The 142,432-nt window shown below is 43.3% G+C and overlaps 5 protein-coding genes, 1 non-coding gene and 3 pseudogenes across 12 annotated transcripts; 3 read left to right on the top strand and 6 right to left on the bottom strand.

Moving 5' to 3' along the window:
• Positions 1 to 856: 856 nt before the first annotated feature.
• On the bottom strand, positions 857 to 10,452 carry Shroom1 (shroom family member 1). 2 transcript variants are annotated; one of them, XM_057775591.1, is made up of 8 exons: positions 10,375 to 10,452; positions 3,825 to 4,809; positions 3,692 to 3,747; positions 2,928 to 3,143; positions 2,208 to 2,750; positions 1,981 to 2,119; positions 1,605 to 1,877; positions 857 to 1,492 (listed from the first exon to the last, which is right to left on the bottom strand). In XM_057775591.1, the coding sequence occupies exons 2-8, from the start codon at positions 4,764 to 4,766 to the stop codon at positions 1,160 to 1,162; spliced, it is 2,502 nt and encodes an 833-aa protein (XP_057631574.1). In that variant the 5' UTR covers positions 4,767 to 4,809; positions 10,375 to 10,452; the 3' UTR covers positions 857 to 1,159. The 2 variants fall into 2 exon arrangements, with proteins under 2 accessions (XP_057631574.1, XP_057631575.1); XM_057775592.1 differs by lacking the exons at positions 2,928 to 3,143; positions 10,375 to 10,452 and having other exon boundaries at positions 3,825 to 4,947.
• Positions 10,453 to 14,268: 3,816 nt separating this feature from the next.
• LOC130878924 (U6 spliceosomal RNA) lies at positions 14,269 to 14,374 on the bottom strand. The gene has a single exon (XR_009057532.1). It is a non-coding gene; the product is annotated as a U6 spliceosomal RNA (small nuclear RNA).
• An 18,283-nt stretch (positions 14,375 to 32,657) lies between these two features.
• Gdf9 (growth differentiation factor 9) lies at positions 32,658 to 38,719 on the bottom strand. Of its 2 annotated transcripts, XM_057775500.1 has the most exons (3): positions 38,515 to 38,719; positions 37,135 to 37,330; positions 32,658 to 33,945 (listed from the first exon to the last, which is right to left on the bottom strand). In XM_057775500.1, the coding sequence occupies exons 2-3, from the start codon at positions 37,265 to 37,267 to the stop codon at positions 33,017 to 33,019; spliced, it is 1,062 nt and encodes a 353-aa protein (XP_057631483.1). In that variant the 5' UTR covers positions 37,268 to 37,330; positions 38,515 to 38,719; the 3' UTR covers positions 32,658 to 33,016. The 2 variants fall into 2 exon arrangements, with proteins under 2 accessions (XP_057631483.1, XP_057631482.1); XM_057775499.1 differs by lacking the exon at positions 38,515 to 38,719 and having other exon boundaries at positions 37,135 to 37,685.
• A 379-nt stretch (positions 38,720 to 39,098) lies between these two features.
• Positions 39,099 to 41,602, bottom strand: LOC130876830 (chromobox protein homolog 3-like; annotated as a pseudogene).
• On the top strand, positions 41,345 to 43,509 carry LOC130877804 (cytochrome b-c1 complex subunit 8). 3 transcript variants are annotated; one of them, XM_057775391.1, is made up of 3 exons: positions 41,345 to 41,501; positions 41,588 to 41,754; positions 43,308 to 43,509. In XM_057775391.1, the coding sequence occupies exons 2-3, from the start codon at positions 41,601 to 41,603 to the stop codon at positions 43,400 to 43,402; spliced, it is 249 nt and encodes an 82-aa protein (XP_057631374.1). In that variant the 5' UTR covers positions 41,345 to 41,501; positions 41,588 to 41,600; the 3' UTR covers positions 43,403 to 43,509. The 3 variants fall into 3 exon arrangements, with proteins under 3 accessions (XP_057631374.1, XP_057631376.1, XP_057631375.1); XM_057775393.1 differs by having other exon boundaries at positions 41,448 to 41,507; XM_057775392.1 differs by lacking the exon at positions 41,345 to 41,501 and having other exon boundaries at positions 41,514 to 41,754.
• Positions 43,510 to 47,970: 4,461 nt separating this feature from the next.
• Leap2 (liver enriched antimicrobial peptide 2) lies at positions 47,971 to 49,925 on the top strand. Its single transcript, XM_057776715.1, has 3 exons — positions 47,971 to 49,089; positions 49,247 to 49,383; positions 49,633 to 49,925. The coding sequence occupies exons 1-3, from the start codon at positions 49,033 to 49,035 to the stop codon at positions 49,667 to 49,669; spliced, it is 231 nt and encodes a 76-aa protein (XP_057632698.1). The 5' UTR covers positions 47,971 to 49,032; the 3' UTR covers positions 49,670 to 49,925.
• Positions 49,926 to 50,749: 824 nt separating this feature from the next.
• On the bottom strand, positions 50,750 to 136,607 carry Aff4 (ALF transcription elongation factor 4). Of its 3 annotated transcripts, none has more exons than XM_057776711.1 (21): positions 136,254 to 136,607; positions 115,380 to 115,506; positions 111,194 to 111,973; positions 107,645 to 107,689; positions 102,208 to 102,294; positions 87,487 to 87,523; positions 84,466 to 84,514; positions 79,944 to 79,998; positions 77,733 to 77,770; positions 77,195 to 77,357; positions 75,670 to 76,587; positions 71,837 to 71,925; positions 70,720 to 70,960; positions 66,352 to 66,446; positions 65,395 to 65,458; positions 65,158 to 65,294; positions 64,847 to 64,918; positions 63,409 to 63,502; positions 61,787 to 61,830; positions 60,219 to 60,439; positions 50,750 to 57,417 (listed from the first exon to the last, which is right to left on the bottom strand). In XM_057776711.1, the coding sequence occupies exons 2-21, from the start codon at positions 115,500 to 115,502 to the stop codon at positions 57,290 to 57,292; spliced, it is 3,480 nt and encodes a 1,159-aa protein (XP_057632694.1). In that variant the 5' UTR covers positions 115,503 to 115,506; positions 136,254 to 136,607; the 3' UTR covers positions 50,750 to 57,289. The 3 variants fall into 3 exon arrangements, with proteins under 3 accessions (XP_057632694.1, XP_057632695.1, XP_057632697.1); XM_057776712.1 differs by lacking the exon at positions 136,254 to 136,607 and adding an exon at positions 133,149 to 133,198; XM_057776714.1 differs by lacking the exon at positions 102,208 to 102,294.
• LOC130876829 (60S ribosomal protein L10-like) lies at positions 117,074 to 117,806 on the bottom strand (annotated as a pseudogene).
• LOC130878667 (small nuclear ribonucleoprotein G-like) lies at positions 132,035 to 132,251 on the top strand (annotated as a pseudogene).
• Positions 136,608 to 142,432: the final 5,825 nt, after the last annotated feature.

The raw sequence follows: 142,432 nt of genomic DNA, 5'->3' as shown, positions 1-142,432 counted from the left end.
TGCGCCCTCTTTTTTCTATAAATCCTGCGTAACCTCTACCTATCCAGCTATTGCCCAGTCAGCGTCTTTACTAACCCAATCACAGTGACGCATACTCACACAGTGTAAAGGAATGTCCCATACATGCCTCTCTAAGAAAATTTATTAGAAAATAAACCATAATACTGTTTGCATCTTAAGCTGCAGTGTTCTGTCTTGACTTCTTTGCCTCCCACCAGCTCTGACAGAGGGACTCACCACCGCAAGAGGCGCGTGCAGGTCTTGTGCTCTTTTGTCCACGCTGTACCAGGGAGTGAACCTAGGGTCTCACGCGTGTCAAGCAAGCACTCTGCAACCCAACTCTAACTGCAGTCTCCTCTTTAAATTATTTTAGAATTTTGTTTGTTTTTTTTTTGGGGGGGTTGTTTTGCTTGCATGTATGTCTGTGCACCAACTGTGTGCAGGTCAGAGGGTGTCAGATCCCCTGGGGCCAGAGTCACAGGTGGGTGTGAGTCATACAATATGGATATTGGAGAAGGAACACAGGTCCTCTGGAAGAACAGCAAGTGGTTTTAACTGCTGAGCCCTCTCTCCGGCCTTTTCCAGCCCCTTTTTACATTTTATCATGAGGCAAGTCTCCTAAGCTGCCCAGAGTGGCGGTTAGCGATAGGCCTCGAACTTAAAATCTCCCTGCCTCAGCCTCCCATGTAGCTAGGATTACAGCAACATTACCACCAGGCCAGGTTTGAATACTGCAGGGTTTTTTTTTTTTTTTTGGGGGGGGGGGGTGTTGTTTTGTTTTTGTTGTTGTTGGGATTTTTTGTTTTGTTTTTCGAGAAGGGGGTTTCTTTATGTAACAGCCCTGGCTGTCCTGGAGCTGTAGACCAGGATGGCCTTCAACTCACAGGGATCCACCTGCCTCTGCCTCTGGGGCCTCTGGAGTGCTGGGATTATGGGTGGGCCACCACCGCCCTGCTGAATGGGTTTGTAAGACCCATACATTAATTCCCAAATAATCACAAGCTTGAGCAAGGCCCCCGGAGAACCTTGTGGGAAAATGTGTCCTGGGAAGGCCTAGTCTGAGGCCTCTCTAATCCCTCAAGGGAAAGCTCTCTCGATATAAAACATGGCCCCAGTGGACGGTGAGACTGAACAATACCCTCACCTCCACCACCTGTAACTAGATAGGGGTGGCAGGAAAAAGTGGCTTATTCAGAGGACGGATTCCTGGGGCCCAGGACAGTCTGGGAGAAAGGGGGTGATAACTGAAGTCGTTCCAGATGGTGTCCAGCTGTTCCTTAAGGAACCGGATTCGGTCGTCCAGGCTGCGCTGCTGGGATAGGATCCGGGCCTTAGCGGCCAGCAGCACACAATAGGAGCGCAGATGCTCTGCGGGCAGCTCCCGCTCCAACACCTGACGCAGGGCTTGCTCCCGCCGCGCCACGTGCTCTTTCAGCTCCTTAGCGTCCTCCTGCTGTCGCTGTAGAAGCCGCAGTCGCTGCAGCAGCGAGGCCTGGAACCACCGGGAGAGGGCGCAGTGAGCACCGCTGCTCGGGGATAGTCGGGGCTGTAGACCCGCAGGCCCTCCTAGCCCAGCTCCTTCCCCCAGCCTCAGCCTCTTTTACCCTCTCATCAGGATCGCTGTCTGAGCCCAGCCTGGCCAAGGCGAGGTTCACACGGGCCAGGCGGCTGCCCAGCAGCAGCAGAAGACCAAGCACGCGCTCTAGATCAGTCATGAACTGACGGAATCGCTCCAGCTCCCGGGGTGTACAGGCTTGGCTCACTGCAGCCTCCAGGTCTTCGTGACATTGGGTCCAGTCTGCAGCCTTACCCCGCAGTCTCTCCTGCTCAGCGTGAAGATCCTGGAGCATCTTCTGGAGAAGGTGGGCTAGCTCCACCTGGAGGGAGGGCCTAGGTATTCAAGAACTGGGCCAAACCCGGGAGTTTTCCCAGACACTAAGCTCCCCCACCGCCCAGCTTTCCCCACCGCTCCCGACTCACTTTCTTGGCCTGAATGCTGTCTGGTTTTGGGAGTCCCTGGTCATTTGACTGGTCAGGCACAGGGTGAGGGATAGAGTTTTCCGACCTTGATGCTTCCTGGGCAGTCGGCAGTTCCTGGGTGAAGGGGCTTCCGCAGGACCTGAGGACAAAGCCAGAATTCTCTGAGATTGTCTTCCTTAGTCTGCAGACTCAGAATCAGGAGTCCCTAGAGCCTGCCTGTCGCTCACCCTGCCTCCGAAGCTCCAGCGGTCTCCTCTCCTGCGTCCTCACAGGCTGGCCTCATCGCAGCTGCAGGAAAGAGTCCATCCAGCAGACCCAGAGGAGGCTCTGGACCCGGCTGGGCAGCAAAAGTGTCACTCAAAGAAGGATCCAGTCTGGCTAGCTGCTGAGCCAGCTCCTCAAAATGCCGACTAGGCCAGGTCGGCTTAAGACCAGGCTGGCCCCAGGTCAAGGAAGTGTGGTGAGGGAGACCTGAGGTCTCAGAGCCTAAAGGTCGCAGGACATCGACTGAGGGTCGCTTGAGGGAATTGTTTTCTGTAGCTGTAGAGGGACCAGCGGTCCCCAGTCCAGTAGTGTCAAAGGTTGTAGTCCCAGGAGGGCTATGGCTTGTGGGTCTGGAGGAACCCTCAGAACCGTTCAGGCCTTGACAATTGTCTTCCGCTCCTGTGATCCCTGAGCCCTTGTGGAAGGGGCTCTCTACCGAGGCTGTAATCTGGCCACCTTTTTTGATTAAGTCATTTTCAGACTGCTGGTCAGAGGCGTGGAGATCCCTAGAAGTGAAAGAGCTACTGAATCAGAAAAGGAAGGCTCTGGCCCAGCTGACTTCTCAAGGGCAGCCTGCCCCCATCCTCAACACCCGAACATTACCAGAGAGAGGTTCCCCGCCCTCTGGCATTTTCTAGATGTTTCTGTGTGAGAAGAGTGTCTCCCTGTGCTTGGGGATTCACCTGGTTGGGAGCCCCTGGGGGGCATGAGACTCTTGAGGTGATGGTGTCTCAGCTTCTTCCAGGAACACATCGTCATCCGGGAGGGAGGGGTGCGGAGTAGACACCGTGATGGTCTCAGGGACCCCCTGACCAGAGTCAGCTGGGCTGCTCTGGAGGACCTCTGCAGGACACACCACTGCCACCTCCTTCTGAGTCAAGAACCTAGAGGCAGGGACCCTACAATGACCGTGAAAGAGGGCCTTCCCAGTGCACCATAGAAACAGTAGCACACGCAGTTTGCAAAAGACAGGAGTCTCGAACTGAGGGAGGTAGACTTTCTCATAATGACCAATCCGTTGTCAGCTTGACTGAATTTGGAAACGCCTAGGAGACACGCCTGTGACTGACCACCGTGAGGGGGTTTCCAGAGAAGTGTCGCCGAGGAGGGAAGACCCGCCCCGAATGTGGGCAGTGCTATCTCATGGGCTGGGGTTCTGGGCTGAACAATAAATTGGGAAAGGAGAAAGAGAGCTGAGCACCAGCAGGAATCTGTTTCCCGAGAAGCCTCGATGCTCCCTGAATCCACGCCTTCCCCGCCATGATGGACTCTACTCTCTTCAACCCTGAGCCAAAATAAGTATTTCTTCTCTAAGCCCCCTTCGTTAGGAATTTGGTCACGACAATAGGAAAAGCAATGAATACAGGACCCGTGATTCCTTTTTAAGCAAGAGCTGTGAAAGTTGACTCCAGACAACGCTGTCCCCAGAGAGTCCCCTGTCTCTCACCTGGAAAACTTGATCTGAAGTAAAGGTCTGGGGGTTTCCGTCCTTTGAGGAACAGCCTAGGAAAGAGAACAGTGGCTTGAAATAGAGCTGTCTCCTAGATGCCGCCCTCCCCACCAGCCTTTATTTTCCATACCTGGACAGTGGTCAGAGTCCTTTCTGAACCCGTGCGGCGACCCATGACCTCGCCTGATATGCTCTGACTGCGACCCGCAGGCCTACAGGCACTGCGAAGATTCACGGACGGCGAGTCCAGCTCCACTGAGCTTAGGGACTGAGTCTCCTGCAGCAGCCTTTTGGACTTAGCGTGCGCCCCACGCTGCAACTCCTGGGTGGAACAAGCCTCTCTCAAGCCCTCACCCGTGGGTCCGCCGCTCCAACCCACGCGATGCAGTTTGCCTGGCTCTGAGAAACAGCACATCCGCTGCTGGCTGGCCAGACGCCCACGGCCAGGAACACCCAGCGCTGGGACCGCGGTGCGCGCCAGCTCCGCTTCTCCTGCCTCGTGGCTGCTAGAGGCAGAGCGCGCGTGCACCGTAGGTGGCCGCGTGGTGATCGCGGGCCGCAGACGCCCGGGCAGGCTCATGCGGAGCTCCTTTCGCTGGAAGGACGTTTCCCGCAGAACTCGTCGCTGCGCACCCTGCAGCCGCTGGCGGTAGGCGGCTCGTGAGGCTGGGGGGCTGGGGGGCTCAGCGGTGAGTGCACCAGCCTCAGCCTCGGCTGCCAACGCGTACAGCAGCGGGGTGTCCTGTCTGTTCAGGGATCCCGGGCTTCCTTGGACCTCTGGGGGCCGCGGGTCACTGTGCCCAGCGACTACTGGCTCGGGCCGCTGGGTAGTTGGAAGGACAGCGTCCCGCGGGGTAGGGGATCTGCTGCCCCAAACCACGCGCACGTAGTCCCAGTCTAGGTAAGGGAGGATCTCGGTGCCAGGAGATGGTGTGTGCATCTCCGGACCACCAGATGCCGCGGAGAAAGAGCTGTAGGCCGAGTCGGCGCGCGTGGACAACCGTCGCAAGTCCAGGCTTCCAGTGGCTGAGGCCGGGGAGGTGCGGCCGCTCCCAGTACCCAGGGCCTCCATGGCTGTGCAGCTGGAGACTGGCGCTGGCAGGGCTGGTTGAAAGCTATAAAAAAAAAATACAAAAAAAAAAAAAATACATGGGTTGTTGGGTGAATGGTTCAGTTAAGAATTAGGACAACCTGCTGCCTCCAAAACCATAGAGAACCCGGGGCTTACATATCCACTCCCGGGTCGGTCGGTCCCTAGCTCTAGAATCTTCCTCCCACCCTTCAGTATGGTAGAGAAACTTCAGAATTTGAGGTGGCATGGACAATAGAACTCATTGTAGAGCGCAATTCTAGGGGTTGAGATTCTCAGTTCTGACTCAATTGGCTCATTCCCTTGTCTCAGGGAACTCAGGCCTTTCCGAGTTGCACCTCTGCGCTGGCACCTCTAGCAATGTTGAGAATAGGCACATGCTCAAACCCCAGTCCCGCCCAGGCTGCTTCCTGGCCATTCTGTTGGCTTCTCTGTGTGATCTTTCCCTGATAAACAACGGATCAAGAATGTTCTGAGATCACAGAGAAGCCCAAAGAAGGAGGGGCGGGGCAAGGCAGGAGCAGGGGCAGCTTCACAGTCTCTGTCCACTCCCACCCACTCTGTGTCCTTTATGGTCCAGGTGTGTCATAAAAATACTCATCTTGATCCCCATCTCCCTATGTGCTTTTTACAGATGAGAACCCCGCGTTCTGAGGAGGAAGTGGTTCACCCAGAGGCACACACAGGTCCTCAGTGGCAGAGCCCCTGGCTGGAATCTAGGCATGCCTCCAAGCTCACTGCAGCCAAAATCAATTTCCTAGAGGCAAACCCTGCCCAAAGCCCTTGCCATGGCTCCCCTTCCCCCAACAAAGCCCAAACCCAGAGAGGGAAATAAGTCACCTTTAAGTACCATAAATTCCAGAACAATAAACTGGGCGAGTCTGCAACTCTGTCTTCCATCTTGGACCACCCATGAGCTGACACTCACCTCCCTTAGGCTTTGCTAAGAGGCCTCAGCTTGGAGGTCTTGGGGCTCCTAGAGACCTCCACAGTGTCACTCATTCCCCTACTCTGTAATTGTTTGCCATTTCCTCCTCCCATTCCCAGCCCTAAGCTTCCTGAGGACAGGTCCTGCCCTCGTTTGTCACCCAGTGCCTGGCACCAGCCATGGCATGTAGTCTGTGTTAAATAAATAGTTGCTGAATGGCAAGGGAAGGGTCAGAGGTGTGGGGAGCTGATGGAGGAGTGGAAGAAAAGGAAGAGGCTTCGTGCTTTACGCCCCTCTTCTCCCTTTCCTATTCGTCTTTTCTGGGGAAGGCGGCAGAATGGGTGAGGAGGCCCCTGCCGCCTGGACATAACCAGGTTACTCATGCATTATCAGGAAGAAACAGAGCCTGCAGGCAAGCAGGACTGGCTGGAAATCGATCCCTCCCCAGTGCCGGGAGGCAGAGCAAAGGGAAGGCCAGTGTGGTTGTGCTGTGTCTGGCTGAGAGCAGCATTGAGGCTTGGGGATCTATGGGGAAGTTTGTCTTCCTTGTCCTGATTGGCTGTGGGGGGGATGCAGAGATTAGGGAGGCACACACCTGGCATGTGGTCCAAGAGCAGGCTCTTTCGAGCTTCCCAGACACTGGAATTCAGGGTCATCTTATACCCATCTCTTCAAGGTGCAGGCTACTTATTGTACATTGCTGGGAATGAGTACAGGGGCATAAAGCCTTTCTATAGTGGAGAGGCAGGGGAGCCTTCACTAGCGTAGGGCCAGACATCTTGATGTGGCCCAGTGAGACAGCCCCACAGGTTGAGAACCACTGCCAAAGAGGAGAGTCGACTCTTTTAAAAAGGTCTACCCTGGCTGCTCAGACACCAGCTTTCTCATGCTCTCTCTCTTTCTCTCTCTTCCTAATTTTTCTTTTCTTTAAAAAGTTTTTTTTAGAGTTGGGCAGTAGTGGTGCTTTTCTTCAATCTCAGCATTCAGGAGGATCTCTGTGAGTTCAAGGCCAGCCTGGTCTACAGAGCTAGTTGCAGGAAAGTCAAGGCTACACAGAGAAACACTCTAGAAAAACCAAACAACAACAAAAAGAAGTGTGTGTGTGTGTATGCACATGTGTGTACATGTGGAAGCCAGATGCAGATGTTGATGTCTGATTTCTTCCTCAATGTCCTTTTGCCTTTTTTTTTTTTTTTTTGTTTTTGTTTTTGTTACAGGGTCTCTCAATTATGTAACCCTGGTTGTCCCAGAATTCTCTAAGTAAACCAGGATGCCCTTGAACTCATGGAGATCCACCTGCCTCTGCTTCCAAGTGTTGAGATTAAAGGCATGCGCCACCAAGCTTGGTGCAACCCTACTTTTTGAGACAGACTCTTTTACTGAACCTCATGTGGCTAGGCTGACTGACCAGTGAGTTCCAGAAATCCCGCCTCTGCTTCAGCCTCCACTCCCAGCAACAGTGTCCTGCTCTTTGCTTGGGTATTGGGGATTCAAACTCAGGTCCACATGCTTATACAACAGGCGCTTTACTAACTAAGCCATCCTCCAACTCCTCTCTTCCTACTCTTTCTAAACCCAATTCACGGCTGGCGTACACCACCCATGCATGTTCATGGAATGCGAAGGCATTTCCTTAGAGGAGGCTTCGAGGCTGGACTTGGAGGGAACGCGGCCATGTCTGACAACTTGAGTCTAATCCCGGGGACACACGTGGGTGGGAGAAAGAGCCGACTCCGCATGCTTACTGTCACAGTGGCAGGCAGATTCCCTCTCTCCTCCCCTTCCCCTCTCTCCTACATACAAATTCAAATAAATTTAAAAAATGGTTTTTATAAAGAAACCATGAAGCTGGGCAGTGGTGGCACACACCTTTAATCCCAGCACTTGGGAAGCAGAGGCAGGTGGATCTCTGTGAGTTGTGAGTCTGAGATCAGCCTGGTCTACAGAGTGAGTTCTGGAACAGCTAGAGCTAAATAAGAAACTCTCTCTCTCTCTCTCTCTCTCTCTCTCTCTCTCTCTCTCTCTCTGTCTTTGAGAAGCCCTGTCTCGAAACACCACCACCAAAACCAAAAACAGACAAACAAAAATGAAACCATGAAAATTTATATTAGTGAGCTTCTGACACAACAAAGGATTTCTAGTCACCAGGTAAAAATGGCTAACACAGCTGGAGGGAGGCGTTAAGAGCACTTGCTATGCTGGATGTGGTGGTGCACACTTTTAATCCCAGCATTTGGGAAGCAGAGGCAGATGGGTATCTATGAGTTTGAGATCAGCCTGGCCCACATAGTAAGTTCCAGACCAGTCAAGGCCTGTCTCAAAAATCAGACAAGCAGGCAAACAAACAAAGAGAACTTGTTCCTTTTGCAGAGGCTCCAGATTTGGTTCCCCAGCACCCTCATGGAAGTTAACAATCATCTGTACCTAGAGTTCCAGGGGATCCCGTGCCCTCTTCTGGTCTCCATGGGCACCAGACATGCATGCAGTACACGTACATACATGTATGCAAAAACACACGCATAAAGAATAAAAATATAAAAATAAATATTAAAAGCAAAACAAACAAAAATAGTTTATGGGACAGAAAGGTGACTCATGGGGCAAAACTCTTCACTGTGCAGGCCTGACAAGTTGAGTTGGATCTCCAGGACCCAGATGAGAAGTCAGATTCAGGGGCTGGAGTGAAGGCTCAGCAGTTAAGAGCGCTGTCTACTCTTACGAAGGACCTAGGTTTGATTCCCAGCACCCACATGATGGCTCACAACAAACTGTAACTCCAGTACCAGATGGTCCAACACCTTCCAAAGGCTATTGCATGTGCTTGGGCACATATACATAAAATAAAATGCTTTTTAAAAGTCAGATGTTTCAGGGCATATCCGTAATTTCAGCATACCAGTGGTGGGATGGGAAGGAGAAACAAGAGAACCAGCTGGAAGCTTGTAGAGCAGCTACCCTCAAATACACGATGTAGCGGAAGAAACAAGAGAGACCTTGCCCCGCTAAGGTGGAAAGTGACAATGGACTCTTGAAAGTTCCCCTCTGATTTCTGTAACTGCACCACGACACTTGTGCCCATACTAACACACACTTAAAGTAATGAATGAAAACATCAACGTATAATGAACCATTAAATGTGTACATATGTGTGTTTTCTTATTGCTCCTAACTTGTCGCAAGGATGCTATTGCATTGGTGGCCCCAGTGGGTTTCTGTCCACGCAGGACTCCCATATTGTGCTCTTTGTAGAATCTGCTGTGCCACCAGGACCTTGGAGCATCAGCACAAACAATAAGGAATGGCCATGCTTGTCCCCAGAGCAGGGGGTTGCAGCATCGTCTGCTAGGGTCGTTGGGATAGAGGAAGGTACTTGTCACCTGAACAAAGAATAAGTGAGCTGTGCTCAGGACTCAGAGCTCGGGCTCTTGGGGGTGGAACACCAGACCAGGAGGATGAAATTCCAGAGACCGGACAAGCTGTGCAGTGCTCATTCATTCCGGGCCATCAGGGCTTTCCTGCGGCCATGGCAAGTCTAGCGGCGATTGGGATATGGGCCTGGGGCTCTAGAGTAAAGGTGGACCCAGGCAAACAACCAGACCCAGAGCTTCAGTCAAAGCTTGTCAGGAAATTCGATGAAGACAGTTTTCAGTGGATAAAACCACACTGAGACAATGCATGGAAGACCAGGGCAAGAGACAGGAGAGGTGCAGGGGAAAAGACAACCTCAGAGCTCATCTGGAATGAAACTGTCCTTTCAAGGGCCACCTCCCATCTGACTTCCTGTGTGGACCTATGCAGGCCCCTTCTTGCCTCTGGCCTCCCCTTAGTACTGTGGAGGGCTGTAACTGCACGCCACCACCGACTCTTCTAGAATCAGAGCCCCCGGGGTTCAAGACCAGATCTTAAGTCCTCACACCCCAGACTAGGTCTGACGGGTGAGCAACCTGGAAGACTCCTTGATCCTCTCTCTACTCCTATTCTCCAAGGCCATAAATGACACTGCACCCCTGTGCAACAACCATTCTGAGACACAGCAGCTGGTCTCTGAAGCCCTGGGGCGGCCCCTACTGAGACCCTTCTTCCAGAAGATGTACAGAATACACAGGTGTACAAAATACCTGGGTATAGGCAGTCCCTGGCATGGACAGAGCACATACCCAGGTTCAAATTCTAGGCAAACAAGGGCTCAAAAGGGGGTTGGAGCCAAGCTCTGGGAACCACACTGTGGCGGCAGAGTCACATGGAGAGGCGAGAGAGGGAGCTTGAGAAACTAGGAGAGCGGATGGCCTCTGACCAGCGTATTTCTGGGCCTTTCCTGGGGTAACTCATGGTCCGAGAAGATTGGGAATTGAGAGGAACCAGGATTCTCCAGCAACCAAAGCTCAAGAACAGAGGGTCACCGGGCGGACGCCACTGTGTGCCGATTGCCCGCAACAGCTGGGCCAGTTGAACCGGCTCTGCCCCCTACCAGGCCCAGAGGAAAGGTGCGCAGGGGCTTTACTCCGCTGGCGCAGCCGGACTGGACTCCAGGTAGGAAGGTCTAGACAGAAGGACAGTCTGGACACTTCGCGGCCGCCACTGTCACCGCCCTGACCCTCCCGTCCTGGTCCTCCTCCTGTGAACTACGTGGTGCTGCTCCCCTCACCCGGCCCCGCCGCGTACCTGTAGCTCCAGCCCGAGACGCGCACCAGGGCGCCCGCGGCCGGCCGCACGGTGACATCCGAGCCTCGGGCTCCAGCTCCCAACGCCACCTCCAGGCTCCAGCCGCTGCAGGGGAGGCGCCACCTCCTGCCAAGGGGGGCGGGAGCCTCGAGTGGCGGCGGGGCCCCGGGAGCCGCGCCCCTTCCTAGTGTGACTCTGAGCGTGGTCCCCAGTCCCGGGCCCCGGACCTCTTACCAAGGCTGAGAACCTGAGCGGGAGGGCGATCGCACTCGCTCCAAGCACTGCTGGATCTGCAGGCAAGTCTTCAGCACCCACAGTTTCTCCTCGGTGCGGAGGTCCAACTCGCCCCGAACAGCAAAAGTTCACCTTCGGGTTCTTTCTTTCTTTCTTTCTTTCTTTCTTTCTTTCTTTCTTTCTTTCTTTCTTTCTTTCTTTCTTTCTTTCTTTCTACTTTTAAAAATTACGTCCTTTTATTTACTTATTAGGTGTGAGTGTGCGTGCCTGCGTGTGTCTGTGTGTATGTGTGAAGGCTCCCATGTGGATGTCAGAGAACAACTTCAGTTCCTTCCTTCCACCCTGTGGAGTCCTAGGTGATCTGGCTTGGTGACATGAACCTTTATCCACTGGACCATCTCTCCTGGTCTGTTCTCTTAAGCTCCGTGGAGAAAACAGAAGTGTCCCGGGGCTCTTGCCTTATGCTCTCTCTCTGTGTGCCTTAGATGGTAATGACTGTGTCTCTACTCAGACTCATATTTCCAAACCCCTGCTGCTGCCTGCTTGACCCCTTCCTCAGGCTCCCGTCTTTGGCTCCTTGTTTCCCACTTCTCCCTCTACCAGACCCAGACCTGACAGAGCCCTGGACATATGGGCGCACGTCCGTGACTGGGAACACGCCTTCACTTGGGACCATCTCATCCCTAAAGAATGCTCTGCTAGGCCTTGAGAGATGGCTAAGTGGTTTAGATCACGTGTTGCTTTTGCTCAACAAAATCATGCTGTCTGTATTTTTTATTCTGTAATTGTGTGAATATTCGTGTGAATGGTGTCAGTTTACACACTTGAGTGCATAAGCCTACAGAGGCCAAAAGATGGCATCAGATCCCCTGGAGCTGGAGTTGCAGGCAGTTGTAAAATGACGAATGTGGGCGCTGGGAGCTGAGCCTGGGTCCTCCGGAACAGAAGCAGATGATCTTAACTTCTGAACCATCTTTCCTGGCAAATGTCTATTTTTGAAATTCCAACAAAACATGGATCATTGTTTGTATCCAAATGTCCTCTTAGACTGTAAGTACTCCTTCGGGGCACATTTGCTTACTTTTTATTTCATTTGAGAAACACTCTCAGGACCTTGTTGGCCTTGATTTCACAATTTTTATGCCTCAGCTTCCCAAGGGCTAAGCCACGGATGTGAGGGCAATTGGCTGTGACATCTGTCATCCCATTGACCACCAGGGTTGACTCAGCTGACCTAGCAGGCTAGGCAGGGATTCCCATCCTCCGTGTATGTCCCTTCCTCACACAGATGGGGGCCAATCTTTGTCCAAGGACATGAGCAACTGCACTTGCCCCCTAGAACCTCCAGACAAGCTTCCAAGTGCTGAGCCACCATGCCCAGTTGTTTGCACATCACACACACACAGACAGACACACACAATTTGTTGTTATCTGTTTTTCCAAGATGAGGTTTCTCTATGTAGTTCTGGCTGTCTTGGAACTCACTATGTAGACCAGGCTGGCCTCTTCTGCTTCCCATGTACTGGGATTAAAGGTATGTGCCAGTACACTTGGCTTGGGACCACACTTTTTTTAAATTTCTATTTTATTTTTTGTGTATGGGTGTTTTGCCTGAATGTATGTCTATGCCATATGTGTGCTGTGGTGTCTGTGGATGCCAGGGGAAAAAAAGCATCAGATCTCCTGGAACTGAAGTTACAGACAGCTTGTGAGTCACCAAGTGGGTGCTTAGGATTGAACCCATGTCCTCTGGAAAAGCGGCCAGGGCTATTCATTGTTGAGCCATCCCTTGTGCTGGGATCAGATGGGTTTGCCACCAAACCCAGCTCTGCTCTTTACAAATTATTATAAATTTTTAAATGTATTTGGGGGACTCTGTACATGTGGAGGTCAGAAATCCATCTTGGATGTGGCTCCTCAGGAGCCATCTACCTAATTTTCTGAGACTATGTCTCTCTCTCAGTCCTGGGGCTCAGGTTGGCTGGCTAGCAAACCCCAGGAATCTACTGACCGCCGCCCCTCCACTACTGGGATTACCAGCATGAACCACCACATCAAGCTTTGTGTGTGGGTACCGGGGATCAAACCCAGGTCCTCATGCTTGCATGGCAAACGCTTTACCCACTGAACCATGTCTTTGCTTTTGAATTACACACTCAAGCCACTAAAGTTATCCAAAGAGAGGACTTTGGCCATGCGAAAGGAGCAGAGGGAGAATGGAGCTTGCCATCCTCTGCGGGGGGGAAAGCTCAGTGAAGGCTGGCAATCCTTCCTTTCAGACCACTGTTGCAAAGACGGAATTGTGGCTTTCCTCCTGAATGCCTGTATTTCTCCTTTGCCTTACAGATGCTCTTCCATTTGAGCCTAACAGTCTCCTCCAGCCAGACTCACAGCCCCAGGCCTGGGGTCTTCCTGGTCTGTCCTCATTTTTACATTATCCACAGGCCTTTGCACAAAAGAAGATACACGAGGAAAATGAACACAGGCATCTGTCTTCTGCCAGCTCCATGAGATCCAACTTTGTTTCTCTGGTCTTTTGGCACTAAGATGAAATTCATATCCCTTACAGTTCATTTTGGTTCTCAAAATTAGAAACTAACTTAGGGACTGGGGAATGTGGCTCAGTTGGTAAAGTGCTTGCCTAGCATGCCTGAGGTTCTGGGTTCCATTCCCACCATTCCTTGAAGTCAGGCACGGTGACACACACCTGTACTGCTAGCATAATGGAAGAGAGGGCAGGAGGATCAGAAGTTCATGGTCACTTATAGAATGTTTGAGGCCAGCCTGGATGGGATACATGAGACTCTGTTTCAAAAGAAAGAGGAGAGAGAGAGAGAGAGAGAGAGAGAGAGAGAGAGAGAGAGAGAGAGAGAAGCCTAGTGTGCTGACACACACTTTTAATCCCAACACTCAGGAGGCAGAGGCAAGTGGACCTCTGTGAGTTCAAGGCCAGTCTGTTCAAGACCAACCAAGGTTACATGATAAGACCTTGTCTCAATGCCAGCCCTCTCAAAAAAAGGGAAACTAAGTCAGATTTGAACTGAACTGTATCTGTATCCTGAGACAATTTTCTCCCACCCCGGATGGTCAAGCTGCTCATTTGCATTTGGGCTCTACAAAGAGATGAGGTCATGTCCTCAGAGTCCTCTGCTAACGCCATTCTTCTGTTCCAGCTAGCACTCTCAGGCCTCTGCCGCGGAGGACTCAGATCACCAGGAACATCAACCCAGGTCTGGAGCTCTGGCCCGAGGCTGCGCATGAGAGCTGTGTGCTGGACTTTGGCACAGAACTGTGCGACAGCGTGCCATGTGCATGCCAGGCGCATGTGGGGTGAATTTTGGTTGTTGGCTCTGGAAATAGAGCATAGAGACTCCTGGGTTCACCAGGAAAACCTTTCTGCTTTTGACCCCAGGGCCTGCCCAGTTAGTCACACTTGACTCTGAAACCTAGGTGTGAATATGTTGACTTACACCATTATCCACATGGTTTTTTGCTTTTTGTTTTTTGTTTTTGTTTTTTAGGCAGTGCTAGCCTTGAGTCTTCTTTCTTTTTTTTTTTTTATAATTATCAATGAAGAAATTTAATTAATAATAGTACATAGTTAATAATAACTCAGTAAAAAGTGGTTGCAGGATTGCAATGAGATCTTAGTCATTAACAAAAAATATGGAACGCTTCACGAATCTGCGTGTCATCCTCGCGCAGGGCCCTGCTAATCTTCTCTGTATCGTTCCAGTTTTAGTATACGTGCTGCCGAAGCGAGCACTGAGTCTTCTTTCTTTTTCATTTCTTTTCTTTATTTCTTTTTTGTTTTTTGAGACAGTGATTCACTGTAATTTTGTCTGTCTTGGAACTCACTCTGTAGACCAGGCTGGGCTCAAACTCACAGATCAACCTGTCTTTCCTCTCAAGTGCTGGGATTTAAGGTGTACACCAACACTACTCAGTGGGCCTTGAACTTTCTTTGTAGCCAGAGACGACTTTGAACTTTGAATCCTTCTGCCTCCACTGGAACTACAGATGCGAGATACCACGCCCCATTTATATTAAGCTGGAAATAAATCCCAGGCTTCATGTATGCAGGCAAGAACACTACAACAGATCTACATTCCAGGGAATATTTTTTAAAATTCTGCAGTCCCAGGAGTAACTGTGAACACACACACACACACATCATAGAGAAAAAGAGAGTCTAATTAGTACCTTTTGGACTTGAAGAAGAATAAACTCTAAACTGGGTGTGTTGACACACACTTTAATCCCAGAGACTGGGAGACAGGCAGGGAGATCTCTGTGAGTTTGAGGTCAGCCTGATCTACACAGTAAGTTTCAGGACAACCAGGGTGAGAGACCCTGTCTTAACCGTCCCCATACACACACAAAAGCAAAAAATAAAACAAGGTCACACGTCACTGTTGACTCTCCTGGCAAATCACCTAGCAAGACAAAAGGGGAATGTATGTGTGAACCGGGAAACATGAAGGAATTCTGGTACAAAGAACAGTTGGCCCCAGCTACGCAGACAGCGAAGATGAGCCCCAGACAAGTTCATTGCTCAACCTTGATTCCTCACGATAGAGCAGGGACACCTAGGTGCTTTGTCTATAACTCAGTGTCCCAGGGCTAGGAAAGCCAGAGTCACAGAAAAGCACACGTAATTTGAATGCCAGCAGCTGTCTGACTCCGGAAATTACCCCAGCATTCCTGACCTCCACTTCCTCATTGGTAAAACAGGGAGCCTGCTACATACCTGCTGGGCAAAGATGGACTAGGATATGCGCCCAGGTCTCCTGGTCACCAGGTCTCCAGGTCTCCAGTTCTACGCTCTTAGTAGGCCATGAGTTAATGTGTTGCGCACTCCCTACACAGCCTAAGATCAGTCCTGGGGCAGAGTCCTCTCTGGGTTCTGGTTCACACAAGAGGGTCTTCTGTAGGTCCTGCCCAGCTTTGCCCCCAGCCTGATCCCCAACAGGGCCGAGCACCTCATTTTCAGTGGGATTGTAGATTGTGTAAGTACTGGGGAGACAGTGCCTCTCCTCCTACCCCAGTCTACCAACCTGATGCTCTTGCCAGAAGAGGGCCTCTCGGTGACGCGGGGCATGGTGAGATGCTCTCAGAGAAGGGTCATCTCCTGCTGCTCCTGCACAGCTACCCTCTGTCATTGGCTGTTTTCATGGCCTTGCTCTCTAGCCTTCTGGTCAATTCCGTGAGCCACCAGAATTTAAGCACCATATTCCTTCTGGGAATGAGGCTGGCAGAGCTGGCTGCTATGCTTTCTGACTATGATTATTTCTTGGCTGAAATGAAGACAGCTTCTAACGCTGGGGTGCCGGTGTTAGGAGGAGGGACATGAGCCAGATTGTGGTATGCAGAGCTATGAATTCCCTGGGGCAAGCGGCGTGAGGGGGAGGCATGTGCCCCAGCAGCCCTGGGGTTCAGGTAGGTTTCCTGTCCTTTGATGCGGCTGCAAACCCTTTAACAATTCTTACACAACCTCAAAACGTGCAACTCGGGAAACAGGATAAAGCCCGGGGCCAGCAGAACACCAGGAGGGCAAGTTCCTGGTTCAAAGTCATAAACACATGCTATAAAAAAATGAAAACAAGATTTCCCTTGATAAACACAAAATTCAAAGGCAAGAAAATGTGGATAGCGCTCGCTTTTTCCTACCCAGGCACCAAGAAAGGTTCCCTTAGATTCCGCCTTTTCTTCTTACATTAATGCGAGCCAAGAGACTAAGGCGATGTAGGCCAGGGTAGGCCTGTGTGGAGACTCAGCACGACAGGCTAGCACGCCATAGCTGCCTGGCCTGGCTGTGGGCTAAACTTCCTTTTTCCTTCCCTCCTCCATTGCAAACAGTGACGGTAATGACCGATCATGACGCTGAGTTACACAATCCCCAGCCAAGCTTCGCCTTCTCCGTGGACTTTTTCTCCGGATCCCTAAGTAGGAGCCTCGCTCCCGGGTCCCCATGACACTCTATGGCTTAAATGATAACTGTACCAACAGGCTCAGGGGTTTGAGCACTTGCTCCGCAACCGGTGGCACTGTTGGGGAAGATCGCGGAACCATTGGGAGTGGAGCCTCACCGGACAAGTATGGAGGAAGTGTGTCGTGGGGGCACCGTGAGCCCAGCCCCTACTTCCTGTTCTCTTGATGTGGGGAGGGGGATGAAATATGACAAGCCCTTTCCTGCTCCTGCCATCCACCGTGCCTTCTGGCCAGCATGGAATGGATCCCCTTGAATGATAAAGCAGAATAAATTCTTCCTTTCTGATATTGCTTTTATAAGGTATTTTTTAAAAGATTTATTTATTTAATGTACGCTGGTGTTTTGCCTGTATATACTCTGTGTGAGGGTTTCGGATCTCCTAGAACTAGAATTATTAATAGCTGTTATCTGCCATGCCGCACCAGCGCGGGCTGGAACCAAGGATCTCAGCGGAGGGTGTCCAGGTTGAATGAATGCACAGAGCACAAGGTTGAGGTGGAACAGCTGCTGCTTTATTGTCTTGCTGGGGCTGGCTTTATACCATGGCACCAGATGAGGAGGGGGCTGCCAAGGGACTGTAACCTGACCCTGGCAGGGATCAAGGAACGGTCACCATGCACTCAAAATTCCTTCCTTCCCTGCTCCAGGAGCAGAGGGAATTTATTGTTTTCCTTGCAGATAAGCACCTCAAATGGGGGCAGAGATATCAGGGCTGCAGTTCCCACACTGCCATGTGGGTGCTGGGAATTGAACCCAGGTCCTCTAGTCTAGAAGAACAGCTAATGCTTTTAAACGGCTGAGCCATCTCTCCAGCCCCTTCTGTCGGGTATTTTTTCATAGTAATAAGAAAGGAAGGAAAGCTGCCATATCAGAGACCACATGGTCATTCATTCAGTTGTCTGTCTTGTTAGAAAATACTTCAAAGAACAACAGACATGTCCGTCAGGACCAGGCTGGGAAACGGGATCAGCGCTTGTTGCATGGATGTGTGTGGACCGTCGCCCCATGAGAAGGGCAGCAACTGTGGGTTCACAGTTGGTAACAACGCTGCAGAGATGGCTTTGGCCGCTCGGATGCTATGATAGGCATATGTGTGCCTGCACACACGTGTCACAGGGAGCATGAAGGGAAGTCCATACAGTGTTTCAGGCACCAAGGAGAAGCGCATGAATTGAATATATGAACTGTTTAGCCAGCAAGCAACTCTTGAGGAGCAGAAGACACACATCCCAACACCTGCCCCCCAAATGTCAACAGCAGTTTTCTCTCCACTGGGAACCATTAGCACTAACGCTCTCTGCCCTGACACCAGCCTATATGAAGACCCTAGTGTACCGCCACACATAGGCAGGCTCCTCAAGGGGGAACATGCTTTAAAAAAATTGCTTAGCTAGTTATTAGTATTATTGTTGTTGAGACAGGGTCTCACTATGTAGCCTTGGGTAGCCTGGAACTTAACATGTAGACCAGGCTAACTTTGAAGTAGTGGAGATTTGCCTCCTTCTACCTCTCAAGTGCTCAGATTAAAGGCATTTACCACCATGCCTGACTGGTACCGCTTATTTATTAGTATTATGATGATGATGATTATGATCATTATTTTGAGACAGGATCTCACCATGTAGGTCTAGCTGTCCTGGAAAACGATATGTAGACCAGGCTGGCTGTGAACTCACAGAGATTTGCCTGCATCTGCCTTCCATGTGCTGGGACTAAGGCATATGCAAGTACACCCATCTAAGATGATATTTAAAATTTTTTATATTTTTATTTTATTTTATGTGTGCATGTGCTTTGTCTACATGCATGCCTATGCCCCATGTATCTGCTTAGTGCCCATGGAGGTCAGAAAAAGGCCTCAGATCTTCTGGAACTGGAGTTACAGATGTCTTGTGAGGCACCATGTGGGTACTTGGGTTTGAGCCCACGTCCTCTGGAAAAGCAGCCAGTACTCTTAATTGCTGAGCCATCTCTTTAGCACCTGGGAACAAACTTTTAGCGCAACATTTGATCATGGGTTGGCTATTTACTTCAGGTCTCCACAATTCTCATTCTCTCTCTCTCTCTCTCTCTCTCTCTCTCTCTCTCTCTCTCTCTCTCTCTCTCTCTCTCTCTTGTTTTGCTTTTTTGAGACAGGGTTTCTTTGTGTATGGAGCCTGTCCTGGAAACCACTCAGAAGGCTGAATGGTTCCTTGAACTCACAGAGATCCGCCCCCTCTGTCTCCAGAGTGCTGGGATTAAAGGTCTGTGCTGCTACCGCTCAGCCACAACTCTTTTTCTTTTTGTTTGTTTGTTTCAAGGTTTCTTTTTTCCTTGGTGTGTGTGTGTGTGTGTGTGTGTGTGTGTGTGTGTGTGTGAAGGTGTGCATGTGCATGTGTGGGCCAAGGCCAGAGGTAAAAAAAATCTGGTGTCTTCTTCAAGCATTCTCTATCTTATATTTTTAAAGATGAACCTATTCTATCATATGTGTATAAATGTCTTGCCTCCACGAATGTATGTACACCACATACTTGGCTGGGGCTTACAGAGATTGGAAGAGAGTTGGGCCCCATGGAAGTTTCAGGCTACTGAGACCATGTGGGTCCTGGGAACCAAACTCGAAAGAATCTCTGGAAGAGCTCACTGATTCAACTAGCGAGAGTGACCCCATGTCCCCACCTCCCTGGTGCTAGGATTATAGATGCTCAGTGACTGGAGGAATCCCATCTCAGGTCACTTAGCTCCAGCCCACTGCGAGTTGAGTTCTGAGACAAGGGTCTATGATGTAGCACTGGCTGGCCTGGAGCTCACAGAGTCTGCCTGATTCCATATTTGGGTATTTTTATTTGCTAAGGTTACAACTTAAGAGGAGGGGAGCGTACTAGGATAGCAATGAATGTAGAATGCATGCATTTTCGAAGGTGCTGGCAGCTCCACCATGGACTCAACGGGGTGGAGTTGAGAGTGAAATCAGATGAAGAAGTGATATTGTGTAGCCTAGTGAAATAGAATGGGGCTAGACATGTATCTTTAATTGAACTAATAGGCACGTTTGTAAAAGCAAAGGGTTGGGGATGTATCTCAATGTCTATCTACCTTATGCAAAGCCCTGGGCTTAGCCCATAGCAACACACACATACACACATGCATGCACACACATGCACACACACACACACACACACCCCAGGTAAGATTAATTTCAATATATCAAGAGCTGGAGCCATAGCTCAGTTGGTAGAGAGCCTGTTTAGCATGCACAAGATCCTGGGTTTGGTCCGGTCCCCAACATAACATCAAATCGGGCATGATAGTACACGCCAACAACCCAGCACTTAAGAAATGGTGGCAGATGGGCTGGAGAGATGGCTCAGAGGTTAAGAGCACTGGCTGTTCTTCCAGAGGTCCTGAGTTCAATTCCCAGCAACCACATGGTGGCTCACAACTATCTGTACTGAGATCTGGCGCCCTGCTCTGGCATGCGGGCATACATCGAGGCACAATGTTGTATACATAATAAATAAATAAATCTTTTAAAAAAAAAAAGAAATGGTGGCAGAGGGGATCTGAAGTTCAAGGTCATCCTCAGCTGCACGGAGAGTTTCAGGTTAGCCTATTCTCCCTGTTGTGACAGAATACATGGCAGAGGGCTGGAGGGATGGCTCGGCAGTTAGAAGCACTGCCTACCCTCGTGGAGGACTCAGATCCGTTTCCAAGTATCCTCACCGGACAGCTCGCTCACTACCTGGAACTCCAGCTCCATTGGTTCTGACTCTGTCTTCTTGCTTCTGTCGGGGAAAGTCTGTGCTGCAACTCTGCAAATCAGGGCATGATTGCACAAGCTGCCAGCACTGCCACAGTCTGTGTTTGCTCTTTGTTCATGCTCCCTTGACCCGGTGCCTACGAAAGACTTATAATGGGCTGAAGCAAGACTCAATGTCTGGATGCACGTAGTACACATATAGTCAAGTGTCTCTCTCACACACACATACACACACACAAACACACACACAGACATGTGCGTGCATGCAAATAAAGACAAATATGTTTTTAGTGGAGGGGACAAAGAGATAAAAAGGGAAAGGAAAAAAACAACTCTTAGGACAAGGTCTTGATAAATTGGCGAGACATCCACGAACTTGCCATCCTCCTGCCTCAGTGTCCTAGGTAACTGGGACTTACAGTGCCGGCTGCTCTGAGCATTTTACAGGCAAAAGCTCATTGAATCCTCTTACAATCCCATGAAACAGATAAGATGAAAGAGTTCAGAAAGGTCCACTCATGTGTCCCAAGTTCCAGTCAGGATCCCCAAAGCTGGCGCTTTTAGCTCACCTCCTCCCTGGGACCTGTCCTTTCCCGAGCTCATCGTGTGACTGCAGTACGTGGTCAGAGACCAAGCCTTGCTTTTCTGGCAGGCATTTTTGCTGATACAGAGGAGTCATGGGCCCTTCAGGCCCAGGAAGTGCTCAACGTGCACTGAGTCAATCCCTAAGACTGTCACCTTTGTCTCCTTCAGCCCTTTACACGTATTTCACAGGCACTGGCCAAGGGCAGGAGCGCAATGCAAACTTGCAATGCTGATGGTTCGTGCAAGCCTACACTGATGTCCAAAGTTGTGGCACAGACCTTCCCGAGCTGGGCAACAGACTCCCCTCTGACCAGCAAATTGTTAAACCTGCTTCCATTTTTTATTTATCTCTCTTTTCCACTTCGTGTGTGTGTGTGTGTGTGATATGCATGTGTGTGCATACGTGTGTAAGAGTGTGTGTGGTCTAGTGCATGTACAGGCCCTGAGGTTGATGTCAAGAACAATTCTCAATGACTAGTTTAACTTATTAATTGAGGCAGGGTCTCTCAATCAAAGCCAGAGCCTGAGTTATATGGCTCGTCTTACTAGCCAGCTTGCTCTGGGGATCCCTTGTCTCTGCCTTCTAAGCCTGGAGTTACAGCTCCTGCTTACTCAGGATTTTATGGAGGTTTCTGGGGGATCCAAGCTCTGGTCTTCAACCTTGCATGGCAAGCACTTTGCTGAGACATCTCTCCAGCCCCCCTCCCTTTTTTTGAGGCAGGGTCTCTCTACATAGTCTTGGATGTCCTGACACTCACTTGGTAGATCAGGCTGACCTTGAACTCACAGAATTTTACCTGCTTCTGTCTCCCTAGTGCTGGGACTCAAGGTGTGTACCATCATGTCAGCAAGAGGACAAGTTTTGGGCTTTCTTCTACCTGTCCATGGTTTCTGGGAACCCAATGCAGGAATGCACTTTTACACACTGAGCCACCTTGCTAGCCCATGAATATAAATTCGCTGTTCTCACATCATCTAAAAGAACATCCAGCCAGGCGGTGGTGGCACACTCCTTTAGTCCCAGCACTTGGGAGGCCAAGTCAGACAGGTCTCTGAGTATGAGGCCAGCTTGCTTTACAGAGTGAGTTCCAGGACAGTCAGAGATGTTGCACAGAGAAACCCTGACTCAAAAAAACAAAACAAGGGGCTGGAAAGATGGATCAGTGGTTAAGAGCCTTGCCTGCTCTTCCAAAGGTCCTGAGTTCAATTCCCGGCAACCACATGGTGGCTCACAACCATCTGTAATGAGGTCTGGTGCCCTCTTCTGGCCTGCAGACTTACACACAGACAGAATATTGTATACATAACAAATAAATATTTTTTTAAAAAAACAAAACAAAAAGACAAGGTTTCCCTGTGTAATCAACCGTTTTGTAAATTCCTGCGAAGAATATAGCACTCTGTTCATGTTGAGATCAACAGGTTGAGGGGAGGCGGGTCTTTGTGCCTAGGCTAACCAGACTCACAGGGCAGCTAAGGGTGACAGCATTAGAGATGGAACCCGGCACTTTGTGCATGCTAGGCAAACACTGCCCACTGAACTACACCGCCAGTCACCTAGTGGGTTCCAGTCTGGAAAACCTTGTCCCAGCGGGGTCAGTCTCCTGTCGGTCCTATAGTGTCAGTTGGGTGCACACACATCCGGGTGCACACACATCTGGGTGCGTGTGTGTCGAGTGCGGAAGACAGCCTTGGCTATATCTCTCAGATGCCACTCTTCTTGAGACGGGACCTCCTCCCTGTCTCCTCCTTACCAAGGAGGCTAGGCTGCCAGAGGTCCACCCATCTCCTCCTCTCCAGAAATGGGTTACAAGTGAGTTTCACTCTGATTTTTTTTTTTTTTTTTAAATCTGAGTTCTGGGGATCGAACTCATGCTTTCGGGACAAGTGCCTGACTAGCTAAGCACTTTCCCAGGCCTCCACCCCAGCTTTCTGTGCAGGATCTTGTCAAAGGAGCTGCAGAGAGGACTCATGGAACCTCTCTGTGTTATTTGCTTTTGGGGACAGGTTTTTACTGTATAACTCAGATCCATCAACCTCTGCCTCCCTAGTGCTGGGATCAAAGGCATGCACCGCCTGGCACGGCTCTGCATTCTCTCTCACAACTCCCTATCAACCTCCTACACCATCTCAAAGTTGAGGTTTTAGAAAATCAAATCCCAGAAGAGATACTTTAGCCTTCCTTCGGCCAGATCACCCGGATGCGCATTCCTCCGCTGAAGGAACTTGGAGTGAATAAGGAAGGTGACAAGGTTTTATTGGGGCCGAGAACATTGGACTCTGTTCTTCCCCATGCAGGGCACCCAGCCTACAGTCAGTGTTCAATAAATATTTATTCAGTGAACTCAGTGTTTCCAAGAGAGCCACGATGCCAGTCAGGCACAGGCTGTAAAGGACTCATAACCCTTCCTGTCACAGCAGTGGGACACGGAGAGAAACCAGTACCAAAGGGATCTATAAATGGCTAAGCCATTCACAAAGCTCTTTCTTACTCTTAAAGCAACAGATGCCTACAACACACAGCTGGCCCTGGTGCTCATGTCTAATTTATTCATTTATTTGACAGCAAGTGCACTATGTACTAAAGTAGGACAAAGAAATACTGTGGTGGGCCATTCATAAAAATCTTGCTCTTTCAGGGGAAGAGGAGAGAGGGCTCAGTGGCTATGAGCACTTACTGCTCTTCCAGGCGACCTGAGTTCGATTCCAAGCACCCACATGGTGGCTCACAGCCATCTGAACATCTAGTTCCAGGGGATCCAACACCCTCTCCTAGTCTCTGCAGGCACTGAATTCTCAAGGTGCAAAGACAGGTCAAATGCTTGTATCACATAAAATTTTAAATCTTGCTCTCCTGATAGACACTAAAATAATCCCGGTCTTATTAAAAAATTTGACTAATATGCTGGGTGGTGGTGGCACAGATCTTTAATCCCAGCACTTGGGAAGCAGAGGCAGAGGCAGAGGCAGGTGAATCTTTGTGAGTTCTAGGCCAACCTGGCCTACGAAGCAAGTTCCAGGTCAGCCAGACTGTTATACAGAGAGAATCTGCGTCGAAAAACCAAAATAAATAAATACATAAAAAATGACTAATACAGGAGCTGGAGAGATGGCTCAGTGGTTAAGAGCACTGACTGCTCTTCCAGAGGACCCGGGTTCAATTCCCAGCACCCACATGGCAGCTCACAACTGTCTGAAGATCCAGTTGCAGGGGATCTGACACATTCACACCAATGTACATAAAATAAAGTTAAATAAACCATAAAAATATTTTTAAAAAATGACTAATACAGTATTTCCCCCTTCTTTAAGAGAAAAAGGATTTTTATTTATGCATATGAGTGTGTCTCTGTGTGGGTATGTGCCACGGGTCTGAGGGTGCCCTCAGGAGCCAGAAGAGTCATCGGATCCCCTAGAGTTTCATGTGGTTGTAGGCCTCTTGAGGTGGGTGCTGTGTACCAAACACACGTCCTCTGAAAAAGCAGGGAATGCTACTAACTCCTGAACCACATATCCAGCCCCACTCCCCATTTAAAAATACAGGGTCTCGTGTAGTCCCAGGCTGGCCTTGAAATCACCAAGCAGCCAAAGGTGACCTTGAACTCTGATCTTTGCCTCCACCCCACAAATGCTGGGATTACAGGGGTGAGCCAGTTTATGTGTTGCAGAGAATAGGCCCCAAGGCCTGAGCATGTCGGGTAACTATCATCCTCTTTATCCTCAGTTCGGCTTTCTTCAGTTTCAGTGACCTCTAGTCAGTAAAGTAGCAAAGGTGCTGGCATTTATTAAAGATGGGAGGCACAGGGCCCAACACTGTGGAGGCAGAGGCAGGAGGCCACAGTTAGAGGCCAGCCTGAGCTACATAGTGAGTTCCAGGACAGGCTGAACTTTAGGGTAAGACTGATCTTGAAAAAAACAAAAACAAACAAAACAAAAAAAACCCAACAAACAGACCAGGCAGTGGTGGCACACACCTTAATCCCAGCACTCAGGAGGCCCAGGCAGGCAGATCTCCGAGTTTGAGGCCAGCCTGGTCTACAGAGTGACTTCCAGGACAGCCAGGACTACACATAGAAACCCTGTCTTGAAAAACAAAAATAAAACATCAACAAAAACCCCATGAGTTAGGAAGATGACTCAGTCAGTAAGTGCTTGTTGTACGAATCCCCCCAGCATCTGTGTGGAGAGCCAGGCTCGGTGGGCCACACCTGTAATCCCAAAACTGGAGCAAAGGCAGAAACAGCTGGGTCTCCGGAGCTCCTGGGCAGCCATGGCACCTGGGTCAGAGAAGGACGGAAGATACCCAGTCCTGACCTCTGGCCTCCACACCCTGACACACAGAACCCCCAAACAGAAAATTAATACAGTTTCGTCTGTGTAAGAACTGTTTTTACCGTGGGTCTTAGCGCCCTTAGCATGTGACTCTTCTCTTACGTCAAGACTGTTTCCCTTTTCACTGAAGGGGACACTCAGTAGCTTCTCAGACCTGACTGCATTCCGTGGCTTTCTTACTCTGAGGAGCTGTGACTAAGTAGGCATTCTCCAAGGAGAGAACAGGGGGACAGCAGCAGTTAACTGAGCTGGCACCTGAGACAGAAGGCTTTACTCGACTTTTACAGAATACAGTTATAACTGTTTTTAAAAGTTTGTTTGCAGCCGAGTGGTGGTGGTGCACACCTTTACTCCCGGCACTTGGGAGACAGAGACAGGCGGATCTCTGTGAGTTCGAGACCAGCGTAGTCTACAAGAGCTAGTTCCAGGACAGGCTCTAAAACTACAGAGAAATTTTGTCTGGAAAAACCTAAATAATAAAATAAGAATTTGTTTGCAATTTATATTTTGTGTAAGGGTGTTTTCACCTGTCCATGAGCCACATGTCCAGAAGAGGGCATTGGAGGCCCTGGAACTGGAGTTACAGATGGTTTGAGATGCCATGTGGGTGCTGGGAGTAAAACCTGGGTTCTCTGAAGCACTCAGTGCTATTATCTGCTGAGCCATCTCTCCAGACCAGGAATAATTCTATTTTGCTATAAATTATTGCTCATCTCTTACTATGCCACTATACCTCACTTTGATTTTGGGGACAGGTTTCTCTGTGTAGCCCTGGCTTCCTAGAACTTTCTCTGTAGATCAGGCTGGCCTTGAACTTAGAGACAGATCTGCCTGCCTTTGCCTTCTGAGTACTGGGATTAAAGGTGTGTGCCACCCCCATCCTGGCTATTGTGCCTCATTTGAATTGAATATTAAATTTGCTGTTACCTGCTTGGAGAGCTAGCTGAGCAGTTAGGAGTGCACACTACTCCAGGACACCCGACCACCTCTTCTGGTTCTACACCCATTTACACACACCCACACATAGACACGTACATGCATATACTTAAAATTAAATTGATTTTAAAATATTTTTTAATGATTCATTCTTATTTTATGTGCATTAGTGTTTTGCTTGAATGTATGTGTGTGTGTAAGAGTGTCAGATCCCTTAAAACAGAAGTTACAGACAATCGTGAGCTGCCGTGTGGGCACTGGGAATGGAACCCAGGTCCTCTGGAAGAGCAGCCAGTGCTCTCAACCACTGAGTCATTGCTCCAGCCCCCCCCAATTTGTTTAAAAATTAGCATTACTGAACCAGTAGGAAGGCTTAGTAGATAAAGGTACTTGTTGCCTTACCTGATGACCTGAGTTCAATCCCCAAAGCCCTTGTGGGGAAGAGAACAGACTTCTGCAAGTTTTCCTCTAAATGCTGTATGTGCACAACGGCAGATACAAATAAACATACAAAGAAATGTAAAAATAACTTTAAAAACTAAACCTAAGCATTACCGTGAATATGTAAGCCCCACAGCTCGCACAGGGCTCAGGGCTGTAGTGGTCTTAATCCTTCACTGTGGGGCTCCGAGCACACACACCTCACAGGGATGAGGGGCACAATGGAACCTGCGGCTGAGGAGGCTGTGTTCCTTAATAGTGTTTCGTGGACTTGTGTGTGTGTGTGTGTGTTTGCTTTGTTTGTTTTTGAAGAAACAGTTAATAAGTAAAACAAAATGTCTCACTCTTGTCTCCGTCCAGCCAGTTTATATACCTAAGAAATACTTGAGGGACTGACAGTTTCTAAAGAATATTTAAAGTTTTGTTTTCGCCGGGCGGTGGTGGCGCATGCCTTTAATCCCAGCACTCGGGAGGCAGAGGCAAGCGGATCTCTGTGAGTTCGAGACCAGCCTGGTCTACAAGAGCTAGTTCCAGGACAGGCTCCAAAAAACCACAGAGAAACCCTGTCTCGAAAAACCAAAAAACAAAACAAAAAGAAAAGTTTTGTTTTCTTTGATTTTGTTGTTTTAGCTTTTCAAGACAGGGTTTCTCTGTGTAGCCCTAGCTGTCCTGGAACTCACCCTGGATTAAAGGGCTATGACACCATGGCTGGCAACAATGTTTAATATCCAGGCCCAGGTAGGGATTACACATCTACTCCTAGTTTGGGAGACTGAGGCATGAAGCCATCTTTGGTTACAGACTTCCAGGCTAAGTCTGGGCTACATAAATCACTGTCTCAAAAAAGAAAAAAAAGAAAAAAAGATATTTTAATTTCACTTTGTCATTTTATATATGACTTACTACAAAGTTAAAATGAAAGATGCTGACAGCGACGTTTATGGAAGCTAAGTCCCTCTCTCAAGCCGGTTCCCTTCTCCACGTAACTGAACACTGAACGAGTTCTCCTTTCCCTGACAAAGAGCAGCTTGGCTTCCCCTCAGGCTGTCTGCAATGAGCCCTGAAGAGAGCGGCCACTGCCCTTCCAGCCTGCACAAAGCGGTCACACACAGATAAGAGCAGGAAACTGGAGGTACCAGGGGCTCCATCCCGGAGCATTGTTCCTCTGCCTTCCGAGGCCCTCCGCACAGTGAGGTGACTGCTTATCTCATCTGGACTAAATACCAAAGCCCAAGGCATCTATTTAAGGCAGTCGAAGCTTCCTCCTTGAATTTCAGATTTCTATCGCCAATGTCCGTTCTCATCCCTGTTCTGAAGTTGTGGCTTTTAGAATAAGAGTAACTGAAGCAGGTTTAGCATAGAGGGGGTGGTGAGGAAGTGGGCACGCCTCAAATGTGTGAGAAACCTTCAAGTTTATAAAGTTAGGGGCTGCAACAGCCCCACAGAGTCACACTGCCTAGGATATGAACAAAACTACATTTACAAATGAATTGTAATTTTGTTTCCAGGTAGGCTCTCATATAGGCCAGGCTGTCCTCAAACTCACTAGGCAGACCAGGACAAATCTGAACGCAGCAGAGTCAGGAAGACTGTGAGCTGGAGTACATGAAAGGAAAGGGGCTCAACTCTCCTTTCCGCCTGAAAGTGTTGACACATAATGCGTTGACAATGTTACACTAGTAAAATAAGATGTATACCAAAGCATGAATCCTGAGTGAGAACAGGTGTAGGAGGTTCCAGAAGAGGCTAATTAGCGGACAGTGTAGAATGGGGCTTATCAGGGCAGGCGAGCACGTAGTGAGTGACATTTGGTTTGAAGGAAAGCTTCTGGAAATGTGCTGACCGGGCAACGGTGTGAATGCCAGTTGATGTCACAGACCCATACACTTACATATGGACAGTGTGGTAAATTGTTATGACATATGTATTTAATCATAAGTGCTGAGAAGACGGCTGGGGGGGGTGTGGCTCGGCAGGTGGAGGCATCTGTCATCAAATCCGGCAATCCCCAGGTTGAACTCTGGAACCCACAAGGTGAAAGGAGAGAATCAGTTCCTGAAAGTTGCCTTCTGACTGCCACACACACCGTGGCACATGTGTGCCCACACACGTCTACACACAATAAGGAAATGTATTTTCTGGAAACAGGGTCTCACTATGTATCTCTGGCTGACCAGGAACTCACTGTGGAGACCAAGTTGGCCTCAAACTCAGAGACCTGCCAACTGTGTCCTGAGTTAAAAATGTGTGCCACCAAAATGATATAAACATAACTTTTAAAAAAGATAGCCATGCATAGGTGGTATATGCCTTTAATCCCAGAACTCAGGAGGCGAGGCAGAGGCAAGTGGATAACTGAGTTCAAGGCCAGCCTGGTCTACAGAGTGAGTTCCAGGATAGCCAGGATAGCTCTGTAGAGAGATCCTGTCTCCAAAAAAAGCCAAACCAAAACAAAAATAAAAAAGTGGAGAGACATGGGCTGGGAGACGATCTAGCACTCGAGCATCCTGTTGCTCTGTCAGAGAACCTGAGTTCAGTTCCCAGCACTCTTGTGGTGGGAACTCTAGCTCCAGGAAATCCAGGATCCTTTTCCAGCCTCTCTGCTCTCTGGGTACCAAGAATGGAAAAAAAAAAAAAAAAAAAAGATTTACCTTAACTGAAAAGACAGTTCATAGAATGGGGAAGCATTTGGAACCTGTACTTTGAATAAACAAAGAATTCAACTCATAAAAGAAACACAAATGATCCAATTGGAAAGCAGGTAAAGAACCTGAAACAAACCTGACATATCTCTAAGATTTTATTTATAATCACAAGCATCTGCTCGATCCCCTAGATTTACAGGTGTCTATGAGCAAACTCACAAGGGTGCTGGGAATTAAGCCCAGCTCCTCTGGAAGAGCAGTAAGAGCCCTCAGCTGCTGAGCAGTCTCCCCGGCCGCAGAGAAGATATACAGCCTGCAGAGACCCTCCAGCATCATGTCTTTAGGAGGATGCTAACCCTCCCCACACTGAGCTACTGCTTCACACGCCTCTGGCTGGCTAAGAGGGTGCAGGGACAGTGAGGCCTTCCTATGCTGCTGCGGCTGCTTGGGAAAATAGTCCAGCCCACCGCCAAGTGACTAAAGAGACTCTGTACATCTGCGTGGTGACTGAGACCTATAACCCTAGCATTGGGAAGCGGAAGCAGGAAGATCACAAGTTTAAGGCCAGGGGGTTTACATGAGGTACGGTGGTGTACACCTTTAATACCCATACTGGGGAGACAGAGGTGTGGGTATCTCTGAGTTTAAGGCCAGTCAGGGCGACATAATGAGACCCTGTCTCCTCAAAAACAAAAGGAGACCGAACACTAAGTCAACAGTTCTCCTAGGGTATAGTCAAGGGAAATGAACACTGACTTCATTTGTGTTACTAATCGCAGTAACAAAATGCGGCTGGAACAATGAGTGGCTCAGAGATTAAGGGTACTAGGACTCTGGGGGGGGGGCGGGGACGACGTTGTTCTCTGTGGGTACCAGACATGCACAAGGTGCACAGACGTACATCTGGACAAAACACCCACACACATAAAGATAGTTAAAAAGCGAAATTAAGTACTTGGGTCTGGAGAGATGGGTGGCTTAGAGGTTAAGAGCACTTGTGGCTCCTGCAGAGGCTGCCAGATTCCATATGGTGGCTCACAAGCAAGGAAATCCAGGTCCAGGAGATCCAGCACCTTCTGACCTCCACACACACCAGGCAGACACGTGGTGCACTTACATACATGCAGACAAAGCACTCAGACACAGAAAGCACCTAAAAAACTTTTAGAAATCAGTACCTCTAAGTTGCTTTCACAGTGAAAACCCCACAGAGCCCCTGGGTCCAGATAAGAGCAGCCGGAGTAGACCGGTCACTGCCAGTGCCACTCAGTAGAGCAGAGCTGAGCCCACCTGGGAGAAGTCCAGGCACGAACTGAGAGAGACTGGCAAAAAGCAAACCATCAAGCCAGGCGGTGGTGGGCACGCCTTTAATCCCAGCACTCGGGAGGCAGAGGCAGGCGGATCTCTGTGAGTTCGAGACCAGCCTGGTCTACAAGAGCTAGTTCCAGGACAGGCTCCAAAACCACAGAGAAATCCTGTCTTGAAAAACCAAAAAAAAAAAAAAAAAAAAAAAAAAAAAAAAAAAAAAAAAAAGCAAACCATCAGAGACAAAAAGAAACAATAACTTGAAACATCCTTGACTTCCTTCTGTCAGGCCAAACCTTTTTAAAATATGCACATAAAAATACCTTTAAAATCTTCAACCCAGGGCTGGGCTCAGAGGGTAAAGCCCTTGTTGTGCAAGACTGAAGACCTGAATTCAAGCCCCAGATCCCACAGGAAGGTGGAAAGAGAAAATGGTCTCCAGAAATTGTCCTGATCTCTGCTTGTGCACTGTGGCACACATGCACCCTACACACACAAATACATTAAAAAAATCCTTAACATATATGCCTGTGATCTCAACACCTGAGAGACGAAGGCAGAAGGATCAGGAGTTTAAGGCAACGTAGGGTTATGTAGTGAGTTTGAGGCTAGCCTGGGCTACATGAAACCCTGTCTCACACAACCAAAAAATACTGTAACCAAAGTAAAACCAAAGCTTAGGGCATACAAGGTACATTATACCTATGTATAAGATTGTGAAAGAAAGAAAGAAAGAAAGAAAGAAAGAAAGAAAGAAAGAAAGGAAGGAAGGAAGGAAGGAAGGAAGGAAGGAAGGAAGGAAGGAAGGAAGGAAGGAAGGAAGAAAACAAAGAAAGAAAGAAAACAAAGAAAAGAAAGAAAGAAAGAAAGAAAGAAAGAAAGAAAGAAAGAAAGAAAGAAAGAAAGAAAGAACTTTTTAATTGAACACTGGGGGCTGGAGAGATAGCTCAGTGATTAAGAACAATGACTGCTCTTCCAAAGGGCAGGGTTCAATTCCCAGCATCCACACGTCAGCTCATAACTGTCTGCAACTCCAGTTCCAGGGATCTGACAATGTCACACAACCACACACACAGGCAAAACACCAATACCCATTCAAAAAGCATAAAGAGCAGTGAAGCCAAGCGTGGTGGTGCACACCTTTGATCCCAGTGCTTAGGAGGCAAATTCTGAGTTTGAGGCCAGCCTGGTCTACATTGTGAGTTCCAGGACATCCAGGGCTACATTGTTGAGATCCTGTCTCAAAAAAAAAAAAAAAATGTTAACAGATTTTCATGGGAAAAGCAAAAAAACAATTTCCCTTAAATTAATGGACTACATTATGTTTTTTTTTTTTTTTTTTGTTTTTCGAGCCAGGGTTTCTCTGTGGCTTTGGAGCCTGTCCTGGAACTAGCTCTGTAGACCAGGCTGGTCTCGAACTCACAGAGATCCGCCTGCCTCTGCCTCCCGAGTGCTGGGATTAAAGGCGTGCGCCACCACGCCCGGCTACATTATGTTTTTTTATGTGACTCAACTGATTGACACAAGCCAGCCGTGAACAGAATATGATGCTCAAAGTCATTCAGGGGACGTGGCCTATCCACCCTACCTACAGTCTCATTGACTCTGTCTTCACCAGGGTTCAGAAACGAAGTTCATCTCCCTCTGAGAAAGAGCTGCAGTCAGCTAAGGGTGGCGATCAGAAAGCCTCCGGTCCTCCTCCAACCAGCATATGAAAGTAATCTTTTCAGCTAGGGGGTGGTGGCGCACACCTTTAATCCCAGCACTCTGGAGGCAGAGGCAGGCGGATCTGAGTTCGAAGCCAGCCTGGTCTACAGAATGAGTTCATAGAGAAACCCTGTTTTGAAAAAAGAAAAAAAAAGTGATCTTGGGGCTGGAGAGATGGCTCAGAGGTTAAGAGCATTGCCTGCTCTTCCAAAGGTCCTGAGTTCAATTCCCAGCAACCACAAGGTGGCTCACAACCATCTGTAATGGGGTCTGGTGCCCTCTTCTGGTCTGCAGGCATACACACATAATAAATAAATATTTTAAAAAAAAGTGATCTTTTAGTAGAACACATACATTTTATGCCATAAACAGGAATTTATTTATTCTTCTATCACATAAAACCACAGCACACTAAGTGTTCACAGCTACATTTCCACTCAGGACTTGTGCTAACCAGTTTGTGCATCAGAGACACTCATGGGAAGAGAAAAAGGAAGAGCGCCACACAGCATTTCACCAGGTTGGTGGCAACAATCAGTGTTGTGCCCTTTATACCCAGAGACGCTACTCACAACACACTCATTGACACACACTCCCCCCCCCCCTCACACAGTGTGCAGAGTGACATGGAGGGATTGGTCACATGAAGCTCTCTGTCCAGGCATGCTAAAGCCCACAGGGTTGCTCTGCCAGACGGGTTCAAGGTGTTGGTGGAGCAGGCCCATGCTAACGACAGGTACATCTGGTAGCTATCATGTCTTCGTACTCTTTGTAAGCAATGGAGCCATCGGGTTCAATGGTCAACACGCTCAAGGGGCTGTACTTGCCAGGCACACAAGAAGGCCTTGGCACGGAGGGGTCCAGCTTCTCATAGATGATATTCTGGACCATGGTGTGCACGGGAGAGCCATACCGATGCCTGACCGCCCTGGGACAGTCCCCTTTACAGTACCTGGGGTTGTATCTGTGTGGGGCCACGATCCAGTTGTCCCATTTGAGCTGACTGAAACTCAGCCTGAAGTCATGGAGTTCACACTCGTTTTGGGGGAAAAGAAACTGTTTGAAGTATTCGCTGAGATTGAAGGGGGCTGTAAGATGTGGCTTCTTGGCTTCCAAGTGCCTGGTTTTCTGCCCTCGGCGGTGCCGGGCAGATCTTTCGGCCTCGGCAGCCTTTTCTTGCACAGGCTGGGTGGCCACGCTGCCCTGGCCAGGATGCTGCGAAGGCCTCCGGGAGGAGTGAGGGGAATGCCAGGAGTGATAGGCCTGTGCACTGGTGTCGTTGAGATACAAGATGAGCGACGGAGGCACAGACAGAGGCATGTTAAACACCCCGTCCTCCGGGGCCTGGTCTTTTGTGCACGTAAAATTGACAGACATATGAATGCTTCTCTCGCTGGAGTCCACCAGAGGCTGGAGGAGGGAGGTCACATCCATCTCGATCCATCTGTGTTTCTTCAAGGTAAACGTGTATGGCACCCTGAGGGGAGCCTTGCCGGAAGACTCGGGCTCCTTTACCATGAAGTCCCCCACACAGGTGGCAGTGGAGGAGGAAGCAGCCGAGTTGTTGAGAGCGTACAGCAAGACTGACTTGAGCAAGTGTTCCATGGCCGTCACCCGATCCAGGTTAAACAGCAGGTCCGCCATCGGCAGGGGTCCTGAGAAGAGAAGTCACCAACCAGTAAGTAGTGCTTGGGGACAAACTGGAGGGAGCGGGAAGTGAGATGGAAGAATTGGTAGTCAGTCATAAGCAGTTTCCTGTCCTTCTCCTCCCCTACTTCCTTAAGCCTCAAAAACAAAGCGAAGAAGGGGTTTAGAAGGAAATTACAGAGGGTCTGGGTATGTTACTCAGGGGCAGAGCACTTGCCTGGCATGCACAAGGGCCTGGGATCATGCCTTGAGTTGGGTAGGGAGGTGAGGTTTTTTTGTGATATGATCACTTTGAAGGATTGGCACCAGCTTGGGATATGTTGTGAGACTGCCTCAAACACACACATTCTCTCTCTCTCTCTCTCTCTCTCTCTCTCTCTCTCTCTCTCTCTCTCACACACACACACACACACACACACACACATCCTCTCTCTCTCTCTCACACACACACACACACACAGACACACACACACACATTCTCTCTCTCTCTCTCTCACACACACACACACACCCTCACAGAGACATGCTCACACCCTCACACACACACACACACACCCTCTCTCACAAACACACAGACACACACAAAAGAGACTGGACCTTGTAGCCCAAACCCATAATCCTGCTCTCTTGGGAGGTAAAGGTCATTCTCGGCTACATAGCAAATTTGAGGTCAACCTGAACTGGTTACATGAGACAAAGGCACCGCCCACACCCACATGGGGTGACTGAAGCCTCAGAAGGTAGAGGCAAGAGGCCCAGGAGGTCAATAGCCCCTTTGACTACTGACTGAGTTCTAGGCGGCCCGCCTGGCCTATCTGAGAGTGTAGAGCAGTTGAGTGGAGCTCAGAGCTCAGTGAGTCAGGAGGATCGCTGCTCCGTTTGAGAACTTGAGTTTGAACCCTAGGATCTACATGGTGGAGGGAGAGATCCAACTTTGGAAAGCCTTTCTCTGACCTCCAGACATGACCCCACCCCCAATCCACATATGCAAACACATTTTGTCTCCATAAAAGTGAGATCAGCTTTCCTGGAGAGGTAAAGCAAGAGACTATCATTACATCCCAGTTCTAGACCCAACAGCTGGCTCCAAACACAGGCAGGTGAGAATAATGTCTCCCTTTGGTGGCATGCCCACTGAAGACACAGTCAGGAGACCATCAGAAGCAACACTCACTGGGCCTGGATGAAGTACGTCGATTGAGAACATCTGACTGCCACGTGAGATTGGAAACAATTGGGGGCGCTAAGCCTCCAGCGGGAGGAAGGGGGGCATTCAACAGACGCCCTGTACAGTCATGATGGTTTTCCTTACACTGTGAACTGGTGGCCACGGTGTGTGTTCGGGAGTATGTGTGTGGGGGTAGTTAATGGACACACACTCTGTGGCACACGTATGGAGGTAGAAAGACAACTTGTGGGACGTGGTTCTTCCAATATGTGGGGCCTGGGAACTGAACTAAGGCTGTCAGGTTGATGGAAAAAGCCTTCACCCACAATGCCATTGCAAAAGCCCTGGGATTTTCATTGCTGGTTTTTAAAGCCTCCTCCACTCTTCTTTCCTACCAAACTGTTCCCACTGTTTTTGTTTTTTTAAGGCAGGGTTTCTCTGAGGCTTTGGAGCCTGTCCAGGAACTAGCTCTTGTAGACCAGGCTGGCCTCAAACTCACAGAGATCTGCCTGCCTCAGCCTCAGGAGTGCTGGGATTAAAGGCGTGTGCCACCACCACCCAGCCTGTTCCCATTGCTGACCAACACTTTGAGGTTTGGGGTTTTTTTCTGTTTGTTTTTATTGTTGAGATGGGTCTCACCAGGTAGCCCAAGCTGGCCTGGAACTCTTTTGGGTAGACCCAGCTGGCCCTGCTCTGAGCTGGGAGATCAGCCTGCCCCTGCCCCCTGAGGGCTAGAATTAAAGTCACGTGTCACTATGCCCTGCTTGACTTCTGTTGATACTGGAGGTCAAACTCCCGGCATCTGGCACACTCAACATAAACTGTGCTATATCTTAGCCATACAGTTTGTACTGTGCCAGATGGAGACTGCAACTTTCCTCTCACAGGAAACCGAGAGAGAGGGAAATGTCCCATTCATCACAGCCACTACTGGCTCAAAGGGAGGTTTCGGCACAATGCAGGCCAACAGCTTGGCAGAATAGAAAGAGATGCTAGCTACTTTCCCTGGTGTTTTTTTTCTTATTATTATTAAAAATTTCCACCTCCTCCCCTCCTCCCTGATCTTTCAAGACATTACTCTTCTAGCCTTGACATATTGTGAGCTAGTGTGCTGTTACAGTCCTGTGACCCCAGCACTAAGGCAGGCGGGGTCACTGCGAGTTTGAGGTCAGTCTCAAAAAAGACAGCAGGAGGGAAGAAGGGGAAGAGGGAGGGAGAGGAGGAGGGAAAGTTCAAACAAAACAAAAATCTATCATGCTAATTTTTTCTTTTTACAGCTTTTTAAAGACAGGGCTTCTTTGTGTAGTCCTGACTATCCTGGAACTTGCTCTGTAGACCAGACTGACCTTGAACTCACAGAGTCTGCCTGCCTCTGCCTCCGAGTGCTGGATTAAAACTGTGCCACCACTGCCCAAGCATACTAGTTTCTTAACTGATGATGGTTTAAGCTAACAAAACACACACACACACACACACACACACCAAGAAGCAAACAGTGGAATCAGTGCTCCTGCCCAGGGATGTAGCAGCAGAGGGCTTAGCTAGCATGTGTGAGTCCCACAACACCATTTGATCCTTAGCACCACCACACCAAAAAAAGAATTCAAGAACTTAAGAAAAAAGTTAAAGCCGTGCCGTGGTGGCGCACGCCTTTAGTCCCAGCACTTGAGAGGCAGAGGCAGGCAGATCTTAGAGTTCAAGACCAGCCTGATCTACAGAGTGAGTGTCAAGATAACTAGGGCTATTATACAGAGAAACCCTGTCTCAAAAAGAAAAGAACTAATTTGTTTGACTTGGATACTGAGAATAATGCCAAAAGAAAAAAATGTGTGATGCTGTAAACCTGCATGATCCCAGTACTCAAAGCTGAGGCAGGAGGATACAGAGTTTGAGTAGAACCTGAGTGACAGGGTAAGATCTTGCCTCAGAACAAACAAATTCAAATCAAAGTCTGGCTTCTTTTAGTAACAGAAACACTGAAGCTCCTGTCTCCTCTCTCTACCCAGTTGAACAATTTGCTCATACCCACCTGTCACCTGGTTGCCAGGCGCTGGCTCGTGCTTGGCAGAGGGGCTGAAGAGCCGAACAGTGTTGTAGAGGTGACTTCTGCTGGGTTTAGGAACCCCTTCCTTGGTAGCATATGTCTTGTAGAGCTTTTTCATGTAGTAGAGCGCTCTGGAGTCAGGTTGCAGCTTAGGGGCCTCACCCCTCCTATCAGACAGGACCTTAAAGAGGGGAGGCAAGAGACCCGAACTGTCGGTCCCATCTACGGGCAGCAGTAAGGACCAAGGATCTGCCTCAGACTCCAAAGCTGCACTGGCTCCAGTCGGGGATTCTCCCCTAGAAGCCTGAGAGCTGAGGCTAGTAAGAAAACACAGCCAGGCAAAGCAGCAAAATCCAAACTGGAGTTTGCTGGGAAGTGCCATGGCTTGGGAGAACTAGGAAGGAATGCATCTCCCCACGCCGATCTTCTTTCTAAAGACTGGGAAAGCCCTGGTGTTGTCCTTAAATAAAATCTAGGTGTGGAGGACCAGCTTCACTTCTGCAATCAGACCTCAAGGATGCCTAGCTGTAGGTCATTTTTCATCACTCTATGAGTCAGCTGTGAGCACATTTTTATACAATTTGCTCTCATTGGATGCAGATTTGTCTACTTAGCTTTTTTCCATTTTCCCTGACATTTACTTCAAACCCACCAGGTATTATCACCCTCATGGACTACTCACACAGCTGAAAACCCAAGAGAAACCCGCAGAATTATAAAACAAAATATCTTAGGGCTGGAGACGTAACTGCAGAAATATTAGTTTTGGTTTTTTCTCTTGATTCACCATCTCCACAGCTCTCACTGCTTTAGTACTAACTGGTTACTTATTGCACAGTGAGTTGGAAACACAGGAAGTCACGATGAGTACAGAAATTCCAGAGTGACGTTAGGCTGTTCAGCCTGGCCAGGTGCCTTAGTACAGGGCATGGAAATTTGGCATAGGACAACAGTTACTCGCAGTGTGCTTTAAAAGAAGACATGGCGGCGGCCGGGGGAGGGGGGGTTGCAGGTGTGATGCACACCTTTAATCCCAGCACTCAGAAGGTACAGGCAGGTGGATCTCTATGGGTTCAAGGCCAGCCTGGTCTACAGAGAGGGTTCTAGGAAAGCTAGGGCTACATACTGTGGAGACCCCATTTCAAAATAAAAAGAGGCCATTATGGAGCTGGAGAGATGGCTCAGTCGTTAAAGAGCACTGACTGTTCTTCCAGAGGACCTGGGTTCAAATTCCAGTCACCCACATGGTAGCTCACAACCTTCTGTAACTCCAAGATCAGACATCTTTACACAGATTGCATGCAGGCAAAACAGCAAGGCACATAAAATAATAAAAATAAATTATTTTTAAAAAGAGAACATCACCTTTAATCTTGACCAATTTAAAAATACAACATCCTGGGACTGGAAAGATTGCTCAGCAGTTAAGGGAAGTGGTTACTCTTCCAGAACAAATTATGTGGCTCATGACCACCTGTGACTCCACTTCTGGCACCCTTAGGAATGTAAAACACCAACTATAAAATGAAAATAACAAATATTTTTTTAAAAACCCACAATATCTATCTGGATGGCAAGATAGCTTCGAGAATAAAAGCACTTGCCACCAAGCCCAATGACCAAAATTCAGTCCTACAAACCTGCATCCGGTCTCTAAGGTCCGCATGGCAGAAGGGAGAGGAGACTCCTACAGGTCCCTCTGACCTGTACTCACATGCGCCCCTGCCCTTTGCACACAGAATACATATTTTATTTAAAAGCAACTATAGAAAGCTTTTATTTGCTCCAAAGGAATCAATGCCTTTTGAAGCAGAACAGAAACCAAAAATATCCTAACTACTCTCAATACTTTCAAAACCAGCACATCAAACTTGATTTTCATTAGAATGCCATTTTTCCATACTAGTAATTAAAAATGTAAGACCCAGATTGTACGTGTGTGTGTGCAATTATTGTGCCTCATCTTCTGAAGAAGAATGTCGCGTTAGTCTCTCGTTAAAGGCCATGACAGTCTGAGGACACTTCATGTCACAGTCTCCTCCTTTGCCAGCACCAAGTCCGCCTCATCTGAGGCTTCTGTTTTGTGAGAAACACTGGTTCTCCACTGCTGTCTGTGGCACCGGTTATTCATTCAGGATCAAGAGCCCTGGCAAAGTCCCTGGGTTTGTCGGCAGCAGCTCTTTCTTCCTTCGATCTGCTCTTATCAGATTCACTGTCAAAGATTTCCTTTCTGTACCATCTTTTTCATTACCAGCTTTTTGAAAACTAAGAAATGCTTCAATTAATTCTGGACAATCTAAATTTTCTTCTGGTTCCCAAGTATTCTCAGCGTCTGTGAGCCCCTTCCACTCGAGGAAATGCTCCACCGTCCTATTCACTCACTACACGTGGGTCCAGGAATTAGTTTTTCTACCACAAATTCTTCTGGTTCTGCCTCTTCAACTTTTTTTGCTCCAGGTTGCGCTCCTCAGCTAAGTCACAACCAAGGGGCAAAATACATATTTTAAAAGTAATGAAAAGTACAATATCCTAGTGTCCTTGTTTTGGTCTACAATTAATGTGACCATACTCTGGTCGAAAGGTTTCGAGATACATGCAAGTAATACATTTTTAAACATATTTAATATGTACTATTATATGTAAGTCTTATTTATTTATTTATTTATTTATTTTTATTTATTTATTTTTTTTTTTTTTTTTTGGTTTTTCGAGACAGGGTTTCTCTGTGGTTTTGGAGCCTGTCCTGGAACTAGCTCTTGTAGACCAGGCTGGTCTCGAACTCACAGAGATCCGCCTGCCTCTGCCTCCCGAGTGCTGGGATTAAAGGCGTGCGCCACCACCGCCCGGCTGTCTTATTTATTTTTTTAACAAGCCACCCAGATGGCAGAATTCACGACAGTATTTTAGTTCTATTTTTTTTTTTTTTTTTTTTTTGGTTTTTCGAGACAGGGTTTCTCTGTGATTTTGGAGCCTGTCTTGTAGACCAGGCTGGTCTCGAACTCACAAAGATCCGCCTGCCTCTGCCTCCCGAGGGCTGGGATTAAAGGCGTGCGCCACCACCGCCCGGCTAGTATTTTAGTTCTTGACTAAAGTATTTGTGTTCCTGCCTTGGAGCTGAGACCAGGCTAGATAGTGTTTTAGGAGAACCAAGGGCAAGTGCACCACCATGCAAGGAGGAGTTACCTAGGGCCCCTCGGAAGGTGATCATCTTCTGGAAGAAAGTCAACCCATACTCATAACACGAGATACAAAGTCAGTGTGCGCATCACCTGATTAATAAAGCCGAATCCTTGCAAAACTGAAGCTCAGGGTTCGCCAAGCCGCCGCCCCAGTTTGATCACCAGATTATAATAGGCCAGTCATCCCATTTACAGGCATTGGGGCAAACAGAAAGGTCCGTGAGTTCCACAGGACAGTATTAGTTAGGAGAATGCACTTTAGGGAAAACACAAAAGTTCCATAAAGAGAGGAAAGAGCCGGGGCTCGATGACACACCCTGCGCGAACTGAAGCCCCTCTATAGCTCCCATGACCACGACCCGCGTCTGACAACTGGCTGAGGAGAGCTGCTGATTTGTAACTGAACTGGGATAAACTTTTGTGTCACATCCTGGACAAGTCTACCGGCTGCCAGTGATTTCCTAGGCAGTGTCCCTAACTTTGTGCTGCAGTCATGAGGGTCTGTCTACAGTCCAGCCCCTTTTGGTTACGGGGATCCCATGCAACTGGCACTCCTCCGCTAAGGGACAGCCAGGAGGACAAAGTCCCCTTTTTCCTCTTTGGGCAGCTTCCAGCTCTGGTACCTATCCAACGAAAGCCCGGGCACTAAGCAGTAAGAACCAGGTCTTGGAACGCCCACACGCCCTAAACCCCGCCCATTGGCACAAAACCACGCCCTATGCACCTAAAGGCCCTGCCCTATGCCCCGTCTAGGCGGGAGCCTCACGGACTTTCACCTAAACTCTATCCATTGCTCGCTAAAATCCGGGCCACACACTCACCAAGCCCCCCAATTTCTTTCAAAGCTCCGCCCACATACCAACATAAGCCCGCCCACACGTCCTCAACGCTCCGGTAAGGCACGCGTGCTCCGTTAAGAACCACCCAGCCTCTTGAAGAACCGGTTCTGCACCTGTAAGCCCCGCCCCCTCCCTCTAGGTCCCGGGCCACTCCCGCCACGCGCAAGGCCACTCCCAGGTCCGTTGTCCAGGCCATTTTCTCTTTAGGACTGGTCGGCGTCTCCCCCTGGAGACAGACGGAAAATGGTAGTTCCCGGAAATGATGTTAAGATCTCCAGGCTCGACTTCCGCCCCTTCCGGAAGTGACGTTGAAGCCGGGCTCAGCGTGGTGGAGGTAGAGGTGACCTGGTGGCGAGGGTCGGTTCGGGGCAGTGGGGGTTCCTTGCGGGCAAAAGCCACGGTTGTGTCCTCCGTCCTTAGGGCCGCCGCCACCATGGGCCGCGAGTTCGGGAATCTGACGCGGATGCGTCACGTGATCTCCTACAGCTTGTCACCCTTTGAGCAGCGCGCCTTCCCGAACTACTTCAGCAAAGGCATCCCCAACGTGCTGCGCCGCACTCGCGAGCGCATCCTGCGTGTGGCGCCGCGTGAGTGCAGGGCGGGCGGGGGAGGGCGCACCTTTCCTTCCCACATCCCCGACCAGACGTGGAGTTGTCACCATATCGGAGTGACTGGCCTAAGGTCACTCGGATGACTCCCGCGTCCCCCTCTGAGGTCATCGCTGTCTGCTATCAGTGCTGCAATGCTGATGCAATGTCTTGTGTTAGCTATGCGCCGATTTGCTGACGGTGTCATGGCATTGCGATTATGCCAGGGACCCGTAGAAGGTACACTTGAATTTGATGGAGAGGTTGAGGCCCGCCCGATCTTGGTGTGGAACCCAGGCTGGCCTCACACTTGTGATTTTACTGCCTTGTCCTCGGAACTGCTGGCTGGGATTATAGGCATTTGCCAGCACAGCAACTTGAAATGTGCTTTTAAGACTGTGAAGTTTATGTTAGGTAAATTTCATCTTCACTTATCTCATGAAATTTTTCATTTAGTGTTAAAAGAGACTAAGGAAAGTTAAGGCTAAATCTTCTGGTCATTATTTTGGTTGCTTATAAAATGAGTGTGTAATTGTTTTTTTGTTTGTTTTTTGTTTTGGATTTTTTTGAGACAGGGTTTCTCCGTGGCTTTTGGTTCCTGTCCTGGAACTAGCTCTGTAGACCAGGCTGGCCTCGAACTCACAGAGATCCGCCTGCCTCTGCCTCCCGAGTGCTGGGACTAAAGGTGTGCGCCGCCGCCGCCCGGCATGGTGTGTAATTGTAACCATTTTTCAACCTCTTATTAAAACTAGTTTCTGGTCGTGATAATGCCTGCATTTAATCCCAGCGTTCAGCATGCCGGGGGCATAAATTTCATTTTTTCATTCCCGAGGCAGAGGAAGGTGGATCTACGTAGTTTGAGGCCAGCCTGGTCTACAAGGAAGTTCAGGTCCCCAAGGGCCATATAGTAAGAGCCTGTCTCAAAACAAAAACATTGAGCTGGAGATGGCTCAGCACTTAAAATCACTTGCTGCGCTTTCAGAGAATCTGGTTCCGTTCCCACCACCCATATCGTAATTCACAAGCACCTGTGTGTGACTCCAAAGGGAACTGGCACTCTCTTATTGCCTCAGTCACAGGGCATGTGTGTGCTACACAAACATACATACAGGTGAAACACTTATAAAATATAAAAAGCAAAGGCTGGGTATTCATGCATTCAGGAGGCAGAGGCAGGCAGGTCTCTGAATTGCAGATCAGTCTGGTCTACATAGTTAGTTTCAGGACAGTTAGCCAAACAGAGACCTTGTCTCAAAAAAAAAAAGCCAAAGACACCTTTAATCCCAGCACTTGGGAGGCAGAGACAGGTGGATCCCTGAGTTTAAGGATAACCAGAGCTACACAGAAAGACCCTGTCTCCAAAACAAAACAAGTTCAAAGCTAGGGACAACAGAAGAGCAGGCAGAATGGTAGAAAGTCAAAACTGAGGACCGAGGGCAGGACATGGTGAATGACAGAGGCCAGCCTGGTTCCCACAGACCAGCTCCACCCCACCCCAGAGGAGCTGAGGTTCTGTGCTCTCTGCTCACAGCTTTCTCTCTTGACTGTCGCAGCGTTTGTGGCGTTTTATCTGATCTACACCTGGGGGAACCAGGAGTTTGAGCGGTCCAGGAGGAAGAACCCAGCCATGTACGAAAATGACAAGTGAGCAGCACGCATCTAGATGACAGTTTCCTGCCCGAAAGACTCTTCTCTGCGAGAGGAGTCTATATTATGTGTCCTGAAGATACAATAAATTACTTATGTTATGGGCTTTCCTGTTGTGACTTTGCTTATTTGAGACAAGGTCTCACGTGTACCTGACTGGCCTGGACGAACTAACAAGTCCACCTGCCTCTGCCTCTGCCATGGTGTTGAACATCATGCCTGGACCAAGTTTGTTTTTCGAGACAAGGTTTCTCTCTGTAACAGTCCTGGCTGTCCTGGAACTTGCTTTGTAGAGCAGGCTGGCCTCGAACTTACTGAGATCCGCCCTCCTCTGCCTCCCAAGTGCTGGGATTAAAGGCATGCGCCACCACCTCCACCCCAACCCTTATGATTGTTTTGTTTTACAAGCAGAGTCCTTAGTGTGACTGGGTATATTCAAGTCATGCTGATCCCTTTCCCAGCACAAGTCCTGAAAGGTGGCTGGGGGTAGGTGTGAGTGGCATGGGTTCGGGAATGCCAGCTCTTGACCCAGCTCTGCTCCCATTATAACTATAAAGTCTAGTAATGACACTGTAATTAGGATGTCAGGTGCTCTTCATAGCCACATAAAGGAACTTTTAACTCCCCGCAGCCTTTGAAGTATGCGTTGTAATCTCTGCAGATGAGGAATCACAGTTTAAGTACTTTGCCCAGAAGCACATGACAGTGAGTTGGTAGAGCCAGGTACCAGTGTGTTCTCTTCAAACCATGCTGTGCTGCTTTGCTCCTCAGAGAAGGCCTTAGTGTGAGGGGTTTCATCTGTGAAAGGAGACCATGGTGCCATCCCTTGGCTGCTACAGCCCATGTCAGTCAGAACCATGGTTGGCTTTGTGTCATGGAGCCAGTCCAACAGTGGCTGTTAGCTGTATGTGGACCACAAGGTCTGAAAAGACTCATCCTTTTATGGAAAAGGCACACCACCTGCCCTACAAGCTTTGGATGCCCTTGTTCTCTCTTTGCCTGGAGATGATAGGGTGGGCATGCTTGGCCGTCCTGAGCTTCTGGCCTTGTCAGTCGGCTAAGGACATTGCTGCAGACTGTAGCAGCTCACGGTGTAATGTTGGACTCAGATGTTTTCGCCTGATGATTGCTAGCTCGTGCGAAAAGTCCTCAAAAGAGAACAAATGACAAGCTGGATCCTTGTGGCGCACACCTTTAATCCCAGCACTTGGGAGGCAGAAGTGGGAGGATCTCTGACTTTGAGGCCAGCCTGGTCTACAGAGTGAGTTCCAGGACAGGTTCCAAAGCTACACAGAGCAACTCTGTTTTGAAAAACCAAAATAAATACATAGATAAGCTAAAAAGAAAGACTTCCAACAACAGAAACCTGTGGTTGCATGGACCGCGAGCGAGGCAGGATGTAGCACGACTGTCTTATACCCATGCCTGCGTCAGTCGTTCTCAGCCTTGCCCAGTGCTGCAACTCTTGCAGCCCTTTAATAGGTCCTGTGTAGTGGGGAACCCAACCATGACTTCATTTTCATTGCTGCTACATAACTGTATTTGCTGCTCTTATGAATCATTATGTAAATATCTTTCCAGTGGTCTTAGGTGACCCCTGTGAACGGGCTGTTTGGTCCCTGCCCAAAAGGGGTTGAGACCCACAGGTGAGAATATCTGCTTTAAAGTGTCACTTCTGGAGCCTCAGATGTCTACAAAACATGTCAGCACAAGGGTGTTTGAGTCAGCTGTAGTGGAGATGGTGAGATGAGCGAGCCCAGGGAAATTCCCAGAGTTGTGCCCATTCCCAGTCCGGTTTCCGTGTTTGACTCTGTCCAGATTTATTCCTGTGTCTTAGAACCCATGAGTCGATCATAGACTCCTTTAGGAATCTGAAATAAAACCAGGCAGTGGGGGTGCATGCTTTTAATCCCAGCGCTTGGGAGGCAGAGGCAGGCGGATCTCTGTGAGTTTGAGGCCAACCTGGTCTACGGAGTGAGTTCCAGGACAGCCAGGGATAAATGGATAAATAAATAAATAAATAAATAGAGCAAAGAAACAAGCTGCAGGCCTCCGGGGGTGGAAATATAGCCACACCCATCTTGACTCTGGACACACCAGCTCAGAAGACTAACTTCAGTTTTCTTAGCCCACAGCAGGAGACAAGCCTCTCGTCTGACCTTTAAAAAATACATATATTATTGTATGTGCCTCTATGTGCATCGGTGTGCATGTGGAAGCCGGAGGACAACTTTGTGAGATCAGGTCTCTGCTCTCTACTTCCGCCTTTATCTGAGTTCCCCAGGGATCAAACTTGGGTCATTGTTCTTGAATGGCAAGAGCCCTCACGGCAGAGGCAGCCCCTCAGCCCATCGTGAGTGCCGAGGGGACCCTGCTGTCAGTGCTTTGATGTTCGGGGGCTAAAATCGTCCCTTATGGCTGAACTCTGTCTCTCACAGAGCTTAGGGACAGAGGGCTCAGCCATGTGAAGGGTGCCCAGACAGTGACTCTGACCCGACATGACCTGGAGTCTCTTTAGGGACTTGTTCTGTTTGTAGAGATTCACAAAGGAAAATGTGAAACGCCCCGCCCCTTTCACATAATGAGCGTGCGTGCGTGCGTGTAAGCAGGAGGTTGATGTCAGACATCTTCTGCCACTCTCCACTGTATATTTTGAGACAAGGCATTGAACTTCAAAGATTCAAGCCAGCTGAGCTGGCCACCGAGCCCCAAGGGTCCCTGCTCAACCTCCCGATGCGAGGATTGCAGACTGCTGCCACACCTGGTTTGCTATGTGGTGCTGGTGATCTGAACTTAGGTCTTCCTGTTTGTGTGGCAAGTACTTTAGCAACTGAGCTATCTTCCTGGCTCCTAGCGTCAAGCCTTTTAAGGATAGAGATAGCACTATGGTCCCACATCTTAGATTCTCACAGCTCTTTTGTTGGCTGTGATGCAACCATTTGCTCCATTTAACTCTTTTTGGAAAAGCCCAGGCTTCTGCTCTCACATGGCTCTCCCCTACTAGCTGCAATCAGGGAAAGAGAGCACTCTTCATTCTGCCGGTATTGTGTTCAGGAAATAGGCCCAGACAGTCAAAAAAAAAACCAAATGCACTTTGACCCTTCATTGAAATTTTACCTGGAAACCTTTTTTTTTTTTTTTTCCATTTCTAAGACTTTCATCTTTTACTAGGTACCCCCTGCTCAGGGACAACACAAAAGTGTCCCATTACCACCAAATCTCAATGATCCCCTGTCCATCCTGAAGACATTCAGACAGCTCCTCGAGTTCTCTAACCTTTCTCCTGAATATCCCTGGGGTTGTGCCTGGAGCGAGCAGACTCTCCCTAGCAAACTGTCTTTCTCTTCTTGTAAATTAACCATTTGGACCCCAAATGTGCTCATGAGGTCTGAGGCCTTTCATCTCACTGTCAGAGCAAAAGACTAAAGCTGAAGAGGGAAGGGTTGGCCTGTGGTCAGACACCCTGCTCCTGCCTCCTGGTCTGTAAGAGTTCTTGCCTTACAGCTGAAATTAGGGCAGCTGAGGCCTGTGAACTGAAGGAAGGAGCTCGCAGCTCTTTGTTCACTTAAAGACATCTGTGGCAGGAGAGGGAGAACAGACGGATTGTTTAACTTTCAGGCACAGTGTTGTTTTTCACAGAACAGGCTGGGATAACTGGCGTCAGTTCTGCTGAGGGCCTAGGTGCGTTTCACTTCTCAGAGTGTGAGAGGTGCTTTGTGTTTTTTTTTCTGTAGTACTAGGGATTGAATCCAGAGCCTCGCGCGTGCCGGACACACACCCTGACCCCTGGGCTACTCTGGCTACAACTTCCAGCTTCCGCAATACCCTTTAAATCCAGCTGCAGGCTGTGTTCACGTGTTTAGTAAGTTGCCCCTAACAAGTCAACACATTTCCCTTGACTGGGCTATGATGAGCTTTAGAAACTACACGAAAGGCTGCCTTGATTTTGCTGAGGCAAAAGACAGGCAGAAATGGAAGGCTGGGAGAAAAGCCATCTTTTGGATGAATGACATGTCACTGAGTCCTGGTGAAGGAGGGACTGGCACTGAGCCCACAGACCCAGAGGGTTCTAGGACACATGTTGTCCAGCCGTGCTTATCTAATCACATCTGTGCTTACTCAATGTTCACTGGGTCACCGCACAGCTTCTCCCCACTCTGCAAAGTTCCCACTTGGTCTCCTACTTGAGGTCATCCAGTATATAACCTCCCGGGGCAGAAGGGGAGCAGCTGAACTGGTCTGGAACTGGTAGAATTTACTGGTTGGTTGTATTTGGTAGGTGGGTCTAGTCAGCAACTCTTATGCTGGGGAGTTCCCCACGAGACTTCCATTCTCTACAGAGGGCTGGAACCAGGGAAGACAGATCACCCCCAAACATTTTTTTTTTTTTGAGACAGCGTTTCTCTGTAGCTTTTGGAGCCTGTCCTGGAACTAACTCTGTAGACCAGGCTGGCCTCGAACTCACAGAGATCCACCTGCCTCTGCATCCCGAGTGCAAGGATTAAAGGCATGTGCCACCACCGCCTGGCTCCCCCCAAACTTATTAAAACACCCATGTTTGACCTGAGTGTGGTGGTCCACTTCCAAGAACAAGACAGGACTGTGAAATTGGGCCAGCCTGGGCTATGCTGTGAGACGTTCTCAAAAATCAAAGGTGTTATCACGTAGTACCCATAAAATTCAGTACAGTTAAGTGCTGATTTAGGGACCTACAGGGATCTCTATTAAAGCCAACGAATGTTTGGGCTTCAGACACAGGCTAACATCTGCTGCCCCGAGGCTGCCAGAAGATATGCTCTGCTGAAGCCCCAGGTAACTGCTGAAGACAAAGCCCAGGATTCATTTGGTGTTGTCGGCCCACGATGCAGCATTAAGAGTTTCTGCTACCTCCTCCCTCGTGTTCTTAAAAACAAAAAGCTATTCATCCATCCCTCTGTGGCTTGAGTGGCAGTAGTTGCTCGTCCCCTGGAGGGAAGGCAGAGTTTGGGTTTTTCACAGCAAGGTCTTCAGTGACAGGATAACAGCCCGTTGGTGAGTGGGGGACTGGGATACTGTAGAATGTCTGCTTAAGTATTCTCCCACAGGAGGAACAGAGGCCACATCCAATTGCCTGTACACAGCAGGTCAGTGTTTTTGCCTAGAAAAGCTCAGGGGTCAACATTACTTCATAGACTTCATTAGAATTCTATTTTGATTATAATCAACTCACAGTGATATTTTAGGACTTTTTCTTGGTTCTGGGAATTGAAGCCATGATATCATACATGCCTTCACTGTTAAAACTCCCAGCCTATTTTAGAAGTGTGGCCAGGTTCCTGGTCTCCCTTCTGGATTCACATGGCTTTCAGAGGGAAGGTGGGACAATGCTGACTTCTGATAAGATGGGTGTAAGGGTCCAGACCAGCAACATCATCAGAGTCCAGAAGAGGGATCACTAAGTACAATGTGCCTCAAGTGGAGCCTGTGATTACATTCTTTAGGTACATATTAACCTATTAAATCGATCCTGATTACAAACAAACTTTGCCCCTACCTCGCCTGGCAACCATGAGAAAGGCAGATAGATGTCAGCCTATAAAAGGAAACGAGAACTGTCCCCTGGCCTTCAGGCTCTAACATCTTTTTGCCAAGATGCTACAGCTCAAACTCTTTGCAGTGCTCATGACTTGCCTGCTGTTGTTGAGCCAGGTAAGAAAGAATACCTGTGTATGCTGGATATAGTAGCGGCTGTGGAATTCTAAGTCAGACTCAGCCCTGAGAAATGCTGTTAAACCTCCTGCAACCTGGGTGTTTGGCAGAGGGTGGATGCTTGCCAACCCGAAGTGGATATGCCTCTGCTCTATAGGTCAATGGCTCCCCAGTACCAGAACTGAGTTCAGCAAAGAGATCCCGGAGAATGACCCCATTTTGGAGAGGGGTTTCCCTCAGGCCCATTGGTGCTTCATGTCGGGATGATTCGGAGTGTATCACAAGACTATGCAGGTATTTGACAAGCCTGGGTGCAGGGTGGGCCAGAGACCTCTGGGGATCTGGGAGAGGTGAGATTCAAGGGTAAAGCTGAGACAGGGGTAGGGTGTGCATAGAGATGGATTGCAAGTTCCATGGAGGAGAGTTCCTTGACAGCCAAGAACCATTCAGATCCCTAACACTGGGCAGATGAAACAGGGGAAAGCGGGGGCAGCAGAGGTGATCTATATCCAATTGTGAACACTTCTTTTCTTTCCCCACTAGAAAAAGACGCTGTTCTCTGAGTGTGGCCCAGGAGTGATGTCCATACCAGGGGAAAAGTCAGCTCCAACAGTGCTCCGTTATATGGAATATTGGTTAACTGCATTTAAGTGAAGCAACCTTGTGTTTTTAATATTTAAAGACAGATACTTGCTTTAAACTGGTCTCCATTTCTTCTTAGAATGTTGTTGATACATAGACGTTGTACATAGACGTAACTAAGTTTGTCAGAGTTTATTTTTCTATAAATACTATTAAATGTCTCAAATCCAAATTCTGGCAGTCTGGAATTGACACTTGACCCACTTCACACATTATAGGAAAGAGCACTCACTATCTAACGAGTGCTGCTGCTCCACCTTGGAGGTGTGGAGAACATCCACTCTTCAACGAATCTTACACCAGGCTTGATAGAGGCAATGCTCAACAACTGTCAGTCTGTGCGGAGTAGACCATGGCTCTTTGCTCTGCAAACATCTCTTTAGGCTGGCATGTGCCACCTGAGGACTATAAGACTTTGTCTATAACTTTATGAACATAAAACAGAAACCAAAGAAAAGCCTGACTTAACAAAACAATAAGCTGGGTGTAATGCAAATTCTAATTGTTCTTAATAACAGAAACTCGGAGTCAGATATCGGGGTAAATGCTGAAAAGATCAGAGAAGTAAAGGAGCCAGTCACTACAGAGACTTTTTTACCTCTACCATATCCTCAGTCCGAAGGGAGCAAGATCCTGTCTCCATGAATTCTCAGACTGAATGCTTTGAGCTCCTGCCTCCTTCCACCTTATATTCCTCTCTTTCCCAGCCATATCCCTTCCTGTCTCCATCTCTCTAGTGCTGGACTTAAAAGTATGTGACTCTCAAATGCTGGGATTAAAGGTGTGAGAGCCACACTTCCTGGCTCTGATTCTCTCTCTCTCTCTGTTTTGTTTTTTTGAGACAAGGCTTCTCTGTGTAACAGTCATAGCTGTCCTGGAACTATCTCTCTTAGACCAGGATGCCCTCGAACTCACAGAGATCCGCCTGCTTCTGCCTCACGGTTGTTCGGTTGTTGGGATTAAAGGCGTGTGCCACCACTCCCTGGCTGGCTCTGATTGTCTTTTTTTTTTTTTTTTTTTTTTTGGATTTTCGAGACAGCGTTTCTCTGTAACTTTTTGGTTCCTGTCCTGCAACTAGCTCTTGTAGACCAGGCTGGCCTCGAACTCCCAGAGATCCGCCTGCCTCTGCCTCCCGAGTGCTGAGATTAAAGGTGTGCGCCACCACCACCCGGCTTCTGATTGTCTTTTAAACTGGATCAATCTTGCGTAGCCCAGGGTGGCCTTAAACTCACAGAGATCCAGTCTGTCTCTGCCTCCCAAGTGCTGGGATTAAAGGTGTACGCCACCACTGCCTGGCCTCTATGGCTAACTAATGGCTAGTTCCCCATTCTGATCAACAGGCAAGCTTTATTTGTTAAAGCACAAATAAAATATCACCGCAGTTGGGCATGGTGGAACGCGCCTTTAATCCCAGCACCAGGGAGGTGGAGGCAGAGGCAGGCGGATCTCTGCTGATTCAAGGCTAGCCAGGTTTATAGAGTTCCAGGCTAGCCAGGCTACAAAGTGAGACCCTGTCTCAGAAAAACAAAAACAAAATTCAACAAAAAAATAGTAAAAATAAATAACGAATGAAACAATAATAGTCTATGTCTCAAGAGCATAAAAAGGGGTTGAAGATTTCCACTGGTGCAGGACAATTGATATCCATGGATAAGGACCTATGGCCATGAGTACAAAATTTCTGTACCCAGAAAATGAGACCTATCCTGGTGGGATGAGACCATTACAGAGTAAGACTGGACTCTAAGATACAAAAGAGCAACTCTAGGAGGAAATCACAGTAGGAGCTGAAGAAGTGAGAGCACATGCATATAAACATTATACAGAAAAGCTATCTGATATTTATTAAACTTAGTTTCTCCAGCTATGGTTTGGCATTATACAAAGCATCGTAATGACACAGTAGAGTTAAAAAGAGTTTTACAAATTGAAATGTGATACCCTTGTCTCCAAATATTTTAATCGCCATAAATTTGTTTAAAAATACACATTAAACGCATGTTTGACACTCTAAACTTTCTATAATCTCAATACCACAAAATACATATAATATACTATACAGATGTGGAAAATCTAGTTAGTATATAATACTTTGCTCACCATTAACAGCTTATTATGTGAAATGCACATACTGACTTAGAAATCCTAGCTTTTGAGCCCCAAAGTACCTCTGAAATTTAATGTATTGCAACAAATAAAAATCACAGTATATAATTGAAATTTTGGTTGAAAGTGTCAGATGCCTAGATATTTTAGATAAAAGAAACGTAAAACAAAGATTGGATCATGTACAAGATGAAGCCTCCTATCAGCAACAGTGCCTTTCTGCAGAGGCAATAGGCCTGTACTTTATCAATCCTATTACTTCCCCTCCAAAACCCTCCCCAAATAGCAAACCATTATTTACCAAATGATTTTAATTTCAAATAAAAAGATCTTCAATAAATATATAAGCATTTCCATCCTCCATATATAAAACTTCTCAAAATCATTCAAAACGGAGGCTAGGTAGAAATTTCCCTAAGTGTGCTTACCAACTGGGCATCTGGCCCTCAAGTGTGGCCTTTGCAGGCCTTGCCAAGTGAGCCAGCGCTGTTGGTGAGCCCCACCCCATCCCAGTACTGTTGAATGCTCATGTCAGTGATGTGCCAGGTGTGTGCATAATGGGGACACCTCTGAGACAACAACAAGCTCAACAATACAGAAGCCATGGCATTGGTTTGAAAGATAGCACTTCCAAACTGATGTCTTCTGGAGAGGTACAGAACAGGCAGAAACCCAGTGGCTAAAAGCTGAGAAGGAAGCTAACACAGAAGCAGCAAGGTCAAAGCCAAGTATTACAAGGATTTCTGGGTGGGAGCTTGTCCATGCTCTTCTGAGAGCTTTCTCCGGGTTTTAGGATGATGAGTTCTGCTTAGCTGAGCAACGGCAGCAAGGAGAGAGGTGCATGCGGACAGTCCTGAAAATCAACTTCTTAAAAATTAGCTATTTAAGCTGAAAGAAACCTCTAACTTTGTTGAGACTTCACCCAAACACCTTGTTCTAAATTCCATCTACAAAACAGGTGTAGCTTCTGTTTCTATGCCCTGCTCAGGAGACAGCAAGTTCTTTTTAATTAACATGTGAACAGGAGATCCGCAGACCAACATCCTCTTTCTCAGTTTCCCTAGTAGTGCATGCTAGTCTCAACTGACAATCTGAGTGCTAGAATTCAAGCATGCACCACCACACCTTGTTCACCAAATAACTTTTATTTATTTCCTGGAGAGTGGGTCTCAGTAGCTCAGGCTCACTACCCAGCAAAGGCTGACCTTTGCATCAGGGTATGCACCAGCATTCCTGGCCTTCTCTAACCTAACCTTAAGGACTTTTGTTACTTGCTGGCTTGATTTCAGGGTCTGAAAGTCAAAGCTCAATGCCTCCACTCACAAGTATGTGAAAGGTACATTCACCAATGTGACAACTGGTCCTTCTCAGTGCATCTTCCCAGTCATTCATTACTTTTTCTGCTGATTTTACTCACAGCAACACTAGGTGTGAAATACTACTGGAAAAAGTCTGCCTCTCCAACTGAGATGTGAAGATGGATGGGATCTGTGTTCCACATCTTAAGGGAACATGAGATACAGGAGTCTATGGACTTGAGCAAAGTGCTCTGGCTCCCCAAGTCACTTAGGTTTAGTCTGGCTATCACCACCCAGCCTAAAACAGGCATCCTCAGTAGATGTCCTTGGGACCCAGACACCTATAGACTCCTATAAACCAAAATATACAATGAAGCCATTTTGTTCAATTAGCTATTGGAAAATTAAAATCTTTCCCACCCTGTAAGAGCCCTATTACACTACAGAAGGGCTCAAATATATTTTAAAAGTTAATTTACTACAAATCATAGTAATTAAGTTTTAACAATCTAAAGGAATACACATTGCACCCTTGAATGTTAATATTCAAGGTGCCAAGAACAAAGTGTCTTAGATCAATTTAATAAATAATGTGGAAATAGTTGCACTAAGCTAAAATACTAAACACACACATTTGACAAACTAATTCCATGTTTTCATACATACATACGTACATATATATAAAGTGTGTATGTGTACATAATTTTAAGATCCAAAGTTGCATACCCTCAGACCTAGAAGAGTGCACAGCATCCCCCTTCTCAACTGAGCTAGGCATCATCTAATAGAGCTATTTAACTGGCTGCACTACAAACTCCTCTGAGCACTGACCTCAGGCAGTGCTTGTACTTCTGACAAGAACCTTTGTAGGCCCTGGCTACACAATGCAAGCTCATTCATTAAACATCAATGTACCAAAGTTTCAGCGGTTAAATACAAATGATGCTGCCTAATCTAGCTGATTAAATCTTTAATTAAAAACACAAAGAACAATTTAAATTTAAAAACAAAACAACAACAAAAACAACAACAGCTACTCTAAAGCCACAAGTGTGTCATTCAAAGTGCAGCCCAGATGCCTATAAATCCCTAGTGCAAGAGCTTCCCAGAAAAACAGGCAAGTGTGGGTGCGTGCACACATTACTCTGAATTGTTTTAATATTGGAGAATTAAATCAGTAGAGATCAATCTTCTTCCTTCAGCAGCAATATTTGTGAATATATTTGAAAGCTCACTGATAATAATAAAGTGACACCAAAACTTCTTGCCCAGAAAAAGGTGTTACTGAGCAAGGAAAGGGCTGGTGCTCTCCAGCCAGCATGGGGCATGGGCGAGGCTGTGTAATCTTGAATGCCCGGAGGGGAGTGCTCCCCACAGCCCAGTCTCTCCCAGGCAGGATGACTGAGACAGCTCCCACACTGCAATCATGTGAGATGCCTGTCCAGAGTCTAATGGTGCACGCTGCTGCCTCCTGGAATAGGAGTGTGATCTTAGAGCAGTGAACTGAATATTAAAGATAGTTGCTATTTCTAGTACTAACTATACATTGAATACAAGTTTCAGACTAAGTTTTAAATGGCTAAAAACCACTGAGGGCACCTACCGAGAAGGGAGGAATGGTCACTTGTAAAGGAGTCAAGGTATGTGCTGGACATGACTGACACAGAACGTTTGAGAAAAGATACAGAGAAGAGAGTGTATGCTCACACACTATGACATCAAAAATTCAATTACTTAGGATCGGAGTTTGATCCATTGCCCATTTCTACCTGGTGGGGAAAATCCTCCACAATGAAAGGCTTAACAATTTCATTCTCCAAGAATTAACAGTTTTAAAGAGAAAATTTCTTAAAGCAGCACCATGAAACATGTAGGAAACTCTGCTTTAACACATCAGTGTCACTCTAGAATGTGTTGGCCACCTTGAGGACACACAGACAGAGCTGGAAAGCAGAGGCCAGCACTACAGCTGCTAAAGTCTAAAAGCCCAAAGAGCACTGGTTCCACTTCTAAGACCTCCCTGAAGTTAAGGAGCCAGAGTGAGAGAGAAGAGGCAAGGACAGGACACACAACTGTTAGACCATGTAAGTTACTAGCACAAGAGAGGAGACGATGGCCTCTGGAAAAAAAAAGTATTCCTTAAACACACTACAATTAAATTAGAAAGGTATCAGAGGCAATTTCTCCAAGGGAAAAATTTTATATTCAGCGTAAGCTATAGATATCAACCCTCAATGGTATGTAAAAATAATGAGGTACAGAGCAATTAAGCTCTGTGAATATGAGACTGCAGGACAAAGTCCACTATCTTTAGAAACAGGTGGTGAGAGAGACTAGAAGAGAGGACTCACAACACCGCTGGATGTGAAGATATTCTCTCTCTCCCCCTTTCCCATTTCAAGTCTGAACAATCATCTACTAATAACAGGGATTTTTTTTTCCTCCCCAATTGGATGGATTTTTGGAATGAGAAGGAAAAGCCATTTTCTGAAGCAGCATTACACCCAATTGATTATACTAAGTCAGGTACCAAAGCACTAGCATTTCTGAAGGGATCTATCTTAATGTGACTCTAAAGGAAGATTTAAAATCAAAGAATTTAAAATTATTATTGTAGAGGACCAACCATGCATGGCTAATCTGGTCCCAGCATAAAACTTTATCTGTAAACAATCTGTAGAGTTATCATTTAAAGTTAAGATTTAAGGCACACCAGACATGACAGGGGCACTAAAATGAAGGAAGAGAGACATTCCTCATCCTTCATTGCTATACGCACCTTGTTGGGAACAGTAGTTTGATAAGGAATTGTTATAGAGCTGGCTTTCTAAGCACTACCCCTATTATTTTCCCCTTTCCAAGAGAGCTCACAATGAGCCAAGTTAGGTACTCTCCTAATAAGAATTTTCTTTTTTAATGTGACAAGGTCTCATGTAGCCCAGGCTAGCCCCAAACTCAGTGTCTAGCTTTATGTAGCCTGTCACCGCTACCCAGTGCTGGGATTACAGGCATGCACAACCATGCCCAGCTGCTACTGTGAGTTTTCTGATCCCGTCAGAAACATACATCATTGATGAGGATCTGCGGAAAGAGAAATTCATCAACTCCACATTAGACATTGTGACACCTTCTTCCAAGCTCCAGTTACTGCATGGTCATAAATGAGCATCATAATCTCTCCACCATAGGGGAGATCTGCAGACGTCAACCTTCGAACATTACCAATGAAACAGGCTGCGACCTTCAGAAACTGGATTACTGTCTTCTGCTCGTTTTTAGGAGTAACTTACTCTGCTTCAATGAAGTGTCAAATGAGTAAAACAAAACAAAAAAAAATAACACAAGGTTTTAATAAACCCACAGTTTTAGATTGTCCTTTGTCCTTTATGAAGCCATTCAGTATAATGTGCTTCTCCCAGCAAGTCTATCTGCTTTTTTGTAATGCATTAGATGCAATGTAGTCACCTTGTGATTGCTAGTGTTACTAACACACATTCACAGTTTTGAAATAATGCATATCAAACCAGACCCACTTTGCTTTTGCACCCATGTAGAATGCCATCTTCTCATGTTTAAGTGACTTTTCACATGTGGAAGAGCATCCTTAATACCAAGCATAAATCCTACAATAATAAAACTGTAGTAAGACTTGAAATAACATTAGATAATTAGCTATAGAAAGAACATGTCCTGTCATGGACAAGTCAACTCTTATCTTAGAAAACATTAAGTAACACAGCTCCCCAAATATAAATAAAATGCCTACATTAAATTTATACTAAATAAATCAACAGAATAAATTTATAGGCAGAAATAACTAAGCTTTAAACAAGCTCCAGTATGGGAACTTGAAAAACTGAAAATAAATAGAATTTTACTTGATTATTTATGAATTGTAACTGGAATTCCAATTACTGAAACCATCTTGCTGATGTACTGCAGGTTTAGAAGCATTTAAATACTTGTCACGTTGGGAATATTGAAAAGGTCAATTGATATGATGGCTTTGGGTTATAAGAAACAAAAATATAAACCAAAAAGGAGAAAACCATTCCTCATTCTTAGTGTCGACTAGGTGGTGTGTTATGGCAGTTTTCCTTTGTGATGTGACACAGTGTTGTGGGAAAATCAGAGGCAACGAGGATATGTTCAGTTCAAGATATCAACTTGGCATCCTGTCGAAGCCAGTGCAGTCCCTGCCGGGTGTAACGAGCCAGATCTGTCATGATGCTTGCATTAAAGATGAGAGGACCCATCACTTTGTCCAGTTCAGCAAAGAATTCTAGAAAATTAAAAACATTTAGTAAGTATCATGCATTCTTTTGAATCACTGATTTTTCTGTAAAATAGCATGTCTCCCACATTAAAGGCCTCAAGGATCTCTCAAGTTCCTGATGTTATGCATCAGTTTAAACAGAACACACTTATGAATTCCATGATGAAGTACCTCTGGTGAAAACGGTCAACTGCTACACATTAAGATGGAGTACCAGTGGATTACTCAAAGCATTTTGTATGTGTTATGTCTGTGCAGCAGTGGTAGAAAGCAGATTCCCACACTAGCCCCTGTGTAGCTCCACGACAGTCTATAACCAACCTTTCTGCTATAATCAGAAGTTTAAAAATTTACAGGATGGAAATAAAAGTATTCTTCCTAAGTGAACAACAACAACAAAAAGGCAGAATATTGCTGGTAGTTTTTCATCCCCGCCCCGCCACCGAGACAGGGTTTCACATAGCCCAGGCTAGTCCAAACTCCTTATAACTGATGACAACCCCCAACTCTCAATCTTCCTCGCTGCTTTCTGCTCTCAACTGCTGGGATTATACAGGCAAGCACCACCATGCCTGGCACATAATGAATTTTCTATTTCCTAATAATGGACCTAGGCAACGGTCAACATGGATGTCAAAAGCGTAAGTTAAAGCCGGGCGGTGGTGGCGCACGCCTTTAATCCCAGCACTCGGGAGGCAGAGGCAGGCGGATCTCTGGGAGTTCGAGACCAGCCTGGTCTACAGAGCTAGTTCCAGGACAGGCTCCAAAAACTACAGAGAAACCCTGTCTCGAAAAACCAAAAAAAAAAAAAAAAAAAAAAAAAAAAAAGCGTAAGTTAAAGTTTAATAGGAAATGTTTCATGCTCATCAGAGTGGCACTACATAAATAATCTATTGACACTAAAAATTTAAAAAATTAAAAAAAAAAAAAGGACATGGTTTTTCTATGTAGTTCAGACTGACTTCCAACTTGGAATCTTTCTGCCTCAGTCTTCCAAGTTCTGGGACTACAGGCCTACTTACCATGCCCTGATCTGATGAAGTTCTTTCTCTTTCCTTCCTTCCTTCCTTCCTTCCTTCCTTCCTTCCTTCCTTCCTTCCTTCCTTCCTTCCTTCCTTTTCTTCCTTCCTTCCTTTAATTAGTTTTTTTGAGACAAGATTTCTCTGTTGTACAGTCCTGGATGTCCTGAAACTCTCTTTGGAGACCAGGCTGGCTTCAAACTCAGAGAGATTCGCAAGCCTTTGCCTCTGAGTGCTGGGATTAAAGGCGTGCACTACTACTGACTGGCTCAGGTCTAATGAAGGTAATAACAATAAAGGGTAAACACTATTCGAATAAGATGTACCACCTAGAATATATTATTTAAATACTGAAGTAATCTAATCAATAAAAAGGAAATAAAAGAGACAAGAACAAATGCAATGACAGCATGAGGAAGTAGGCAGTTCACAGAATGAGACAGTCTATGATTCAGCTTCTTCTTAACATTAGTGGCACGGCCAAATGAGGAGGAAATGGGTAGAGCGCGCACCTTAAGAGACTAACAAAATGCAGCATTTAGACCTTGCTTGGATCCTATATGAAACAAATCCAACTGCTGTATTTTTTAATGGTTCTCTCTTTTACATTTATCTGTCTGTCTGTGCATGTATCAACAGTGTACTATGTTGAGTTAGAGGAAAACTGTGTGATGTGAGATTTTCCTTTGTATGCTGTGAATATGTTTTATTGCCATTGGTTAATGAAGAAGCTGCTTTAGGCCAATGGCTTAACAGAGTAAAGCAATGCAGGAATTCCAAGCAGATAGAGGAGGAGAGAGTAGGCAGACTCAGAGAGATGCCATATAGCCACTGGAGAAAGAAGCGCTGGTACGGGTAAACCACAAGCTTTGGGGTAAAATATAAAATAATAGAAATGGGTTAATTTAAGATTAACCCTAGCTAGACATACACTGAAGCTATTGGCCAAACAGTATTGCAATTAATATAGTTTCTGTGTCATTATTTTGAGTCTGGGTGGCCGGGAAACAAATGAGCAGCCTCTGGCTACAACTGTGGGGAGCCAGTTCTCTCTTTCCACCAAGAGTGTCCTAGGGTTTGAATTCAGGCTTGGTGGTAAGCACTGAACCATCTAGCAGACCCAGCTATTATATTGTTTAAGGTATACTGAGACTATAAGGAAAAATTGATGGTAGACAAGGGGCTGCCTACTGAGCTACATTCAACATGCCAGAATAGATGCATCTTTGTCTTACACCAAGAACTACTTCTATTTTAGCTTGTGTAACCAGTTTACACAAGAGTGGTTTGTCTGAGTCCCTTCCCATACATAAGTCCATCTATTTCCTGTCCTTCATACTAGAAACCAAACCCAGGGCCTTGTGCATGCTGGGAAAGAAATCTAACAAGGAGCCATGCACAGCCCAAGGGTATTTTTTTTTAAAGATTTTTATTTATTATGTATATAGGTTTCTTCCTTCATGTATCCTGCAGTACAGAAGAGGACACCAGATCTTATTACAGATGGTTGTGAGCCACCATGTGGTTGCTGGGAATTGAATACAGGACCTCTGGAAGAGCAGCCAGTGCTCTATTCCTCTCAGCCATCTCTCCAGCCACCCCAAGGGTATTTTTAATCAATGTCTAGTCACATTTAGTATGTGACTAATCAAAGAAGGTTATTAGCAAACTGATTATGATTCCCTCTAAAACCACAAGATAAAGTAAATGTTCTCCACATAATTAACTAAATCATAAAAGTTTCTTTTAACAATTCCATCCTCAAAGTTTATTCAGAGCCCAACAAACCTTTTTGTTCTTTGGAAAGCTGTTCAGCTTGGTCCCAAATTTCAGTGGCATAGAGGAAGTTAGATGTAACCTGGACGTAGCTTGCTGCCATCTGGTGGATCTTCTGTGGAATAGTCACTGAAGAACCACTTGCTGAAGCACTACTGCCCCCAGAAGAGTAACTTCCAGAATTGCCCGGTGATAGCTTTGGAGAGACAGGGGAAGGCATCCCAACAGCTTTGCTACACACACACACAGAGAAAGAGAGAGAGAGAGAGAGAGAGAGAGAGAGAGAGAGAGAGAGAGAGAGAGAGAGAGAGAGAGAGAGAGAGAGAGAGAGGATGATTATTCACATGCACATAGTGAGCACTACAAAATTAGCACACTACAGGCTGGAAGGTCATCCAGGTCTTGAAATCCTGTCTCAAAAGGACAAATTAAAAAGGCTGAGGACAAGCCGGGTGGTGGTGGTGCACGCCTTTAATCCCAGCACGCGGATCTCTGGGAGTTCGAGGCCAGCCTGGTCTAGAAGAGCTAGTTCCAGGACAAAAACCAAAAAGCCACGGAGAAACCCTGTCTCGAAAAAATCCAAAAAAAAAAAAAAAAAAAAAAAAAAAAAAAAAAAGGCTGAGGACATAGCTCATTAAAAGAGTGCTTGCTTAGTAAGCAAAAGGCCTGGGTTTTACCTCAGCCCTGGGGATGAGTAGACAAAGGAAAATAAGATGGAATGTCAACTCACATCAATACAAGAACTCAACAAATAGACTCAGAAAATGTAAAAAATTGCATGGCATTTGTTTCATTTTGGGGTATAGGTGAGAGGGGAGTCTATGTGGGAATGGAAGACAAATCACACCCATGCCACTGTACTCTGGCAATGCCAAGATCTGAGTGAAGTTAAAACCACTGTAACAAGATGGGCGGTGGTGGCGCACGCCTTTAATCCCAGCACTAGGGAGGCAGAGTCAGGCGGATCTCTGTGAGTTCGAGGCCAGCCTGGTCTACAAGAGCTAGTTCCAGGACAGGCTCCAAAGCTACATTGAAACCCTGTCTCGGAAAAAAACAAAGCAAAAACACTGTAACAAATCTAAATAACTCTGTAATCAAACTGAGAATTGAGGTACCATTAAAAACTCAAGATATCTGGGGGCTAGTGAGATGGCTCAGGGGCAAGGGCTGCCACCAAGCCTGACATCTATAGGTGACATGTTTCATTTCAAACTTTTAAAAAATTATGTTCATTATATTTTAAATTACTAAAATAGGAAAGAATACCTTTAAAAAAACTTCTTGCCTTTAATCCCAGCACTCGGGAGGCAGAGGCAGGCGGATCTCTGTGAGTTCGAGACCACCCTGGTCTACAGAGCTAGTTCCAGGACAGGCTCCAAAAAACTTCTTTAGAACCATAACTCAGTGAGAGAGCCTGCAAAAAGTCTTTGGTTCAATTATAAACATCAAAAAATTAAAAATTTTAAATATTTTACCAGAGATTTTAGTATTTTAAAAGTAGCAGTCACTTTGTTATCTATTCTACTCTGATTCATAAATAAATTCATCAAAAATATTTCAGAGAACAGAATTGTACCTACCTCCCCAATCCAGGTGAAGGTGCTTGAGAATTACTGTAAGAATTCTGCAGGGAAAAATAAATTTGTTTAACAGCAATATTATACACACACACACACACACACATATATATATATATAAACTTTTAAGACACTAGATACCATCAAAAGTAATGGGCTAGGGTTGATCTTAAGGACTTTATAATTGCCAGGTGGTGGTGGCGCACGCCTTTAATCCCAGCACTCGGGAGGCAGAGGCAGGCGGATCTTTGTGAGTTCGAGTCCAGCCTGGTCTACAAGAGCTAGTTCCAGGACAGGCTCCAAAGCTACAGAGAAACCCTGTCTCGAAAAACCAAAACAAACAAACAAAAAAAAAATCAAAAACAACAAACAAACAAACAAACAAAAAATAAACCAGCTGTTGCTTTTCCAGAGGACCTGAGTTTGGTTCCCAGAACCCAAGTTAGGTAGCTCTAGCTCACTCCAGCTCCAGAAATCTAGGTCTTCCTCTGCCCTCTGGGAACAAATAGATGGACACTCACTCTCTCTCAAATAAATCTTTCAATGTTTTAATTTTTTTTTTTTTCAGATCCTGTGGAACATAGACAGTTGTAATCAGCCATGTGAATGTTGGGAATTGAACCTGGGTCTTTGTATTTGAGACAAGGTTTCTCTGTGTAGTTATGGCTGTCCTGGGAACTCACTCTGTAGACCAGACTGGTCTTGAAATCACAGAGATCCACCTGCCTTTGTATCCCAAGTACTGGGATTAAAGGTATGCACTACCAACGCATGAAAAACCTGGGTCTTTTGAGAGGACAGTCAGTGCTCTTAACCACTAAGCTATCTCTCCAGCCCAGTTGATCTTTAAAAACAACAATAAACATTTAAAAGCAACAAAGTGTGTGTGGGTATGAATGCATAACAGAAAAAAGTTATTAAGTGAAAGTTAGGTTCTAGAAGATTTCAAAGATGACACAAAGGAACAATGAGTAACAGAGATGGATGAAAGGAAACAAAAGAGACACAGGGAAACGAGCCATATTATATACAAAAACAGACAGAAAATAGAACACACATGCCCCATCTAGGTTGTTTAAGGAGGAGGTCAGGCAAAGGAATAAGAGATATTTGAGACTAGACCTTGTGCCTGTAGGCAACAGTGAGTTATTGAGGGGTTCTAAAGTCCTAACTACAGCAGGATTTGTGGATAATCTATATGCTACTGGCTTGAAATTAAAAAAAAAAAAAGCCATTTTAGGAAACGACAATAACTTTGTCTGGGCTGGATGTGCGGTTCTGTGGCTAGGCACTCGCTTAGCATGTACAAAACCTGGGTTCAATCCCTAGCAGTGTAATGAACAAAACAATACAAAATAACATTCTGAAGAAGGGTGGAAGTGAAAGTGAAAAGAACATTTCTGAGTATAGATATGGCTGTTATATACAGTTATGAAAATCTGTAATCCAATATACACATTTGAAGGCTTTTCCAAGAAAGCACAAACATATCTGAGAATTTTCAGGCAGTAGTTAGTTTGTTCATCTCCTGTTATGTTTTGCCTAAATATGAGAGCATCTCTGAACAGGGATAAGAAGCTTTGCACATTTTGTATCCTAGGCAACAGACTGCTACACATATTTACCTTAAGGTGCTCAGTCAGCGTCTTGGAGTACTTCAGAGCATTCTCCTTCTTCAGTTTGAATAGTCTCAGGTACAGCAATGACTGGCATCTCAGGCTAGGCAATGGGAAAGGGCAGTGTATTTAGACATGGCTACATGTACAAGCAATCTTTTTATTGTATAGAAATAAAGAACTGGCTTCACGTGAGCAACCATGGCCTAGGGTCAGCATTACCTCTTACACAAAACCACAAGGTCAGATTAATATGGAACATACCCTAAGGAAAGGAAAGTAACTAAGAAATTTAGGACTAACATCCCATTAGGTATTGACATTTAAAATTAAAACTACACCAACATAACACAAATACTTTTAAAAAGTTAAAAACTGAAAGTAGAAAACTGAAACATTAATATTACAAGTATGATGGAACATCCCAACTTTCAAGCACACAGTTTAGCCCACATAATTATTGCTCCTGCCCACATACCCACTAAAGCCCACTCTCACATTCATTGGTCTATCTGCTCTTTAAGAGTTTTCTTCCCATTCTTTCCCACCATCCAGTCCTTGCCTACATTGTAACCTCCAGAACAAGTCTCCCAATCCTCTACTTTACAGAGTAAGAGGATTTTTTTTTTTTTTTTTTTTTTTGAGACAGGGTCTCTATTTTATGTCTTCCTAGATGTCCTGAAACTTGCTATATGTAGACCAGGCTGGCCTCAAACTCACAGAGATCCACCTGCCTCTGCCTCCTGGGATCAAAGGTGTGTTCATATATTCACGTGATTGATTAGTTTCTGTCTCTCCACACTGGAGTATAGACTCCATAATGGGCAGTATGATGTCAGACTTAGTCCAGAGCCGCATTTCTAGTATAAACACAGTGCATGGTCAAGTATGCAATTCGAATAAGTGAACAGATGACTTCTCCCTGAGACAAAGCAACAGGAGCACATATAGAAAGGAGAGTCTAGAAAAGCTGCCCCTTGACTCCATGGAGGGCTCTAATATCACTACCACTCCAGCACTTTCTTTTTTTTTTTAAGGTTTATTTATTTATTTATTTATTTATTTATTTATTTATTTATTATATGTACAATGTTCTGCCTGCAAGGTATGCCTGAAGACCAGAAAAGGGCACCACCTATCATTACGAATGGCTGTGAGCCACCATGTGGTTGCTGGGAATTGAACTCAGGACCTCTGGAAAACAGCCAGTGCTCTTAACCTCTGAGTCATCTCTCCAGCCCCCCACTCCAGCACTTTCATCAGGAGGACTGTGGACCAGAGAATGACAGGAGCTAAAATCCTTCAGTAGGGATTCTGAGCGATTTCCTGTTTGACTGCTAAGAAAAGATTTTGTGGAAGACTGAGTCAAGGGTAATACTCAAAAAAGCACACACAGCACAATTCATCAAGGACTGTCTGTCACCCAGCAAAAATACACAACACTTACCAAAGCACTGTGAGTCTCTTGTCTGCAGCTGTAGCATCTGGTGCCAAATAATTCTTTAGTTTCATAGTATATCTATGAGTTGAGATAAAAAATGAACGACAAGAAGAACAGGCTATTTCACCCTGATCTTACAACTCCTATATTCTCAAAATATCAGAATCAAACCTAAATAAAGCACCCACTAAAATTCTTCCCTAAGGAAAATGGAACACTACGCATTTTCCCAATTCACAATATTCAGTTAATTAGGTAATTAAATAACAATAATAAATGATAAAGTTACTCCACTGAAACGCTGAGTTCCCACTTACTTGATGAGCTCCACCGTGTCTGAGTACATCGGGAATGGGGACTTGGATTCCTGAGCGTTCTTCTCTAATGCATTCCCACACTCAATGAAAGACACTACAGCATCAAGGTAGTACACTGCTTTCTCAAACCTATCAGACTAAAGGAGAACGGTACTGAGTAAAGACACAATGCAAGGATAAAAAAACAGGAAGGACACAGCAGCCTAACAAATCACATCAGGAAGAACATTTACGTACCAAAGCATCTGCATTATGTTTGAGTTTTTTTGCTTCTTGTAAATAATGGTCTGCTGAGTAATTTCTGCAAAATAAATTTTCTTTATAAACAAAGAGTCAGCATTTCCCAAGATAGTAAGTTAATCTAGTATCTTACAGCTTTCACATTCTCAAGAAGTGAGTAATTCTCAAACATTTTAGTGTTCTGAGCAATATATAGAGATTAAGAGCATAAATTATGTGCTACTGTGGCAAATCTACTGAAGCACACAGAGATCAAGCTCCCTAGTATTAAACACTAACTTATTTAAGTTGTTCTATAAAATCAAAAGTATATAGGGTGCAGGTAGGAGAAGTACCATCTAAAAGAAGGCAAGAGAAAGTAACACTCTTATCTGAGAAGATTCTGTTATCTACAGTGTACTGGCAGCAGCAGCAGCAGCTCTAGGAAGCACACCCTTCCTGTCTCTGGTAAGCCACTGGTTGTTAAAAAGTAGCTGGACTAGACGGACGGTGGTGGTGCACGTCATTAATCCCAGCACTTGAGAGGCAGAGGCAGGCAAATCTCTGTAAGTTTGAGTCCAGCCTGGTCTACAAGAGCTAGTTCCAGGACAGGATCCAAAAACACAGAGAAACACTGTCTTGACAAACCAAACAAAAGATGCTTTTCAAGTTAAAACCTGAATATTCTGTAGGTCAAATGCATGTATTAACCCTATAAGAACTGACATATTCAAATGAATTTCTTAATGCACACACAAAAGTATATTTATGTCTTTACAGCCGGCACAGTGTTGCACACCTTTAATCTCAGTACTCAGGAGGCTGAGGTAGGTCAATCTAAGAGTTTGAGGCCACCTTGGTCTACATAGCGAGTTCCAGGTCAGCTAAGGCTATACAGTGAGATTTTGTCTCAAAACAAAACAAAAACAAAACAAAAAAACAAACAAAACAAAAAACCCACAAAATTTACCTCACCTGTCATCAAAGGCAAGCTTTGTTCTCCGAGGCTTCGAAGAATCAGGAGTTGGTGTAGATGGAGGGCAATTAGAGGAGCTACTTGGAGCCTTTTCCTGATGAAAAGAATATATAAAGCTACATTGAAAATTGTCAGGAGACTAAAAGTGAAGCTAATCTCACCTCCTCAGCCACTGCTAAAACAGAAGCAAAATTCTACACTCTTCAAATTTAGTTATTAAATTCCATAGTAATTAAAACAGACTGGGTTCATTTTATACAACCAAAATATTTATTCTTTTTTTTTTTTTTTTTTTTTTTTTTTTTTGTTTTTCGAGACAGGGTTTCCCTGTGGTTTTGGAGCCTGTCTTGGAACTAGCTCTTGTAGACCAGGTTGGCCTTGAACTCACAAAGATCCTCCGGCCTCTGCCTCCCGAGTGCTGGGATTATAGGCGTGCGCCACCACCACCACCCGGCATACACGCACATTTTTTTGTTTCTTTTCCTCTGTGTAGCTTTGGAGTGTGTCCTGGAACTTGCTCTGTAGACCAGGCAGTCCTTGAACTCACAGATCTATCTGCCTCCGCTTTCTGAGTTCTGGGATTAAAGGCAAGTACCACCCACCACTCAGCCACATAAATTTTTTTTAAAAAGCATTTAAAAAGAAAACACTTTAGCCAGGTGGTGGTAGTGCATGCTTTAATCCCAGTGTTTAGGAGGCAGAGGCAGGCGGATCGCTTTGAGTTTGAGGCCAGCCTGGTCTACACAGAGAAACCCTGTCTCAAAACAAACAAACAAATGAGATAAAGTTCAGTAGGAAATGATAACTACGGCCCTCCCCTGGCCTCTGCATACATGCATGGACACACAGATTCACATACCCCCCCCCCCAAAAAAAAGCACAACAAAACAAAACAAAAAACTAGAGGGCAGTACCACTCAGGAAAACACATATTAGGTTTCCTGCACATGCCTTTAATTGCAATACTCAGTCAGGAGGATTTCTCTAAATTCAAGAACAGCCTGGTCTACACAGCAAGTTCAGGTCATTCAGGGCTATACAGTAAGATCCAGTCTCAAACAAAGAAACAAAACAAAAACAGAGGTTTATTACTAAGGCCTAGTTAACTACTCAGTATGCTTGTTATCCTTCAACTAATCTACGAAATAAGCATTACAGTTAGTTAGTTTTTCTGTTGTCATTGTTTTAAGGTAGTCTAATCTAAGAAGCTGGAAAGAAGGTTCAGTGAATAAGAATACTTCTTGCTCTTCCAGAGGACATGAGTCTGTTTCCCAGCAGCTCACAAACTGCCTATAACTGCAGCTCCAGGAGTATCTGATAACTATAGCTTCCAAGTGTAGATAGATACTCATGTCTACATAAAATACATAGATACATACTCACAATTTAAAATGAAAGCGAGGCCGGGCGGTGGTGGCGCACGCCTTTAATCCCAGCACTAGGGAGGCAGAGGCAGGCGGATCTCTGTGAGTTTGAGGCCAGCCTGATCTCCAAGAGCTAGTTCCAGGACAGGAACCAAAAGCTACGGAGAAATCCCGTCTCAAAAAATCCAAAAGAAAAAAAAATTAAATAAATAAAATAAAATGAAAACGAAACAAAACAAAAAGCATCTGAGTACTGGGGTGAGAACTACTCCTTGAGATATGAGGCAATACTATACCCTGGAGTAAAAAGAGAGACAAAAAGTAAAAAGAGTTAAAAAAAAATGACAGCTGTGTCATTTCAGTGGGGCACTGGTGTTCAGCTCCTTCCTTGCTCTGAGAAGATAATGTGCAAACTTTGGTACTGGGCTTCTAGAACTAGTGTTTCTATCACTACCAGTCTATGGTGATATCACGGCAACTCTGGCTAACTAATACAATCATAAATTCACTAGATAGCTGAGGTGAACTTCCAATTTAATTTGCAAAGTTCTAAGCTTTGTTCTTTCCATACCAGTAGTTGTCTGTCTCTTCTAAAACAACATCAATGTACTACTTGTACACATTTCTATAACAATAAAGGCTTACTGACAGTATCAGCTTGTAGTGATATTTCATTTGTATTTTAATAAATAAAACTTGCCTGAAAATAGAATACAAAACTGCCACATACTAGTCAGCCATACAGGCCAGGTAGTAGTGGTGCACACCTTTAATCCCAGCACTAGAGAGGAATATAAGGTGGGATGAGACAGGAACTCATTCTCTTTCAGTCTAAAGATTTCATAGAGGTAAGAGCTCTCTAGTGGCTTGGCTACTTTGGTTTTCTGACCTTCAGGTTGAACCCCAATATCTGTCTCTGGGTTTTTATTACTCATGCTACATCAGCTAAGACATTATTGACTGAATACTTATAGGTTACCCTGTGAAGAAAACATCATGCAATTGGCTGAAGAAGTAAGCAAAGGGCTAAGTGAATAAGTCAGCTACTAAAGTTCTACTCTTAACTCTAGGCTTTCTTTAGACTTCACTTTCTCTGGAAAAATTCAATGACTCTAATGTGAATACCCATTCTAAGATTTGCTATAGGGTTCCGTGGTAGCACACGCCTTTAATCCCAGACCTTGGAAGACAGTCAGGGCTGTAACACAGAGAAACTCTGTCTCCAAAAAAGAAAAAAAAAAAAAAAGGTAAAATGAAAACAAACAAACACACAAACCAATGGTAAAGTGAGAGTATGCCTGCCTATAGTCCCAGATTTTAGGAGGCTGTGGCAAGAAGATCTCAGCCAGGCGGTAGTGATGTATGCCTTTAATCCCAGCATTCGGGAGACAGAGGCAGGTAGATCTCTGGGAGTTAGAGACCAACCTGGTCTACAAGAGCTAGTTCCAGGACAGCCTCCAAAGCTACACAGAGTAACCCTGTCTTGAAAAACCAAAAAGAAAAAGAAAAAAGAGAAACAGAGAAAGAGTTGGTAAGTAGGTAAAAATAGAATAGTGAAGGAGGGCAACAGAACACTCAGTGCCCTTGGGATGCTGGGTGAGCTCCCCAAGTTAGTAAAGAAATAGGATGTTTATTTAGAGAGAAATCCATTTGTACAACACAGCTTGAAAAGTTCATAATTTAACTTATTCAAAAGCTTTTTAAAGGTTTGTTTAAACAATTTTATGAGCATTGGTGTCAGATCCCCTGGAATTAGAGTTATAGACAATTGTGAGCTGCCATGTGGATGCTGGAAATTGAACTCAGGTCCTCTGAAAGAATAGGTAGTGCTCTTAACCACTGAGCCATCTCTCCAGCCCTTAAACATAAATATTTTTGTTGTTGTTGTTGTTTGTTTTTTGAGCACGTCCTGGAACTCTCTCTGTAGACCAGGCTGTCCTTGAACTCACAGAGATCCGCCGATTGGAGAAGCTTTCCTAGTACTGGGATTAAAAGTGTGCTCCATCACGTCTGGCTTAATTTAAAATCTTTAATTAACACATTTAATAGTCATAACAGCCTATAGCAGTCTAGAATATTGATTTCCAAATTTTTGTTTACTCAATTAACAAAATTCCAGTACATTATATTCTTAAAAAACTTAATCTTCTTAATTTTCACTCTAATATTGTAATGTCATGAACTTGTTCCTGACTGGGACAGTTTGGAAAGCAGATGAACAACCTGGTCATTTGGGAGATTGTGACAGGTGAATCAGGTTTTTTACACATCCAAGTTATGCTACATAGTGAGATCTGGTCTTAAGGGAAAAAAAAAAAGATAATATCATAAACATATTGAGGTCTACTAAAGCCCAGCCTTGAAAAACCTTTTTGGACCCAAATCTCCATCTATAAACACCAAGGTTATTCAACTATATCACTGCTATGTTAAAGATGACCATTTGAAGCCAGATGTAGTAGCACACATTTTTAGTCCCAGCATTCAAAAGGCAGAAGCAAGTGGATCCCTTTGAGTTCCAGGCCAGCCAAAGAAAACTACACAGTGAGATCCTACCTCAAAAAAAATAAATAAACAGCCACATGTGGTGGCATAATTTACAACTCTACTATTCCTATAGAGGGAAACTGCCCAGAAATTTGAGAGATCCTGCCTCAACAAGATGAAAAGTGAGAACTAATTCTTAAAAGTTGTCCATACACACACAGTCACTTATTTTATTTTATTTTATTTTATTTTATTTTATTTGTTTTTTTCGAGACAGGGTTTCTCTGTGGTTTTGGAGCCTGTCCTGGAACTAGCTCTTGTAGACCAGGCTGGTCTCGAACTCACAGAGATCCACCTGCCTCTGCCTCCCGAGTGCTGGGATTAAAGGCGTGCCAGTCACTCATTTTAAAAAACAAAACAAAACAAAGCAGGCCTGCAACCTTAATGAGATGATGTTTATGACCCGGAGGAAGACATGGCAGGGTGACTTTCAAAGGCTCAAGCCCCGCACCACACCTTGGTCTCTTTGGAGCTGCTGGAAACCTTCCCTTCAGTCTTCTTTTGCTTCGAAGTGGAGGAGCTGTTCTTGCTGCTGCCACTATTCTCCTTGCTGTTGGTGCTGCTGGGCTTTAAGGAAGAAGACTGACTGGCAGTCCTCTTCCGAGAGCCATGCTCTGGTTTTGAGTCTTTTGAAGGAACAGGCCCAGCAGGTGAAGGCAGCAAGTCCTTTTCTTTTGTACTACTCTGCTTAGATGACCTGCCAAGCAAAATAAATGTCCTCATTTCCGCAGAGTGATAAAGGAGTGAAGAATTTTCCACTTTTTCACTAGTTTTTAAGGCAAATTTGCAAAGACATTCTCCATATGATTGCAAAACAAAAAGAGTGTAAATTCCATAAAGTAGTCATCTTGTTTCTTCCTCCACCTGCCCCCATTGACTTGTTTTCTCTTTTCTACAATAATGCCCAGTGCCTGAACAACCCCACACAATAAATATTCTGTGCTGGCTAGTTTTATGGCAACTTGACACAGGCAAGAATTATTTAAGAGATGGGAACCTCAACTGAGAAAATGCTTCTATAAGTCTGGACTTGTAGGCAAGCCTATAGAACATTTTCTTAATTAGTGGTCAATATGGGAGGACCCAGCCCATTGAGGATGATGCCTGGGCTAGTGGTCATGGGTTCTATAATAAAGCAGCCAGATCAAGCCATGGAAATCAAGTAAGCCAGTTAGCAGCACCCCTCTATGGTCTCCTATCCTGTTTGTCCCAGCATCAGCTCCTGCCTCCAGGTTCCTGTCCTGTTTGAGTACCTGTCCTGACTTCCTTAAGTGATGAGCAGTTGAAGTGATGAGAAAACATAAGCCAAGTAAACTCTTCCCTCCCCAAGCTGCTTTTAGGTTACAGCAATAGTAACCTAATTGGGATATATTCTTATCTCACTAAAAAAAAGAAGAGAGTAAATACTTCCCATTTCTATTAACTAAAAGCAAAGCTCTTAACTTACTACTTCTGCATGTGCATAAATGTACATGACATTTGGTCATTAAAAGAAATACTCTGAAGTATGTTAAAAAAAAATATCCAACAACAAATGGCCAATACTGGTATGCAACATGATTTGGGGACATACTCTCTGTTGCTGGATGGCTTGTGGCCTGATGGGTTCTTGTCCTCCGTTTTGGGTTTTTTGCTCTCACTGGCTCGGTTCTCATCATCATTCTAGACAAAAAGAGAAACAGTAGTAGGTTTTAAGCATGATAAGTGTGTCCTATGTTGGATCTACACAGCCTAAACACTAAACACAGATTTCCCTAAAGTCTTAGATGGCTATCTCTTTTATGTAATAATTCTAGGGTCAGACAGATTCACAGAAATATAATCAAGATGTAACTCACAAACCATAAATCCACCCTTTAAAAGCACATAATTCTAAGGTATTTAGTTAATCAGAATTGTACAGCTATCATCACAATCAATTTTAGAACATTTTTATCATCCTTCAAAGACACTCAGGTCAGCAGTCAGTTCACAACTTCTTCTCCAAGGTCATGATAATCTTTAATCTGCACATATGGTCTTTCTAGACATCACCATATGAGAGGAATCATATAATGGGATCTTTGCTACCTGGCTCCTTTTTAAATATACTCTTTTTTTCTTTTTCTTTTTTTTTTTTTGTTTTTCGAGACAGGGTTTCTCTGTAGTTTTGGAGCCTGTCCTGGAACTAGCTCTTGTAGACCAGGCTGGCCCCGAACTCACAGAGATCTGCCTGCCTGCCTCTGCCTCCTGAGTGCTAGGATTAAAGACATGCACCACCACCACCTGGCTTAAATATACTCTTTTAATGATTCATATCAGTTATGGTTGGATAGTATTCCATTATATAGCTATAACATATTTTATTTATTCATCAGTTAATAGCCAGTTTTTGACTAATGGCTGTGAGCACTATAATAATAGGTTTTTTGAGACAGGGCTTCTCTGTGTAACAGTCTAGCTATTCTGGAACTCACTTTGTAGACTAGGCTGTCCTCGAACTCACAGAACTCTGCCTGCCTCTGCCTCCCTAGTGCTGGGATTAAAGGCGTGCGCCACCATCGCCCAGCTCCATTACTTTCTTAGATATATACCTGGGCTAAGCGGGGGTGGGGGAGTGGGAGAATAGGGGGAGAATAGGGAGAATAGACCTTTAATCCCAGCACTCGGGAGGCAGAGGCAGGTGGATCTCTGTGAGTTCCAGGCCAGCCTGATCTACAAGAGCTAGTACCAGGACAGCCTCCAAAGCTACACAGATACCCTGTCTTGAAAAACCAATATATATATACCTGGACCTATAAATGGTGGGTTAAAAGTTAACTGTAAATTCAGATTTTTTGAGAAACTGCCAACTATGTTCCAAAACTAGCTGCATCTCACAATTTTACTAGCACTGCGTGGAAGTTCCAACTCTACAATTTCATCAGCACATGAACGTACTGCTACTTACTAACAGCTTCGCCTCATCATCTCTGAAAAACGTCTTGGCAAAATCACTAGTGGAAAGTCTAACTACTATTGCTGTTACTTCCATAAGTGAATCTAAGTTTTCCTCTTGCTTCAAGTAGTAAAGCAACAGGAATGCAAACAAATAGTCCACCTCTACTGTAATAGAAGTCTGCTTGCCACCAAGAGTAAATTCAGATAAATGAAGCCATGAGAAAAAGTCACCTACCAACTGCTTACCAGTGCCAGGGTCTTCTCCCAGTATTATCAGCATAAGCTCATGGAGCTGCCCTGACACTTCACCAAGACAACATTTAAATAATCCTGATTCTTGGGAATGGCTGAAAAGGTATCTGAGTGGTTAAAAGTCACTGGCTGCTTTTGTAGAGGATCTGGGTTCTAAGTACCTATATGGTAGCTCACAATCATCTCTAATTCAAGTTCCAGGGGATCTAACACCGTCTTTTGACCTCCTTGGGTACCAGGCATAATATGGTGTATACACAGGCTCTACATAAAGCTGACCTTATATACTAAGCTTTGTCTTTAAATTACCTTAAAAGTTTATAGGGATGAGACTAGGTTATGTGCCAACAAACTTCCTTCCCATGTTGGAGCTAATTCAAGACTTCACACATGCTCAGCAAGAGTTCTACCACTGCACCACAGGGAATGTTCTGAGTACTGACCTGTGTTAATGGAAAAAACCTAGGCACATGGGTGTATAGTGGATGGGTGAAATTCTCAAGGATGTGTATGTCACAAAATAATGAGTCAGTTTTGCTTACATTAGGCTAGTAATAAAGTATGGCTTGACCTGAATGTATGACAGGAAAGGATACATACATTGAAAGACTTTGGGGCACCTTAGCATTACTGCACCCCCCTTCCTGAGAACCAAGGGACCCTGGTAACCAACCACGTGTGCACTGGAGCTTTGAGTACTTTCCATCCCCTTTGTAGTCTTTCTTCAATAGACCCAGACTCTGGAACTGGGGTGAGATGACCTGCAGATTACCTGCAAGTGTTCCTCCTTGTTCAACCAACCCAGCAACCGCCATAGCATTGATCAATTAGAGTTAGCTGACTGTTAAATGGACTAGTCAAAATAGTTGACAAATGATTTCTGGACTCTCCCTTTTGATTCTGTACTACCCCCTCCTTGATTCTGTGGTTTTTTCTTTTAAAAAAAGCCTGTAATAGACAAAGCAGGGGTCCTTCTCCTCTTTAGGCTGAGGGACCTCTGCCGCGGCCGCAAAATAAAAATTCCTCTTGCTACTGCATCAACCACGCTGAGAGTGTCTCTTGGGGCGACCTCCTCCTTGGTGGGGCTTTAGGGCCCAACAACATTACATTCCTACTACAGATCTTGGGGTTTTTTGTTTTTGTTTGTTTTTGTTTTGTTTTTTCAAGACAAGGTTTCGCTGTGGTTTTAGAGCCTGTCCTGGAACTAGCTCTTGTAGACCAGGCTGGCCTCGAACTCCCAGAGATCCGCCTGCCTCTGCTTCCCGAGTGCTGGGATTAAAGACGTGCGCCACCTACTCCAGATCTTGACTATTTGAAAAATCATCTTGCTTTACTTAAGAAGACAGAGCATTTTACTTATATAGTCTCAGGAAGGCCTTGCACTCAATTACATTTTCCCTCACAGCTCATAATCCACAAACTATATTTCCATAGCATTTCCGATACTGGTATCTAAAAATGAACAAATAGGGCTGGCAAGTTATCTCTGCAGGTGAAGTATGACAACCTGAGTTCAAGCTCCAGGATCTACATGATAGGAAGAAAGAAACTGACTCCCACAGCTGTTCTCTGGCTTCCAGATATGTACTGTGGTGTGTGCACACACCGCACATACATACAAACTATAATTTAAAGCAACAGTGGCTGGACGGTGGTGGCGCACGTCTTTAATTCCAGCACTCAGGAGGCAGAGGCAGGCAGATCTCAGTGAGTTCAAGGCCAGCCTCAGCTATAAGAGATAGTTCCAGGACAGTCAGGACTGTTACATAGAGAAATCCTGTCTCAAAATAACCAAACCAAACCAAAACAAAACCCAGCAACAGTGACTATGTATGTAAAGCAAAAGAGCAAGTACTTGAGGATAGAGTGATGGCTCAGGAGTTTAGGGCACTTGCTATTCTTCCAGCAGGACCAAAGTTTGGATCCCAGTAACCAGTCATGTAGCTCCCAAATAGCTGTAACTGGCTCCAGTGAATTTGACACCCTCTACCAGCTTCCAAAGAAACATACACAGGCATGAGTATACATACAAACACAGAAACAGACACAAGACAGACACACACACACACAGAGTATATACTCACAGACAAGCATAAATAAAAACTATTAAAAAAATAACTAGTGTTTTAATATTAAGATGTTTAAGTACATGAAAAGCTGAAACAAAATTATTTCTAAAACAATAACAACAACAACAACAAAGAAACCCCATAAGAACCATAGCCCCTTACAAACCTTGTGTTTCCTCTTGCCTTTGTTGGAAGCCTTTTCTGAGGTTTGCTTCTGCACCTCTCTCACGTGTTTTTCTGGCACATTTTTCTTGTCCCCCTTGGGTGGTTCTGTTTCTTTGTAAGGCTTTCCCGGTATTCTAGTCAAGAGATTCAGGTCAATCTTCACAATAAGTGGATACCTGTCGTCAGGCTCACTGAGTGGGGAAAGAAGCTCCTTCTCTTCCATAGGAGAGAACATTCGTTGCCGAAAAAAGCTATCTTCTTCCTCCACGGAGGAGGGCTTGACAGGAGTCCTATTGCTTTCGGGGTACTTAGGAGTCTGGGAGGAAGGAGGGGGGCTCTCACTCTCATCTGAATCTGAAGACGAGGTATCTGTTTCTATGATTTCCCGAGATTTCTGGGAGGATTTGCTTGATGACTTGTACTTCTTTTTTTCTGCTATAGGTCGAGGAGAAGATTTTGACTCCTTTTTGATGTTGGGTTTTCTTGAGCCTTTGGTAGCTGCTTTGTGCCTGCTGGAGGGCATGCTGGTAGCCATGTCTACAGGGGTTTCACTTTCTATCTTCAGGCCTCCACGGGGCTCTTCAGCAGCTGACTTCTCAGTTTTTTTGGGTTGTTTTTTGCCTACAGTTCTCCTCTGTGTGGTGGTGTCACTCTGTGCAGGAGACTTTTGCCTCCCACGCCCACTTTCTGATCCCTTTTGGATAGTTTTAGAGTCTCGTCCTGGAGTAGCAGAGCTTGTTTCTTTCGGCCCTCCAGGATCAGTGTAGTTATTCCCGGCACCCTGTTCTCGACCTTCTTTTTTGTAGGCTTGAGATGATGGGATGTTACTGTCTACAGAAGAAGCTGGAGACACTTTATGTGGGTTCACTTTGTTCAACCAATTATCAAGTTGCCATTTGTTTGTTGGTGGTGGTTCAGGCTGAAAAAAAAAAACAGAGAAATAACATAAATGTAGGGTTTTTTCCTCCCAATACTCCAGTTCTCCCCCTCTTTATAAAGTCAAATAAGAGGAAAAAGAATAATGCTTAAGATAACAAGCATTTGTTTGTCAAGTTTCTGCCAGGATTAAAGCACAGGTAAAATACTATTAGCTCTAGTCACTTGGCCTCCTGAGTGGTTACAGGTAGAGACACCATGAACAACATATGACAGATGGCCTTTAAATAACCGATATTCGAGTTAGGAGTTCAATTTGAAAGGTACTACTGCAAATGACTTCATTCTAGAAAGTAAAGATGATGTCGATATCAGGAGACTTTCAGCTGCACTGTCCAATCTACAGTGTAATTAGACAACATGAGATACAGTTCGTTCTCAGTAACGACAATAATATAAATTCCCTGCTAAGAGGCAAAAGTAAGGATTAAATCCTAATTTTTAAAAAAGCTTTTAAAATAATAAGGAAACCAAAATGGTTTAGGTTTTCTATAAGATACATGGTTCAACTGCCTTTGATCAAAATACGCAGTGATGGGCTGAGTGGATATCATGAAAGAACTTGAGGGCTATGGGAGCAGCCCCCTCACCTCAGGAGATGCATTCTGTGAGGGCTCATTTGCCTCACTGTCACTGGAGCTACTTTCACTCTCCGAGTCAGAGCCAGAGCTGCTTTCAGATCCACTGTGGCTGCTTGAGTCATCCCTGGAGTTATCTGCTCCCTCACTATTATGATGTGACGGTTCAGAGTTACTGAAGGAGATAAAATAGAAATAACAAAAGTTTCCTTTAAAAACAAAACCCACCCAAATCTGACAACTGGACTTGGTTACAATGTGTGCATATGCTATTACATTTAAAGGAACACAAAACTTCATTACAAATGAATAGACATCTCCCAAAAGTTTCTAATGCACCACTCACCTAATAATACTCACTTTTAACATACCTTAAAACTCACCCAGTCTGAGTACATAATTTAATGAATTTTAATTAATAGAACTATAAAACCACCATAACATTTGGCATTATTTATAAGACCACTTATGATACCCCACGATTTTAAATCAACCTAGTCTCAGCTATCAAAACAAGATAACCACAGAATAAAAGGATTTCATTCCCTACCTTCCTGGTGTACTCCTTGGCATTGTCTTATCACAGTCCTAAAAGTGAAGCATAATAAATCTGTGAAATGACTAATAATATGAATGCCTGAACTAAAACAGCAAAAAATGGCTTCTCTAACACAAGCATCAATATTTACTTAATACAGTGATTTAAAAAAACAAAACAAAACAAAAGAAAAACAGAACACCACAGCCCTCAGAAGGTGGAAGCAGCAGGATCATGAGACTGAGGCTAGCCTGGGCCACTTGGTGAAACATTGCCTCAAAATAAAACCAATAACCAAAACACCACAAACAATAACAAACCAGGATCCTGTTCTTATGTAAACAAGCGGAGAGGTGGCTCAGAGGGTAAGAGCACTGACTGCTCTTCCAGAGGTCCTGAGTTCAATTCCTAACAACCACATGGTGGCTCACAACCTTCTGTAATGAGACCTGGTGCCCTCTTCTGGCCTGAAGGCAGAACACAGCAAACATAATAAATAATCTTTTTTTTTTTTAAAAAAATAGTACTTGCCTAGCTCAAACCCCAGGAGTACTACTACTACCAAACAAACAAAAAAAAAAAAAAAAAAAAAGAAGAAGACTTTAAAAAGTTTGGGGTTGGAGATGGCTTATCAGTAAGAGCACCGACTGTTCTTGCAGAGGATCCAGTACATACATGGTGTTCACAACCATCTGTAAATCCAATTCCAGGTAGAGCTCGATAAATATCAATTAAAAAAATGTATAAAAAAAAAAGATGGTATCTCAAGGTTGTTTTGATTTGCATTTCCATGATAGCTAAGGAAGAAGAACATCTCCTTAAGTATTTTTTGGCCATTTGAAATTCTTCTGTTGAGAATTTTCTGTTAAGTTCAGTACACCACTTTTTAATTGGGTTATTTAGAATTTTAATGTCTAATTTCTTGAGTTCTTTATAAATTTTGGAGATCAGTCCTTTGTCTGATGTGGGTTGGTGAAGATTTTTTTTCCCATTCAGTAGGCTGCCTTTTTGTCTTATTGACTGTGTCCTTTGCTTTACAGAAGCTTCTCAGTTTCAGGAGGTCCCATTTATTTATTGATGCTCTTATTGTCTGTGCTACTGGGGTATATTTAGGAAGTGGTCTCCTGTGCCCATGTATTGAAGGTTACTACTTCCCACTTTCTCCTCTATCAGGTTCAGTGTGGTCGGATTTATATTGAGGTCTTTAATACATTTGGACTTGAGTTTTGTGCATGGCGACAGATATGGATCCATTTTCATTCTTCTACATGTTGATATCCAGTTATGCCAGCACCATTTCAAGAGTGGAAGGAGTGAGAGTATGAGCAAGGAATTCAAGACCATGAGGGGGTCATCCACTGAGACAGTTTGCTTGAGCCACTGGGAGCTCACCAACTCCAACTGGAATGGGAGTGAGCGAGCAAGGGAACAACCAAGCCCCTCTGAAGGGGGTTGACAGCTGGGGCAGACTGAGGGCCACTGATAGTGACACTGGGATGTGTCTCTACTGCATATACCGGCTACATGGGATCCTATTCTCTTTGGATGTAAACCTTGCTCAACCTAGATGTAGTAGGGAGGGCCTTGGGCTTTCCACAGGGCGGGGTTCATGGCACTCCCTTAGGGTTGGAGGGGTGGGGGGAGGGTCTGTGGAGGGAGAGGAAGGGGACTGGGAGGAGGGGAGGGAGTGGGAATTTGGATTGGTATTTTTTTAAGTAATAAAAAGGAAAGAAAGAAAAAAAATCCAGTTCTAGAAGATCCATACATATGAAAAAATAAACATTTTTAAAACTTTCATAAATATTTCTTATAAATAATCTCCTGCTTCAAAATTATGTTCTGGTCCACAATAAATGTTAAGCAAAAAGGCCAGGCAGTGGTGGCACACACCTTTAATCTAGCACTTGGGAGGCAGAGAAAGATATCTGTGAGTTTGAGGCCAGCTTGGTGAGGTCCAGGATAGGCCCCAAAGATAAAAGAGAAACCCAGTCTTGAAAAACCAAATTAAATAAATAAGAAACAAACAAACAAATTAAATGTATGTATGTTAAGAAAAAAAATCAATCTAAAAACAAAAAACAACAAAAAAAGAAGCTTAAAGACATTTCAGAAAAGACTACAATCATTCAGTGTAAGAGAGCTTACAGGAAAAGGTACTGATCTTGAGCTAAGACACAGTGAAAGAGTCATATAAAGGACTGACAGATTGCATAGCAGACACACCTGTTCCCCATCACTGTCTTCACTGCTGCTTAGTTTTAAGTCATCTTTTAACATACTAGAGGGAAAAGGCAGAAAGGAGCATTAATTAATCACAGCAGGCCAGAGTACTAAGAACTTAACAATAATTTTAAGAATCATTATGTTAGCCAAAAATTGAAACACATATGCACGCACACTCTCCTGTTTGCATTTGTTCACATTCTAGTAAAAGCATTTAAACCGGGCAGTGGTGGTGGTGCACACCTTTAATCCCAGCACTAGGGAGGCAGAGGCAGGTGAATCTCTGAGTTTGAGGCCAGCCTGGCCAACAGATCGAATTTCAGGGCAGCCAGGGCTACATAGAACAACCATGTCTCATAAAACAAAAATAAAAATTAAAGAAAGCAAAATTTAGTGTTCTGCAAAGAGAGCAGTGGTCATGACAAGAACAAAACTTCTAATCCCATAAGTAAAACATACAATCTTGCCGGGCGGTGGCGGCGCACGCCTTTAATCCCAGCACTTGGGAGGCAGAGGCAGGTGGATCTCTGTGAGTTCGAGACCAGCCTGGTCTACAAGAGCTAGTTCCAGGACAGGCTCCAAAACCACAGAGAAACCCTGTCTCGAAAAACAAAAAAACAAAAAAACAAAAAAAAAAAAACATACAATCTTGTTTTCTAGATAAACTCTCACATACACTCCTGTTACAACAAACATGTCTCTAATTGTACACCTGCATGTATACTAAAACAATTAATAAAGCTTTGGTCTACTAGATATGAGTCCTAAAGAGAAGCAAGATAAAATTGAAGCATCAAGCAATCCCTTTTTTGTCTCCATGGTCCATGAAGAGAAAGAACTGAGTACTTCTGGATCGGATAACTGAAAACCTTAACACAATTTCCCTAGTCAAAGTTCTGGTTCATAATTGCCTTGCTATGAAGACAAGCAACATCAGCAGAAGAATTCTGAGTAAGAAATGAATGTGTATGAATTTTTAAATCCACGTTGCAAATCTTCCTTCACCGAAACTCAAACTGAATTAAAAATATATAAATACGATAAGCTGACAATTTCTACAACTTGTTTTGAAAGTAAAATCAAAGGCTTAAGTTTTCTTTAAGTTCAAAATTATTAGATTTAAAATCTGAGTAACACAAAACATTCTGTATGTTGTTGCTTTTTTTTTTTTTTTTTTTTGAGACAGGGTTTCTCAGTAGCTTTGGTGCCTGTCCTGGAACTAGCTCTTGTAGACCAGGCTGGCCTCGAACTCGCAGAGATCCACCTGCCTCTGCCTCCCAAGTGCTGGGATTAAAGGTGTGTGCCACCACCGCCCAGCTGTTGCTTTTTTTTTTTACATGAAAGAAAAATTCACGTAAAGTTTGAGAGCTCTGCACCTAGAAATACTTACTTCTTCATTACCCTCCTGTTTAAAGGGTTCGAGTCTCCAGTCAGCAGAAAGAGGTCTTCTCACAGCAGTAACAATTTGCACTCTCCCCTCAAAGCCTAATCTGCATTTCTAAATCTGACCACAATTCAAAAGACACATAACACACAATCACCTGGAAATAAGTAACCAGATGATCATATGAGAAGTGTTTTAAAATTAGTTCAGTAAACGAAATTTTTAAAAAGTTTTCTTTTGAACAAGGGTTTAGCATAGCTAAAAGACCGATTTCCAGTAAAGAAAATGTACTTGCTCTGAATTCTCTCAGCCCTTATGATTTAATAATGGCAGCTCAATGAACCTGTTTACATATGTGAGTATGTCAAAGCCTTTACAACACTGCTCTAGGTGCAGCATGTTTTTGTTTCCCCAGCAACCAAAGTGGAATGCCCATATGTAGCTGACAGGCACTATTAGTTTGGGGCACAAAGTTGTGATGACAGGGATATAGTGAGTTTCTCAACAAGGCATGGAAGTTGTTTTTATTCATGTATTTCCTTCCTAGTCCTCCTTTTGTTACATGAAGAGGATATTCGGTTGAGGTTAGTGCTGTGGTCTGTCGCTGTGGCACAGGAAGCAACCTAATGGCTATTTCTTTGGAACTTTGTTGTAATCACTGAGTTAACCTGTGATCTCAGGAGTTCGAGTACTCACTCTCTAGACGTAATTTATTATCATGTAATACACCAACCCCTACTATGATACATATTTCTGATTCTACCTACAAAATATAATAAAAATATGAAAACTTAAAGATAATATAAACTATGTTGCATTTGGTGGCTAAATGGAAGATTTATTAAGAAGAATTCCATCATTTTTTTTAAAAAATATTTATTTATTTATTATGTATACAATATTCTGTCTATGTGTATGCTCGCAGGCCAGAAGAGGGCACCAGACCCCATTACAGATGGTTGTGAGCCACCATGTGGTTCCTGGGAATTGAACTCAGGACCTTTAGAAGAGCAGGCAATGCTCTTAACCTCTGAGCCATCTCTCCAGCCCGAAGAATTCTATCTTTAACACATTTTTTAAAATTAAACATTCAGTGGTGGCGCACACCTTTAATCCAGCACTCAGGAGGCAGAGGCAGGTAGATCTCTGTGAGTTTGAGGCCAGTCAGGTCTATAGAGTGAGTTCAAGGACAATCAGGTGATGTAGAAAGTTCTTCTGTATATATGTTGCTTTTATTGCTTAATGAATAAAAACTTACTTGGCCTGATAGGACAGAGTAGAGCTATACAGGGAAAACTAAAATGAATACTGGGAAAAAGAAGGCAGAGGAGTCAAGAGAAGACATGTAGCCCCGCCAGAAAGAGACACTGGACGAAACTTTATCCGGTAACCACAGCCAAATGGCAATACACAGATTAACAGAGATGGGTTAAATTAATATATAAGAGTTAGGCTGAAGTGGGAGTCCCCTCTGTATGCTGTATTACCATTAATGAATAAAGAAACTGTTTTGGACCTAAGGCAGGGCAGAGTTTAGGTAGGCAGGGAAAACTAAACTGAATGCTGGGAGAAAGAAGAGTCAGAGAGAAGCCATGTAGCCCTGCCAGAGACAAACACCGGAACTTTATCCGGTAAGCCACAGCCATGTGGCGATACACAGATTAACAGAAATGGGTTAAATTAATATGTAAGAGTTAGCCAATAAGAAGCTAGAGCTAATGGGCCAAGCAGTGATTTAAATAATATGGTTTCTGTGTGATTATTTAGAGGTTGAGCAGCTGGGAACAAACAAACGGCCCTACAATATACAACAGTCAGGAATGTACAGAGAAATCCTTTCTCAAAAAACCACACACACACACACACAGTGAACTCACAGTAGAGGTGGGCAAACCATGGCCTGTAGAGCAAACCTAGGCCATTTTTTTTATTTCTTTGTTTGTTTGTTCTTTATTTTCCTTTTACCTTTTTGAGATGCTTGTAACATGTTTTTGCTATTTTAGAAAAGGTATTAGAATATATAGCCCAGATTGGTTGAACTTGCTTTGTAGCTGTGGTTGGCTTTAAATTCATGACAGTCCTCCTGACTCAGCCTTCTGAATGCTAGGATTATAGACATGTACTTCTGTTGTGGGAATTCATTCCACCAATAGCTTTGGGGTATAGTGGCCATAAGACGTGGCCCTGTGGGCTCTGTGAGGACTGATAAGCTCGAGGGGAAAGGCGCTTGCTCTCTTGCTCTGGCTTGTGCCCAGTGTGGTTGGAGACCAAGTCATGCCACTTCCCCAACTTACTTTGTATTTGTTGAGTTTGTTCATTTCATTGTACCCCTTAATAAATTGGTTTTTATACCTTTGTGAGTTCATGCTTTATATTTCCATAGGCAGTTTTCCACTGCTATTTTGTAAATAAATTTTAATTGGACTGGAGATATTGCTCAGTGTTATGATACTTGCCTAACATGTGAAAGAACCTGAATTTCTACCACCACAAAAAAGAGAAAAACCAGATATTTGCCTATATATAATCTGAATACTTGGGAGGTAGAGGCAAAAGGACCAAGTTCATGTCAGTCTTGAACACATATGGTAAGCTTGACTACAGCCCAGATATCATGAGATTTGGTCTCAAAAAACAAAACAACAAAGTTAGTATTATTAGATAGAACACAGCCATGTCTGTGATGTATATAGCTTTTATAGTTTATGTTATAGTTTATGACAAAACTGAGTACGTAGGACATAAACTCTGCAATGCACTCTCTGGACTTTTACAGTTAGCTTATGTCTGCCACAAACATTAGTGTTTCTGTATGGAGATGTATGTAGTTCAACAGTAAAGTGTGAGCTTATCATGCACAAGGCCTCTGATTTCACATTGAAAAAGCAGCGTTCAATGAAATGACTCAGTGGGTAAAGGGGCTTGCCACTACACCCAACAACCTGAACTTAGCCTAGGTCAGAGAATGACTTCCAAAAGTTGTCCTCTGACTTCCACATGCATGCATATCCACATACAAAATAAATGGTTAATTTAAAATTGTAAGAAACAAAAGGGTAATATTTATAGCATTTAAAATATCCAGCTATTATAGATAACTTCTAGGGAAAAAAGATACTCATTAAGCAATAAACTTACGATTTTGACTGGTGCCCATTTGATGTTTTAGCGGAAGCATTGTATCTTTCTAAAACAAAAAGATATAGAAGTGAGCAATTGAAATTGGTTATTTAGATTATAAAATGTCTATATAAAATGTCTATTTTTCAAAAATATAAATCAAAATAAATGCATTGCACACAGTGGTCAGAAGACACAGGCATTCTCATAAGCAATGATCTTCCACAGTCATTTTAGAAGGCAATGCATTCACATTACCTTATCAATACTGTAACTATCCTGCTACTGATCTAGTTCAAAGAAAGGAATCTACCCAGTATCTGGAGGAATGCTCACAGACACATATAGACACGATATTAATAATAATATGGCTTTATTTATATTTTCTGGAGATAGGATCTCACTACAAAGCCCAGGTTGGCCCAAATTGACAATGCAGAGCCTGCACTAGCCTTGAACTTGCAATCTCTCTGTCTCAGCTGTCCCAAAGTCAGAATTATAAGTGAGTATCACCACATCCAGTATTATAAAAGCACAGCTTTAACAACAAAAGCTGGGAAACAAAACACATGTCCATTAGCAGAAGGCTAATTAAATAACTTTAATTATTTCATGTAACATGGTTTTAATATTGTAAAAGAATAAACTAGAATACATACTGAAAAACATTTAAAATAAATCAGGCCGGGCGGTGGTGGCGCACGCCTTTAATCCCAGCACTCGGGAGGCAGAGGCAGGCGGATCTCTATGAGTTCGAGGAGACCAGCCTGGTCTACAAGAGCTAGTTCCAGGACAGGCTCCAAAACCGCAAAGAAACCCTGTCTCAAAAAACCAAAAAAAAAAATTAGGTATTGGGGAAAGATGGTAAAAAAAAAATTGTGGGAATGGCCAACTAATGACTGGCACAGCTGTTATACCCTGAGAGGGAGCTCATAGGCCTGAGGGCCAGGACCACACGCCTAAAAATAAGAATAAATAAATCCAGTGAAAACTATAAAGTAATAAAAAAAAAAAACAGATGAAGTTTATGATCCTGTCCACCATAATTAAACACTGGAGAAGTAAATGAAGGTGGAGCAAAAATAATGAAACAATATTCTTTTTTTTTGTTTGTTTTTTGTTTTTTGTTTTTTTGAGACAGGGTTTCTCTGTAGCTTGGGAGCCTGTCCTGGAACTAGCTCTTGTAAACCAGGCTGGCCTCGAACTCACAGAGATCCGCCTACCTCTGCCTCCCGAGTGCTGGGATTAAAGGCATGCGCCACCACCGCCCGGCCATGAAACAATATTCTTAAGAGAAAATTAAAAAGTTTTGGTTTATAGCTAGCTATTTTGGGCATATCATGTCAAAGTTGGGTGCAGTGATGAATGCCTTTAATCCTAGCACTCCAGGGACAGAGGCAAAAGGGTCTCTGAGTACAGTCAGGGCTACACAGTGAAACCCTGCTTCAAAAACCACTGTCAAGGCCGGGCGGTGGTGGCGCACGCCTTTAATCCCAGCACTCGGCACTCGGGAGGCAGAAGCAGGCGGATCTGTGAGTTCGAGGCCAGCCTGGTCTACAAGAGCTAGTTCCAGGATAGGCACCAAATCTACAGAGATACCTTGTCTCCAAAAAAAAACAATAGATAGATAGATAGATAGATAGATAGATAGATAGATAGATAGATAGATAGATAGATAGATAGATATAGTTGTAAGGTAGAACTAAATAGACATACAGATGTTATGTCTGACTGCTAAAAGTTATCTCATGACCTCCGCATGTCTACTGGGGCATTCCCATACCTCTTACACGTATGATAAATATGTAAACATAGAAGATTTTTTTCCAAGACAAGGTTTCTCTGTGAAACAGCTCTGGTTGTCCTGGAACTTGCTCTATAGACAAAGAGATAAATTCTTGTCTTATCCTTGCATTTAAACATCTCTCTCTCTCTCTCTCTCTCTCTCTCTCTCTCTCTCTCTCTCTCTCTTTCTCACACACACAAACACACACAACAAACACACATACACACAACCAACTAGTAAAGGTAAAAAATCTTATTTTTATTTTTCAGAATACTCTTACACCAGCATAAATCTATCTAATAAACTGTTGTTCAGAGTACACAACACCCAAACACCTTGCAGTGGCCCTGACCTCATCACTATCAGTGAGCACATCTCTTGGTTATGCGCATTCTCTGCAGTCATCTTCCACAAGAGCTCTGAGAAATGAAGAATGAAGGTGAACGTGAGGCTGCAGAGGATACAAGGCTTTCTGTCCAGATCAGAAGACTCAGGAAGAATGAATAGGAAATGCATAAGGAGCCTGCAGTATTACTAACATGATCATACCTGCCTACAGTTTTATCACCACAAAACCAGCACCATGAAGGAAGTAGAAACAAAGAATGGCCCTTGACATTGTGAGGTGACCAGCAAACTGATTTTATGAAATTTCAACTATTAGTTTAAATAAGTTTATTTATTTATTTATTTATTTATTTATTTATTTATTTATTTATTTTTTAAAGACAGGGTCACTGTCTACATAGGCCTGGCTAGCCTGAAATTCATTATGTAGACCAGGCTGGCCTTAAATTCACAGAGATTCACCTGCCTCCGCCTCCTAAGTACAGGTAGGGACTAAAAGTTTGCAACACCATGTTCAGCTTATTTTGATTTTTAATGACCTATATAGCTCTTGAGTTTTCTTAAGACTAAGTTCAGCTTTCTTTCTCTCGCTCTCTTTTTTTTTTTTTTTTTTGATTTTTCGAGACAGGGTTTCTCTGTAGCTCTGGAGCCTGTCCTGGAACTAGCTCTTGTAGACCAGGCTGGCCTCGAACTCACAGAGATCCACCTGCCTCTACCCCACAAGTGCTAAGATTGAAGGTATGTGCCACCAACACCTAGAATAGCTTTCTATTTTTTTTTTAAATCAGATCACAAAAATCAGAGTAAGACATGTAAAAAATTTAAAAGTATTATAAGACATGGCTATATGAGAAAAGGTTCAATAAATAGGTTAACTTGAAAACCAGCAAGAAAGAAATACTTACTTTGTTCTCCAGAGCCAAAGTTAGACTGCTGAGACTCCTAAGAGAAAAGAACATAAAGTTACACAAAATGATGGCATCAAAGAAAGATCCATTAGTTGGGAAAAGCTTCAAGTGATAAAAATACTTCAACATGTATGAAAAAGAAAATACTGAAAGAATGTAATGGCTCTAAACAATAGCCTCTGCCAGACCTTACAGAAACAGCACAAAGCCACCAAGAGTCTGTTTCTTTTCAGTGTCACCCAAGATATTCATAATCTAATTCAGAGACCTGTAGAGTTCAAGTAATTTCAAGATTTTTGGTCTTGGGCTAGAAAAATGTTCCAGTGTTAAGAGCAAGTTCATGCTGAGGATCTGAGTTCAGTTCTTGGCACCCATCTATGTTGGGTGGATCACAACCCTCTGTAACTTCAGTTCTAAGGGATAGAGCACCCTCTCATAGTCTAATTGAGCACCTGAGGCAATTTGCATATACCACACACACATACTTTTTGTTTGGTTTGGTTTTTTGAAACAGGGTTTCTCAGTAGCTTTGGTGCCTGTCCCTGGGAGTGCAGGGATTAAAGGTGTGCGCCACCACCGCCTGGCCTTGTTTGTTTTTTCTTTTTCTTTTTTTGGTTTTTCGAGACAGGGTTTCTCTGTGGCTTTGGAGCCTGTCCTGGAACTAGCTCTGTAGACCAGGCTGGTCTCGAACTCACAGAGATCCGCCTGCCTCTGCCTCCCAAGTGCTGGGATTAAAGGCGTGCGCCACCACCGCCCGGCTTTTTTTTGGTTTTTCAAGACAGGGTTTCTCTGTGGTTTTGGAGCCTGTCCTGGAACTAGCTCTTGTAGACCAGGCTGGCCTCGAACTCACAAGAGATCTGCCTGCCTCTGCCTCCCGAGTGCTGGGATTAAAGGTGTGCGCCACCATCGCCCGGCACTTTTTTTCTTTTTTATTGATATTTATTGAGCTCTATATTTTTCTCTGTTCCCTTCCCTGTCTCTCCCCTCCTCCCTTCAGTCCTCCCCCAAGGTCCCCATGCTCCCAATTTACTCAGGAGATTTTGTCTTTTTCTACTTTCTACTTCCCATGTAGATTAGATCTATGTAAGTCTCTCTTAGTGTCCATATTGTTGTCTAAGTTCTCTGGAATTGTGGTTTGTAGGCTGGCTTTCTTTGCTTTATGTTTAAAAACCACCTATGAGTGAGTACATGTGATAATTGTCTTTCTGTGTCTGGGTTATCTCATTCAAAATAATGTTTTCTAGCTCCATCCATTTTCCTGCAAAATTCAAGCTGTCGTTTCTTTTTTCTGCTGTGTAGTACTCCATTGTGTAAATGTACCACATTTTTCTTATCCATTCTTTGATAGAGGGGCATTTAGGTTGTTTCCAGGTTCTGGCTATGACAAACAAAGCTGCTATGAACATAGTTGAGCACATGTCCTTGTGGCATGATTGAGCATCCTTTAGATATATACCCAAAAGTAGTATTACTGGGTCTTGAGGAAGGTTGTTTCCTAATTTTCTGAGAAATCTCCACACTGATATCCAAAGGGGTTGTACCAGCTTGCAATCCCACCAGCAATGCAGAAGTGTTCCCTTTACCCCACAACCTCTCCAGAATAAGTTGCCATCAGTGTTTTTGATCTTGGCCATTCTTTTTTTTTTTTTTTTTTTTTTTTGGTTTTTTGAGACAGGGTTTCTCTGTGGTTTTGGAGTCTGTCCTGGAACTAGCTCTTGTAGACCAGGCTGGCCTCGAATTCACAGAGATCCGCCTGCCTCTGCCTCCCGAGTGCTGGGATTAAAGGCATGCGCCACTGCTGCCTGGCTCGTTTTGTCTTGTTTACCGTGTCTTTTTCTTTACATAAGCTTTTCACTTTCAGGAGGTCCCATTTATTAATTGTTTCTCTCAGTGTCTGTGCTCCTGGGGTTATATTTAGGAAGTGGTTCCCTGTACCAATGAGTTCAAGTGTACTTCCCACTTTCTCTTCTATACAGTTCAGTGTGGCCGGCTTTATGTTGAGGTTTTTGATCCATTTGGACTTGAGTTTTGTGTATGGTGATAGTTATGGGTTTATTTTCATTTTTCTACATGTTGATATCCAGTTATGTAAGCACCACTTGTTAAACATGCTTTCTTTTTTCCATTTGATATTTTTTGTTTCTTTATCAAAGATCAGGTGTTTGAAGATGTGTGGATTGATATCTGGGTCTTCTATTCAGTTCCATTGGTCCTCCTGTCTGTTCTTATGCCAATACCAGGCTGTTTTCATTACTGTAGCTCTGTAGTAGAGTTTGAAGTCAGGGATTGTGATGCCTCCAGAAGTTCTTTTATTGCCCAGGATTGTTTTGGCTATCCTGGGTTTTTTGCTTTTCCAAATAAAGTTGAGTACCATTTTTTCGAGGTCTTTCAAAAATTTTGCTGGAATTTTGATGGGCATTGCATTGAATCTGTAGATTGCTTTCATAAGATTGCCTGTCTTTAGTATCTTACAAACCATCAACACTGTGAAAACACTGTCACATACTTTGTTATATTATTTATTTGTTTGTTATTCTTTTTTGTTTTTCAAGACAGGGTTTCTCAGTAGCTATGCAGCCAGTCCTGGAATTCACTCTGTAGACCAGGCTGGCCTCGAACTCACAGAGATCTGCCTGCCTCTGCCTCCTGAGTGCTAGGATTAAAGGCGTGCATTACTACTGCACGGCTTGGCTGTTATTCTTTTGAGATAGTGTCTCACTATGTAGTTGTGGCTGATCTGAAATTCTACAGAGACTGGGATACCCTCAAATTCACAGATCTTCCTGCCTCTGCTTCCCACACCCAGCACGTACTATTTTTTAAAGCAATATGATAGTATAGAACCTGACACTAGAGAAATTTTAACAAAACAGAAACATAATTTTCAAAATACCTGTTTCTTGTTTTGCTTTTTTTTTCTTTTCTAAAACAGGGCTTCTCTATATAGCAGTCCTAGCTGTCCAGGAACTCACTTTGTAAACCAGGCTGACCTCAAACTCACACTGCTCCATCAGCCTCTACTTCCTGAGTTCTGTGACTTAAGGCGTGTGCCAATACCACCCGGGGAATTTTGTTTTAAAGCTCTATAATAGTATAGAACCTACCTGACACTAGAGAAACTTTAACAAAACAGAAACAAAAGCTTTCTAAATAACTTCATGTGCCAATTGTGTTTTTCCAGGTTTAATCTGTGCTATAAGATATAATGTCAAAGCCGGGCGGTGGTGGCACATGCCTTTAATCCCAGCACTCGGGAGGCAGAGGCAGGCGGATCTCTGTGAGTTCGAGGCCAGCCTGGTCTACAAGAGCTAGTTCCAGGACAGGAACCAAAAAAGCTACGGAGAAACCCTGTCTCGAAAATAAAAAAAAAAAAGATATAATGTCAAAATTTATGCACAGACCTACATAAAGTCTACTTAAAAATAAGCATAATCTTCTTTTAATGGCAGGATTTTCTAGAAAAAAGCAACCCAAATTATAAGAAAGCTAAAATATGTATCTGCTGTTACAAAGAAGCCAACTAATTTTCAAAAAGGGTGTCAAGATCACTCAATTGTGTTAGGGCAACCAAAGAGCCACAGCCAAAAGAATGAAATTAATGTAAAGACAAAAAAATAAAAGTGCCAAATCTTAATAACTTTGTATTTAGCAGAGAATTCTTATTGTTAATGAATCAGATACACATAAAAATTGGATTTCAGAGGCAGAGGCAGGCAGATCTCTGTGAGTTCGAAGCCAGCCTGGCCTATGGAATGAGTTCCAGGACAACAAAGGGAACTGCACAGAGAAACTCTGTCTCACAAAAATAAAAACAAAACAAAAACAAACAACAACAAAAATCAGTCTCTGTGGTATTCTGAATGTAATCAGCTCTCATAAATTCATAGGGAGTGACATTATTAGGAGGTGTGGCTTATTTGAAGAATAGGTATGACCTTTTGGAGGAAGTATGTCACTATGGTGGTAGATTTTGAAGTTTCTTATGCTGAAGACACTACCCAGTGTCACAGTCAACTTCCTGTTGCCTGTAAGATGTAGGACTCTCAGCTACTTCTCCACACCATGTTTGCCTGAACGCTGCTATGCTTTCTGCCTCTGTACTGTAAGCTGCCACCTCAATTAAATGTCTTCCATTGTAAGAGTTGCTGTGGTCATGGGGTCTCTTCACAGCCACAGAAACCCTAAGACAGCCTCCAAAAAGAAAAAAAAAATTAAAAGCCCAGAACTCTAAGTAATCACTGATTTATTCTCTCACCTTTGACAACTGTCAGCTAGTCACAAAACATCTCTACCTTCTGTCTCTACAACACTCCTTCAGGCTATCTTGTTTTTCATCTAGGATGGCTATGTAATGGATCTTCTTTATTAAAGTGCCCTCCCTTTTCATTCAACAATGGCTTCAATTTTGTTTTTTTGCAAACCCAAGTCTTAACGTGTCATCATGGTTTTCCTATTTTTCATTCAATGTATCATCATTCTTTATTTTTCCTAGGTATAACCCTCAACCTTCTTTGGAGACAAGGTTTTTTTTTTTTTTTTTTTTTTTTTTTCGGTTTTTCGAGACAGGGTTTCTCTGTGGCTTTGGAGCCTGTCCTGGAACTAGCTCTGTAGACCAGGCTGGTCTCGAACTCACAGAGATCCGCCTGCCTCTGCCTGCCGAGTACTGGGATTAAAGGCCTGCGCCACCATCGCCCGGCCAGGATGACCTTTGAACTCCTTGACTGCTTCAATCACGAATGAGGGCTAGAATCGCATTACACCACATACATCTAGGTACTAGTGAGCCAGAATAACAAACAAAAAGAGAGAAGACATGAGCCCTATGAAGGCCCTATCCTCAATGACTCAACTACTAATGAAAATAAATGCGGAACAAAAACATGCTAAGTATCAAACACAGTATTTAATACATGTACACTACAGTTGTGTATGAGAGATGGCTCAGCAGTATGAGTTCCAGCACTGATGTGGCAGTTCAAACTGTCAGTAACTTCGGTCCTAGTGAATCTGATGCCCTGAGGGCATTAAAGACATGTGATACACATGCACAGACATATATGCAGACTAAACACCCAACAAAGTTAGAAAAAAACCCAAGACTTGAGGGTCAGTAAGATGGCTATGAAGGTTGCTTGCTGCCAAGCCTGACACCCCGAGTTCCATTCCTGGCACCCATTTGGTGGAAGAAGAGAACCCCGAGTAGTTGCTCTCTAACAATAAATAAATGTAATTTTAAAAAATTAAAGATTTGACATCACAATGCATAGTTTTATTCCCAGCACTTGAGAGGCAGAAATAGGGGGAACCTCTGTGAATTCCAAGACAGCCTGGATATATAGTTTTAGGCTTGCCAGGACTATATAGTAAGAGGCCCTGTCTAAATAAATAAAATCTGTTGGACGGTGGTGGCGCACGCCTTTAATCCCAGCACTCAGGAGGCAGAGACAGGCGGATCTCTGTGAGTTTGAGCCCAGCCTTGTCTACAAGAGCTAGTTCCAAGTCAGGGCTGTTACAAAGAGAAACCCTGTCTTGAAAAACAAAAACAAAACAAAAATAATAAAATCCACAACAATGACAAGCCTGTAATTCAAGCTCAGGAGAAAAGAAGTGGGAGGCAAGGGTCAGTTCTAGGCCTTTCTAGGCATTGGGAGCACTGGTGCACGGAGCTGTACCTGGCTGTTGGTGACTATAACTGTTTTGGTTGTAGAATATTTGCTAGTTTATGTTTTTGTTTTGTTTGAGGCAGGTCCCGGGTAGCTCACACAGACAAACTTTGCTATTTACCCAGGGATGACCTTGAACTCCTTATTCTCCTGCCTACAGATCCCAAGAACTGGGATTACAGGCATGATTCAATAGCCTAGTACAAATTCAAGGGCATTTAAGCAAATTATAAAAATAATTTTTTTATATTTTTTATTTTTTTTCAAATTCAAAAGCTACTGCCTCCTAATTCCCTACCAAATCTCAAAGCCTTCTGAAAATTTCCAAGGTTACTATCTCTTTCCTATGTATCAGTTGACTCCCACTTTTCACCACATGCTGGGCATGGAGGTGAGAGGTTTAAACCTGTCTTTAAACCTGTCACTCAAAAAGGCTGAGGCAAGTAGATTCTTGTGAGTTCAAAGTCAGCCTGGACTACATAGTGAGTTCCTGGACAGTAGCTCTACAGTCTGTCTCAAAATAAAAATACACTAAAATTACCCCTAAGATGTTCATAAACTTGAAACTCCCTGAAACTTGTTTCTATAAATGACTTCCAAATTATCAATAGTGTAAAAGCTATTTTGGTGTGCTCATTCTTGGCACTCTTCTATTTCTACCTGATACGATATCATCTCTTCTAGGATGCTATCCCCCAAATCCCTAGGTCTAACATTCTCCTTCTTTCTTGTCACTGGAGCTCACAGTTAATCCACAAAAGTCTAAGCGGCAAACAGAGCTATACAAAAAGCTTTAAACTATATTACACATTACCTGAATATGTATAGATATGTGTATCTCTATACCTGAATTCTGTCAATGAACATTGTTGAATAGCAATTATGTGTCAGGCACTAGTCTAGACATAATCATGTACTATTTTTCCTTCTTATTTGTTTTGAGACAGGGCCTCTATAGTCTATACTATACCCCTGTCTACTCTGAAAGCTCATTATGTAGAATAGGCTGGTCATGAATTTACAAAGATCTACCTGCCTCTGCCTCCCAGGTGCAGGGATAAAGGTATGGGCCACCATGCCCAGCCTCTTCTTTTGGTTTGTTTGTTTTAAATATTTTTGTTTTACATTTATGGGTGTTTGGGCTCCTTGTATGATTATGTACCATTTGCATACCTGGGGGCCAAAAAGGCCAGAAAAGAGTGTTGGATTCCCTGGAACTGGAGTTAGGTGGTTGTTACCTGGTCATCTGGGATAGCAAGACCATGCTCTTAAACAGAGTCAGCCATTCTCTGGTTAAGAGTACTGACTTGCTATTCCCTGGGATATCTAAATATCTCTTTTAGTTATAGAGAAATAGTATCTGAATGGTGTAGTGTTTGCCTACAGCACCCAGAAAACTATCCAGAGGCCACTATTTATAGCAAAAAGTACAGTCAAGTTTTAATAGCCTCTAGATTAAAACTGGAAAATCTAACATGCTATTCCAACTGTACCCAAGTACTCTGCCTCTTTCCTGTGGCAAAGGATAACCTAGATGTATTCAAATTCAAAAGCTACTGCGCCTCCTAATTCCATACCAAATCTCAAAGCCTTTTAAAATTTCCCAAGGTTACCATCTCTTTCCCATGTATCAGTTGACTCCCACTTTTTACTACATCATTATCATGCTCATCATATAAATATGACAAAATACTCTATTCCTGTAAAATAATCTTCAGCGTAATATGCTTCTTCTAGTATATCTGTCTGCTACCATTTATAGAAATGTGCTTTAAAAAGTCAGGCTTGAGCAGGGCGGTGGTGGCGCACGCCTTTAATCCCAGTACTTGGGAGGCTGAGGCAGGCGGATCTCTGTGAGTTCGAGACCAGCCTGGTCTACAAGAGCTAGTTCCAGGACAGGCTCCAAAACCACAGAGAAACCCTGTCTCAAAAAACCAAAAAAAAGTTCCAGGACAGGCTCCAAAACCACAGAGAAACCCTGTCTCGAAAAACCAAAAAAAAAAAAAAAAAAACCAAAAAAAAAAAAAAAAAAGTCAGGCTTGGTTACACACGCCTTTAATCCCAGCACTCAGGAGGCAGAGGCAGGCAGATCTCTGTGAGTTTGAGGCCAGCTTGGACTACAGAGTGAATGCCAAGACAGGCTCCAGAGCTACACAGAGAAACCTTTGTCTCGGAAAAAAAAAAAGGAATGTGTTTCAAAAGTCAATCTTTTTTTTTTTTTTTTTTTTGATTTTCAAGACAGGGTTTCTCTGTAGCTTTTGGTTCCTGTCCTGGAACTAGCTCTTGTAGACCAGGCTGGTCTCGAACTCACAGAGATTCGCCTGCCTCTGCCTTCTGAGTGCTGGGATTAAAGGCCTGCGCCACCACCGCCCAGCAGTCAATCTTCTTTTTATCTATCCACCATTGTCCAGTATCTTTGTAGCTTGCTTCAATCACTTTCTCTTAACTTTCTATTAAAAATGTTTGTAGTGTCAAATATCTAATCCTAGCACTTGAAAAGCAGAGACAGGTGAATTTCTACATAGTAAGACTCTATGTAAAAAGCAAATGAACAAAAAAAAATGTTTTTAAAAAAGGTTGTCAACAAGAATAACTGTCAAATTCAATGCTTGGGATAGAATTTAACATGTTAAATAAATAAATACAGAAATTCAGACGTGTAAACCCTATCTGAGATCACAATACATGAACTGAAATCAATAGCAGAACATCACAATACTGCAGCAGGAGAAATATAAAATGGAACAACAAAACAGAAAACTGCATTAAGTAATGGGAGTCCTTGAAACAGGGAGAAAGAAGGGAGCATAAAAGAATCTGAGTACTGTAAATAACTGCAAAGGTTTATCTAACTTGATAGAAACTATAAATCACAAATTTCAAGCTCAACAAACTTCAAGCACAAGAATAACATATACATATAGACTATTCAATCCAAAACATTTACAAGTTATACAAGTTAGAATTCTTTTTTTTTTTTTTTTTTTTCGAGACAGGGTTTCTCCGTAGCTTTTGGTTCCTGGAACTAGCTTTTGTAGACCAGGTTGGCCTCGAACTCACAGAGATCCGCCTGCCTCTGCCTCCCGAGTGCTGGGATTAAAGGCATGCGCCACCACCACCCGGCAAGTTAGAATTCTTTAACCAGAAAAAAAAAAAAAAAAGCCAAGCATGGTAATACCTGTAATCCCAGAGGTAGCAGAAGCAGGAGGACGTTGAGGTCCAGGTCAGCCTGGGTTCTACAGTAAGGCCCTATCTAAATACACAAAACAGGCAGGCACTGTGGTACTTGCCAGTAGTCCCAGCTATCTTGAGAGGATAAGGCAGGGAATAATTTGAGACCAGGATTTCCGGGCCAGGCTGGACAGCAGAGGAAGATAGTATCTCCCCCTACACACAGTAGATTTGGTTTAGGTACACAGCAAAAAGTACTGAAGGAAACAAATAAGACAGATAGAAAGCTCAATGAGCAGAAAGGAGTGGCAAGCAAAAGAAATGTTAGCTAAGAAGCTGGTTGGCAGTGGCACACACTTTTAATCCCAGCACCCGGGAGCCAGAGCCAGGTGGATCTCTGTGAGTTCCAGGACAGCTAGGGCTACACAGAGAAACCCTGTCTTGAAAAACCGAAAAAAAAAAAAAAAAAAAAAAAAAAAAAAGCTAGTTGCATGGGAAGTGGTTTATCTTCTTTATATACTGATTACAGAATGGTAAGGCACACAACCCCAATACTTGGGAGACAATAGCAAGACTTTCAAGGACATTCTTAGCTTGTAGAGTCTGAAGCCAGCCTGGGAACAAAGAAGATAAGACGTTGGGTAGGGTTGGGAGGAAAGAGAGAATATTAAGAGGACATGGGGAAAGAAGCCCCATTTCAGAGAATGGCTGGAATTTCTCACCAGAAGCAATAACTCCAGCACCATTAATATCTGCTGCAAGGTTGTTTACCAAGAGATAATATTTCTTCTTTACAGAGCTATTTCAAATAAAAATGTTAAAATAGCCGGGAACCATTTTTAAAGACTGAGCATACATGACTTTTGAGTATACTCCTTTCACAGATATAAACTTGAAAATTTCTTGAATTTCAAAAAATCATACAAACAAGTTTGTAAACTTTATAATAAAAACACCTTAATTTCCTACATGATCTTTGTGACCTAGGATTTTTTTTACCTTACCAGTTGAAATCCTATCCATCACCAGAACTGCTCTATGATCTCACTTAGGTTACTTAGCAACTGCTGGGATAACTTTAGAAGTCACCAAAATGTAATATACAGCTAATGTAAGCTTTTGGGATACTCTTTAGAAGACTATAACCATGCTCTTGAATATGTTCCCTATTTTTCCTGACTGTATCTCTTTCTCCTTAATGTGTATACTTAAATCTATTTACAAATTTCTTCCTAATACAGTCCAGCTCTGTTTCATTCTGACTTATATGGAAATTCTTTTCTGAAGCCAAAAAAAATCTTGACTTCACCCGGTCACAGAAAAAAAAACTCAGCTGCAAAAATAGCACAGAAAACTTGCCTAACACTCTAGACCAATTTGACTTGGCACACACAGAATACTCTACTCAGGAATAGCAAAACATATATTCTTTTCAAGTGTACAGAAAATAGTTACAAAAAGGAGAAATATTCTGGGCCATTAAATAAATCTTAATAAATATAAAATGATTCAAATCATATGAAGTATCCTTTATGGCCCAAAAGGAATTAATCCACAAATCAGTAATATATGTGGAAAATCTCCCAAATATTAACTCTTTAAAAAAAAACACTTCAGCCAGGCAGTGGTGATGAATACTCCTTTAATCCCAGCACTTGGGAGGCAGAGGCAGGAGGATCTGAATTTGAATCCAGAGTGAGTTCAGTACAGCTAGGGCTATACTGAGAAAACCTGTCTTGAAAAATCAAAAACCAAAGAAACCAAAATTTGAAAATAAGCCATAAAAAGTTATTAAAACACAGAATATTAAAATTTGTGATGTATTTATTTATATAAATAAATACAGAAAATCACGGTTTAATGATACTATTTTCAATTTCAAGAAAAAAATTAAAAAGAATAGTAAATAAAAGTAGAAGAAAAAGCATAAAAATTAGGGTAGAAATGACTAAAAAAGAAAAACTAAGGGAAAAATAGATGAGTTTAAAAAATCAACCAAGAAACCCTGTCAAGGGTGGGAGAGAGGACAGTTTGTGGGAGTCAGTTCTCTTCTTCCATCATGCAGGTCCCAGAGATCAAGTCAGGTCATCAGGCTTGGGGCAAGAACCTTCACCTACTGAGTCGTTTTGCTGGCCTCAGTCCTTGGTTTTATTTAATTATTTATTCATTTTTTCGAGACAGGGTATCTCTATGCAGCATGGCCATCCTGAAACTCACTCTGTAGACAAGTCTGGCCTCAAACTCAAAGAGAAATGCCTGTCCTGCCTGTTGGGATCAAAGGCAAGCACAACCAACCCCCAACCAGTCCTTGTTTTGCTTTGTTTAGCTTTTTAAAGATTTATTTATTTATTATGTATACATGTATGTATGCCTGAGGCCAGAAGATGGCACTGGATCTCATTATAGATGGTTGTGAGTCACCATGTAGTTGCTGGGGATGAGTCACCATGTAGTTCCAGGACCTCTAGAAGAGCCACCTCTCCAGCCCTAGTCCTTGTTTTATCTTCTCATTTTTGTTAAATGTATTAATGTCTTTTCTTGTTGCAGTAACAAAAATACCTGACCAAAGCAACTTTTAGGAAAATTTACATATCTAACCTTATAATGAAGGATAGTCAAAATGCCAGCAAAATAAAGATGTATAAAATTGTTCTCAGCCTATGTGTATAAGGTATATATAAAACATAAATCAATTTTATGTTCATACTTCAGTTCATAGTGCTTGTTTCCTATATGGAAGTATTTCAAAAAACTTGAAACACTAAAACTAGAAACACTTTTGACTCCAAATATATGGAATTATTCATCCCATATAGGAAGAGCCAATAAACACACAAAAAAAAAGATGATTCAACATCATCAGTCTTTTTGTTTGTTTGTTTGTTTGTTTTTGTTTTTTTTTTTTCCGAGACAGGGTTTCTCTGTGGTTTTGGAGCCTGTCCTGGAACTAGCTCTTGTAGACCAGGCTGGTCTCGAACTCACAGAGATCCACCTGCCTCTGCCTCCCAAGTGCTGGGATTAAAGGCGTGCGTCACCATCGCCTGGCTTTTTTTTTAAATATTTATTTATTTATTTGTTTGTTTGTTTATTTAATTATTTATTTATTATGCAATATTCTGTCTGTGTGTATGCCTGCAGACCAGAAGAGGGCACCAGACCTCATTACAGATGGTTGTGAGCCACCATGCGGTTTCTGAGAATTGAACTCAGGACCTTTGGAAGAGCAGGCAATGCTCTTAACCGCTGAGCCATCTCTCCAGCCCTTTTTTGGTTTTTCGAGACAGGGTTTCTCTGTGGTTTTGGAGCCTGTCCTAGAACTAGCTCTTGTAGACCAGGCTGGCCTCGAACTCACAGAGATCCGCCTGCCTCTGCCTCCCAAGTGCTGGGATTAAAGGCGTGCGCCACCACCGCCTGGCTATCATCAGTCTTTAAGGAAATATAAAATAAGAATGACATACCTCTAACACACCCGCTAAAATGACTAAACGTAAATAGACGAACAACAGTAAGCTGGAAGCACACACAGAACAAGTGGTGCATGGTGGGGAGGGGAAAGAAGGTGTGTCACTACAGAGAACACCACTACAGAGAACAGTGGTCAATGTCTTAGAAATGCAACACACATTTACTACATGACTCAGCAATTCTTTTCACCATATAACCTAGTATTTGCCCATAGGAAAAGAAAATATAGCTGGGCAGTGGTGGCACACACCTTTAATCCCAGCACTCAGCAAGCAGAGGCGGACAGATCCCTGTGAGTTTGAGGCCAGCATGGTCTACAGAATGAGTTCCGAGACAAAGAAACCCAGTCTTAAAAAGGAAAAAGAAAAAATAAAGAAAGGGAGGAAGAGGGGCTGGAGAGATGGCTCAGAGGTTAAAAGCACTGGCTGCTCTTCCAGAGGTCCTGAGTTCAATTCCCAGCAACCACATGGTGGCTCATAACCATCTGTAATGAGATCTGGCACCCTCCTCTGGCGTGCGGGCATACATGGAGGCAGAATGTTGTATACATAATAAATAAATCTTTTCAAAAAAAGGAAAAAAGGGGAGGAAGAGAAGAAGGAAAGAAAGAAAGCCAAAGTCTACAATATATACAATAATGTTTAATAATGTTTATAGATATTTTAACAGCCTAAAAGTAACTTCTATGTTCAGTAACAACTGAACAGATAAAGAAATTTTGGTCTTTTCATTAAAAGCTTACTAGAAGAAGAAGAAGAAAAAAAAAACAACTACTGATATATTCAAGAACAGGGAAGACGGCTTGTTTTCACAGGCTTGGGTTCTATCTCCAGCACACTCACACATGTGCAAATGTGCATGCAGGCACGTGCGTGCACACACACACACACAAACACAAAAGCAAATGAGGATGGCGGCAGTGATAACAGTAAGATAACTGGGACTTGCTGCCCACTAGCCTTGCAGAAAAACACCTCTAGATTCAGAGAAAGCCTGCGTCCAAGGAGTAAGGCAGAGAGCCATATAGGATGAGGACATCAATTGTCTCCCTCTAAGCCTCTACACATATGAATGCATGTGCATACCTGTACATATATGTGTATACATACAAGCATATATACAAAAGAAGTTTAAGATCATTATAAGCTACACAGAGTTCAGGGCCAGTCTGGGCTACAAGAAACACTGCCTCAAAAAGTAAGAAACATAAAGCGGGAAACAATATAGGAAGACATTGATGCAGAACCCAGCTTCCACACCCAAGTGCACAGGATGAGCATCCCCTCCCCAAACATATACATGCTCAAAACACATACACACAATAAAAACATGAGGGCTGGTGAGATGGCTGGGTGAATAAGGTGCTCACTGCCAGCCTGACACCCTGAGCTCCATCCCTGGGATCGACACAGTGGAAGGAAGAAACCAGTTTGCAGCACACACACACATAAAAGCACAAGCATATACACAAGCACACATGCATACACACACACAAACAATAAAAAATGTTTGCAGTAATTAAAACTGATAGTAAATTAAATACCAAAGAGATCTGGCTAAGTCAGATAATTCATACTTTAGGGAAACTTAAAAGACATTAAATACCTCTAAGTAAACAACATAGAAACAACTCAAAACCACAGCTGACAGATTAATGATACAAAAAAATTTATCTGAATAGAAATAGCATATTTATATGGGAATGAGTTTACACTTATGAGTTTGTACACATGCATGCAAGTGCTATGAAAAGGTTTGCAAAGACACATGAAATTGGATGAGCTAAAGAAAAAGAACCAGGGAAGGGCTGGTATTAGATGTCCTGAACAAACTTTCACATGAGAAAGTATTTTTGACTGATCATTAGGGCGAGAATTTTTGAACTCTGAAAATGTAGCCAGGTTGGCCTTAAACTTCCTGTCTGTGCTTCCATAGTGCTAGGGATTACAAGCATAAGCTCTCCACACCCAGCCTTCTATTTTCGCATTGTTTGTGTGAGTATAAATTCATGTTTAAAAACTTAATCTGCAGAGTTTAGACAGGCTAAAAACTGATGTGTGAGGGCCTTTTCTTATAGGACATAAGTATGTTTGTGGCTAGGTCCTGAGAGGATCCTTAGAAAATAACCTTAATAGCCCTAGCTACCTTCCATCTAGAATACCATGAATTTACAAAAAACATCAAAGTCTTCTCTCTCGCGCTCTCTCTTGCTCTCACCTTCCAAATTTTCTCAAGTACCTCTCAGTGCAAGATGCTCTCAATTCTATTATTATTTTTAAATTTCTTCATAGAAACCATCACTACTTAAAATTATTTTTTTAATTTATTTACTGTGTTTACCACTAAGGAAACAATTCTGAATTTATGTGATTTTAGTTGAGTTTTCTTACATTATCAAAGACAGATTTTATTTACTTACCTTAGTTGGAAAAGGAAATTTGGAAGGTTCTGTTTTGCATGGTGTATGAATAGCCGTTAAAGGGGGAGGCCATGAATGCGTCATCTCCTGAAATGTAATTATTACAGTTTGTTTTCAACCAGGACAAGATTACAAAACTATACAGCTAAAAACCAGCTTTGTACTTAGAAATACTGGTTTTATGATTGATCCTCTAAAACTATGTATAGTGAGTCAATGGATATTAATAAGGCACAAAGTAGTGCTGGTAATGGGGCAGAAAATACAAATTCTCTCTGACTTTAAGGGGTATATGGATAGGATGATAAAAATCTGTAAACAGTTAGAGAAATCAGCCTGTAATGGAATACAAGGTCTGATGTATTTATTTGCTTGTTTTTTGAAACAGAGTCTTATTCTGTAGCCCAGACGCCCATAGCTTGCTTTGTAAATCAGACAGGCCTTGAATTTGTGCTGATCCTCCTGCCTCTGCCTCCTGAGTGCTAGATTACAGGCATGAGCCACCAGGCCTTCCAAATGCATATTATGCAATGATACTAAAAAGCGATCTTGCTATAGGAATGGAAGGAAGAAGATAACAATTAATTAAAACAACTAATATGGCCGGGCGGTGGTGGCGCAAGCCTTTAATCTCAGCAGAGGCAGGCGGATGGATCTCTGTGAGTTCGAGGCCAGCCTGGTCTACAAGAGAAACCCTGTCTCGGGAAAACAAACAAACAAACAAACAAAAAAAAAAAAACCCAGCTAATATCAATTTTTACCATCAATGGATCAGAAATGATGCTAAATGTTTTGCTTATCAATCATTTCTTAAAATCATGACATAGATATTATTACCCTAATTTATTTAAGGTGAAACTCAAGCAAAAGTCAACATTCTTTATTCAAGGTTGCATGATTAATAAATAATGGACAAAGAATTTCACTGTAGAAGTCTGATTACAGAATCCACAGGCTGGTTGAAAATTTTGGTCATGTGAAGATCAGAAGAGAGATTTCAAAACCATATTAGGAAGAAAATAGATAATAAATGCCCTGGATATGATTTTAGTCAATGTCTTCACTCTATTCATGTTATAAATAACTGGGCATGGTTTCATTTGCCTCTAATCTCAGCTCTTGAGAGGAGGCGTCAAGGGAGCCTAAGCTATGACACCCTGTAAGTGAAGTTGGATAAAAATGTGTAATGCCTGAGGATCAAGGAAGAGAGGTATTTGATTTCCAGAATTTTGTTCAAACTTAACCATTAGGTAAAAAAGTGACTGGTGGTGCTTAGGAATTTATACTGTGACTATAACCACAGTTATATAAAGATACAGTGAGATTAGATAAAGATTCCAAGGACTCACAGATCAAATATTAACAACTCTGGGTATTCAACAATATAATAATGATAGACAGCCATACAATGAAACACCAGACGGACATTAAAATGAGAAACTCAACTATGATATGAAATGATGTTCACAGCATATTATTGTCAAACACAAATCATAGTCTATGCTCTAGTAAATATTTAAAGTTTTAAAAGTGAAGCCTCTGAAAGGAGGCTTAACAGTAGCTCCTTTTGGGCAACAGAATGACAGAAGAGGCAAGAGACAGGGCAGCTGATACAGTGTCTACTGAAACCTCCTAAAGCAGCCACCTGCACAGGACAGAGAAGTCCCACCCTGGCTGAGGAGTTATCGACAACTGAGATCTAGCTGCTGGGAGAGGGAGAGTCAGTTTTCTTTAAGGGTGCAGTCCCTGGTAGGTCAGCCAAACTCCAACAGATGGCCACACACTCAAGAGTATATGGGCAGCACAAGGTAGACTTGCTGAGAAAAAGAAAAAGGACATAAATTTGGGTGGGTAGGGAAGTGGTAGTGGAACTTCAAGGAGTTGTGGGCTGAGTATGATAAAAACACATTATATGAAATTCTCAAAGAACTAATAAAAAAATGAGGAACCCCCCCCAAAAAAAAAACCCCTAGCCACTTACATATAATTACTCTTGTCCTCTTACAATACTTGTATTATTTCCTACACCCAGCTCTGGAAGATTAACTTAAACAGTTCAACTAGTACATCACCGCCACATCGCTAGCACTTGACACATAATAGGTGAATCACTGACAATTTAAAATTTTCAATAAACATATTTATTTTTAGCTAGAAGTTTTTCCTTATGTTCATAATAGAATTCCTAGAAACTGTGATTACAAGCTGAACGGAAACAAAAATCTATGAAGGGAATGTGGAAACTTCTGCACCACGGATTTTTAGTACTGGCATTTTACAAACCAAATGCCAAAAATATACTCAACTGCTAATCTTTCCAACAATCAACCTGACTGGGCACTAAAACACTCAAAATCACATACCAAGTTCATACGTAGAAAATGTAGGCTACATGTTTAGTAAGAACAAAGTGGACAAAGAAAGTACTCCAGACACTTAAGTTCCATATACTGTTAAAACTTCAGGGGGAAATGTGTGTGTTCCTTTAGTACGCATGCACATGTGCACACACACACACGAAAAAAACAAAACAAAACCCAACAACAAAAAACAACACACACACAAACTCACAAGCATTTCATATGCATAAGATTCTGTGTGTATGTGTGTGAGACAGAGTGAGAGGAGAGAGAGAGAGAGAGAGAGAGAGAGAGAGAGAGAGAGAGAGAGAGAGAGAGAAATGAATGCTTGGGGATGAAGAGATGGCTCATTGGTTAAGAACACTGGGTGCTCTTCCAAAGTACCTCGGTTCAATTATCTGTAACTCCAGGTCCAGAGGCTCTGACAATCCCCTCTGACCTCTTTGGGCAACGTACACACATAGTGCACATATATGTAGGCAAGATACCCATTAAATACAAAAGTTTAAAAAAGAGAGGGAAAGAGAGACTATAAGACTGAAAGTGGAGAGTTTTCACTGTGGCCTGACACAGGAAGAAGAAAGGTTTCCTTGGGGTTCCACAGAAGACAACTAAATACATCCTATTACAGACAAAGGAGGGAATCTGACTTTAAGGAAGTGATCTGAGTGTGGAAGTACACGTCTCTAACCCTAGTGTTGGAAGGTGAGGCAGGAGGACAGAAGTTCATTGTCAGCTCCCACAATAAGAAACCCTATTTAAAGGAAGGAAGGAAGGAAGGAAGGAAGGAAGGAAGGAAGGAAGGAAGGAAGGAAGGAAGGAAGGAAGGAAGGAAGGAAGGAAGAGGCTTAGGAAAATTGGCAAAAGTGATCAGTCAGAAGCAGGAGTGTCGAGGACTGGCTATGGGTGTCTGGATGTTAAATTCTTCCTTAGAACTGTGGTCTCTGTGATCTCAGTCTCTCTTAGAGAGCCACTGAAAACTTCTAGCAAAAAAAGTCAAGTTATGAAGGCTAGGGGCTGAAGTAAAGACTTGAAACAATATAAAAAGGACAGATAAGAGATTTTAAAAGCAGCCGGGCGATGGTGGCGCACGCCTTTAATCCCAGCACTTGGGAGGCAGAGGCAGGTGAATCTCTGTGAGTTCGAGACCAGCCTGGTCTACAAGAGCTAGTTCCAGGACAGGCTTCAAAGCCACAGAGAAACCCTGTCTCGAAAAACCAAAAAAAAAAAAAAAAAAAAAAAAGAGAGAGAGAGATATTTTAAAAGCAAAAATAAAAAGATTGTCTTAAGGTTTATTATTACTATTATTATTATTATTACCACCACTACTACTGAGTGAGTTGGGCATAGTAGCACAACTTTAATCCCAGCACTCAGGAGGCAGAGGCAGGTGGATCTCTGTGAGTTCGAGGCCAACCTGGTCTACAAAGTGAGTTTTAGGACAGCCAGGGCTACACAGAGAAACCCTGTCTCAAAAAAACAAAAACAGGGCTGGAGAGATGGCTCAGTGGTTAAGAGCATTGCCTGCTCTTCCAAAGGTCCTGAGTTCAATTCCCAGCAACCACATGGTGGCTCACAACCATCTATAATGAGGTCTGGTGCCCTCTTCTGGCCTTCAGGCATACACGCAGACAAAATATTGTATACATAATAAATAAATATTTAAAAAAAGAAGTCTATTAAAAAAAAACAAACAAACAAACAAAAAAACAAAACAAAACAAAAAAAGCAAACCCTACTACTACTCTGTAGGTATATGGTCATGCAGCAATGGCACACATGGGAATGTCGAAGAGTGTCATGTGGAGGCCAGAGGACACTGGGAATCACTTCTCTCTTTCTACTGTGGGATTGAATTCAGGTCATTTAGACTGGTGGTGTGAAAAGCAGTTTTACCTGCTCAGCTATCTTGGCCCAAGTGAGAATTTTTAAAACTACTGAAGTTGACAGAAATGGAAAGCATGAAGATATTCAAAGAAATTTTAAGTCTAAGACTAGTTTTGTGATTAAACAATATATGGAAGAAATTAGAGATAATAAGGACTTTACATTTACATTAAAAGGAAAGAACTAAGAGACATAAACTAAAGCCTACAGGAAATCATGGCAGGAAAGAAGGACTGAATTGCCAGTTGTCAGATAAAGCTAAGTACATAAGGTACATAAGGTGAGTAAGACTGCAAGGAAAGGCTAGAAAATATGCCTGTAAGTAAAAAGAGAAGTCACAATACTTCTTAGAAAAGTAGATAAGAATCAAACAATGAAGCTCAGGAACAAGAAAGGAATGAAGTTTCCCAAAGGAAAAAATATAAAGCTCTTAAACAGCAGAGACAGTAAAGCAAATAAGAACAGGCGTTCTTACATGCATTACACCCCAGGCAGAAGACAAGAGATGAACATTAGAAAAGGAGGTTCAGTAAGACGATAAAGGGAGACTGTAGCAGCTAAATAAGGAATGAGGGATTAAATGGGGGGAACAAATTATAGGAAATAGGCCTAGACAGGTAGTCTCAGAAGAATATGTCATAAAATTCAAGTACAGACAAAGATTCCAGTAGCTTCCAAAAAATAGGAAAAGTCACGTGTGACTAATGTTTTTCTCTTAGGAGCAAAAAGCAGTCACTGTCACTCACTCACTAACTGGTCCTTCCTTCTTTCCAGCAGAGGAAGGCACTTTTGTTAGTCTTAGTAGACTTTTAAGTGTGTCTAATAAACACTCCAGATCAATACTCAAAGGATAGCTTTTATTTTAGTACCTGACCAGAACAGAATGTACAAGTAAATTATAAACCAAACTACTATCAACATGGCTCTGGTAACTACTGAGATTTAAGTTATAAGTCTAAGGAAATATAGTTGCAATTGGTTTCTTCCTCTTCTCATAAACAGTAAACAAAGTATGTAACCAGAACCTCAGAAAAGTTCTGGTTACAGAACATTTTTTTTTTTTTAATAATGGACATGACATAATCAGGTTCCACATAGAAGTAACCTGTGTTAAGAAGTAATTAAGAATATGAAAGAGTTGGTAATATAGGCATCACAATTAAATAACAGATAATTAAAAAGAAACTTACTTTAAGTATTTCATCCACACAGCTTACATCACCAGAAACTGATGCCTTAAGAAAAAGAAAAAAAAACAGACATTAGATTTGAAGTAATTTGTTGTTAGAATTTTAGTACTTACTAAAATATTAGTATTTTAGTATTTACTAAATACTAAAATGTTAGCATTTAAACATATTACAAACAGTATTAGAAATTATATAAAAAGAAATTACATAAAATTTGAAGATTTATGATCATATTATTTTAAGTCAGAACACCAGCTAGAATTTTTGAAATAGCTTTCCTACACAAAATTCCCCAAAATATTTTTATTTTATATATGTAACTGTTTTGTCTGAACATATATATGGGTGTTATATGCTTGCCTTGTCCTGCAAAGGTAGGAAAAGGGCACTAGGTTCCCTGGAACTGGAGTTATAGTGAGTTGTTAACCGTTGCATGGATGCTAGGAATAGAACCTGGGTGCTCTTAACCACTGAGCCCTCTTTCTAAACCCCAGATTTATTTATTTTTATTTTATGTATGTAGTTGCTTTGCCTACACATAAGTCTGTGCACTACTTATATGCCTAGTACCTACAGAAGCTAGTTGAAGGAATCTGATCCCTTGGAAAAAGAGTTAGAGACAGCTGTGAGCCACCATATGAGTGCTGAGAACTGAACCCAGATCTTCAGGAAAAACAGCGCTCTTGGCCTTTGAACCATTATCTCTCTAGCCCCTACAAGTTTTTAATGTAGCCGGGTGGTGGTGACGCACCCCTTGAATCCCAGCACTCAGGAGGCAGAGACAGGCAGATCTCTTTGAGTTTGAGGCCAGCCTGGTCTACAAGAGCTAGTTCTAGGAAAGGCTCTAAAGCTACAGAGAAACCCTGTCTCGAAAAACCAAAAAAAGAAAAAGAAAAACTGAGTAAAATGAGCATTTTTGAAAGACTAGAGATATGGGTCAAAAATGTACATTTTACATAGCATTTCACAAACTATAGAAGGCAGACAGACTGGTAATATTAAGGCATAAATAAGAATAAAAAACTAAGCCCAAATCTAGTTCCAAAGATTTATTGAAATAACAAATTACCACTTTTCTGAGGGCTGGGAAGCAACTCTGGTCCTCTTTAAGAGCAGCAAGAGCTCTTAACCACTGGCTTAACCACTTTCCCTCAGGTTCCAAGATTCTTTTTATTTAATTTTATTATTATGTGTGGTGTGTGTGTGTGTATGTTAAGGGTGGGGCATGTGGGGAAGAATGGGTCAGAGAATAACTCTTAAGAGTTGATTGCCATGCCGGGCGATGGTGGCGCACGCCTTTAATCCCAGCACTTGGGAGGCAGAGGCAGGCGGATCTCTGTGAGTTCGAGACCAGCCTGGTCTACAGAGCTAGTTCCAGGACAGGCTCCAAAGTCACAGAGAAACCCTGTCTCGAAAAACCAAAAAATAAAAAATAAAAAAATAAAATAAATAAAAGAGTTGATTGCCAGCCAGGTGGTGGTGGCGCATGCCTTTAATCCCAGCACTCGGGAGGTAGAGGCAGGCGGATCTCTGAGTTCGAGGCCAACCTGGTCTACAAGAGCTAGTTCCAGGACAGGCTCCAAGGCTACAGAGAAACCCTGCCTTGAAAAAAAAACCAAAAAAAAAAAACCAAAAAAAAACAAAACAAAACAAAAAAAAAAGTTGATTGCCTCCTTCTACTATGGAATCCAGGACTGAACAAGTTAGCAAGTTTATACTTTACCCACTGAGCTACCTTGTTGGCTCAAGATTCCTAAATGTTCTTAATCATTTTCTTTAACTTTGATTCCTTCTGCTATTCTGAGCTGAGATATGCCTTTTGTCTTTTTAACTGTGTGGGCTTTTTTGTTTGTTTGTTTTGTTTTGTTTTTTAAGACAGGGTTTCTGTGTAGCTTTGGAGCCTGTCCTGGAACTAGCTCTTGTAGACCAGGCTGGCCTCGAACTCACAGAGATCTGCCTGCCTCTGACTCCCAAGTGCTGGGATTAAAGGCATGTGCCACCACCACACAGCCAACTGTTTTTATCGTATAAACTGCATTAAAAGATAAGCTTTGCAGGGCTGGGGAAATGTCTCAGTGGTTCAGAGCATTGGCTGTTCTAGAGCAATCACATGGCTGCTCACAACATCCGTAATTCCAGCTCCAGGTGATATGAGGCACTCTTCCTTCATCAATAAACACCAGACATACACAAAGTGTATAAATACACTTGCAGGTGAGACACTCATAAAATAATAAAATAAATAAATCTTGCCTACATGACAATGTTTTGCTGAAATCTAATATTCTGACAATTTAGTACATGAAGATAAATTTTCAGATATTTCACTATGAATGCTTAGCTCTTTTTTTGTTAAAGATTTATTTATTTATTATGTATACAACTTTCTGCCTTCATGTATACCCACACACTAGAGGAGGGCGCCAGATCTCATTACAGATGGTTTGGAGCCACCATGTGGTTGCTGGTAATTGAACCCTGGACCTCTGGAAGAGCAGACAGTGCTCTTAACCACTGAGCCATCTCTCCAGCCCTGCTTAGCTCTTTGGTTATTTTGAATGTCAACTTTTATACAGTCACAGTGACTGTTTCAGCCCTTTAGTTGTGAGCAAAGGAGGAGGCACCAGAACTATACAACATTATCACTTCTGTACACTTAAAAGTCCCACCATTTATTACCATAAACCATGACCTGCTTTATTTGTAAAACTCTAAGAATAGACAAGCTAATTTTCTCTCTCTCTCTCTTTTCTTCCAGTTTTTTAAGACAGGGTTTCACTGTAGTTTTAGGGCCTGTCCTGGAACTAGCTCTTGTAGACCAGGCTGGCCTCGAACTCACAGAGATCTGCCTGCCTCTGCCTCCCAAGTGCTGGGACTAAAGGTGTGTGCCACCACCACCCAGATTTTCTCTTTAAATAAAAAGAAATAAGCTATACTATCCCATAAAACCAAAGAACTTTAACAAATCAATAAATCTTTCTTTTAGTATACAATTTGACTTGTCATCTTAATTTAAAAAATCTGGGGCTGGAGAGATGGCTCAGTGGTTAAGAGGACTGGCTGTTCTTCCACAGGTCGTGAGTTCAATTCCCAGCAACCACATGATGGGTCACAACCATCTGTAATGAGATCTGGTGCCCTCTTCTGGTGTGTCAGCATACATGGAGGCAGAATGTTATATACATAATAAATAAATCTTTTTTTTTTTTTTTTTTTTTTTTTTGGTTTTTCGAGACAGGGTTTCTCTGTGGTTTTGGAGCCTGTCCTGGAACTAGCTCTTGTAGACCAGGCTGGTCAATAAATAAATCTTTAAAAAAAAATAAAAAATAAAAAAATCTGTGAATGATATTTTCTTTATTATCCAAAAAAGTGTTTAGTTCTATGAATCCACTTGGGAGTCAATTCCCAAATTGTTCTTTAAACCTTTATTTCATGAATTTTTTAATTTTCCTCTTACTATTAAGGCAAAAAAACAGTTCCAATTCTCTGAAGTATCTACAAATGACTGCATATAGCTACAATGCTAACCACTCTAAGTGTGAGACTTACATCCAAAGGTCGGGAAGGTATTTTCAGCTTGGTGAGATGTGCTTTGCTGCTGGGCTTCAGCTCAGTCATGTTATTACCATGAGACTGGCTGCTGTAGTGCTCAGAGGTCAGCTTTGGTTCCACAGACTCCTGTCCATCCATGGGCCTTACGTAGGCAGTGGGTTTCTGTAACATTGAACTAGATTTGGACATCAAAGAAGGTGGGAAAGACTGATTTGAATGCTGCCCACTTGAAAAAGGAACACGGGAAGGAGAATCCCAATTGGCATCAGGGTCCCGAGGTGATTTGGAGCGCTGATGTTCCTTGCTATGGTGATCATTCCCATGAGACCTGGAATGACTAGAACTTAATGAAGAAACAGCCTGGGGTTTTCCAGGGCTTGAGGATCGTGATTTGGAGTGCTCTGACCCATGTTGGCCTTTCTTCCGGCTACTGCTATATGAGTCACGGTCATGTCTCTGACTGCTACTACTAGTGCCGCTACCACCTGCACTGTTCCGCTGGCTACTGTGTCCACTCTGCAAGCCAGAGGACCGTTTCTGAGGCTGAGAAGTGCTTGGTGCGGGTCCTACAGGAGTCCATTTGTTACTCTGATGAGAGCCTCCATGTCTCTGTTCAAAAAAATTTGGGTTCGCTTTTTCGTCTGTTGTGGTTGGTACTGCAGGCTTGGGAATTGCAACAAGCTTTGGTATAGATCTGTCTCCTATATAATCCTTCATCTCATCGTAGTTTCCAAGCATACTCTGAATACGACTTGATAACTTATCTTCTTTGCTAGTCTACAAAAAAAGAAAATAAAAATATACTGTTAGTATAATTTGAATAAAATATTCTTCCAAACTCATTTTATAACCCTCAATCAGAAGGGTTTTTAAAGATAAGTCTCACTTTTTAATCTTAAAATACACATCTATAAATATACACCAAATACACACACAAAACAAACAATAAAACTAGATCCTCTCACAGTCTAGGTGAGCACTGATTCTACCACGCACTCTTAGTCCAGATAAATATTTCTCTCTCTCTCTCTCTCTCTCTCTTTCTTTTTTTTTTTTAAAAGATTTTATTTATTTATTATGTATACAACAGTCTGCCTCCATGTATGCCTGCAGGCCAGACGAGGGTGCCAGATCTCATTACAGATGGTTGTGAGCCACCATGTGGTTGCTGGGAAGTGAACTCAGGTCCTCTGGAAGAGCCGTCAGTGCTCTTAACCTCTGAGCCATCTCTCCAGCCCTTTTTTTGGTTTTTTGAGACAGGGTTTCTCAGTAGCTTTGGAGCCTGTCCTGGAACTAGTTCTTGTAGACCAGGCTGGCCTCAAACTCACATAGATCTGCCTGTCTGCCTCCCGAGTGCTGGGATTAAAGGCGTGTGCCGCCACCACCACCCGGCCAGATAAATATTTCTCATAGTGAAAAAAAATTTACTGAATGTATCTGAGGGAAAAAAAAACATCAAGAAGCCGGCGGTGGTGGCGCACGCCTTTAATTCCAGCACTCGGGAGGCAGAGGCAGGCGGATCTCTGTGAGTTCGAGACCAGCCTGGTCTACAAGAGCTAGTTCCAGGACAGGCTCCAAAACCACAGAGAAACCCTGTCTCGAAAAACCAAAAAAAAAAAAAAAAAAGAAAAAAAAAAAAAAAAAAAAGAAAGTATTTGAAAATAACCATGCTAAAATACAAAAGAAAATCTACAGATTACATTAAAAAGAAATCAAGACTAAATAATCAGGGCTGGGCTGCAGCTCGGGTTTAGTGTTTGAATGGCATGCCTGAAGTCCTGTGTTCAACCCCTAACAACACATAAATTGACTTGGTGACATATCCCCAGCATAAAGGAGGATCGCAAATTAAGGTCATCCTTGACCACTTAGTGAGTTTTAGGCCTGGAAAACCTGAGACATTAACTTAAAAAAGAAATTCCCAGCCAGGTGGTGGTGGCGCATACCTTTAATCCCAGAACTCGGAGGCAGAGGTAGGCCAACCTGGTTTACAAGAGCTAGTTCCAGGACAGGCTCCAAAGCTAAAGATAAAAACTTGTCTTAAAAAACAAAAACAAAAAAAAAAAAAAAAGAAAAGAAAAGAAAAGAAAAAAACAAAAGAAATTCCCAAAGAATCAATAAAAAATAAATAAAAATAAAAAAGGAAAACAAAAAAATCCACCTGAACTACCACTATTTATTTTGAGATTGGGAAACATTAATGATAACTTTGTTTGAAATCTGTCTGATCTTCTTCAAGAATCAAGATAAAAATATGGCTGTTCACAGAAAACATCAATATTGGAAAACAAGTTTGATTCATTATTTTTTTATTGTAAAATGAATAGTAGCATGATTTACAGATTCTAGACTTTAAAATGTTAACAACCAGCCGGGCGGTGGTGGCGCACGCCTTTAATCCCAGCACTCGGGAGGCAGAGGCAGGCGGATCTCTGTGAGTTCGAGACCAGCCTGGTCTACAAGAGCTAGTTCCAGGACAGGCTCCAAAGCCACAGAGAAACCCTGTCTCGAAAAAAAAAAATAAAATAAAATAAAAAAAAAAAAATGTTAACCACCATTGAAACCCAAAGGCAAATGAAATGCTAGAAAGACATGTCACCAGTAAAGTGACCTTAGAGTCATGAGAATTGGTACTGTTCAGTGCTCTTTTTTTGTAATCTCAAATCAAAAACAATGATAGTAATTAATAATAGCAATTGGGCTCAGTGATTAAGGGCACTTGGCTGCTCTTCCAAAGGACTAAAGTTCAAATTCCAGCACCCACACAGTAGCTTACAACTGTCTGTAACTATTGCCCCAGATGATCTGATGCCCTCTTCTGACTTCTTCCAGTACTGCACACATGTAGTACACAGATGATCAGACATCTAAGCATTCATACACGTAAAATAAAAACAAAATAAACAATTTTTTTAAAAAATTAAAATAGTAACTGATCCAATTTATTTCTCTTAATTTTTAAAAAGATTTATTCATGGACTGGATAGATGGCTCCAAGGCTAAGAGTACTGGCTGCTCTTCCAGAGGTCCTGAGTTCAATTCCCAGCAACCACGTGGTGACTCACAACCCTCTGTAATGAGATCTGGCACTGTATCCTGGAAAGTGTATATATAATAAATAAATTTACAAAAAAGAAAGAAAGAGGCCAGGTGGTGGTGGCAAACGCCTTTAATTCAGCACTCAGGAGGCAGACAGGTCGATCTCTATGTGTTCGAGGCCAGCCTGGTCCACAGAGTGAGGACAGGCCCCAAAGCTACAGAGAAACCCTGTCTCAAAGAACCAAAAGAGAAAAAAAGAAAGAAAAAAACAAGCATTCCAGCCGATGAAACTTACAAAATAAACAAATGGAAAGAAACAGGGAGAAACACAGCATCTGTTAAAGTCATCTTTGATTGATATTATAACCAAAGATTACAGACTACCTAATAAACAGTAAGTAATGTAGACTCACTGACAAAAAAAATATTCTTTTGAGACAGGGTTTCTCTATGTATTCTCACCTAGCCTTGAACTCAGTGATCCAGCCTGCCTCCGCCTCCCATAATGCTTCAAGAAAAAGCAGGCACAGGCATTGAGCTGAAGAGATGGCTCAGTGGTTAAAAGCATGAATGTATTACCTGAGTTCTCAGCACCCATGTTGGATGGCTCAAAGCTGCCTGTAACTTTTTTTTTTTTTTTTTTTTTGGTTTTCGAGACAGGGTTTCTCTGTGGTTTTGGAGCCTGTCCTAGAACTACTAGAACTAGCTCTTGTAGACCAGGCTGGTCTCGAACTCACAGAGATCCGCCTGCCTCTGCCTCCCAAGTGCTGGGATTAAAGGCGTGCGCCACCACCGCCCGGCTTTGCCTGTAACTTCAGAAGCAGAGCACCGGACATCCTCTTCTGGCCTCTACAAAAACCTATCAGTGTGCGCATCATAAAAACAGTCATAAAAACGAATCTTAAAAAACCTAATAGCTGGGTGGTGGTGGAGCACAAATTTAATTCCAGAAATCAGGAGGCAGAGGCAGGAAGATCTCTCTGAGTTCAAGACCATACTGGTCTACAGAGTGAGTAGTTCCAGGATAGGCTCCAAAGCTACACAGAGAAACCCTGTCTCAAAACAAAAACAAACACAAACAAACTAAAAGCACAAATGTCATATAAGTGAGGTAAAATAAAACATTCAAAGAAAGATAACTTACAACTTTATATGGCTCAGCAAATAGAGGAGAGCTAGGTGGGAAGGCGTCTTCACCCTGCTGAATTTCCTGATTCCGCCTTTCCCGTTCTTTCATGCGCAGCACATTCCGGTCTTCACGGTTCATGTTGCTATGAGGAGAAGTACAATTTTTACATCACAAAAATAAAAATGTCATAGTCTGTACTGACTGTCAACACAACACTCCAAATGGAGATTTCGACTTCTTTCTACTCCTGGGCATTTACCAGACATTTGTGCTGAAGCTGGATTCCGGCACTGATTTTAGCAACTAACAGCATCACCATCTTCCATAGCCACCCAGAAATAAAACATTAGCTAGAATATGAGAAACCACTACTCAACCAAAACAACTTTTTTTTCCCCTGGGAACTGAACAGAGCCTCATACATTATGGCAACATTCTTCTACTCCACTGCCCCAAACACAAGAATTTTTCAAGTGCTCTGCTACCTGAAAGTCAGTTAAAATTTGTATATTCAAAGGGAAAGGACAACGTAAACTCATTTTTCAGTGTTTCCTCTTCACAATGCTAGCTGACAATATCGTTGGTGGCATATAACCCACTTCCATCTACCACCCAGACCCCATGTCCAGTTCTTTTCTCTACTTTGCATCTACCTTATCTTGATTTCTTTTTGTCCCAAACACAGCTTCCTTGATGTCCATCGTTACTGCAGTCTGACCTCAGCTTTGCTGTTGTTCTAGATTCCCCAAAAAACGACATTTCTGCCCTAAATATATTAATATTTTCAATTAATGCCTCGATAAGTGACAAACTAAGACTTTAGTGATAGAATCTAAAATTAACATGGGTTAGAAGTGTAACTAAAAACTATTAAAAAGGAAAAAGTATCTGGAGTCAAAGGGAAAATGGGAATGTTATTTCTGCAATCATGACAATACTATATTGTCACTAGTACTATATTGTCAAGAGGAATTGCTTATTTATAACAACAGAGATTTTTCTCTGCATAAACAATAAATAAAAGAAGCTGTAAAATGCTAAGTAAGTGGTATCAGGACCACTGCTGCTCCTTTCCCTGAAGCTGAATATAGATTATACCTCTATCTTGGTTATGTTCCAAAGAGGAAGAGAGACAAACACAGAGACAGACTAACCAAAGAGGGAAATTAGTATGTATCTGTGGAACGTATTTTAAAACAAATAAGAAAATATAAATCAAGGTGGGCAATGGTAACACACACCTTTAATCCTAGCAGGCAGATCTCTGAATTTGAGACCAACCTGGTCTCCAGAGCATGACAACCAAGGTTACACAGAGAACCCTATCTTGAAAAACAAAACAAAAAAGAAAACAGAGGTCAATCAGACCCAAAAAAGCACATCATTTAAGATGAGCAGTAGAACCAACACATTCTTGGGAATGTGTTGGAGAGAAGGCTCTGTGGTTAAGAACACTTGCTGTTCTTACAGAGGTCCAAGATTCCCACATGATGTTTCACAAATGTCCTTAATTCCAGCTCAGGGGATCTGGCACCCTCTTATGACCTCCCCAGGCACCAAACATGCACAGAATGTACATACATATACACAGGCAAAACATTCACAAAAATAATGGACAGAGAGATAGAGATTCTAAATGTTTGAAATGTGTATTCAAGTTGTTTTTTTTTCCCCAGACTAAATGTGAGATTTGTTACTGAACACAGGGCTCAACACTTGTCCAGGGAACCACAAATGGGGATGTATTTGACCCCACAGACATCAGGAATGAACTGCTTCTCAGTGACCATGTCTTCAAGCTCATCTGCATTAAACTTGAAGCCTCACTTCTGTGGGATGTGGATCTTCTGGCAGCCAGGGAACCTGGCTCTCTACTCAGAGCCTCAATTACATGTTCCTTATTTTGCAGCTTGGTATGAACGGACATGACAGCTTGGCCAATGAGAACGTTGGTGTCACTGTACCCTGGGGCTTCACAAAGGCACCACATACCTGTTTGGCCCCAGCACAGGACAACATCTAGTGGATTGGGATGACATAGAAAGGGTGGAATCTCACTGCAAGATGAAAGCCGTCCTTTCCACAACACTTTATCATGTCTTGGCACAAATGCAGGCAGTCTCCAGGACTTAAGAGAATTGCTCATCTGACACCACATGGTCACAAAGTAAAAATTCATCAACTTTTGCCTTCTTCTGCCCCAAGTCAAAGATGCAGATCTTAGCATCAAGAACACCACAGAAGTGAAACTTTGGGTATGGCTTGTTGTTTTGTTTTGGTGTTGTCTGTGCTCTTGAGTTCTACTGCACAGGTATGCCATGGTATATATGTGGGAGTTAGAGTAGAATTTATGGGAGTCAGTTCCCTCCTATTGTGTGGGTTCCAGAGATTAATCTTAAAGTGTCAGGCTTGGCAGTACATGCTACTTACCCACTGAGCCATCGCCCTGATGGCTTGTTGTTTCTTATGTGTATTACTATCTAATGTGGCTAAGATATAACCTACGGTAATACACAGAAACACTACTGTCAAATTGGGCAGTGGTGCACACCTTTAATCCCAGCATTCAGGAGACAGAGACAGATGAATCTCTATGAGTTTGAGGAAAACCTGGTCTACAGAGGGAGTTCCAAGATAGCCAGAGCTACACAGAGAAACCCTCTCTTGAAAAACCATTGAAAAGGGGCTGGAGAGATGGCTCAGAGGTTAAGAGCACTGGCTGTTCTTCCAGAGGTCCTGAGTTCAATTTCCAGCAACCACATGGTGGCTCACAACCATCTGTACTGAGATCTGGCGCCCTCCTCTGGCGTACGGGCATACATCGAGGCAGAATGTTGTATATATAATAAATAAATAAATCTTTAAAAAAAAAAGAAAAACCATTGGGAAAAAAGAAGGAAAAAAAAGAAATACTGTTGTGATATATTTGGTTTCCCTAGTGCCTAGCACTCTATAAAACTGACAAATTATTTGAATCTTCCTCTAATGAATATCAAATGCAGTTGGAGGATAAAACCAAAGAAAACATCCTTTAGCACATTTGGACAGATTAATAAATGTTATATTAACAATCAAGTTTCAATTAGGCCTCTTGAATTATGGTACTACCAAAATACAAAGCTATTTAGAGCCTAAGGGGCTTGTTAACTACCAATTTCCTAAATTCAAATTCCAAAAGATGAGCCTGTGATGAAAATCACAAAGTGCATCTCATCATGTTTAAAGCTTGGAGTTGCATTCCCATCACCAAAAACAAAAACCCTAAAAGGTCAAGAAATGTAAAAAATATGTCTCAATGTTATACATTAAACAGCATTAAAATAAGTCAAAAAACATTAAGGAAAAACACCTGTTTTTCTTTATAAAGAAAGGAATTATTGCCAGGTGGTGATGGCGCATGCCTTTAATCCCAGCACTCGGGAGGCAGAGGCAGGCGGATCTCTTAGTTTGAGACCAGCCAGGTCTACAAAAAAAAAGAGGAGGAGGAGGAGGAGGAGGAGGAGGAGGAGGAGGAGGAGGAGGAGGAGGAGGAGGAGGAGGAGAAGGAGAAGGAGAAGGAGAAGAAGAAGAAGAAGAAGAAGAAGAAGAAGAAGAAGAAGAAGAAGAAGAAGAAGAAGAAGAAGAAGAAGAAGAAGAAGAAGAAATTGTTATCACCTTAAAAGAGAATCCTTGGTTGCTAACATTTGTCACCTCTTCCTCTGCCCTCATATTATTGATGGGTTTTAGGCCAATGAAACCCACCCTTAATTACTATTCAGGTTCCCAAACCTTTCTGATTAAACTTAAAACTATCAGAAACAACTGTGGTCTTTTTTTTTGTTTTTTTGTTTTTGTTTTTCGAGACAGGGTTTCTCTGTGGTTTTGGAGCCTGTCCTGGAACTAGCTCTTGTAGACCAGGCTGGTCTCGAACTCACAGAGATCCGCCTGCCTCTGCCTCCCAAGTGCTGGGATTAAAGGCGTGTGCCACCACCGCCCAGCTACAACTGTGGTCTTATATCACTAAATATTCTAACACTATTCAAGAAATAAAGGTCATAAAGAGAACAAATATAATCTCCCGGAATTTTATATATTGAATTAATACTATATAAGCCAACTGAATCTAATGGTTACTAAACAACACTTCAACAAAAGAATACACATTCTTAGCCAGACAGTGGTGGTGTATGCCTTTAATCCCAGCACTCTGGAGACAGAAGTTGGCAGATCTCTGAATTCAAGGCCAGGCTGGTCTACAGAGTTCCAGGACAACCAGGGCTACACAGAGAAACCCTATGTTGAAATACAATTTAAAAAAAAAAAAAAAATTCGGGGAGAGATGGCTCAGAGGTTAAGAGCATTGCCTGCTCTTCCAAAGGTCCTTAGTTCAATTCCCGGCAACCACATGGTGGCTCACAACCATCTGGAATGAGGTCTGGTGCCCTCTTCTGGCATGCAGACATACACACAGACAGAATATTGTATACATAATAAATAAATAAAAAAAAAAAATCAAGGGAAATAAGAAAACACTGTAAGCTAACAGAAACAAAAACAAAACATACCAAAACTGGTGAGGTTCAGTAAATATCAACTTTAAAAAAGAAAGAATTTGGGGGGAGGGAAATGGGAGGCGGTGGTGGGGAGGAGGCAGAAATATTAATAAATAAATTAATAAAAAAAAAGAAAGAATTTTGAGCTGGAAAAATGGTTTAGTAGCTAAGAGTACTTACTACTCTTTTTTTTAAAATATTTATTTATTTATTTATTTATTTATTTATTTATTTATTTATTATGTTTGCAATATTCTGTCTGTGTGTATGCCTGCAGGCCAGAAGAGGGCACCAGACCCCATTACAGATGGTTGCGAGCCACCATGTGGTTGCTGGGAATTGAACTCAGGACCTTTGGAAGAGCAGGCAATGCTCTTAACCTCAGAGCCATCTCTCCAGCCCCAGTACTTACTACTCTTGCAGGGGAACAGAGTTAAATTCCCAGCACATACATCTGGCAGCTCACAACTTCCCATAACTCCAATTCCTGGGGCTAAAATGCACTCTTCTGGCCTCACAGGTAACATGTAGTGAACTTACAATACACACACTCAGGTACACATGTACATTCATAAAATATTTTTTAATTTAAAAAGAAGAAAAAGATTTTAAACTGGGCATGGTATAATCCAGCTCAGGACTTAAAAAAAAAAGAAATATAGAAAACAGTTATGTATCTTAGTCACTTTCCTTTTTTTACAATTTTGATATCATTTATTGTAGCTAATTGTTTCTGTTGTTTCATTATCTTTTTTTATCTTCAAATTTTGATTATGTTAGAATTTTTTGTGAACTGTAGGTAAATGAATCTACCACTATGATCTTTTTTTTTTTTTTTTTTTTTTTTTTTGGTTTTTCGAGACAGGGTTTCTCTGTAGCTTTGGTACCCATCCTGGAACTAGCTCTTATAGACCAGGCTGGCCTCGAACTCCCAGAGATCCACCTGCCTCTGCCTCCCGAGTGCTGGGATTAAAGGCGTGCGCCACCGTCGCCCGGCTACCACTATGATCTTGAAGAAACAGAATACAGCCTGGTGGTAAGGGCCAGCATGTGCTAGGTTTGATTCCCTGTACCACAAAAAAAAAAAAAAAAAAAAAAAAAAAAAAAAAAAAAAAAAAAAAAAAAAAAAAAAAAAAAGGGCAACTTATACCGAATACTTTAAACATCACTGAAATACAAGTTACGCCATTTTTTTCTCTATGGTTCTCTACCAAAGTAACTCAGTAATAGTATTATTTGAACCAAGACTTGACTAGTGCAACTAGAAAATAATCATTCTGCCACTCCTAAAAGCAAGAAGAGGAGGAGGAGGAGGAGGAAGAAGAAGAAGAAGAGGGGGAGGGGAATGAGGGGGAAGAGGAAGAGAAAGAAGAACAAGGAGGAGGAGGAAGAAAAAGAGGAAGAGGAAGAAGGAGGAGGAGGAGAGGAGGAGGAGGAGGAGGAGGAGGAGGAGGAGGAGGAGGAGGAGCTATAACATTTTGAGTAGGAGTGAGATAAATAAACAGTCCAGTTGTGGCAAGTTGACAAGAACACAAAAATCCACAAAGCACAATTGAATAGCAAATGTGTTATAATTTCAACTTTTTATCTTTTTTAAGATTAATTTATTTATTATGTATACAACATTCCTTCCATGTATGCTTGCATACCAGAAGAGGGCACCAAATCTTATTATAGATGACTGTGAGCCACCATGTGGTTGCTGGGAATTGAACTCAGGACCTATGAAAGAGCAGTCAGTACTCTTAATCTCTGAGCCATCTCTCCAGCTCCCTCAACTTTTCATCTTTAATAATACATTTACTGTAGTAATACCAAAAAGATACACTGAAAGTTGGGGGTTTTTTGTCGTTGTTTGTTTTTCGGTTTTTCGAGACAGGGTTTCTCTGTAGCCTAGGAGCCTATCCTGGAACTAGCTCTTGTAGACCAGGCTGGCCTCAAACTCACAAAGATCCACCTGCCTCTGTTTCCCGAGTGTTGGGATTAAAGGTGTGCGCCACCACCGCCCATCAAAAATTTTTAAATAATTTTTTAAATTTTATTTTATGTGCATTGGTGTAAGGGTGTCAGATCACCTGGAATTGGAGTCACAGACAGTTGTGAGCCACCATGTAGTTGCTGGGAATTGAAGCCAGGTCCTCTGAAAGAGTAACCAGTGCTCTTATCCTCTGAGCCATCTCTCCAGCCTTTGAAAGTTTTTTAAAAAATAATTTATTTATTTGTATAGTGTTTTGCCTACAAGTATGTCTGTGAAAGGGTGTTGAATTCCCTGAAACAGGAGTTACATACAGTTGTGAACTGCCATGTGGGTGCTGAGAATTGAACCCGGGTCCTCTGAAAAAGTAGAAAGTGCTCTTAACCACACTTTTCTAATGGTGAGAAGAGACACCATTACCAAGAAAACTTACAAAAGCAAGCATTTATGGATTCATGGTTCCAGAAGGTTAGAGTCCATCAAGTGGGAAACATGGTAGCAGGAATGCAGGCATGGGGCTGAGGAAGCAGTTGAGAGCTTATACCTCTAGCCACAAGCAGGAGGCAGAGTGCTAATTGGAACTGGCTTGTGCATTTGAATCCTCAAAAACCGCCTCCAGTGACACATCTTCTCTAATAAGGCTATATATCCTGATCCTTCCCAAACAGTTCCACCAACTGGGGACCAAGCATACAAACATGTGAGTCTATCGGGACCATTCTCATTCCAATCACTACAGTGATTAAGATATAGAGGAACTCATGTTCCTTGTATATTGCTGTGAGGATACACAAATGGAGCAGCTACTATGGAAAAAATGTTTAGTGATTCCTCAAAACCTTTAGCATAGGTGCTGGAGAGATAGCTCAACCATTAAGAGCACTAACTATTCTTCCAGAGGACCCAGGTTCAATTCCCAGCACCCATACAACCCATACAGCAGCTAACAACTGTCTGTAACTCCAATCCCAGGGGATCTAATCTCTTTTCTTGCCACCGCAGGCACTGCATACATACGATGCATATATACATTTAGGCCAACATATAAAAGTAAATAGAATCTTAAAAAAACAACAAAACTGCCGGGCGGTGGTGGCGCACGCCTTTAATCCCAGCACTCGGGAGGCAGAGATAGGCGGATCTCTGTGAGTTCGAGGCCAGCCTGGTCTACAAGAGCTAGTTCCAGGATAGGAACCAAAAGCTACGGAGAAACCCTGTCTCGAAAAATCAAAAAAAAAAAAAACTTTAAATATCAGGTGGGGGGTGTAAGAGAAATAGCTCAATGCTTAAGAGTATTTAATTACTCTTGCAGAGGACCCAGGTTCAGGTCACAGAACTCATATGATAGATCACAACCAGTCCTAACTTCAAGTCCATAGGATCCAATCCCTCTTCTGACTGACCTCCATGGATGTGAGGCACAAACTGTGGTACATATGCATATATGCATGTAAAATACTCGTACACAAAAAATTAATAACTTTTTAAAATTAAAAACCTTTAACAGAGAACTACCGAATGATTTTACTTCTAGGTATACACTCTAAAAAATGGAAAGTAGGAACTCAGATCCTTGAACACCAACATACAAAGAGGCATCATTCACAACAGACCAAAGAAGGAAACAAGGTGTTGCATCAGCACTCAGATAAGCAAACTGTGGTATATAAATATAACAAATATACTCTTCGGCCATGAAGGTGAATGAAATTCTGCTACATACTACAACAAAGATGATCCCTGAAAACATTAGCATATGTGAAGTAAGCTAAACTCTGAAGGTCACATATTATATAATTCCAATTAATGAGATACCTAGAATGAACAAATTCACAGAAAACAGAAGAGGTAAGAACAATGGGAAAATGCCGTTTTTAAAAGATAATTAATTTTACTTTTATTTTATGTGCATTGGTATTTTTGCCTGTATGTATGTCTGTGTTAAGGTGTCAGATCTCGGAGCTACAGACAGATCCTTTGTGGGTGCTGGGAATTGAATCCGAGTCCTCTGGAAAAGTAGTCAGTGCCATCTCTCCAGCCCTAGGAAAGTATCATTTTATCTTTCAAATTTTTTGTTTGGGATGATGAAAAAGTTCTAGAAAAGGACAGTGTTGGTGGTTGTACATGCTGTAAATAGACCATAAACTGTATACATAAAATGATTAAAATAATAAAATTTTTATGCTATGTGTATTTTGCCATAATTAAGAAAAATCCAACAGGGGTAAATATGAACCAAATACTTTGTGTACATGTATGAAACTACCAGAGAATAAAATTTCAAAATTACACATATTTTTATATGTATATGTATGTGGTTATGTGAGTTTATGTGCCCACATGCATACAGGATTCTGTGTAGCAGATGAGGGCATTGAATCCCCTGGAACTAGAATTACTAGTTCCATGAGAGATGCCACGCAAGTGCTGGGAATTAAATCTGGGTCCTCTGGAAGAGTAGTCAGTGTTCTTAACCCCTGACCTATCACTGTAGCCCCCAAAATATTTTTTAACTGAAAAAAACCCAAGAAGTATATGGTAAAAATAAAAATTAAAATATTCATTCCCAATGAATCAGAAATAGTCTGTTTTGTTTACAAATAATGACATAAGATTTGCAAATTTTAAAATTTTTAAGTTAAATTTTTTTAATTTTTTTTTTTTTTTTTAAATATGCTGGTCAGGCACAGTGGTACCAGCCTTTTAATACCAGTACTTGGGAGGCAGAAGCAGGTGGAACTCTGTGAGTTTAGCTGGCATGGTAAACAGTTTCATGACAGTTGGGGTTATATTGAGAAACCCTGTCAATCGATCGATAGATAGATACATAGATACATAGACAGATTAAATGTTACTTAACATGCCCCTTTCAAGTGAAACTCAGAATCTGTTATGCTTCCACTCCCGTTACTATCTCATAGCAATATTCCTACTAAAAATAGGGCGATTCAATTACCAGATTATTGATGGTTTAAATTCCAAAAGTCAAAAATGAGAATTAAGCTGATATTTCAATTAATTTCAAACAGCTACTTGACTTTAACTTTACCACAAAGCACTAAGTTAAAGCACAAAGCCTCATGGACCCAGAAACCCCTCTTGGCCTCATTTGCAGGATTTCTCTACCCATGAGAACTTGTGAAGAGATTGCTTCCTACCAAAGAAGGAAACAAAGACTGCACACCTGGAGATCAAAGCCAAACTAACAAAACATCAGGTCCCATGACAGTGTTTTGTACAGAAGGGCTCTTGTCCAAAAGGCAGTGCTGAGAAGATGGAGTTTATAGTTTCTTTTACTTTCACAGTGCCAGGGACCTTAGTGTTTCAATTATCCACTACTGAGCTTTACCACTAGTCTCTCATCTTCAGATGTAAAACGCAGCAAAAATTAAAAAAACAGCCGGGCGGTGGTGGCGCACGCCTTTAATCCCAGCACTTGGGAGGCAGAGGCAGGTGAATCTCTGTGAGTTCGAGACCAGCCTGGTCTACAAGAGCTAGTTCCAGGACAGGCTCCAAAGCCACAGAGAAACCCTGTCTCGAAAAACCAAAAAAAAAAAAAAAAAAAAAATCCTGGTGAACTTTTCTGAATTATCTCCTTAGCCTGTCATTTTTCTTTTCGTTCCTTTTTTTTTTTTGTAGACCAGGCTGGCCTCAAACTCACAGACATTCACCTGCCTCTGCCTCCCGAGTGCTGGGATTAAAGGCATGCACCACCACCGCCTGGTACATTTTTATTTTCTTAACCAAAAACAACTTTCTTTTTCTTCTTTTCTTTTCTTTTTCTTTCTTTTCCTTTTTTTAAAAGTCAAGGACTTATGAAATCCAGGCTGTGCTCAAATGGCTATAGAGTTCAGAATGACCCTGAAATTCTCTTGGCTCCACTTCCCAAGTGCTGGGAAAACAGATTTATACTGCCATGCCTACCTGTTAATCAAATTTCTGTGTCACCTCAAACTCCTGTTATCCTGACTCATAAATAAATCTCAACCAGGTTTTCAAAGCTTCCTAAAAGTGGTAATCTTTCTCTTTCCTATTTCAAAAAGTATCCCGTTGAGTCCTATGACTTTCTTTGATCCTAATTTATTCCACAAATAACTTTCTGTTATGGGACAAGGACTAAGAAACAGAATATTAAAAATAAAAGACAGGGGCCAGGTGTGGTGTCGAACACCTTTAATGCCAGCACACTGGAGGCACAAGCAGGTAGATCTCTGAGTTCAGGTTAACCTGGTCTACAGAGCCAGTTCCAGGACAGCCAGGTCTACATAAAGAAACCCTTGTGCTGTAAAACAAAACAACAATAACAATAAAATTAGAACTATAGTTTTTACCCTGGGCAGTGGTGGCACACACCTTTAATCTCAGCACTTGGGAGACAGAGGCAGGCGGATCTCTGTGAGTTTGAGGCCAGCCTGGTCTACAAGAGCTAGTTCCAGGACAGGCTCCAAAAGCTACAGAGAAACAGTGTCTTGAAAAAACCAAAAAACCAAAAACCAAAAAAAAAAAAAAAAAAAAAAAAAAAGAAAAGAAAAGAAAAAGAAGAACTATAGTTTCTGTATCACCTAAATATCAGTTCTCAAAATGCCATCATCTGAACCTATTCTCTTCTTTCCTACTGTTTAAAAAGGAAAAAATTAGTTCTTCCTCTCAAAGAACACTCTCCCCCAATTTGCTATCTTCTGGATCTTCACCAGTTCTTGCCATCTCTGAAATAACTTCAACTTCTTTTTCTCTAATAAACTCTTTTAATCATATCCATCACCATCCAAATACCTTTTTTAAAAGGTCAGAGTAATACTTAATGGTGGTATTCCATTTAATCTGAGCACTGGAGAGCCAGAGACAGGCAAATCTCAATGAGTTCAAGGCCAGTCTAGAGAACTCCAGATCAGCCAGGACTACATACAGAGGGATCTTGTCTCAAAAGGGCAAAAGCCAAAGCAAAACAAAAAAGCTGTCTCATTTGAGACTTTGGTGACATATATACCTGCAGTCACTTAGGAGGTAGAAGCAGGACGATCAAGTTCTAAACCTAAGACCTTGTCTCACAAGAAAGTCAGTCAGGTGGTAGCAGCACCTGCCTTTATCCCAGCACTCCTAGAGGCAGAGGCAGGCAGATCTCTCTCAGATCAAGGCCATCCTGGTCAACAAAAGGAGTTCCAGGACAGTAAGGGTTACACAGTGAAACTCTCATAAAACAAAAACAAAACAAAACAAACAAAAATGTATGAGTCTGAAAATAACCTACATACATTCAGATCCAGGTCTGTACTCAGACTGTTCTCGTTACCCAGATTAATGTCTTTCATTCTCCCATTTCTAACACATCTACCACAAACCCACTTCCTCTAAAACCTTCCAAGACTTCTGTATCACTAAAACCACTTAATTCCAAGCTGGGCAATGGTGACACACACCTTTAAATCCCAGCACTTGGAAGGCAGAGACAGGTGGATCTCTGTTCAAGAGTTTAAGGCCAGCTTGGTCTACAAAGCGAGTTCCAGGACAAACTCCAAAGCTACAGTGATAAAGACATAACCCTGTCTCAAAAAACAAAAGAAAGCCAAAAAAAAAAAAAAAAAAGAAAAAAAAAGAAAAAAAAAAGAAAGAAAAAGAAAGAAAGCAAAAGAAAAACCCCACTTAATTCTCAAAGCATTTCTTTGTATTTCATTTGGCACTTAGCACTTCTGTCGATTACTACTACTGTATTGACTATTACTCCATCTCCTTAGTAGAAATCCACTCCCACATCATAAGCTCTACAGAACAAGAAACAAGGCTGTTGTTTCAATTTCTACTTTCTTCCCTCCAGTGTTTAACTCAGTGACTAGCATATAGAAATTCAAAGAAACTGTTATTTTTATAAAAGCCACGACTGAAGCATTACTGCCTCAAGGCAAAGTATGTCAGGTGTACTCACTAAAGGCTGGTTTCAGAATATCATGGCACTCTTTTGTGTCCACAGATAACTTTCCATTTTCTAAGAGATGGGTTATTTTTGATAAAACTGAGAGGGTAAGTTTTTTCTTATAATTGTTATTATCCAATAAAAGCATTAACAATAACACTATGGCCGGGCGATGGTGGCGCACGCCTTTAATCCCAGCACTCGGGAGGCAGAGGCAGGCGGATCTCTGTGAGTTCGAGACCAGCCTGGTCTACAGAGCTAGTTCCAGGACAGGCTCCAAAGCCACAGAGAAACCCTGTCTCGAAAAACCAAAAACCAAAAAAAAAAAAAAAAAAAAAAAAAAAAAAAAAAAAAACCAATAACTCTATGCAAACTTTGTGTTCTCAAAGTTCACACCTAATGGAAAACCAGTATCTATACACACGAAAATACAACTAGGTATAACGGCACCCACTTGTAATCCCAATACTCGGGAAGCAGATGTAGGACAATCAACTAGAAAATTGAAAGCTAGCCAAGGCTATGGTTAAAATAAAAGAACACAAATTATAAACTTATTCTTACTCAATCCCCTATGCTTGCTGGGCATGCATCTTTAATCCCAGTCTGGCCTATATAGTGAGTACCAGGAAAGCTAGAGTATGTAGAAAGATTCCTATCTTAAAAAAAAAAAAGGAAAAGAAGCCAGGCAAATCACTGTGAGTTCAAGGCCAGTCTGGGCTAAAGAGCAAGTTACAGGACAGGTTCCAAAGCTACATAGAGAAATCCTGTCTCAAAGGGAAAAAAAAATTCACCAGATACAAATAAATGCTGCATCTTCAGAGTACTTGAACATATATATGCATGCATACTCACATACATGGATAGATGGATAGATGTGGACTGTCTGAAATAGGATTGTTTGTAGTCCAAGTTGGTTTCAAACTAGATTTGTACTTAAGGATGACCTTGAATTTCTGATCCTCCTGCCTTTACTTCTCAAATTGTGGGAATGCTGAGATTACAGACATTCACCACCAAGACTGGTTTATGTGCTGCTGGAGTGATAGCTAAGCACTCTACCAAGTCTGCTACATCCTCAGCTCTAGACCTGAAAGTACAAAATAGTGTTGACACTCTTCATTCAATAACTATTTAGTGTATATACTAGGCCATACACAATACTAGACTAAGGATTTAAAAACTTGGGCTGGAGAGATGGCTCAGAGGTTAAGAGCATTGCCTGCTCTTCCAAAGGTCCTGAGTTCAATTCCCAGCAACCACATGGTGGCTCACAACCATCTGTAATGGAGTCTGGTGCCCTCTTCTGGCCTGCAGGAGTACACACAGACAGAATATTGAATACATAATAAATAAATAAATATTTAAAAAAAAAAAGAAAGAAAGAAAGACTTAAAATGGGCAGTGGTAGCACACACCTTTAATCCCAGTACTCAGGAGGCAGAGGCAGGTGGATCTCTGTGAGTTCAAGGCTAGCCTTCCAAGACAGGATCCAAAACCATAGCAAAATCCTGTCTCGAAGAACAAAAAAAAACAAAAAAACAAACAAAAACCAAGAAGAAATAAAGACTTAACCTAATCTTGAAAAGGAGTCAGATTCAAAGATATTAAGGAAATAGAATCTTGTAATATTTATTTATTTATTTATTTAGTATATAATATTCTGTCTGCGTGTATGCCTGCAGGCCAGAAGAGGGCACCAGACCTCATTACAGATGGTTGTGAGCCACCATGTGGTTGCCGGGAATTGAACTCAGGACCTTTGGAAGAGCAGGCAATGCTCTTAACCACTGAGCCATCTCTCCAGCCCCGGAAATAGAATCTTGGATGCCAGTCAGATATAAAAATAAAACAGAGGGATGAGGGACAATTCATAGGAAAAAGTGATGGTAGTGGTAGCATTCCCCAGGGAAAAGAAAAGAGTAGAATGTAGAGGTGAATTGAACATTATGATCCGACCATCTTCTCAGTTTTTCTGGACTTCATCCTCACTCAGAGCTGTACTAAAAGCAGACATGTGCAGCATGACCCTACCCTAAGAATACGGTCAACAGCTAAGACATGCTCAGCCCCTACCTGTTTTATATGATATGTGGTATAGTAATGTCTATTATGTTATATAGTTATAAACATTATATACACTATTCAGTATAAGATAAAATTATATTCAATATTACATACTATGTAAGATTACATGATACTATATTACATGATGCATACTATTTGTGCATAAAGAGTATCCAAACACTGTATACACATACATATATATCCTAAAAACAAAATTCCCTACAACCACTGCAGTAAACCAGGGACCTTATAATTTACAGCAAATCCATATGTCCATTAAAGCCCATTTGATCAGGTAAAGCAAGAATCAAACTTTTTAAAGGCAAGATAGTATGTCAGGTTTGGCAGTCAATAGAGTCAGTTCTTCAACTATGTCCAGCCACAGACAATACATAAACAAATGGGTTGACTGGATTCCAATACAATCTTATTTATGAACACTGAAATTTGAGCTCCCTATAATAACATTCTTTTGACTCTTTGCTACTTTTTTTTTTTTTGTTTTGTTTTGTTTTGTTTTTTGAGACAGGGTTTCTCTGTGGCTTTGGAGCCTGTCCTGGAACTAGCTCTTGTAGACCAGGCTGGTCTCGAACTCACAGAGATTCACCTGCCTCTGCCTCCCAAGTGCTGGGATTAAAGGCGTGCGCCACCACTGCCCGGCTTCTTTGCTACTATTTAAAAATATAAAACAAAATAAAAATATAAAAGCCATTCTTACCTCTTAGGCTACACAAAAATAGGCAACAGGTTACAATGAGTCTACTGGCCACAGTTCATTGACCCTTGTACTAAAACACAGAATTGCCCTCACACTTTCCTAATATCCTTTCAGTGTTTAATATAAGACAAAAAAATAAAAAAAGAAAATTTCTCAGTTGACAAAACAGAAAACCTTTACTTGGCTGATCAAAGAATTCACTCTGTTTTGCAAGAAGGCCATAAACTTTTGTGATACTCAGAAAAACAAACAACACAGGCAGTGATGGCACACAACTTTGACCATAGATAGTACTTGGGAAGCAGAGACAGACAGATTTCTGTGAGTTGGAGGCCAGCCTGGTTCATAGAACAGGTCTAGGACAGCCAAGGCTAAACAGAGAAACCTTGTCTGGGGGGGGGGGAGAAGAAAGAAGAAATTCAAGGCTAGCACCAGGCACACCTCCAGTTTGGGGACAACTACATGAGGCTATCTCAATTTTTTTTTCTCTCTCTTTTTTTTTTCTTTTTTTTTTTTTTTCTTTTTTTTGGTTTTTCGAGACAGGGTTTCTCTGTGGTTTATCTCAATTTTTTTAAAAAAATATAAAAATAAGATAATAAAAAGTAATTCCATACATTAAAAACTCTAGAAAACAGGCACAGGTAGAAGATTAGAGTTCAAATTCATCCTCAGCAACATAGTGAGTTCAAGTCAGCCTGGGCTTACATGCAATGCAGTCTCAAAATGACACAAAAGCAAAAAGATAAAAATTCAAGTATGAGTTAAATCTAGATTATTATTATTTATAGAAAATACAGGGAGCCGGGCGATGGTGGCGCACGCCTTTAATCCCAGCACTCGGGAGGCAGAGGCAGGCGGATCTCTGTGAGTTCGAGACCAGCCTGGTCTACAGAGCTAGTTCCAGGACAGGCTCCAAAGCCACAGAGAAACCCTGTCTCGAAAAACCAAAAAAAAAAAAAGAAAAAGAAAAAAAAGAAAGAAAATACAGGGAACAGAAGAACATACTATATGAAACCAAAGGGATACACTCAGCACAATCCAGGCTGCGGAATTTCAAAGGCCTGGCTTGGTGGTGAATATCTTTAATCCCATCACTGGAGAGGCAGGCATATCTCCATGAGTTCCAGGACAATCAGAGATATATAGTAACCCTGTCTCAAAATAAATAAATAGATGATAGATACTTTTTTTAAAAGAAAAAATCTACAGCTAGGCATTGGTGATACACAGCTTTAATCCCAACATTCAGAAAACAAAGGTAGGCAGATCCCTGAGTTGGAGGCCAGCTTGGTCTACAGAGCAGGTTCCAGAACAGCCAGGCTGTTAAACAGGAAAACCCTGCCTCAAAAATACAAACAAAAACCAAACCAAAACAAAAATCCACAACTTAAAACATTCAGGTCCATACTAATCCCAGCATTTAAGAAATTCAGAAATTGATCAGGTCTGCTGGAGTAGCCATGAAGCAAGGACCACACTCCCAAACTGAAGAAATTTATGGACAATAAGTTATCACTGAAGTTAAATGATGGCAGACATGCAAGGAATTCTACAGGGCTTTGATCCCTTTATGAATCTTGTCACTGATGAACGTTGAGATGGTAACTAGTGGGCAACAAAATAACACTGAAATAGTAGCATAGAAGAAAACAGCATCATCATGTAGAAAGCCTTGGAAAGAGTTTAAACAAAGGCTGTTCAGCCAAGAAGTGCACAACCATACCCAATGAGCCTGTTTTACTGTGGTGTAGAACTGGATCATGTACGTTTTCATATGAAGTTTTTTGCTAAATAAACTTTTGTGATACTAAGAAAAACAAGACAGGCAGTAGTGGCACACTCCTTTAATCCTAGCAGTAGGGAGGCAGTGGCAGGCGGATCTCTATGAGTTCTAAGTCAGTCTGGTCTTCAAAGTGAGTTTAAAGGGTTATTAGAGAAACCCTGTTCTAAAGAGGAGAGGGAGAGAGAGAGAGAGAGAGAGAGAGAGAGAGAGAGAGAGAGAGAGAGAGAGAGAGAGAGAACAGAAGAAAGGAAGAAAGAAAGAAATTAATTCAAGGCCAGCACCAACCACTACAATCACACTTCCAGTTTGAGGACAATTATATGAGATCCTCTCAAAAAAATTAAAAACCTTAAAAATAAGATTAAAAAGCAATTCCAACATTAAAATACTCTAGAATATTATGATTCTAAATTTACTTAGCTCTCCCTCTTTCCGTATGTCAGCACCACTAGAATTCTCAAGGTGTTGCCAGGCATGATGGTACATATCTATAATCCTAGAAGTCAATAGGCTGAGGCAGGAAGGGAGCTGAAAATTTAGGGTAGTCAAAGTTATACAGGAAACTTGTCTCAAAACAAAAGAAAGGGGGGAGGGGGCAATATTTGGGAGGAGGGGAGGGAAATGGGAAACGGGGAGCAGGTGGAAATTTTAATTAAAAAAATAAAAATAATTTAAAACAAACAAACAAAAAAAAAAAAACAAAAGAAAAAACCGTCAGTGAAAATGAACATCAAGACAAAATGGATCAGGTGATAAAGCAAGAGTTAATAACAGGAAAATTGGCCAAGCAGTGGTGCATACCTTTAATCCCAGCAACACTGCAAATTTGAGGCCAGCTTGGTCTGGTCTACAAAGGCGTTCCAGGACAGCCAGAACTGTTACACAGAGAAACTCCGACTCAAAAAAACCAAATAACAACAACAGGGATATTTATTATTACTAATCCACATACTAGACAGAGTGTCATTTCAAATAACCAGATGGATACAGATTTAAAACAAGGGGTGGGGTATTAAAACAAAAGAGAAAGTTACAAAGTAACAACAGTAGTTACTCAGTCTTGAACTTTAACTACAATGTATTTCACAATAACTGAGACTGGCAAATACCCTCCCAGAAATAAAAATCATTGTTTCAATTATCAGAGGGAATGAAAAAGGAAACAATAAAAATATGAGGGTTATTGAAAGCTGTGAAACCTTTACAACAAGCACCAAAATTTTTTATCTAGAATATATGTGGACAAGAGACATAGCAAAATAAAAAACCCCAGGTGCCAGGCATAGTGGAGAATGCTTGTAATCCCTGGCAGTCTGGGAGGCCAAAGAAGAACTGCTACGTTTTTAAGCCCATCACTCAGAAAGCAGAGACAAGCAAATCTCTGAGTTCTGTACCTGGTCTACAGAGCAAGTTCCAGGACAGGTTCCAAAGCTACACAGAGAAACCCTGTCTTGAAAAAAAAAATACACCTCTTTAAAACCAAATGTAATGGCACATACCTTGAATCTCAGCACTTGGGAGGCAGAGGCAGGATCTCTATGAATTCGAGTCCAGCCTAGTGTACACAGCAAGTTCCAATTCAGTCAGAAACACAAAGTGAGACCCTGTCTCAAAAACAAACAAAACAAAACAAAAACCTTCTTTGATTTCTATTAAAAGTACTACAAAGAAAAGGGAAGGTTTCATACATTTTGGACTCCATTCTAAGCCAGTAGGGAGTCAAAAAGAAAAAATACCAGTTAAATACCTGCCTGTTTTCTTTGTTCCTGTCAAGTACATATACTTCTACCTTACCGCCTCAAAAAAAAAGGAAGCTCCCTAACATCTAGCAGTCTTCAGCTTCCATAGCACTTTCTGAAGCTGATCCCCAATTTCCCCCTTTCAAATACTGATTACTTGCTTATATAGCTTTAGGTTAGCCATAAAATCTTAGATCGAATAGATAAACAATTTCAACTTCAAAATACTATCAAATTCCATCTAACTGCATAACACACTGGAGCAAATAAAGAGAATAAACATGGTACTCACTCTAAAGACACTACAATAGAACTTTAAGAAAAGTACACCTCGCAAGTGGATTCATTGTCCCAAAAGGGATACAGTAACTTGAATACAGAAGGGAATGCATGAATCTCAATGTGAGACTGACAAGTAGAACATTAACTCAAAAAAAAAAATTCTCTTCTTAGGAATTAATCACACAACTTCACCAAAGCACTACAGTCACATTACACCCCTAAACTGTCCAGTTCATTCCAAACCACACACAGCCAAGCCCACCCCAACCAAACAGTAAAGATGTGGCTATTGGCTGGTCTCAAGACACCCTACCTTGTCTCTGCCTGAAGCAAAATTTTACTTAAAGTCAAATGTGCCTACTGTTCCTGCTGAGCTAACAAAAATCAGCCTGCAAAAGACCACAAACTGAATGACAACTGCTGGCATTAATTAATTAAAAAAAAAAAAAGACTACTTCTAGGCTTTCAGAAGTTCATCATGAAAGGCAATTAAAAATGACTTTTGAGACTTTTTGTTTGGAGACTGAGGGCTGAGAAACGTAGTGATGAACAAGGAACATAAACCTGAAGAAGTTGAAGCAGCCAGCTTTGTTAAAAACCAAGTGGCCACTTGCCAACACTTCTTTATACGTGTAAGACCAAACACGATGATTCTAGGCTCCCTCTCGGTTCACACTGGCTTCTCATCATATCTCCAATTAAGAAAGATCTCATAAACATTTCAATTTTGAAAAGTTAAAGGGACTTTGATAAGTCAAAACAAGAGATTTTCTAAAGCTTCGAAGAATCAATATGGAAACAAAGCTTGAAGCTGTTCAGGATCTGAGCCTCCCCCCCCTCAGGCCCACAAAAAGCACACATTTTAAATGTCACACAAACAGCCTATTTACGGGCACCTAGGGCTTAGATTCCGGCACTGGAAAGGGGGCTAGCTTCGGTTTAAAATCTCAGCGGGGAAGAAAAGGCAGAATTCTGACTTGCAACTGACGAAACTCGGAGAACCCCGAACCGAACGCTCCGTCTTAGTTCGAACTTCACTCGCAACCATTTTCCCATCAGGGCTCTCGCCGCCCTATAAAGGTGTCATTTGCGAATGAAAAGGCTAACAAGGACACCCCCACACACCCTGGACTCCTGTACCCCATGATCCCTTCCCAGAGAGTGGAAGCAACAGCAAAGTGGAAGGAACAAAGCACTGACGTCAATTACGAGATTAACCCTGAGCACGGGCAGCTGGAGGAGAGGCCTAAACACCAATACCCAAAGCCCAGCCATCGCGATCGCCAGGTACCAGGCCCATTCCGACCGGGAAGGAGGCTTTCTCGTATTCTAACCCAGGTCCCCGTATTTTCAGTTAAACCCCGTCGACAATCAAGGAAGGAAATTCCGGCCCCCCTCTTTTTTTTCTTTCGGTGGAGGGGAGATGGGGGTGTGGGGGTGGGGGGAGGTGCGCAGGATCGCGAGAAGGAAGGCGAGAACTAGTAGAGAGATGATAGCCAGAATCCGGGCCTATTTTTCTCTTTAACTACGAATGACTTGAGTCGTACGAAGCATAAATTTTTCAAGGGATAAATCCGCCGACCGAATCTGAGGGAGGAATGGAGGAAAAGGACGACGGGGGAGGGGAGGGGATAAAAACGGCCAGAAGATGAGCGTCTAGAACGTTGGCTGGGAATAGGTTGGCCTTACATTTTTATTATTATTATCATTTTTTCTTCTTTGAAATTTATTTCTGAGAAAGTGGGACAAGAGAGCGGGCGACGCCGGATCCAGCGCCCCCCCCCCGCCCCGAGGGTCTCCGCGAGCGTCCGCGGGCCCGAGCCTCGCCTTCCCCGCGGCGCAGCCGCGCCTCAGTCAGACGTCAGTCAGTCAGGCGGCTTCTCACCTCCAGTCCCCGCTCCGCTAGGCCCGAACCATCTCCCGACCGCGGCTGCGGCGGCGGTGGCGGCGGCGCCCGGCCTGCACCTTCACCGGACGAGCATTCGGGCCCGCCCAGGAGGCGGCGACCGGCTGCCAAGGGCGAGGGGCAGCGGCGGATCCAGAGGCCGCGGGGAGCCGAGGCGGCGCACCTCACTCGGCGGACGCCAGGGTTCCGCCCCGCTCCATGACGGCCCGGCCGAGCCCGGGACGGGTGACTGAGCCGGCGGCGGGGGCGGGCTGACGGAGCCCTGGCACCGAGATCCCCGCCCCGTCCGCTGGGGGCGGCGGCGGCGGCGACGACTCGACTCCCGCAGCCCGCACTGTGACTGACGCAGTGGCTGCGGCCCATGTGACCGGGGCCGGGCGGCTGCGAGCGTCACGTGACCAGGCCGCGCCCCTCCCGCGGGCAGCGCGGGGGCCGCCTGCTCGCGACTCGCGAGGCGTCGCCCCCGCGGAGTTGACGTGCGGACTGACGTGCGGGGCGCCTGGGCCCCGCGGCCGAGGGAGGCGAAGAGCAGGCCGCAGCGGATCCTGCGGGAGCGGCGCCAGCGTCGGGCTGGCCGACCGAACCCGGCTCCGGGCACACGCCCTCCTGCGCAGCCCGCTAGGGAGGCGCCGCGGGCCGGGGAGGGGCCCCCCGCAGCCGGGTGGACCGGTTCTGGGGCTCAGGTGAAGACGGGGCCTCGGCCGCCCGAGTCCCGCAGCGCTCCGCGGGGCAAGGAAGGTTAGGGTGACGTGGATGTCCGCAGCACGTCGTCCACAGCTGCGTGCGTGTGACTTCGTGTGGGAGGATGAGCCGGCCTCCTGCATCTTCTAAGCACACGCACGCGCACACACACACACACACACACACATCGTGGAGACTAGCGTCGTGGCAGGCCTGGGATTCCAGGGGCCGCCGAGGCCGGGAGGATCGCCACGGATTCGGTCACTGTGGGTTTCTCGGTGGATTCAAGGCCAATCTGAGCAACTAACAAAACCCTGTCAACACAACAGGAGAGAGAGAACACACACACACAGTCTTTCTGAATACCCCATCACCTCTGCCAGTCGGGTCAAGACATAATTTAACTGAGATTAGTTATTAGACAGACAAGGTTTTTTTTTTTTGTTTTTTTTTTTTTTGGTTTTTCGAGACAGGGTTTCTCTGTGGTTCTGGAGCCTGTCCTGGAACTAGCTCTTGTAGACCAGGCTGGCCTCGAACTCACAGAGATCCGCCTGCCTCTGCCTCCCAAGTGCTGGGATTAAAGGCGTGCGCCACCACCGCCCGGCGACAGACAAGGTTTTAAAGTCTCCTGAAACCCAGTAATGGTACTGCAAGAAAGGTGTCCTCTTCGTGTTTATCTGAAAAACACACAATACTGTCATTGGTGTCACATGTCACCTAACCTTTCTTATTTGATGGGAACTCATGAAGATTCTCCACCACTAACATCTTGGAACATTTCATTCATTATTTTTAAATTAAGTTTTCATAGTCTGGAATCTCACAATTGGAGAGTTCAATCTCAACTACACACTGAATTCTAGGCAACGACTCAAAAACACTAAAAAGGCCTGATCTGATGGCACGTGCTTTTGATCCCAGTAATGGAGGCAGAGGCAGGAGTATCAATGTGAGCTTGATGTCAGCCCAATCCACATACATATCCATCTCCAGGCCAGCCAAGGCTATATTGTGAGACCCTGTCCCAAAAAACAAACACTAAATAAATCCTAGAGTCTTTAAATTTTTATTTTATTTTCAAGACAGAGTTTCTTTGTGTAGCCTTGGCTGTCCTGGAACTCACTCTGTTGACCAGGCTGACCTCGAACTCACAGAGATCTGCCCTGCCTCTGCCTCCCTAGTGCTTGGATTAAAAGCATGTGCCATCACCACTGGACCTCAGGAAGATTCTTGTTCCTCAGTTAATTCTCTCTTGAAAACCAGACACAGACACACCTGAAGTACCTCAAAAATGCCCAGGTATTTCTTAATCTTAACAAGCTAACAGTAAAAATGAACTCGACCTGATGTGATGATACCCGCCCCATGCTAGCTAAGGAGATCCCAGAGCTCACTACATAGCTGAGAAAGGCCTTGAATTCCCCGTCTAACTGCCTTTGCCTTCCCTGTGCTGGGGCAGTAGATGGGCACCCTTATGCTTGGCTTAACAGTTCTAGCACTGTTCAAAGATCTGAGACTCAAGGCGGTCTTCATAGGTGCTTCTGTAAAGTGAAAACCAAGTGGCATAATTCCATTATACAATGGCATGGAGAAAGCGTTCACATTCCAAAAGTGGGGAATAAGAAAACAGCAAGAAAAGATCAGACCAAAGCAAGAGCAAAGCCCACCAGTTGTAAATGTCAAATCTTGCTGTTCCATGTGCAGCATCCAGAGTTTGTAGTGGCATCATCCGCGTTCCAATAGGCTCAGATAGTCTGGGATAGGTTGTAGTGGCATCATCCACGTTCCAATAGGCTCGGATAGTCTGGGATGGGTTGTAGTGGCAAAGCTCTTGCTTAGCACACATAAGGCTCTGGGTTCAATCCTAGTTCCTCAAACCCCTAGTACCTATAAAAAGGAAGAGAATCCTACTATCCTTTTCTGGTTTGTTTTTTAAAGAAAGAACATGGGCCAGTGAGGTGGCTCTGTGAGTAAAAGCCTGACAATCTCATTACTGTTCTAGGAACCCAAGGAAGAGAGAAGACCGACTCCCAAGAGCTGTTCTCTGGCATCTATACATGCCACGTGGTTCTTGGTACACATGTAGTAATAACACTCAAAAAATTGTGTTAGAAACAGATTCTCATCATGTTGCCTTGACTTGCCTAGAACTCACCATGTAGATCAGGCTGGTCTCGAACTCACAGAAATCTGCCTGCTTCTGCCTCCTGAGGCCTGGGACAAATAGCATGCATCCCCATACTCTTTAATAAGATTTTTATTTAATTATATGTATGGTATGGTTATGTGTTTCTGTGTGGGGTTAGTGCAGCACCTCCAGAGGCCAAAAGAAAGTATTGGATTCCCTGGAGTTACAGATGGTTGTGAGTTGACCTATGTCGGTGCTGGGAACTGAACTTTGGTCCTCTGCTGGAGCAGTAAGTGCTCTTAAGAACTGAATCATCTCTCCAGTCTTACTTTTTTGGCGGGGGGAGAGACAAGATCTTACTATGAAGCCTTGGCTATATACCATCCCCAACTTTGACTACACTACTCTTGATTTCACCATGGAGAACACTTTCAGGATACTGGAATGTACCACAGCTGGTAGAAGAATGCTTGTCTCACATGAAAGTCATGGGGTCCATCCCCAACACTGCACAAAACAAATGTGCCATTGCATGCCTACAATCTTAACACTCAGACGTGGAGGTAAAAGGATCAGGAGTTGTTTGGTTGACTTTTCAATACATGGTTTCTCTGTCCTGGAACTTGCTTTGTAGACAGACCAAAGCTGGCTTCGAACTCACAGAGATCCACCTGTCTCCACCTCCCAAGTGCTGGGATTGAAGGCATGCACCAGTACCGTCTGGCAAGAATCAGGAGTTTAAGGTCATCTTTAGGTACAGAATAAGTTTAAGGCCAATTTAGGGCACACGAGACACACACCTTCACCTTCCCCACCCCCGAAAAAGAGCATTTCAGGATGAGTCAGAAGACAGTGGAGTTAGTGAGCTTATTGAAAAAGATTTTTTTTTTTTTTTTTTTTTGGTTTTTTGAGACAGGGTTTCTCTGTGGTTTTGGAGCCTGTCCTGGAACTAGCTCTTGTAGACCAGGCTGGTCTCGAACTCACAGAGATCCGCCTGCCTCTGCCTCCCAAGTGCTGGGATTAAAGGCGTGCGCCACCACCGCCCGGCTGAAAAAGATTTTTATGTGTTTGAAATAGAGTCTATCGCAGTCCAGACTGGCCCCAAAGGACTAACCTTTTGGCCTCTACCTCCTAAACGCTAGGATTACAATCTTACCCTGCCAGGCCCAGCTTTAAGTGTTTTATCAATGACTACATATTCAATCTTGTCAGCTTCTGAAGATACATTGTTTAAAAGGTTTCTAAGGAACTTTGTTTCTTTTGGTTAATCAGATCCTAGGTCATTCCTGAGGTGCCTTGGATGTGGGTAGAGATAAGATAAAGTTACAGAAGTGGGCTGCAGAATGACTTAACCATTAAGATCACTTGCTGCTCTTTGAACAGGGCTCAGGTTTAGTTTCAAAGACCCACATGGCAGTTCACAACTGTCACTCTAGCCCCAGAGAATCTGACACCCTTTTCTGACCTTCATGGGCTCCAGGTGTGTGTGTGTAGAGCGAGTACCGCACAGACACACATGCAGGCAGAACATCCAATCGCAAAATAAATAAATGGATTAAAATCTTTTTTTAAAAAAAAAAACAAGCCGGGCGGTGGTGGCGCACGCCTTTAATCCCAGCACTTGGGAGGCAGAGGCAGGCGGATCTCTGTGAGTTCGAGACCAGCCTGGTCTATAGAGCTAGTTCCAGGACAGGCTCCAAAACCACAGAGAAACCCTGTCTCGAAAAACCAAAAAAAAAAAAAAAAAAAAAAAAAAAACAATCCACAAGTCACAGAAATCAGAGGAATCCCTTACCACACTAGGTCCACAGTTCAGGAGTTTTTTCAATCACAAAGTTTGGAACCTCGATTGTGAGATTTTTAGAAAATTACAAGGTCACAACTAGGAAAGGAATAAAGTTAAACATTACATGAGATTAGGCCTTAAATATGGTTGTTGCTGTTTTTAACACTCTTATTTGCCAAGGCTTGCCAAGTGCCTGCCAGCCCTCAGGAGGCAGACGCAGGAGGGTCCTAGCAGTTTGAGGTCAGCCTGATCTGTATAGTGAGTTCCAGAACAGCCAGGAATACAAAGTGACACTCTGTTTCAAACCAAGAAAACAAAACAAAAACCTTCAAACTAAAAAGACTCATTTAAAAAAGAATTTTGTCTCCATTTCTTCCATCTCAATAGTGAACTTTGTTATTTGTGGCAAAATTCTTGACTCTCGGCCTCAGGTGAAAGGGACTCGGTTCCTCTCCTTCCTTCTTCCAACTCTCCCTTTCTCTAGGCTCTGCCTGAGCGCAACACCCTGTGGGGGTTTTTGTTTACTTTTTTTTTCTCCTGCTGCCTGACTGCTGCTTTCCACCTGGCACTCTTCCATCTGTTTCTGAGAGGTGACACAGATCTTATGGAGACCTTTTCTCTCTTTCTCCCCGTTATCTTTATCTGGCCATCAGGGCCAGCAACATTTCTGAAAGGCCGAAAATCCTTAGTACTATTTTTTTTTTGCTCTCATTACTTTTTTCATTGAAATTCAACAGTGTCTTACTTCTACAATTTTTTTTCTAAGAAAAAAAAAAGCCACATTCTCCACATTCACACCAAGACTGTGAAGAAGGCAGTCTGGAGAGAGGGCTCAGCTGTTGAGAACACTGGCTGGAGGATCTGAATTTGCTTCCCCGCACCCACATTACAGCACACAACTGTCTGTGACTCCAGTTCCAGAGGATCTGACACCCTCACACAGAAATACCTGCAGGCAAAACACTAGTACATCTGAAATGAAAGTAAATAGGTTATAAAAAAAAAAAAAGACTGTCAAAAAAAAAAAAAACCACAACTCTGCAATTAGCTAGCTATGTCAGGCATCTGCTGAAGAGTCCTGCAGGAGGGAGCTTATCAAGTTGCAGGAGGAGGAAGCGAGAGAGGAGATGATAGTGTTCCTGAGGTCTCAGCCCTAGATCAGGAGATAGCAGAGGGAGGGCCTGACTCCAAGGAAATGCTGCAATGACTTCAGTCTTTTCTCTAGCCAGCAGGTCACTAAGCCTACATTTGGGATGAATTTCAAAATACCACATGGAGCTGTTTGAATTTATTCTGTAATGTTTTCAGTAAATCTGGGGACAACTTAAAATAAAAATTTATGTGCATGTCTGGGGGGGGTGATCAAAAGACAACTTGCAGTGGTCAGTTCTCTCTTTCTACCATGTGGGTCCCAAGGATTGGACTCAGGTTGTCAGACCTGCCAACAAGTGCCACTGAGCCATCAAGCAAGCCCAAAATTTAATTTTTAATCACTTTATTTATTTATTTCGTTATCCAATGTGTGCATGTATGTGATGGTGAATTGTATAATCAATCCCCCCC

This window comes from Chionomys nivalis, chromosome 7, assembly GCF_950005125.1.
Source record: "Chionomys nivalis chromosome 7, mChiNiv1.1, whole genome shotgun sequence".
Lineage (NCBI taxonomy): Eukaryota > Metazoa > Chordata > Mammalia > Rodentia > Cricetidae > Chionomys > Chionomys nivalis.
The sequence above is the reverse complement of the archived record's forward strand: the minus strand, read 5'-3'. Positions and strand labels throughout refer to the sequence as shown.

Excerpts from the sequence above, each read along its gene's own strand:
- LOC130877804 (XM_057775391.1), top strand. The coding sequence starts at position 41,601 with ATGGGCCGCGAGTTCGGGAATCTGACGCGGATGCGTCACGTGATCTCC. Across the intron at positions 41,755-43,307 it reads CATCCTGCGTGTGGCGCCGC|CGTTTGTGGCGTTTTATCTG; the intron begins GTGAGTGCAGGG and ends TGACTGTCGCAG.
- Gdf9 (XM_057775499.1), bottom strand. The coding sequence starts at position 37,531 with ATGGCACTTCCCAGCAAACTCCAGTTTGGATTTTGCTGCTTTGCCTGG. Across the intron at positions 33,946-37,134 it reads GCCTGGCAACCAGGTGACAG|GACCCCTGCCGATGGCGGAC; the intron begins GTGGGTATGAGC and ends TTCTCTTCTCAG.
- Leap2 (XM_057776715.1), top strand. The coding sequence starts at position 49,033 with ATGCTACAGCTCAAACTCTTTGCAGTGCTCATGACTTGCCTGCTGTTG. Across the intron at positions 49,090-49,246 it reads GCCTGCTGTTGTTGAGCCAG|GTCAATGGCTCCCCAGTACC; the intron begins GTAAGAAAGAAT and ends TCTGCTCTATAG. Across the intron at positions 49,384-49,632 it reads TGTATCACAAGACTATGCAG|AAAAAGACGCTGTTCTCTGA; the intron begins GTATTTGACAAG and ends TTTCCCCACTAG.
- Aff4 (XM_057776711.1), bottom strand. The coding sequence starts at position 115,502 with ATGAACCGTGAAGACCGGAATGTGCTGCGCATGAAAGAACGGGAAAGG. Across the intron at positions 79,999-84,465 it reads AATGGGCACCAGTCAAAATC|TATGTTAAAAGATGACTTAA; the intron begins GTAAGTTTATTG and ends TTTTCCCTCTAG. Across the intron at positions 65,295-65,394 it reads AACATAATGCAGATGCTTTG|TCTGATAGGTTTGAGAAAGC; the intron begins GTACGTAAATGT and ends GTTCTCCTTTAG.
- Shroom1 (XM_057775591.1), bottom strand. The coding sequence starts at position 4,766 with ATGGAGGCCCTGGGTACTGGGAGCGGCCGCACCTCCCCGGCCTCAGCC. Across the intron at positions 3,748-3,824 it reads GGACTCTGACCACTGTCCAG|GCTGTTCCTCAAAGGACGGA; the intron begins GTATGGAAAATA and ends TCTCTTTCCTAG. Across the intron at positions 2,120-2,207 it reads GCTGGAGCTTCGGAGGCAGG|GTCCTGCGGAAGCCCCTTCA; the intron begins GTGAGCGACAGG and ends CTTTGTCCTCAG.